The 112,851-nt window shown below is 41.6% G+C and overlaps 1 protein-coding gene across 3 annotated transcripts; it reads right to left on the reverse strand.

The window, feature by feature from the left end:
• Positions 1-10,678: 10,678 nt before the first annotated feature.
• Positions 10,679-97,110, reverse strand: LOC143033408 (calcyclin-binding protein). 3 transcript variants are annotated; one of them, XM_076198797.1, is made up of 10 exons: positions 96,814-97,110; positions 80,291-80,392; positions 61,121-61,159; positions 53,445-53,553; positions 52,097-52,193; positions 43,849-43,958; positions 42,635-42,813; positions 23,207-23,376; positions 22,689-22,966; positions 10,679-10,863 (listed from the first exon to the last, which is right to left on the reverse strand). In XM_076198797.1, the coding sequence occupies exons 1-10, from the start codon at positions 96,832-96,834 to the stop codon at positions 10,856-10,858; spliced, it is 1,113 nt and encodes a 370-aa protein (XP_076054912.1). In that variant the 5' UTR covers positions 96,835-97,110; the 3' UTR covers positions 10,679-10,855. The 3 variants fall into 3 exon arrangements, with proteins under 3 accessions (XP_076054912.1, XP_076054915.1, XP_076054916.1); XM_076198800.1 differs by lacking the exon at positions 61,121-61,159; XM_076198801.1 differs by lacking the exons at positions 22,689-22,966; positions 23,207-23,376.
• Between the last annotated feature and the right edge of the window lie 15,741 nt (positions 97,111-112,851).

Consider the following 112,851-nt stretch of genomic DNA (forward strand, 5'->3'; position numbering starts at 1 on the left):
GGTGTTCTTGGCATAGCTGGGCGGAATGCATCTTGGAGGTCCAGCGACACCATGAAGTTCCCTTCCCTGATAGACGCCCTTACGGACTCTGGGGTGGCCATTCGGAACTTCGTCAGGGAAAAGGAACTTGTTGAGTGGAGACAAATAGATGACTGGTCTCCACACCCCTGTTGTCTTTTCTACTAGGAATAGCCGTGAGAAGAACCCTGGGTCCGGAGTCGAGACTTCCACTAAAGTTCCTGTCTGGAGCAGAACGGAGGATTCCTCCGCTAGGGCCCGCCCGCGAGCCGAGTCCGGGTGGAAGCTGCTGACTTGGATGGGATAGAGGGAGAGGTTTGGGACAGTGGAAAAGGGAAGACAATAGCCCGTCTTAATGACTTAGTAGGTCCAGTCTTCCGCCCCGGCCTCTTCCCATGCTCTCCAGTAGAGGGAGAGGCAACCCCCTATCTTGTGCGGAGGGGCTGGCGAATTCCTAGGAGTCCTGTGGGGGAGTCCGGAGCCTCTATAATGTTTGCGTCTAGGATCTCGGAGTCCACCATATCCGGGGGAATCAGCGCGTGGGTGAGCATAAATCTCCCTGAGGAGGGGGTCACTGGGGTTCCCCGAGGATGGTGTCTCTCCTGCGGGACTCGAAGTTGGCTCAGGACGTTGAGAGACAGGAAACCTGATGCTTCAGGGCTCTGCTCGCGCTTGCCAAAAAGCCTGGAGGTCGCATTCTTCCTGGGGTTGTAGTGCGGGTAAGAACTCCCACGCCGAGGCAAGGAGGCGTTCTAGCCAGGAGTTCACCGCCAGGGACAGAGCCAGTGATTGAAGGTGGGTGCTGACTTCCCTGCCAGAGAGGAGGACGTTTCGCCTGCGCAGCGACTCGGCGTCCGCCTAACCAGCTCTGGTAACCTCGCCGGGATCGAGGCTGCTCCGAGGGTTGACCCCGATGGAGTGTAGAAGCGCTTCTGGTGTTCCAATGGGACCGGAAGCCAACGCGTCTTCTCGGTCGTCCTTGTTGCGAGAGCGTCGGAGGCCTGGGCCATGGCTCTCGCCGTCTGCGTACTCCATGGAAGGTGGAGGGGAGGAGGCTGGGCTTTCTGAGAGTTGGCCGTCATGAAGATGTCAGACTCGAATGTGGCTTCCTCTGCTTTCGGGTGGCCCAGTCGATTCGCCCTCCGAACCCTCGCGAGGACGTCCGAGAAGGAAGGAGGGACCACCATCGAGGATTCCGACTGGGAAACGGGAGGGGAAAGGGAGCGTGCCCCCCCCCCCTACGGAGCTGTGGACATCGTCGTCGGCGTAGGAGGGGTCGGCACGGGCAGAGAGGAACCTCACGCTACCATCCCGGTCACTGATGGGTACAGAGGGGGGCCGAGCAAGTGGAAGATGGTCGAGGGGGGGCCCTTGGGGGCGGTGACTCCTCACGAGCTTCCGTGCGGTGCACGAACCGCGCTTGAGAAGCGCGGAAAAATTCCCGTTGGGCCTCCATCTGTTCCTTCAACGTAGTGACGAGTGAACAGAGAGTGGGGAGGAGGTCCGGGGAATGTCCGCTTGATGAGTCCCGCCTGGGTGCGGATGGTCCGGGAGACGCCAAGGGGAGACTGCCTCCAATGGACGAAGCTGAGTCACCCACGACGAACGCGCGCGTGGGCACATCTCGGGCTTCCTGCCCACCGGGCATAGAAAGGGTTCCGGCGATGACCCGGCTCGTCTGACGACGGGTGGAAGGTGGATGTGGGGGACCACCCGAGGAGGAGAAGAGGCCGACGCGCTCCGAATCTCCGAACTCGGCTCCTTTGTCCGTGGGGGGGCGGAGCCGCCGGCAGCGTCGCGGGGCCGGCGGACGCATCCGGGAAAAATCTCGTACCCGGGGGGGGTTCGCGGGGGCGGCTATTGTACAACCATTCCGTTTACTACGCTTAGGAGGGGGGAGACAACTGTCCGCGTCCTCCGCCGACGTAGCATCCGGTCAGCGAGAAATACCGCGTCTGCAACCTCGTCCCTGATCTCTGTCCCTGTGAGCAAAGGGCATGGAAGGTCACCGTTGATCACCCGGCTCTTTTGTGCGTACTGCGGGATTCCTGAGTAGAAGAGACTAAGGGGCTCTTTGCCCCCCCCCCCTTTGTCCGTGCCGGCGTCGAGTTTCGGGGGCAGCCGCAAGCGACCACATCCGGGAAAAATGTCATACAGGAACGGTAGCTAGCGGTGGCTTTGACGCGCATGTCCGGCTACGCTAACCGTCCTGGTTTGAAGGAAGAGGACAACTTGGCCTGAGAATGACTCGAAGTGGCGTTGTACCACCTTCCTGGCGACTGTTGAGTTTCTGGGATGGGCGAGGGCAAGCCGCAAGCGACCTCATCCGGGAAAAGCTCGTACAGGAACGGTAGCTAGAGGTGGCCTTAGGCGCATGTCCATCTACGCTAACCGTCCAAGTTTAAAGGAATAAAGGACAACTTGGCTTCCTGTCTACTACGCCGTGGAGGAGGGAGAGAATTGCTCGTCTCCTCCGAAGCCGTAGGCCGCCTTCCCTTGTTTTTGGGGGGGTGAAGAGGGAAGCCATTTTCTATGCTTGCGCACCTTTCCCCCTATCTCCCTTCGGCGAAACCACAACAATACTGGAACCAGATTCCATACTTACAGTGAAGGGTAGGATACCCGGGGGCGGTTAAGGGAATAATACAGAAAATGGAGAAGCACTGAAGAATTCCAGGACACAGGATGGCGTAGGGAAAACCCCGATGAAATTGAAGGACGACGAACTCCTTAGCGTCCTTAGAGTGAGCTGGCGACAATCGAAGCGGATTGCTTGATATTCGGCACCGACGTAAACATAGAACCGCTGAGTAATTAACGGTTCGCTGCCGCGCTAATAATGGGGTTTGACTGAGAATCGGCCCATTAAGGGGGAAACCGATAAAAACTAAACATGTATAATAGAGATGTTAACGCGGTCACTACTGCGAAGAGAATGGTTATAGTGTGCGAGACTTGTGGTGGAGGGCAAGGGCCCCCCCCCCTTGCCCCAATGGGGCCCCTTACTGAGGATAAGTGTTGCCCAGACCCAGAGTGAGGATTTTAATTTCGCAGTAGAAATATTCGCGCTACGCGAGAGTATCCTAGTGTAAGGAGTACCGAAGAGTTTGTATTCTTCGGAACAAGTGGGAGCACAAATTGAAAACTAGAGGTAGTTAGTGGATGCCCGACGATTCTGCAAAGAACAGCAATACATAAGTATGGGACACATGAGAAAATAAGTCGAGAACCCCTGACATAGAGGAAGAAAGAGTGTTCTGATTGGCTGTCTTGAGTTCAACCCTTTCATTGGTCTGGCTAATGTCAAAATTATTTTATACAATATATAACAGTAGATTTAAGATTTTGTTCTACCTAATGTCGGACAATCTTATTCAACTTACGGCAAAACTTTGTACCAAAGAAGTTACATATACCATACATATACCAAGGCTTTTTCCCCCTTTCAAGGGAGGTAGCCAAAGAGAAAAATGCATAAAATCATTCCCACCCATTTCATCCTTAAATACACTCCACTCCCCTCCATCCTCCCTCTTATCTTAGCACCACCTGGATGACGGGTCATCCCTGCACCTTGTCCACTGCCCTGGGTCAGAGGCAGTGTTGCAAGTCACAGCACATCCACAGCAAGGCCGCTTCATTAAATCGTCGACCCCCCTCTCTGTCCCCCCATGCAGAAAAGGAGAAGACGGGGAGAAATCCCTTCGGGCTGCGTCAAATTTTTCTCAAACATACTACCTCACCCCCCATGCATCACAACATCATCCATATACAACCATTCTCCATTCACCCGTCTTCTGTCCTCTCCCGTCCTTCCTCAACAGACATTCCCCTCTTCCCCAAAGCCCCCTTCACCCCATCCATCCATCTCATCCTAGGACGTCCCCTCATGTTCACTCCCTTCCACACCTCTTTTACTAGTCTTTCTTCACTCATTCTTTCCATGTGTCCAAACCATCCTAATACTCTTTCACCAAACCTATCTCCCAACTCCCTTTCCACCCCCGTTCTCCTCCTCACCTCCTCATTTCTCACTCTATCTAGCCTAGTAACCCCCATCATACTTCTCAGACACCTCATCTCAAACACATTCAAACTCCTCTCTTCCTCTCTTATGTTCCATGTTTCTGCCCCATACAGTGCTGTTGGCACAATCACACCTCCATACAGTCTCCTCTTAGCCTCAATTCCCAAATGTCTATTCCTCATTACACTTTTTAATCCACCAAGGCATTTACTCACTTCTCTCAATCTACATTCTACCTCCACCTCCACTCCACCTTTTCCTGCCACATTTGCACCCAAGTATCTAAAAATATCCACTTCCTCCAGTCGCTCTCCCTTAATGCTCACTTCCAGTCTGCTGCCACTTTCACCCCTTGTACATCTTATCACCTTACATTTATCCTCGGCTTTCTTCTTTCACACACACTCCCAAGATCATTCAAGATAAGCTACAGTCAATAAAGGAAAGTAACAGACAATGAGAGACGGTGAAATAAGACATATTTCACTGAATAAACAGGTTAAAATACAACAATGGCATTCAGCTGGTCATAAATAAGGTCACTGCATGTGCAAAGAATGGCTGATCATAACTATGTCAGATTCCTCTTAAGAATGAAACATTTGGCTATAAAAGATAATACTCAGATCAGCAGAATCACTCGCACAATGAAAACGGGGCATATTAGGTTGCCGCACTCATTCTGAAACTTATTTCAAAAGACGAGGTGCTGTCCTTAGGGGTTAGTTACATAGCTGAAGAAGAGTGATGGGTACATTTTAAGAAGGGAGCAGAATTTGATCCTTCTGTTAAAGGTTAATCTAATAATGAAGAATTCTGCCTAATCATGACGTCATACGGCGTCTTTGCGCCATACCCTCGTGCCTTAGGCTTGTTTCACACGTATCAATTTCTCTCCGTGCTTCATCCACAACACGACGTCGGGCTCTCAAATAACCATGGGTATCTATGGACGCTTTCACATGTCATGACCATGACCATGTGCACGGTGGTGCCTCTTAGAGGCTACGTTCTAACAAATGCTAAAAACTATTTTAGCCATTATAGCACAATAATGTCATGTAGGATTGGTCCCAATGTTCTCTTTACATCAAGACATTCCTGTAGTAGGCTGAGAAACATACACATACGCTTTCAAATGCGAACAAAGGAGGGAAAGGGGAAGGGGGGCATGATTTAGATTTAAGCAGGTTAGGTAAGTCGAGAGAAAACAGGAAGGGCCAATATAGTGGAGACGAAGTGAAGAGAATTGAAGAGTAAGAAAAGACAAGAAGAGGAATTAAAGAAAAATGTGGAAACATAGGATGAGGTAGATCATAAAGTACTAACAATATAACTGAAAAATGATAAAAAATAAAAACAAAGATAATGACATGATTTATGGCAACATGTTTGCAGACAAGACATAGATGTTGAGAAGATTGAGAGACGAGGAGTATTGTAGGTTGTTGGAAAAAATATCTGAATAACATGTATGCCTCAAGTCAAGAGTAGAAAATGAACTTCAGTGCCAAGAATGCAATAAATTGGAAATGAGAACCTGGACAATAATGGTATTGTTGAATTATTTAGTGGGAAGTGAGACAATTACAAAGCCCGTCATCTTTACCCTATGCACTTGGACTGTTGGGGTAGGTAGCAGTCACCTTTGGGAATCAAAGAAGAGTTCAAGATTCGAACCCACAACTAAATGAATGCAACACAAGCATGCTTCCGATTACACTACCAGCACACAGGGTTTACATATGAATGTAGAACATAGAAGTGGTATTTTACAATATGGATGAAGAGATGATAAAAAAAGAAATGGCATGGACTATGATTCACCCTAAATTGAAATATGCAGCAGTGGTAGTATCCCCACACAACATAAAAAATGAAAGTTTGATCGAGCAAGTACAAAGCGCAGCAACCAAAATGATTCACAGTCCTGCAACAAAGAATCGATGAGACAGAGGATTTGATTGCTGTATTCAGATCACTGAAAGAGGGTTGAGGGCAAATTTGATCAAATCTTTATTTGGGATAGGATGGAATTGCGAGGTATGGGACAAAATTAAGCAAGACTACCTGTCTGAAAGATGTGAAAGAATAAAATTTTTCTATATAGCCTTGAATAACCTTGTAGATGATACAGCCCAAGCTGGAACTATTAACAGATCTATAATGTGATATGATCATTGGAATATGAGAGACCCCATGAGGGTAGCTTCCTTCTTGTACACTACAATCAAGTGCAAACACATGCTTACATAATCAGCAATTTTGCATTCAAGCACGCATACAATTATTTTGCATTTATTCAGAATTTTTAAATGCTCTCAATCTCACTCCCTAAAAAGCAACAGTAATGTCAGGACTAGCTAACCCTCTTTTAGTATCAAGAGCCATCCTAGGTTTATTGTAGGCACCGTTAGACCATTTTATTAATCTCAGTATCACTACCTCTCGGTGTGACAGGAGCACCCAGAATCCCAAGCAGTTTTGGATAACTGTTTGATCTAAGTTGAATTCTCCGAGCTATAGTCTCGCTCACTCGGTGTCTGCCCAACCAGAACCATGGATAGGGAGAGCTTGTCCCCTCGCTCACCTGGTGCCATCTTGCATCTATCGCTTGCAGCCTCGTTGCCTCCCGGTCAGTCAATTCGGCCCTCAATGAGAGGTTAGTTTATGATACTAATGGCACTGAATCTGTCCTCAGATATATTCAGTCAGCAAGTTTGGTCAGCGTGTACGGTCGGTGAGTTCAGTCAGCGAATTCGGTTGACAAGTTCGGTTGGTGATTCCGATCGGCGAGTTTTGTCAGCCACTCCAGTTGGCGAGTTCTGTCGTTGAGCTCGGTTGACGAGTTCGGTTGGCAAGTTAGGTCGGCTTGAATGGTTCCCTGTGGAGTTGAGTTTACATCAACCTTTAATATATTCAGAGGACATTGAACTCACAGTCTTCGTGGCCTCTTCATAAGATGTCGGCCCAGCTCGATCAAGGCTTCACTAGGATTTTTTCTTTCTTCATTTTTAACTTTCTCTTATGACCTACACAGTTCGCAATGATCCCTTCGACTTGGAGGCTCCTCCTCGGCTCACATGGTACTCGAACCCTCTGGGGAGAAGAGGGCGTGACAGAGAGACAAACGTGCCTCTAGTTTGTTTGATATAGATTAAAAGAGCAAAATACTATTCAGAGTTGCCAGCTTGCCAGGCCTTCTGCAGTCATAAAAACCCTCAGATTCTGCTGGAGATATCTGTTCGTCAGGTTCCGTCGATCCTTCAGGACCGTTCTGTGTCGGATTCTGTCTGTCCTTCCGTCCGTTGGGTTCCATCAGGTTCTGTCAGGACCGCCCTGTGTTCGATGAAATTTCCACATAACCTACACAAACCTTCCTCACCTCACTTCTATGTCCCTCCGTGTCTTCTTGCTTCCTTTCACTATAGGAAGCAATGAATCATCGTAGTCTTTGTCCAGCCATTTAGTTCCTCGTCGGTCAGCCGGTTTTTGTCTGTTTCTCCAGCCATTTAGTTCCTAGTCGGTCAGCCGGTTTTTGTCTGTTTCTCCAAGCCAGCCGGCCCTCCTTTTCTTTCTATTCGGTTCACGGCTGGATGGCTTCTTCCCTTTTTTTTCTGGTCGGCCAGTCTCTTATCATTATAGTTATCATTTTCGCTTGTTCTGGCCTGCTGCCTTTCGTTTTCTTCAGGCTATTTATTTTCTTTTCCATCATGACCCGGGCGGCCACCCAGTATTCTTTTTATTATTATTTGGGGGTGGGGCAGCCAATTACCCCCCCCCCCGTTCCCGACCGGTTTATTTTCTTTTTCTTCCTGTTCTAGTATGCCGGCTTTATTTCTTCCTCCTCTTTCCGTGCTGGCCGGTATTTTTCTTTTCTCCTTTCTTGGGAGGCCGGCATATTTTTCCATAAGCCAGCTGGGCTTTTCTTTTTATTATTATTTCCCAGCCGGCCGGCATTTTTTTCGATATTCTTCTTTTGACCGACCTATTTTCCTTTCCTCTCCTAACCAGACAGCATTTTTATTTTTTCTTCTTTTCCTGGCCGGCTGGACAATTTTATTATATTATTATTATTGTTGTTTTTTTTACTTTCTTGGCCGGCTGGCTTACTATTTTTTTCCCCTCCTGTTCACCCAGTCTTTTCCTGCTCCAGGTCCCCCGGCAGTTGAGGAGGAGCCATAGCAGCCGGCCAACATGGTTCATTAAATTCCATGCTACAAAGCCCTCTGTGAGGGGCACTGTCCTAGGCTTCCAGTAGGGGGGAAGTTTGTGACATTAAACCATATCATCATCATCATCATCATCCATATATATATATATATATATATATATATATTTATAAATATATATATATATATATATATATATATATATATATATATACAGGGGTTGGACAAAATAATATGAACACCTGCCAAATACACAATATTTATTAATATGGTACTGGGCCACCATTTGTATGTAGAACAGCTGCAATCCTTCTCGGTATGGATTTGTCAATTAAATGAAGCCGCCTTGCTGTGGATGTGCTGCATCTTGCAACACTGCTTCTGACCCAAGGCAGTGAGCGAGATGCAGGGATGACCTGTCATCCAGGAGTAAAGATAAGAAAGAGGAAGCAAGGGTGGTGGGGGTGGGGGGAAATGGGGGTGGAGTATGTGGGGATGGAATGGGTGGGAGTAGATTTTAAGTCTGTTTTTTGGCTACCTCCTTTGTAAGGGGGAAAAAGCCTTTGGTATTATATATTTATATTTTTTCATATTATATATATATATATATATATATATATATACACACACACATTATATATATATATATATATATATACACACACACACACACACACACATATATATATATATGCAAGTATTATGACGCAACATCGTACGTCTGGCATACGGTGCCACCTACGTAGGCGGCATGAGGAGCAAGTGGATACGCGAGGCTGCCATATCGGCGTCTTGATTATATTTATTGTAGTTGCCCCTGCGTAATGACATACTCTCTAAACTGTCTTCATCACATTTTCTATGGTTATCAAAATTCACGGGTGAAAGAGGGAACGATCGATATAAGCGGTGACTATTTTTTATGATGCAAGTATTATGACGCAACATCGTACGTCTGGCAGCTAATGCTGCCCGCGAGATTTTGGCCCGGAGTGAAGTGGATATTCATCACACACCTGCTTCACCGACACTCCACTTTCCAACTTTTTAATCAACAAACAGCTCCACGTGTTCCGGCACAGTTGTAAACAAAGCGACCATAGGTCATCTGGCGGTCAACTGCAGAAACATTGGACCGCGTCCGGTCGCTCCAGACGATACGGAAGCTACAGATTTTGTCTGTTGCATCCGAAATCCGTTAAAGCGAGGTCCGTTAAATCGAGGTATGAGTGTATATACACACACATATATATATATGTATATAAATATATCTTTTTATGAATCAATGTGTGTTTGTTGAAACAGTTAGCATTGTCCTTTACAGGTCTTCAAGAAAACCACTATCTGCACCATACATTTCTCTTTCTAGTTTATTTTTCATGGCACAGAGACCTACAATACTCCACAGTAAGGTTTCCGTTTCAAGGAGCTTGTTGGCATTCATCCTTCCCTTGCAGATACTCAAGAGTAACTAGCATGCATTCTCACGTAGCCACATTCTTTCCATTTGGTTAATTTAAATTAAGTCTGGTTTGGTGCCAAAAGATCTACCAAATGTTAAAATTAACATAAAAATTCCTCAAACATCACCCACCTATACTAGTGCCCACCAGAGATCAACATGTAGCCTACACCCAGTCTTGTAGATGTTTTTTAGGCTTTGTGAGATTACTTTTCAGAAACGAGGTGATAGCATCCATAGTATACAGATGTATTAGTTATCTAAATCAGCAATACTACAGTTTTGTTCATGCAGATGTTATACAATGTTTAGTTTTTGTAACCATAGTTTTTACACGACTTAAAAACATCTAACTTGCAAAAGTGATCTGTTTTATTACATGGCAAGATGAATTTTCTGAATACTGTATTCTAATAAGATTTCTATTTATTTCATTGGTTAGTTCATTTAACAATCTTTACTTTAAATATGGTGAACAATTCAATTGGATGCATTTAATGTATTATACATGTAACAGAAGTTTAATTTTACACTGTAGTTACTGTAGGGTAGTTAATATGCATCTTCACACATTGAAGAAGTTGGTTTGTAATTCAGTATTATAGATGAATGACCGCAATAGTGAGTCCAACCACTGTGGGCATTAATTAGCTCATTTAAGCTAACACCTCATTTAAGATAATACTTTGGGCCAGCTTTCAAGGCAAGGACTACCTGTCCTAGCTGGGTCTGGCAAGGCGACTCAGCTGTAGCAGTTGCAAGTTCATGTGATAGTACCTTACCTGGGGCATGTTCAAGTCTGCTTCATTTACATTCACAAATTGGTACAATTGATGCTGTTTTTTTTAATCTTTGAGCAGTCTCCTCTTCTAACATGCATTGCACATCCTCATCAAGCAATCTTCTCAGGAATTTCCCCTCTTTTTAATCATTTCTATGTACCCTACCATGCTCATTAATATAATAAATGCATTTATGAAAGGTGCAGTTAAATACAAGTTATGTTTGCAATCTTAATGTCTTTCTTATGGAAGATATGGGTATCTTCCTACAAAAACAATAATACAATTATTCCTGAATAAAAGCACAACTCTCCTTTACAGGTCCATAGCTCCTACTCCAGATGAAATATCACCTAAGCCTTTCTGCTTCTGCTGACTTTCATACCATGTCTTCTTAATCATCTGAAATTGTAGAGAGAGAAAATTATTCATCTAAGAATAAGAGAGAAAAGCCATATTTCAAAATTAACTTTCATCTAGTGACATATTTTGTTCTGGCTGAGGCAGGTTATTTCTTCTAGCTATGGGGGAAGTAATCTCTGGTGAAAATGGATTGTAGTCTGAAAGTATATCACAAATTTAGGAATGTGAGCTCACAAATTTCTCTTCAATATGATTCAAATTCTCGGATGCAGCATTGGATGCCAGAGGCACAATGATTGATTCATAACAATACTCGCGTTTTACACAAGTCACTGCTGTATTAACCATTCTCTTTCACAAAGTAATAATAAACACAGAAAACATGATCAAGCCAGTTCACAGAATTTGGGGGCTACTCAGCTACAACTAGAAAATAAATATAATCAAGATGCTGAAACCAGCATCCTTAAATCCACTTGTGCCTCATGATGCCTATGTAGGGGTCATCGTATTGAAGAGGTTAAACAGTAGTTTCAACTTGATGCTGAAGGAATCATTATTGTCTTGCTTGACTGACGAAAAATAAAATGTGTGTTTGTACACTTATATACATAATTGTACACACATGCAGACACACATATGGCTTTCTGGTGTAGTTGCAGTTTCTCACACAGGATTTGACCGAGCCCTGCTAACAGCTTGTAAGTTTCAATTACATTGTAAGTCACTACTGTCCCCCTTAAACAAGGGAATGGGGTGTGTATGTGTAATATCACAACACTGCCACAGGGAGAGCAGTAGTTATTGTTGTTGTTATTGTTACCTAGACTGTATGGCAGAGCAGTTCTGTCTCCCTGAAGAATACCATGGTTGAAACTGGGGTTTCCCACAAATCCTTTATAGAGGGTATATTGTGTTGTGTGCATAAATGTGTACAATGAAGTCTTCCATTATGTGTTGGGATGAAGTGCTGTATCCTAGATAGCTATCTGTGATACAATAATCCAGCCTCTTCTGGTAGCTTAGAAGTATTTACCTAATTGTACTATACAGGTATGGAGCAATGTTATTTGGGTCCTGTTTCCTATCCTCTAATTTTCTATACCTAGACTCAAATTCATGTACAGCTCCAACTGGATGGTGGCTGCACTGCAGTCTGGCCAGGTGAACTCTGTCCTTTTGGAGTAGAGAGGATTCACATGGATGGATATCAGGGGGTCTGGCAGGCAGCAATGTATTGTCTTTTAGTTTGTTGTTGCAGTGAAAGATATGATTATGGACATCCTTCTGGAGAGTGGTGTCTGGCGGTTGTGTAGGAAAAAAATATCTGTGGGTAATATAGGTATTTTGGTGTTGTTTTGATGTTTCTTGACATGTGTGGGTGTCTATGTACAGTAAACTCGCGCTTATCCGAACGCGTTTTAACCGAATAATCGCATTAACCGAACATTTTCTCAATACGGTAGTGGTAAAGATTTGTACTGCACAAGCCTGCAACACCGAATGTAGGTGGACACTTCTGTGGTTTACAGATTTCTTAACAATGATACCAGTACCTCCATGGGCACGGCCCCCAATCATAGGAGATCTGTAAAATTTATAATTAAGTCCAACATTAGGGGATAAATTGCCAAGCATAGTTTCTTGCAGACAAAAAACACACATCATGTTCTTTAAAGAGAATCCCAACCTGCTCTCGATGAGAATTAAAACCTTGAATATTCCATTGAATTATGGACATTATACCATTTTCTTTTTCTTTTTTGGGTCTACTGGTCTGGTAAGAGAAGTCTGGGAGAGAGAGAGTTTACAAGGTGGGTTCTTTTCTAATTTCTTTGCTTTTGCGGGTGGCATCCTCCTCTCTGACAATGGTCCGACCGACGATGTAGAGTCTGGGTTATTAGTTTCTTTCTTAGATTGCTTATCACGATTTGGGGAAGAAGATGGAGATGAGGGTGGACTGTGGAGTCTTTTACTGCGCACAGCTTCAGACTCCATAGCTTTGATTCTGTGCGCCTCAACTGAGTGAGGCACATCAGTCCGTGATCCCTTTATTGCCCCCCCCCCCCCCGAGTTTGGAAGTTTGACTGATTGAGAGGAGGCTTTATTAGAGGAACCCTGTGGGGTTTCAGCAATGAGAACTTTAGGTGCCCCTCTAGATGGGGCAGGAGGCATTCCCTCAACTGGGGAAGAGAGAACCTCCGCAGAGGAGGGTTGAGGAGTACTACAATTTCCAAGTTGTGGAGAAGAACGATTTGGTCTAGTAGTGACTCTTTCACGTAGAGGCTTGGGTTCAGCATTTCGTTGATCCTCATTGCACCTCTACTGAGTTAGGCACACTAGTCAGCAATCCCTCTCCTGGGGAGTCCTCCAAGTCTGGAAGAGAGATTGCCTGAGAGGAGGCTTCATTAGAAGAAGCCTGTGAGGTTTCTACAATAGAAACCTTAGGTGCCCCTCCAGATGGGGCAGGGGACACCCCTTCAACAAGGGGTGGGGAAACCTCCGCACAGGAGGGTTCAGAAGTATTACAAATTCCTAGTTGAGAAGAAAGACCATTAGGTTTCATAGTAACAGTTTTACACTGAGGCTTGGGTTCAGTGTTAACAGAAGAATTCATATTAGCATTTCTATTTCTATTGCCTTCTACAGTTGGCTGATCCACTTTACTATTTGTTTTAACAACATCACTGTATCTTTTGGAATTACTTAATAGTCTTTTAGCATGTCCTACACTTATATGTTCTGCATGAGCTTTTAGTAGTATTTCCTGTTCCTTCTTATAAATTACACAGTTCTTATCTCTGGCATCATGCTCTTCTTTTCAATTTATACAAACTGTTGGGCGGGAACAATCCCCATGCTCAGGCTGAGCACATATCAAACACACTTTGTCTCTTGCACATCTGCGGGAAGGATGGCCAAATCCATAGCAGTTAAAGCACTGAAGGGAACGGGGCTTAAACTGCTTCACATAAACAATCTCTTTTTCTATCTCTACATAATGAGGTAGATCTTCACCACAAAAACTTAGGATAATCATAGAAGAACGAGGGATTTTAGCAACCTTCCAAACATTAGTTGGGCACATTTCTAAAATTTCTTCTTCATCAAAGTCATACAGATCTCTATTAAAAATTACCCCTTTGGCATATCTAAAGGTATAGTGGGGTTTGACTTCTTAATGTCCGATTTCTGTTTCAAGTTAAGCACCATGGCAGCTTGTTCATAAGATTTTACATGAATTAGGAAGGAATTTCTTCCAAATCGTGATACCTAGGAGTTATTCAAATTACCAGAGCCAAGGTGACTCTTCAAGAATCTTCTAAACTCGAATAAGTTAGCACGTTCTTTTGCAAGAGTGACAATAAGCCACTTAGCTGGATTGGGAGGCCTCTGCACACTTTCCTTCCTTTCCTCTACCAGCTTTTCTGGATAAAAGATATCCAGGTTAGGTGGCGCTCTAGCAACAAGTTGGGCCGAAGATTCATTCTCATTGCAATTATTATAAAACAAGCAGGCAGCAGCTGCATCCTGATTAGAAAGAAATGAGATCCACACTAGCCAAGTTGTCAATTAGTTTAACTCTGATCTCTTTAATTTGTCCAAATTTACGGAACTTTTCATATAAGTCTGTATAACTCTTTTCAAGAGAGACATATTTTAAATGTAAGATTCTATGACTATTAGGAGCAGTATTTGATTGATTGATTTTACCGAAGTCCTTTTTCAAGCCGGAGTCATCAACTGGGGGTTTTATTTTTGCTGAGTCAATAGCATCAACATTAGGATTGGCAATATTAGGAGAGGGATCGGGGGGTTTAGGAGGAGGATCAGGTAGTGGTGGGGGTTTAGAATAGTCAGTTTGAACAGACGCCATGATCGTGTATATCTATGAGGCCACACCATATATTAAGAAAGAATGGGAAATGCATAGAGGGAGATACTGCAAGCAATAAAAGAAAAGTCTCTGCAGAGTCGGCAGGTTCCAGAAACGACTATTTACACATGCAGGGCCTCGGAGGTGAGTTGGAGACTTTGTCAACCCGGGGTTTGTCCTCTTTTGTTTTGTCCCATTTAGGATGGGTCCGGCGTAGTCACTCTGCATGTGTACTGGATAGGGAGAAAGGAAGTCGGTAGCCTAGTACCTGCCTCGCAAACATGCATTCCCCAGTCGGTGAGCTTTCGGCCCTCGCAGGGAGTAGTGACCTCGTGGTATACATCCCCACTTGACTGGGTTCAGACATGTAGCTTGGGAGGCACCAAGATACCAGAACCTTCCTTAACAAGTATTAGAGAAAGATGGTGAAAAAGGAGAGTAGGGTAGCAAATATGAAGAATAGGGATAGGGGAGTTCACAAAGCAAAAGGGTGAGGGACCCCCTATCTATTCACTACCCCCCCCCCCCAAAAAAAATCTTTTGGTTCAGTTTTCGTCTGGTAGCTCGGGGCTGACCTCTCCAGTATGGTTGCACCTGGCTGGCACAGCTCAGCCTGTCCTTACTACATGGAAGCCCCCCCACTACATCAAAGTACTGGGCCTCGGGGGGGGGATATCACTTAGATCTCTACTCATTATGTACCTGTATCTGGGTTCTCTATCCATCTCTACTCTTAGTAATCCATTTCCTTCTCTTTCAAACCCGGAAAATCTACTTACGTCTAATCTTTGGTATTCTCTGGGTGTTAAAGCGAAGCATGATTTTTTTCTCACTACTCCTAGTGGAGTTTCGATTTTTGTTTCTTCCAGGCTTCTTTTAGTTGCGTGTGTGTGTGTGTTTGTGTGTGTGTGTGTGTGTGTGTGTGTGTGTGTGTGTTTGTGTTTGTGTGTGTGTGTGTGTGTGTGTGTGTGTATGTGTGTGTGTGCATTTACCTAGTTGTAATATATGGGAAGCGGGGCTATGCATGTGGTGACCCGTTTTTGTATCTCACAAGTTCAAGTTTGTTCTTAAATTCTTGTATTGTGTTTGCACACACTATTTCTACATCCAATTTGTTCCCTATATCTATCATTCTGTGTGGGAAGCTGTTCTTTTTCAGGTCTCTTCTGTAGTTATCTTTTTTGAGTTTCATTGCATGTCCTCTTGTTTTTCCTGTCCTGCTTTAACAAGTCCTTCATTAATCAAGGCATTCTTTTCCTTTCATAATTCTGTAGATGGTTAGTAGGTCCCCTCATTCTCTTCTTTGTTCTAGGGTTGGCAATTCCAGTTCGACCAGTCTTTGTTCATATGTCAGGTTTGCCAGTGTTGGGATCAACTTTGTTGTTGCTCTTTGTATTCTTTCTAATTTTATATTCTTTTCTGTACTGAGTGACCATATCAGCACTGCATATTCCAGTGTATGTGTGTGTGTGTGTGTGTGTGTGTGTGTGTGTGTGTGTGTGTGTGTGTGTGTGTGTGTGTGTGTGTGTGTGTGTTTACCTAGTTGTATTTTACGGGAAGGGGAGCTATGCTTGTGGTGTCCCGTCTTCATATCTCGTTTTATCTAAACTATTTTTAAATTCATGTATTGTTTTTGCACACACCACTTTCTCATCTAACTTGTTCCAACTGTCTATTACTCTGTGAGGAAAGCTGTTCTTTTTCAGATCTCTTCTATAGCTGTCTTTCTTGATTTTCTTTCCGTGTCCTCTTGTATTTCTATCATCCCATTTTATTAGATCCTCACTATCAATAATTTCTATGCCTTTCATGATTCTGTAAATATCTATCAAATCTCCTCTCTTCTTTGCTCTAGTGTCTGTAGCTCAAGTTTTGCTAGTCTCTCTTCATATGATAGTTTTGAGAGTGTTGGTGCCAATTTTGTAATTGCTCTTTGTATTCTTTCAAGTTTTTTTAACACATTTTTTTGTACTTGGTGACCACATCGTTGCTGCATATTCCAATCTTGGTCTTATCAGAGTGATTAGTATTTTCTTCACCATTTCTTCGTCCAGGTATGTAAATGCCACTTTGATTGTTCTTATTAAATTATAAGCTTCACCAAAAATCTTATCTATTTGTTTCTCAGGTAACATATTCATAACAATGACTCCCAGGTCCTTCTCATTTTCTACTTTTTTTATTCTCTCTTCTCCCAATTTATATGATCCTGTTATTCTGTTTTTGCTTTTTCCAAATTCCATTATACTACAGTTTTTAGTATTGAGCTCCATCTTCCACTTCCTACTCTATTCCCAGACTTTATTTAGATAACTCTGTAGTGATTCACAATCTTCTTCCGTGTTCACTTTTTTTAATAGTTTTGCATCATCTGCAAAAAAGCTCATATAACTTTCAATTTCTTCATCCATATCATTAATATATATAGCAAACATTATTGGGGCCAAAACTGTTCCTTGTGGAACACCACTTATTACTTCATCCCAATTTGAGTGTTTGTCTCTTATCACTACTCTCATTTTTCTTTCTTGCAAAAAGTCTTCCATCCATTTAAGCAGTTTGCCCTGTATTCCTTCGGTTTCTAATTTCTTAAGCAACTTCTTATGTGGTACTTTGTCAAAAGCTTTTTTAGGTCTAGAAATGCACAATCAGCCAATCCATCACTTTCTTGTATTATATCTATTAGCCTTGAATAGAAACATATTAAATTGGTGACGCATGATCGTCCTTGTCTGAATCCAAATTGCCTTGGATTTGGCACGTTTTTTCTAAATATTTTACCTATCTACTTTTGACAATTCTTTCACAAATTTTTGCTATTGTACTTGTTAGAGAGACTGGCCTATAGTTGGTAGGGTCTTCTTTATTTCCCCCTTTATATATAGGTACTACATTTGCTCTTCTCCAATCTTTTGGAACTTTTCCTTCTTTCAAGGAACTGTTTATTATGCTATGTATTTTGTCTGCCAGTTCATTCCTGCATTCTTTCAAAATCCAGTTTGCTATTTCATCTGGTCCATGCGATTTTCTAACATCAAGATTACTCAAGTGTTTCATTATTTCATTTTTTGTTACTTCTATTTCTTTCATAGTAGGGACTTTCTCTTTCCATTCGATCTCTCCAGGTTGTATGTTCTCCCTTGTAAACACTGATTTAACCCCTTCACTCCGGGGCACATCGCACGCCTGGCAGCATTAGCTGCTAGACGTGTGATGTTGCGTCATAACAATCGCATTATAAAAAATAAAGTCACTGCTCAATCGTTCGTTCTCTTTCACCCGTGAATTTTGATAACCATAGAAAATATGATGAAGCCAGTTTAGAGAGAATGAGGGTCACACAGGTACGACTACAATAAATATAATCAAGACGCCGACGTCAGCATCATCGCGTACCAACTTGCTCCTCATGATGCCTACATAGGCGTCACCGTATGGAAGTGGTTAAAATGCTTGTTCATAATTTCCGTCATTTCTAATTTCCTCTGTGTATTCAACTCCTTGTCTTAATTTCTCCAAATCTTGTTTGTTTTTCAGTTAGTTGTTTACAAATTTGTAAAATAATTTTGGTTGATCTTTACATTTTTCTATGACATCTTTTTCATATTTTCTCTTTTCCTCTCTGCACACTTGTACATATTCATTTCTATAACAAGTATATATTTTCCATTTTTCAGTTCTTTTTGTCTTTCTTCCGTGTCTTTTGACTCCCTACAACTTTTGTTGTACCAGCACTTTACATATTCTTTTTCTTGTTTTTGTCTTGGGACATACTTTTCCACTCCTTTTTTATAAATTTTTGTTAAAATATTCCATTTCTCTTCCACTGTTGTTTCTTCTTTGTATATTCCTTCACAGTTTTCTTTTTGAAAGAATTCTCTTATTCTATCAAAGTTTGTTTTTCTATACATCATTCTTCCTTTTCTATATTGTTCATTTCTTTTCATGTATTTTTCCTCATTTAGTTCCAGTTTAATCAATATGTGGTCACTTTTACTTATTGGTGTTTTATATTCAATCTTTTCCACTATTCTAGGTTCAGATGTGATTATTAGGTCCAGTCTCAATGGTTCTTCATTTCTATACCTAGTGTTCTCCTGTATCCACTGTGTCGTTGTATAGTCAATAATCATCTCGAATAGAACATTTCCCCATGAGCCGTCTCCACCCTTTACTGTCATCTCTTCCCAGCAGACTTCTTTGCAATTAAAGTCGCCCATCATAACTATTCATCCTCCGTCTTCCATTATCTTATTTAATGTTATCCTTGTGTCTTCTAACATACTTTTATGTTCACTCTCTTCCCACGAGGCTGTTTTTGAAGGCACATAATTTATTACAAACTTTCTGCTCTTCTTGTCTTTGTCTTCCACTTCGATCATAATCATCTCTACTGTATTCTTTCCATATGTGACACACCTCACCTTTATATCCTTCTTAGTCAGGAACATAACTCCACCCCCTTGTTTTGTCTCTCTGTTTCTAAACCAATAATTATATGCATCATGTCCTACACTGTTGGGTGGTAGTGAACCTTTTAATTTCGTTTCTACAATTCCCATTATGTCCGGTTCTTTTTCCTTCAGATAATCATTCAACTCATTCAATCCTGTTATTAATCCATCTATATTTGTGTAAGACACTTAGTTTTCTGCCACTTCCATTGTATTCTGTTTCCCTTTTGTTTTTCTCTAGTATGTCGTATTTGCTTACTTTCATATTCACTACTCTCAATAGAATTTCTCTTTTTCTGACTCTGTTCTCTTCTCGTTTTTTTCCTTAGCTTCATGTCTTTTCATTTTTTCCTCCTCTCTTTCCTCTTTTTATCCATACCTTTTTATATTGTTCATTTGCTGCTAGTTTCCCTGTTTTTGCCAAGATATTCTCTGCCGTCGTTTGTGACCTGAATTTTATCTTAATTGGTCTGGTCTTATCTGTACTATACTTTCCGAGTCTAAACATCTCTTCAATTTGTTTACAAGACGCCTGACCTCCTGGACCAAGTCCTCCCCTTCCTCATTTCCTTTCATTTCCCTCAGTAATCCCTCCCCTTCTCCTTTTTCCTCACTTTCCCACTACACCACGAGCTTTCCCCTTCCCTGCAAATACAATAAGGTACTTTGCGCTGAGATCCACGAAAATTTCACTTTTTCTTCAGAACTCCAATCTTCGCCGTCAATCCGACGAAAGTGTGTGTGTGTGTGTGTGTGTGTGTGTGTAATACCTAGTTGTATTTTACAGGACGGGAGCTATGCTCATTGTGACCCGTTTTCGTATCTCTCCACGTCCAGTTTAGTTTTGAACTCGTGTATAGTTCTGGCATTTACTGTTTCACTGTTCAGCCCATTCCAGGCATCGATCACTCTGTGCCAGAAACTGTTCTTTTTCAGATTTCTTCTGTAACTGTCTTTCTTTAATTTTTTTGCGTGTCCTCTTGTTTCTCTTGTATCCCATTTTAATAGGTCATCTCTATCGAGAACTTCCATCCCTTTCATAATTCTGAAAATGGTCAATAAGTTGCCTCTTTCCCTTCTCTGCTCTAATGTTGACAGCTGTAATTTTTCCAATCTTTGTTTATATGTTAAATTTGATAGTGTGGGTGCCATCTTTGTTGCAGCTCTTTGGATTCTTTCTAATTTCCTTGATATAGCATGTTCTAATTTCGGTCTTATCAATGTAACAATTAATTTCTTAACCTCTTCACTCCGGGGCACATCGCACATCTGGCAGCATTAGCTGCCTGACGTGTGATGTTGCGTCATAATAATCACATTATAAAAAATAAAGTCAGTGCTCAATTGTTCGTTCTCTTTCACCCGTGTATTTTGATAACCATAGAAAATTGATGAAGCCAGTTTAGAGAGAATGGAAACTACGTAGGTATGAGACTACAATAAATATAATCAAGATGCCGATGTCGGCATCATCGAGTACCCACTTGCTCCTCATGCCGCCTACGTAGGCGTCACCATATGGAAGTGGTTAACCATCTCCTCATCCATGTAGTAGAAGGCCACTTTCATTGATCTTAATAAATTGTAAGTCTCTCCGAATAACTTGTTTACATGTTTGTCAGGTGTCAAGTCACTTGAGATGATTACTCCTAGGTCCTTCTCTGAGTTTACTTTCTTTACTACTTTGTTTCCCATTGTATATTTTCCCAAAACTCTATTTTTGCCTTTTCCAAATTCCATTATGCTACATTTCTTGATGTGTATTTGCCTAGTATTTTACGGGACTGGAGCTATGCTCGTGTTGACCCATTTTTGTATCTCTCTATATCTAGTTTGCTTTTGAATTCGTGTATATTTCTGGCATTAACTGTTTCACTGTTCAATTTGTTCCAGATGTCAATTACCCTCTGTGGGAAACTGTTCTTTTTCAGGTCTCTTCTGTAACTGTCTTTCTTTAGCTTCTTTGTGTGTCCTCTTGTTTCTCTCTTGTGTGTGTGGTCTTTGGATCACGTGTTGGATTCGTGATCGACAGCTATTTCCCTCCCGGAAGAGAGCTCAGAGCTCGTATGACCAATCTATGGGTAATGCTATGACCTTTCACACACACACACACACCCAACTCCCCGCCCACGAGAGTCAGAGTAATAACCCGAAGCACAGCGATACCGAAATAATTTCGGCCCTGGGCAGGATTCGAACTGGGTACTGCGAGCACCACCATAGTTCCCAGTCCAGCGCTCTACCAACTACGCCACCAAGTCGTGTGTGTGTGTATTTACCTAGTTGTATTTACCTAGTTCTAATATACGGGAGGGGAGCTATGCTCGTGGTGACCCGTCTTTGTATCTCTCCGCATCAAGTTTTATCTTAAAATCTTGTATAGTGTTAGCACATACTGTTTTGTTGTCTAATTTGTTCCATGTATTTATCGCTCTGTGTGGGAAACTGTTCCTTTTCAAGTTTTTTCTATAACTATCCTTTTTCAATTTTTTTCCGTGTCCTCTTGTTTTACCGTTGTCCCACATTAATAGGTTGTTCCTGTCTAAAACTTCCATTCCTTTCATTATTCTGTAGATAGTTAGCAAATCTCCTCTTTCTCTTCTTTGTTCCAGAGTTGGTAGGTTCAATTTGGATAGTCTTTGCTCATATGTTAGTTCGGCGAGTGTCGGTGCTAGTTTTGTTGTCGCTCTTTGTAATCTTTCTAGTTTCTTAATATTCTTTTTGGTACTGGGTGTCCAAAGTGATGCTGCGTACTCGAGTTTTGGTCTTATTAGTGTAGTAAGTATTTTCCTTATCATTTCTTCGTACATATAGGTAAATGCGTGTGTGTGTGTATTCACTTTGGTCTTTGGATCACGTGTTGGACTCGTGATCGACAGCTATTTCCCTCCTGGAAGAGAGCTCAGAGCTCGTAGGTCCGATCTATGGGTAATGCTATGACCTTGCACACACACACACCCCCACGAGAGTCAGAGTAACGACCCGAGGCACAGCGATACCGAAATAATTTCGGCCCTGGGCAGGATTCGAACTGGGTGCTGGGAGCATTTCTGCTTCCCAGTTCAGCGCTCTACCAACTATGCCACCGAGTGTGTGTGTGTGTGTGTGTGTGTGTGTGTGTTTGACCACCTTGGTCTTTGGATCATTTATTGGACTTGTGATTGACAGCTATTTCCCTCCTGGAAGAGAGCTCAGAGCTTGTATGACCGATCTATGGGTAATGATGTGATCCTACATGCACCCCCCCCCCCTAGGAGAGTTGGAGTAACGACTCGAAGCGCAGCAATACTGAAATTATTTCAGCCCTGGGCAGGATTCAAACCCGGACTGCCATAGTGATAGTTGGGGACTCTACCAACTGCGCCACAGAGTCGTGTGTATGTGTGTGCATGTTCCTTCCCATATTGCCAAAATGAAGTTAGCAAAATATGTTTTGGTGAAATATCAAGGGATTCTACACTACCAAATACATGTTTATCAATCTCCCCATCATTTTCCATAACGTTATTTCCAATAGCATGTCCTTGATTCACCATCAAGAACAAGGTCCTCCCGTCTATTTGGAAGAAGTAGTCTAAGTTTCCTCCGTTGACGATATGCTGCTGACTTGCATCCATTCATTTGTGGAAGATGCATTGAAACCTCTTCATCAATGATGCCACGTTCTGTCCCATTTACAACTTCCTCCTGATATATTCTAGGTATTGGTGTGACTTCTTCCACTGCCCTTCGTTTAATGCCACGGACAATTTCCTCAGCTGTAAGTTTGGCTTGTATTGAAGGATGACTATGCTCTCCAACTTTGACAAGTCTGAGGAGGTACACACAAATTATGAATTGCAGCTCAATTTCAACTAACCCAAAATGATATTGAAATATTTTAATTGTGCAGTTTGATATACATCAAATACACAAGACAAAAACTCGGTTTAACTGATCTTTAAACATTATTCTTTCTACTGCTAAATTATGAAAATTAGAAATATATATAAAATGAGTGCTGGAAGGCTGTAATCTAGCCCTTCTGAAATCTAAGCATTTCATTACTTACCTATTGTTTCCATCAGTTATTGCTGTAGCCTTGCACTTTGGTTGACTGCATTTCCAATATCGACCTCCATCATTTCTCCTCATGTTAAATCTGAATTTGAATGACCCACATAGCAAGCTCTCTCCTCCCTTTGATGTTGGCACAAACTCAATAGCTGGTAGCTCTGCCATCTTTGCCAGGACAGGATGGTGAGGGAACGGAGTCATATTCATAGTTGCCAAGTACAAATGCACAAATCCATCACATGAGTTCATAAAAATGGCTGGACTGGAATCCTACCCTTTGCCTATGACTTTGGTTTCCTTATACCCTCCCTCAGTCTCCACTGTGCTATCAGCTCTTCTTGTAAATCTATCTAGCTAAATGTAAGGAAGCTGAATACCATGTTCTTTCACACATTTACCCCATGCTTTGAAATACCTCTCACATGACAATTTCCTTTCATTGTTTTCCTTAAGACCTCCAGAACTACATTCTATAAATGCTTCCATCCTCTCATCCAACTGAGCAAAATATTCTGTACACTACATATGCACACACACACATCTACAAAGAGGAGATCTACTGACCATCTACAGAATTATGAAAGGGATGGAAGTTCTCAATACAGATGATTTACTAAAGTGGGATAAAAGAAAACAAGAGGACATGAAAAGAAACTTAAAAAGGATAGTTATAGAAGAAATCTTAAAAAGAATAGTTTCCCACACAGAGTGATATCTGGAACAAATTGGATGAGGAAACAATGAGTGCAAAAAATATAGAAGAATTTAAGAAAAAACTTTATGCTGAAAGATACAAAGATGAGTCACCACGAGCATAGCTCTCTTCCCATAAAACACAACTAGGTAAATACAACTTGGTAAAAAATACATGTACGAGATTCCGAACTGTCAACATCTCACTTGAGCTCCATAGACTGTCGAAGACGAAAATTTTTAATAGTGCAAGGAAAACAGGAGGCCTGGTTTGTATTGAATGGGAGGGGGAGCAGTTGTGGTTATCCAAAATTACTTCTCTGCAGTGTTAATGATTTAACCAGAAAAAATACAAGAAAATAAAAAGGATTTCAACACGAATGTGGACTTGAAAGCAAAGACATCTAGGGGTGCTGCAGCAAAGTACATTGTAAACAGACTGATGGAAACTTCAGCAAGATTTAAATTGTATAATGAAGACTCCTTTTCTGGTTTTGGTAAGTAGGAAAAAAGAAATTTGAGTGAAATCATAAGACATGGAAAGGCAAACAAGTAACAATAGAAAATGAGGGATAACTAATTCACTGAATTAAGGAGATTTTAGAATTAATGGAATGTTTAGCCCAAGTTAACAATGAAATATCTAATCTGAAGAAATCAAACTCTGAACTTAGGAATCTCAAGATAATGAAAAATGATATAATAGAAGTTAAATGTGAATGGTTGTGAATGGATGATGCTATGATGCATGAGAAGTGGGTGGGGGATAGGGGGTGAGGGGGTATGTATGAGAAATAAATTGACGCAGCCCATCTTTTCTACATGAGGGGACGGAGCGAGGGTGTCGTCAATTTAATGAAGCGGCCTTGCTATGTATGTGCTGTGTCTTGCAACACTGCTTCTGACCCAGGGCAGAAGACAAGATGCAGGGATGACCCATCATCCAGGAGGTACCAAGATAAGAGGGAGGAAGAGGGTAGAGGGGAGTGGATTATGTAGGGGATGGAATGGGTGGGGTGCCTTTGATTTTTTGGCTACCTCCCATGTAAGGGGGAAGAAAGCCTTTGGTATATGTATGTATATAATGTGAAAATAAAAAATGAAGATTAATAATACTACCAATAATGACAAACTATTAAAAAAAAAAAAATTGCCTGAAAATTTGAAGAAAACTTAGGTGAGGTAAGTATGCAAAAGATTAAGAAATGGAGTGAAAACAGAGAAAATGGAGAAATTGCCTTTAAAGAAATAGCACAACAGATGCAGGAAAATGCAAAAAATACAATCATTCAAATAATTAAAGAAAAGGCAAACTGGGTTAGAGATACTGTTGACACATGTACAGTGGTATATGGACTAAGGGAAAAACATCTGGCGAGGTACATGAGAGAAAAAGCAGGAAATAGAAAAAGAGGAAATAGAAAAAGAAAATACTAAAAGGTGAAGAAGAAGAAGAAGAAGAAGAAGAAGAAGAAGAAGAAGAAGAAGAAGAAGAAGAAGAAGAAGAAGAAGAAGAAGAAGAAGAAGAAGAAGAAGAAGAAGAAGAAGAAGAAGAAGAAGAAGAAGAAGAAGAAGAAGAAGAAGAAGAAGAAGAAGAAGAAGAAGAAGAAGAAGAAGAAGAAGAAGAAGAAGAAGAAGAAAGAACAGAGACCAACAGCAAGGAGTTCTATTGGAGGGCCATAGACATGAAACTGAGAAAATGGTACATCAGAGTGGTCAAAACAAAAACAGAAAACAAGATAGTGAAAGAAACAAATTAAAAGTGGCTTATACTAACATTGACAGATTAATCTCAGGATTGAATGAACTAAATGATTACCTGTCAGATGAAAAAGCAGACATAATGGGAATTGAGGTGATGAAACTAAGAGGTCCAATACCACCTAATAGTGTTGGACACAGGTTATACAATTATTGGATTAAAAACAGAAACAGGAAACTGGGAGGAGGAATCATGTTCTTGGCCAAGAAAAACTTGAACGTGATGAAAGTTACTGAGGGTAAAAACGATGATAAAAGTCAAAGAAAGGGACATGAAAAGTAGAAAGTTTGTGGTGACTTATGTGCCCCCAAAACTTGGCTCTTGGAAAGAGAACAAGCATTCAAAAATGTTAGAAGATACAAGATATTCATTAAATGAGATACTAAAGGATGGAGGTAACCTGGTACTTATGGGGGATTTTAACTGCATAGAAATCTGTCGGATAGAGATGACAGTGAAGGGTGGAGAGGACCTATGGGGAAATGTATTACTGGATATGACCATGGAACATACAATGACATAATGGGTCAATGAAAATACCAGATACAGAAGCAATGAAGAACCATTGAGTCTGGATTTAATATTTACAAAAGAAACTGAAATTGCAGATAAAATTGAATACAAAACACCATTTGGAAAGAGTGACCACATACTAATAGAGGCTGAACTAAAGGAAGAAATATATGTGGAGAGAAATGAAAAGTACAGAAAAGGAAGATTGGTGTAGAACAAAACAGACTTTGGAAAACTTAAGAAATTTCTTCAAAATGCAAATTGGGAAAAATTTTCATTGAAGAGACAAAAGTGGAAGAGAAATGGACAATCTTGCAGGAAATCTATAATGAAGGAGTGAATAGTAATGTACCAAGACAAAAACAAGAGGGTGTACATTAAATGCTGGTTCTATAGAATATGCAGTGAGGCAAAAAACAAAAAAGACAAAGCTTGGAAAAGATGGAGAAAAGATGATTAAAAAAAAAAAATGGAAAATATATATAAACTATTGAAATGAATATGTAAAAGTGCACAGAGAGGAAAAAAGAAACTATGAAAGACATCATAGAAAAATGCAAGGATCAACCCAAACTATTCTTTAGATATGTTAATGGTAAACTTAAAAACAAACAGGAAATGGTGAAACTATATCAAGGAAATATAGAATACACAGAGGATCTAGAAATGGCCAAAGTCATGAACAATCACTTCAAGTCAATTTTCACAAAAGTTTATTGGGATGAAGGAAGAGAAGTGAAATCTCCCCCCATGAGGGAAATAATAATAACACATAATGGAGCAATTAATGAACCTTGATGTTAGGAAATTGCATGGTCCAGACAGAATTGTAAACTGGATACTATAAGAATGGAAAGAAGAACTAATGGACAAAATATACAACATAATAAGATGCTCACTCAAAGAAGGAAAAATACCAAAGGATTGGAAAAATGACAACATTGTAACAATATACAAAGGAGGAAACATGGAAGAACCAACTAATTACAGACCAGTTTCCTAAACAAAAAAACAAGCACTGTAGCCAAAATTTGTGAGATTATCAAGAATAGATGGGTAAAACACCTGAAAGAAAACAATATAATAAACTCGAGACTGCATTATACACAATCATGCACGCAAACAACACAACATACACTCTATAAAGGATTTGTGGGAAAACCCAGTTTCGGCTGTGGCATTCCTTGGGGAGACGGGACTGCTCGGACAGACAGTCTAGGGAACAACAACAACTCGAGACAATTTGGATTCAGACAGGGAAGATCATGTACAACAAATTTAATCTGCTTTTACTAGAGACTAATAAGATATAATACAAGAAAGGGATGGATGGGCTGATTGTGCTTTCCTAGACTTACAGAAAGCCTTCAACAAAGTATCACAAAAAATTATAAAAAAGAAAAAAAAAAAAAAAAAAAAAATTAAATAAAAAAAAAAATGGAAAACATAGGAGGGATACAAGGCAACCTACTAAACTGGATGGAAGATTTCCTGAATGGTAGAAAAATGAGAGTAGTAATCAGTGAAAAGTATCCAGGTTGGAAGGAGGTGACCAGCAGAGTCCCGCATGGATATGTATTGGCTCCAATAATGTTCACTATGTTAATGACATGGACAATGATGTGGAATGTTACATGAGCTTCTTTGCAGACTGCGAATCATTAGAGACCTAAACAAGGTTTGGAAATGGAGTCAGAAATGGGAAGTGGACTTCAATGTTAAGAAATGTAGCATAATGGAGTAAAAAAAAAAAAAAAAAAAAATTAGGACAACTGGAACTAGAGGTCAAGAAACTGGGATCTGAAAAAGACCTGGGAGTAATTATCTCAAATGACATGTCCTCTGACAAACAACAAAATTGTTGGAGAATCATGATATGTATAGATACCAGAGAGAAAAGGAGAAGGAAATAGCTAAGGAGATTCTGAAAGAGATACAGGATGAAGGACAAAATTTCTATAAAGAAATCGACGAAATCCATAGGAAAGGTAAATATTCAAAAGAAAAACAACATAGACCTCTGAAAATAAAACTAAGGACTCAAATGATAGCCGAGGAGGTATTATCGAAAGCGGTTAAACTGGCAAACAGCAAGAAATTCAAACATATATGGATACAAAAGGAAATGAGTGATGAGGAAAAAGAGAAAGATAAACCTCTCAGAAATGAGAAGAGAACAGACAGAAAAAAAACAAGTTTTTTTAGAGAGTGCTGGACTTGAGACTGAAAAAATGGTACATCAAAAAAATGGAAACTTTAAACCAAAAAAGAAAGGGAACTATGAAACAAAAAGTGGCATACACAAATATCGATGGCATGATCTCTGGAATCAATGAATTACATGACTATCTAGAAACAGAAAAACCTGACATCATGGGAATAATGAAGACAAAATTGAAAGGACCTCTATAAACAAGCATAGTGGGGCATGGTCTACACAACCACTGGGTGAAAAATAGAACAGACAAGCAGGAAGTTGTCATGATTTTGACTAAAAAGGGTCTAAATGTGACAAAGGTTATTGAAGGCCAAGGCAATGTAGAATTGTGATCAAAATTGCAAACAAAAAGATGAAAAGCAGAAAATTTGTAGCAGTGTATGTACCACAAAAAATGTTTGGTCGGACAGTGAACACTGTATATTACTGGAAGACACAATGATCATGCTAAATGAGTTACTGAAAGAGGGTGGAAACATAGTAATCATGGGCAATTTTAATGCAAAAGACAATCTGGGAAGAAATGATAGTTAAAGGGGGAGATGAACTTTGGAGCAACATTCTACTGGATATGACCATTGAATACACCCTAACACAATGGGTTAAGGAAAATATTAGATATAGAAACAATGAGGAACTGTCGAAACTAGACTTAATATTAACTTCTGAACCAGATATTGAGAACAAAATGGAGTATATAACACCAACTGGAAAGAATGACCATATACTAATGGAGTTTGAATTAAAAGAACAGAACAATGTAGATAGAAATGACAAACATAGACAAAGTAGATTAATGTACAACAAAACGGACTTTGTAAAACTAAGAACATTTTGCCAAAATACAAACTGGGATAAATTCTCTGAAGAGGAAACAAAGGTGGATGACAAATGGAACATATTCAAAGAAAAGTACAAGGAAGGAATTAACAAATATGCATCAAAAAAGAAACAAAAAGAGATCTACATAGTGTTGATTTAACAAAAGGTGTTGTGAGGCTAGAGACAGGAGAGACAAAGCCTGGAAAAGATGGGAAAAAGATATATATATATATATATATATATATATATATAAAATCCAAATGGCAGACATTTTGAAACTTGGGAATGAATGAATATACACAGGAAAGAAAAAGAAGTTATGAAAAAGATATTATAGACAAATGTAAGGATCAACCTAAACTCTTTTACAGATATATAAATGAAAAACTAAAGGATAAACATGAAATAGTGAAATTGCGTGAAGGAGATAAAGAATATATGGACGACACAGAGATGGCAGAAGTTATGGTCAGACATTTCAGGTCTGTTTTTACATTTGTGAGCTCACAATCTTGGGAAGATGGATAACAAGAAAGATCACCCACGATGAAAGAAATAAAGGTAACACAAAAAGAAATAAGAGACCAGATAAAAAACCTAGATGTCAGGAAATCGCATGGACCAGATGAAATCGTAAATTGGATACTGAAAAAGTGTATTGACGAACTGACAGATAAACTATACAAGATAATTGACTTCTCACTCAAAGAGGGAAAGGTGAAAGATTGGAAAGATGCAAACATAGTACCAGTATATAAAGGAGGAAATGAGGAAAATCCTACAAACTTCAGACCAGTATCCCTTACAAGCACAGTAGCAAAAATATGCAAAAAGGTCATCAGAAACAAATGGACCAAACACTTATAAGAAAAGAAAATAATAAACCCCAAACAATTTGGCTTTAGAAGTGGCAGATCGTGCACCACAAACCTAATCTGCTTTTACTCAAGATTAATTGAGATAATACAAGAAAGAGATGGCTGGGCAGATTGCACCTTCTTGGATTTGCAGAAGGCATTCGACAAAGTACCACATAAAAAATTAATAAGAAAAATTGAAATAATAGGATGAATACAAGGTAAACTGTTGGAATGCATGAAGGATTTTCTTAACTGGGAGAAAAATGCGAGTGGTACTTGGAGACAAAAATTCGAACTGGGAGGATGTGAAAAGTGGCATCCCGCAAGGTTCTGTATTGGCTCCTTTAATGTTTGCCATATATATAAATGATATGGACGAGGGAGTAAATTGTTACATGAACTTCTTTGCTGATGCCAAATTACTCAAGAGAGTAAGAACAGAAGAAGAATGCAGATTGCTGCAAGATGACCTAGACAAAATATGGGAATGGAGTCAGAGATGCGAGATGAACTTCAACATTAACCCCTTCCATACGGTGCCGCACACGTAGGCGTCATGAGGAGCAAGTGGATTCGCGACGCTGCCATATCGGCGTCTTGATTATATTTATTGTAGTCGCCCCTGTGTTTTTACATTCTCCCAAATGCGCCCTTAATCCCATTCTCTGTGGTTTTCAAAATTCGCGGGTGAAAGAGAGAACGATCGATATAAGCGGCGACTATATTTTATGATGCGAATATTATTTCGTTACGTCGTACGGCTGGCATTGGCTGCTGCCCGCGAGATTTAAGTCCCGTATTGAAGTGGTTAAGAAATGTAGCATAATGGAATTTGGAAAAAGTAAAAACAGAGTATCAGGACAGTATAAAATTGAAAACAAAGATGTCAAAAAAGTCGATTCAGAGAAGGACCTAGGAGTAATTATCTCAAGTGACTTGACACCTAATAAACATGTCAATAAATTATTCAGAGAGACTTACAACTTATTGAGATCAATGAAAGTGGCCTTCGACTACATACTCGTAGATGAGATTGTAAAAAAAAAAAACCATTACACTGGTAAGACCTAAACTAGAATATGCTGCAACACTGTGGGCACCTAGCACAAAAAAGAACATAACAAAATTAGAAAGAATCCAAAGAGCAGCAACAAAAATGGCACCTACACTGTCAAATCTGACATACGTTCAAAGATTGGAGAAATTACATCTGTCAACACTGGAACAGAGAAGAGAAAGAGGCGATTTGTTGACCATTTTCAGAATTATGAAAGGGATGGATATTCTTGATGGAGATGACTTATTAAAGTGGGACAGAAAAGAAACAAGAGGACATGAAAAGAAACTAAAGACAGTTACTGAAGAGACATGGGGAAAAAAAAAAAACTTCCCACACAGAGTGATTGACATCTGGAACAAACTGAATGGAGAAACAGTGAATGCCAGAACTATACACGATTTTAAGAATGCACTGGATGCGGAGAGATACGAAAACAGGTCACTAAGAGCATAGCTCTTGTCCTGTAAAATACAACTAGGTAAATATATACACACACACACACACACACGTCAGAGAGGAAGGAAGTCCAGCGATTGAGCTCCAACTTACCACTTTGTTGACTACATCAGGAAAAACACCTTGTTGTTTTTTGGGATGTGGGCTGTGTTTTCAAGTGACTGGTAAGGTATCAAATCCAGTTTTTGGAAAAGTATAGTTTCAGCATGAAATGGAGGAAAGTAAAGAAGAAAAAAGAATGAACCAACAAAGAGAGGATTTGATATGAGTGGAATCACCACTAGGGGTAATTCCAAAGAGAATGTGTATAAGTGTCACTCCGAAGATGACTCAAGGGTACGAAAGCAATGTTTTTCGGGCTTCCAGAGGGAAAGGGGAGCAATAGAAAAAGTTATGAAGTTATGGATACAGAAAGAGAAACTAGAGTTAGCAGGGCACTAAGGAATCGAGACATCAACAACTTGATGGAGGAATTGACTAAAAAATAGACTATAGAGCTTTGCACATAGAGATGACAAATTTACATAGAACTAACAACGAAATAATCAGAGTTGAATGATCTAAAAAGTTAACTATGTATGATTAAAAGAGAAAATGAAAGAAAGGAAAACGAGGATAGAAACAAAAACGAAGAATTAAAGAAAGAAGTCAACGAACAATTGAAAGCAGTGAAGCGAAAAAGTGGGAGAATCAATCAAAGAAACGGATCTCATTGAAATAAAAAATCAGTGGAAACTGGAACATGAAAATCAAAAAATCTCTTTCAAAGAAATAATACAACAGCAGGTAGAAGAGAATGCAAAGGAAACAGTGATTAAGGTAATCAAAGAAAAGGAAAACTGGGTTAGAAAGACAGTGGATAAAAATAAATGCATTGTGGTTTATGATATCAAAGAAAGACAATGTACACCAATACCAAAGAAAAAAAAAGAAGAGAAAGAAACTGCAAAGGAAATACTGAAAGTGGTTCAGGATGAAGGTCATGAGTTAGAGAAGGAATCAATGATGTACACAGGATGGACACACACTAAAGAAAAAAGCTATAGGCCAATGAAAATCAAACTGAGGACTCAAATGATAGCTGAAGAGATACTATCGAAAGCAACAAAACTAGCTAACAGTGAAAATTACAAAAATGTGTGGATAAAAAAAGGAAATGAATGATGAAGAATTAGAGAAAGATGGGGCATTAAGAAATAAAGCTAATGGGATTTTTTTTTTTTTTTTTTTTTTTTTTTTTTTTTAGAGTAGTGGATTTGAAGGTACATAGAAGAAATAAATCGACCCCAAAGAACAAATTAGGGTCAAAAAGGGCAGTGGGAGAGATATTAGCAAGAACAAGTAAGGTAATACTGAGCATTATAAAGAATTATGGATAAAAAGAGATATGAACCTTGAGGAAAGAGACGACATTAAGAAGTGAAGTTAAAGAAAAAAAAAAAAGTTCTTTTGCAGTGTTAGACATGACTGAGAAAATGGTATCCTCAAGAAAAGGAAATGAAAGGAACAAAGAAAGATGGAGAATGCAGAAAGTTAAAAGTGGATTACAATAATAAAAATATATATATATTAATTTCAGAATAAATGAGCTTAATGATTACTTGTCAGAAGCAAAACCAGATGTAATGGCAATTCTAGAGACAAAATTAAGGGGTCCACTATCACCTAACAATCTTGGAAATGGATTATATATTTATTGGCTTAGAAATAGAGGGGGGAAATCAGGGTGGAGGAGTCATGTTTTTGGCTAAGAAGAATTTAAATGTGACAAAGGTTACAAATGGAGGGAACAGTGTGGAAATGATCATAAGAGTTGTAGATAAAGATATGAAAAGGGAACAAAATGGGTTCTTGGAGAAAGATTACTCTAAAATGTTAGAAGATACAAGGATTTTATTAAGTGGGGTGCTGAAAGATGAAGGAAACTTGGTAATTATGGGGGATTTTAACTGCAAAGAAATCGGTTGAGATGAGATGACAGTGAAAGGTGGAAGAGGAATTATGGGGAAATGCATTACTTGACATGACTATGGAATATACAATGACACAATGGGTAAAGGAAAACACCAGACACAGAAATAATGAACTGTCAAGTCTGGATTTACTCTTTATGTCAGAACCTGAAATAGTGGATAAAAATGAATACAAGACACCAATTGGGAATTGTGACCACATACTACTTGAACTAGAGCTAAGGGAGTAAATATATATGGAGAGAAACAAGAAATACAGAAAAAAAGATACTGGTATATAGTAAAACAGACTTTGTGAAACTTAAGAAAAAATTTCAAGAAGTGAGTTGGGATAAGTTTTACAATGAAAAGACAAAAGTAGAAGAAAAATGGAAGATTCTAATGGAAATATATAATGAATGGGTGGATAAACATGTACAAAGACAAAAACAGGAAAAGGAATATAATAAATGGTGGTTTAACAGAAAGTGCAGCAAGGCAAAAGAAAAAGCTTGGAAAAGATGGAAGAGAGAAAAATCCTGTTTGTTGAGGAAGGACAGAACATAGGGATAAATGGAGAATGGTTGTGTATGGATGATGCTATGATGCATGAAAGGGAGTGGGTGGGGATGGGGGTTGAGGGAGTATGTGTGAAGAATAATTTGATGCAGCACAAAGTGGTTTCTCTCCATTATCTCCTTTTCTGCATTAGGGGACAGAGGGGGGTTGTTGATTAAATGAAGCAGCCTTGTTGTGGATGTGCTCTGTTTTGCCAACACTACTTCTGACCCAAGGTGGTGGGCAAGATGTAGGTATGACCCATCATCCTGGAGGAGCAAAGATAAGAGGGAGGGATGAGGGTGAATGGGAGTGGAGTATGTGGGAATGGAATGGGTGGGAGTGGATTTTATGCCTTTGTGTTTGGGCTACATCCCTTGTATGGGGGAAAAGACTTTGATATATGTAAATGATAAACTGAAGCAAAGTTGGAATATCCAAATTCAGAGGTGGAGTTATATATGAGAATGCAACAACACAAGCAGAAATAATGAGTAAATGTTTTCGGTTGGTACTTAATGGGGATGAAGACAGTGAGAGAGAAAAGAATGGAAAGGACGAAGAGTGTGAGAGGAAGGAATGTAAACATTACGAATGACATAACAGTGAGAATGAAGAAGTGTTTGCATTGCCAGATGGGGATTTCAAATTAGTTATTAAAAAAGTATAAAAAACAATTACAGGATACAGTACATCAACTGGTTGCATGATCTTTGGAGAAGGGGAAGGCAACATTGGAATGGAAATCTACAAATATGGTGTCAATATTCAAAGGAAGAGAAAGGAAGGTGCCACAAAATTAGACCAATATCCTTGGCCAATAAGACTGCCAAAATATGAGAGAGTGAGAGCAAAAGGGAGAGAGAATGAGAGATAATAGATACAATATTTGGAGAAAAATCTTAGATGACTATCAATTTAATTTAGAAAAGGAAAGTCTTGAGTAATCAACCTGCAAATTTTCATTCAAGAGTGGTTGATGTGTTGCACGAGAGAGGGTTGGGTGGACTGTGTACATCTAGATTTGGAAAAGGTTTCTGACAAGATGATGCACAAAGATTGATATAGAAGTTAGAAAATGTAGGAGGCCTTGAAGGGAGCACTGGAGAGTAAAGAGGGACCAATGACTGATACCTGCATGTGGCGGTCCTGCAAGATGGACAGCAAAACTGCCCATTTTCAAAACCTGTCAATCCTCTCACCACAATCAGGAGATGCAGCCCTGAGGGACCCAAGATCTCTCTATTAACTTCAACTATATTTCTTACACTTTCATTTACAGAGCAAAACACTAGTAACTGCTCCTCTTACCCTTACACTTTAAGACAGTGACATGGAAACAGACCCACACTAACACAACACAGACAACAGTCCAAAGTTTTTCCTAGAGATTTGTATTTGCCTAATTATGTACAAGAACAAAGCAATACATGTGAGGGGATGGGAGGGCCTGAGGACTGTTGCCAGCCTGTTTCAAAAGTAGTTTGTATAAACATCTTACCTCTCCTTTTTATCACTATTATTAATATTTTCATATCTAGAAGGTCTTCTCATGGTTTTGTAGATAGTATGTACAGTTATCCTTGGGAAGAGACATCATGAGAACACTAATGGTAACCATTCTAGATTCCTTAGTCTTTAGAATTTAAAGCATTCATAGGAAAACAAAATATGCCTCTACAAATACACAAAACTGTGTAATACCGTGACGCTTTTAGTTATCAAAGATGGTCAAATAAAAATATAGGTTGAGTTTCATGCATTACTGCACTAGTAATCATTAATTGGTCTTAGCTGTATGCAGCCACAGATTGTTTTGAGTTACTGTGTGCTGAAGTTTGAAAATACCCAAATCAATTTATACAAGTTTAGAAGATCTTGAAGAATTTTGCCACAATTCTTAATCCAAAAAGTGGGTATTTAAAGCAGCACTAATAAACATGTCCATGTGCATCTGTGTGCCTAAAGAGAAAACCTAGAGGGACGAGTTTAAATCAAATAAATTTATGAATCCTACAACTGGATTGTGCATTTGTACATGGCGATACTTAAGTGATTCAGTGCCCTCACCACCTATCCTGTCCTGGCAAATATTTAAGTTACCAACTATAGAGATCAAACCAAAATAAAAAGGTAGGTGAGAGCTTGATAATGCAGGTCATTCAAGTTCAGGTTCAATATGAGGAAAAATGACAGAATATTGGAAATGCGTTCAGCCTCACTGCTGAATAACGGATGCAAACAACATAAATAATGTAGTGCATAAACCTGGAGGCTATAATGTAACCTTCCAGTGTATTTTATACATGATCTGATATCTCTTATGTCCAAATAAATCTTAGGTTTCATTTTCAAGATTTTCAAGTAGATACAATAATGATTAAAATCAATTTAACTCATCAGCAGGAAGTCATGAGTTTGAGTCCCAGGACCTACTGCAGGCTTGCTGTGTTGGTTCCCAAGAGCCCCAGCCAGGCAGGGAGGTTAATCGACATTGGCCTAAAAAAAAAAAAAACAGCAGTTTTCTGCAATTGACAGGACTTTGTCCTACCAAGAGTTTCTCAATTCCCACCACATGGGAATGGGATAGCGAGTTCATTTGTCTGTGCATCTGTTAAAATTCAAACTAACGTACAATTAGCAATTCAATAGATAATACATTGGAGTTAGCTGCAGCTTGTCAAACTGTTGACACCCCCAACTGGAGTGAGAAATCTTAGGGGAAACCCTAGGAACTATGGTGTGTTCCTTTCTGCCACAAAAGCATGGCCCACCTCCAAATCTGCTGGTGGGTACACAGCATTTCATGTCAAGATCAAGTAACCTTGTGGTAGGAAAGATGTTGGGATTGGTTTTTAGGTGTGTAATGTCTGTTAAAGGTATCAGGTTAACCTGACAGAATGCAAACATATATAGAATTACATATGAAACAAATTTTTTATAGTCCCTGTGATTTGAACACAAGTCACTTGCACTTTAAGAGCAAGTGCCCTAAGATACTTGGGGCTCCTTATATGTGAGATTTTGTTGAATTTAATTGAACTAAAATGAAATTTTCAAGCTGAAATTCACAATCTGTCTATACCTTTTCAGACTTGTCAAAGTTGGAGGGCATACTTATCTCCCAGCTTAGAATTCAGGATGCTGTTTGTAACAACAATTAAGGGCAATGGAAGAAGTAACTCTGATACCTAAGATATACCAGGAGGCTGCAAATGGTATGGCATGCATTGTCATCAATGAAATGGTTTCAGTGCATCTTTCACCAATGAGCTGTTGCAAGTCAGTATATCATCAGCAGAGAGAACATATTTCACTTCCTCCAAATCGATGTGTGGACATTGCCCTTGATGGTGAATGGGGACAAACTACCAATGGAAATAATTCTATTACAGAAAATGAAGGGATGATTAATAAATTTGTTTTCAGCAGTATTGAAGAAGGCCTGTTTTAGATGGCCCCTACAGATTCTGTGTTTATGGATGGGATGTTTTACATCACACCCACCTTATTTGTTCATGCCCAAAAGTTTGACGAAATATTCCCATTTTTGTATGTATTACTGCTGACAGATGACAGGCAATTTGTATGCATGACAAATTAACATTACCATCCTGTATTAAATCTGGTCAATATTGTTGTTTATTAAATACCAGATGGGGCACTTCAAGAGCTTCTTGGAACACTGCTTCAAGACTTGAATCAAAGGTTGCCTGTTCCATTATGGACACACGATCAATCAAAGAGGCCCCTCCCAACAACCTGATCAAAATGTGTGCTGCTCCTTGTTCCAATGAACAGGCTAGGTGATGTGTAGATTAACATTATGAATATAGCATTAACAATTGATAAAGCATGCTCTTTCCATAATTACATGAGGGCTACATGGATAGATGACTTGATGCTAGCACTTTGGATTGCCTATGAACAAACTAAAGATAGATTTTTAATGCAAATAAAGGGTGGAATCACAAGGTGAATGGCTATGTTGGAAGTGCTCATCCAAACATATTTCAACTTGCTTACCTCCTTTCTGAAAAAGTATATGTACTCACAAGAAAAAAAATTCAGAAACAAGAAAGGTGGGCATCCAAACCTATATCAAGAATACAGGCTATCCTAGGTTTATGAGCTAATTGGGAGCAAGACATTTGTATGTTAACAGGATTATTGTTAAGGAAAGTGAAGAATTACTGTGGAAAACAGAATTAGGAACCAAGGTCTCTGAACTGACTCCCAGAAATCACCTAAAATGACTTTCCGATTATTTTGAACTAGAAGCCAGTGTGAAGACAAGATGTAAGGTTATTCAGAACAGTAGGTCAAACAGAAAGGTTTGGAAGTAAATATAGCAGTGGAGTGGACAATGCTGATGACCACACAGTTATCATTAAATAACTACCTACACTAACAAGGTGATTAATTAATCATCACAAGTAGTGACAGTGAAAATACAGAAATGCAAAAATAAAATATATTTGTATATGACAAACTACAAAACAAACTTGTTGATAATTGAATTGTTGTTGCGGTTTTGCTACTGTCTGTTGAATGCAAATGGAAATAGGCATTTGAATTTCTTTGAAAACATTCGTCTGCCTGACAAGTATATCAATTTGCATGGCAAAAATAAGCATACATACCAATGGCTCCTTCTCCCCTACCAGGGAGGTACCCAAAGTCAAAAGGCATAATTCCACTCCCACCCATTGCACTCCCATCTGCCACCCCTCCCCCCCTCTCATCCCAGCTCCCAATGGATGACAGGTCACCCCAGCATACCACCCATTGCCCTGGGCCGGAGGCAATGCAACAAGACACAGCACATACACAGCAAGGCCACTTCACTTAATCAGGAACCCCCCTTTCCATCTCCCTTCCTTCCTTGCATCACAGTATCATCTATACACAGCCATTCTCCTACTCACCCCCTACCTCCTGCCTTTTCTCTTCTTTGCTCAACAGATATCCCCCTCTTGCTCAATACCCTTTTCACTGCAACCATCCATCTCAATCTTGGTCATCCCCTCTTGTTCACTCCATCCACCTCTGCCTTCCACACCTTACTAATCTTTCTTCACTCATTCTATGTGTCCAAACCATCCCAATATTTTTCATCAGCCCTATCTGCCATCTTTTCCACCCCTGCTCTCCTCTTCACCTAGTTTCTCACTCTATCCAACCTTGTTACTTTTACCATACTTCTCTGATACTTCATCTCAAACACATTTAAACTTTTCCTGCCTCTCTTAAACTCCATGTCTCTGCCCCATACAGTGCTATCAGCAGTCACCTTCACATTATAATATCTTTGCATCAATTCCTAAATATCTATTTCTCATTACCCTTTTAAATCCCCCAAGGCACTTGCTCTCTCAATCTACAATTTACCTCTACCTCCACTCCTCCCTTTCCTGCCATATGCAACCCTAAGTACCTAAAGCTATTCACTTCCTCCAGCCTCTCTCCTTTAAAAATTCCAAATTGTTGCCATCCTCAACCCTTGTACATCTCATCACCTTACTTTCACTCACATTTGACCATGTTTCCAGACAATGAACTTGAGGCAGCAATTATTATTATTCACTACATTCCATATATATTATATAGGGAATGTAGTGAATAATAATTATTGCTGCCTGAAGTTCACTGACAGGAAACCCATAGTGCCAAAGCAGCTGGGTGAAATGAAACATGTTAAGAGAAACATGAATTGGGTATTGTGTAACACAAAGACAAGTCTGTCCAGTGTAACTGTTCCCACAGAGGTACAAGGAGCAAGACTTGGAATACAGAAACAGTCCAAAGCTTCCTTGAGGTCTGTGGTTGGGGCCTAAGGACTGTTGCCAGCCCCTGTGGGGCTACAAGATTTCCACTCAATACACTGTGAGACAATAATAATAATAATCATTATTATTACTCTTATTATCATTATTCACTCCTGTGCTAAGCAGGGAAGGGAGTAAGCAATGGATAGGAGCAAGAGAATGATTATGAATAAACTAAAAAATCAATGCAGCCTGAAGGGATTTCTCCTCGTCCTTTCTATTTTCATGAAGTGGTGGGTTCCTGCTATGGATGTGCCGTGTCTTGCTTCTGATCTGTAAAGTGGGTTGAAGACAAGGATGACCCTTTATTTACAAGGAGTTAAGACAGATGGGAAACAAATAGGTAGTGGATGAGAGTGGCAATGGTGGGGTGAGTGTATGCCTTGGCTGGGTACTTCCTTTATAAGAGGGAAGAAGCCTTTTGGTATACCATCCAATCAAAAATAAATAATCAGTTATATAATAGATTTGGACAAAAGAATATCTACCAACATAAAGGTAACACCAGGAGTGAGTTTAGATTTAGATCACCAGGAGTGGCTGATCTTAAGATTGGTAAGGTACAAAGCACATTAAAAAACAAAAGGCTTACAAGAGGAAGTGAAAAAGAATGCTTAAAGAACTAAATTTCTATCTATATACCATGGGCTTTTCCCCACCTTACCAGGAAGGTAACCCAGTCAAAAGGCAAGTACCCACTCTCACCCATTTCAGTCTCATTCACTGCCCTTCCTTCCCTCTCATCTTAGCTCCTCATGGCTGATGGGTCATCCCTGTATTCCACCCAATTGTCAAATCCTGTGAATTTGAAAATCTGGAAGACGACTTCATTTACAGTATTCTAAACTTCCCTAAGGACAATTCAACAATGTGTCTAACATTTGTATAGGTTTAACTTCTTTTAGTTTGTCATTCAGCTTCTCAATATATGATGCAAAAATGATTTGACATTTGGAGAATCAAAAAATAAAAGACTTCAACTAAGTCATTTCTACTCAAATGAATGAACTTTAGTTGTGTAGGTGTGACAGGGGCTTAAGTGTCAACCCATTAGGACTGCAACTCCTGACAGAGGTGAGGGAATAGATAGGTTATGAAAATGAGCAGCTTTACAGTCCATCTTGCAAAACCACCACATGCAGGCACCCATCATTGGTCCCTTGGGTTCTCTTCTTACCTAATTCAAAACATCTACCTTAACCCCTTTTGTACTGTTGGCTGCTGCTGCCAACTATTTCATTCATATATTTGACACCACATCCTTCACTAGGGAAGAGGTTTGAACCTCAAGCACAACTTCAACCATTCAAGGCATAAACACATGCATGCATATAAATATAATAATACCAATCAATATATAATGCACATGGTATTAAACATTATGTCATGACATATAACCTTTTCCCCTTTATATGTGGGGTGGCTAATTCAGAATATACACTCACTCTGCACCCATCTCATACTTATCCAAAACCCATTTGTTGTCCCTCCCATATTAACACCTCATGGATAAAGGGTCATAAAGTACAACATCTACAACCTAAGCGACATGGCAGAGGACAGGGATCACCCTTCATCTATAGGTGCTAACATGGAAGCCAATCACATGAACTTCTGTATATACAGTGCTCAACATAGAATTAGTCTGCCAGGGCCATGGTGGGTCAATGCAATGTCAAAAAGGGAAACACCCTTAAAGGGGGTGAATTTTTGTATCATTTGAATGTACTGCCAACCATCATAGCATTGTGGGTGGAGCTAGTCATCTTACCAGAAACCAATGCTTTCAGTTGTTGTCTTGACACCATGGGGGGAGGATTTGTGCCACAAGTGTCCCATGTATCCCCACACCTCAACCCCTACCACTGCCTCTTCTAACACCCCCAGTGTTGTGAATAAGGGCTCTAGTATGGATTTGGTGCCAGAAACCATTGCCCAGATTGTAGCCATAAAGAAATCCAGTCATAAAACAAAGGAAATAGTTGCACAGGTTAGTGTGTGTTTAAGAAGTGTAAGATGCTAAATTGCCAAGTTTCACCAGGAGGGTGGCTTCCCCACTCCCAGTCAGAAAGAGATGCCTGGAAAGGAAAGGCACTGAAAAAAAGTAAATAGGCCCAGACAGTTGTAAAACATCAGGTGTCTGATCCACAAGTGACTGCATGGAAAATCAAGCTGTCTAGCCAAATTGTGAATCGCAGGGGTACAATCTGGTCAATGGTTTCCTGTGATAAATTCTTACTAGAGCCAATATTCACAACACTGAGGGGGGGGGGGTGTTATAGTAGAAGAGGTGGCTGTGGGGATACATGGAACACAAATCCTCCTCCCCACAGTGGCAAGACAACAACTGAGCATAGTGGTCTCTGGTGAGATGGTTAGCTCCACCCACAACACTACATTAGTAGATGGCACATTCAAATAGCACAAAAATTCACCCCCCCTTAAGGGTGTTTCCATTTTCGACACTGCACTAGTCCACAGCAGCCCTGACAGACCAATCTTATGTTGAGCACAGTAGACCATCTATATTTACTTCAAAATCTAACATATTAAGTCCAAGAGTATTATTTTTTGTTCTTATCTCAAATCTAAACCATGAGAGCATTTCTATTACAGTATGAAATAAAATAAATAAATAAAATTAACAATGAAAAACAGACACCCCTGGAATATGATGATTTTTCTCATTAATTCAACCCACCTGTTTCATTTGGTCATCACCATCATCATACATTTGTTTCATGATATCCATAAGACCATCTGAAGGGTCACCTGATTTTTCTGTCTTTGGCTTTCGGGCTTCCTGTGCCCTCTTCTCTTCAGCAGTCACAGCTGTCCAGGATTTCAGTTCTTTCTTAGCTAGCATCACCAAAACCATATCTGTTGGCATAGAGGCACTTATCATCATTATTACTATTATTTCTTTTAATTTCTGTTAACACCCAACCAACCAATGAATACCTGAATATTCTCTGAGGTCAAGCTATTCAGTCCCCCCTCAACCTCTCACTAATCCCTGCAGCATATACACACATTTATAAATCTACACTAACCACAAGTAGCATGCAACACATCATCCACTGGTACTATGAAATACATTAGTTATGCTTGAAGTCAGTAAGAGATATAATCAAGATGTTACTGAAAACAACTGAACACCAATTATTCACCATAACACAAACCATGGGCCAACCTGGGGTCTGTTCCTGGTTATTTTGGGGCCACAGGTCTCCAGCAATACAACCAAGACAATAGCTGACAATGATTATTCACTAGAATGGTGGCAAGATGTACAAGGGAAGTGGGTGACAGTAAACAAGAGGAGATTTTATTAGGAGGTAGGCTGAAGAAAGAGGAGACCTTTATGTATTTAGGGTCACATGTAACAAGAAATGGAGAAGTGGGCTTCTTTATTTTCAGCATGAGGGAACAAAGAGGATGGGTTGCTGTGTAAATGAAGTGGCCTTGCTGTGGATGTGCTGTGTCTTGTTGCATTGCTTCTGACCCAGGCAGTGGGTAGGAGACAGGGATGGCTCTTCATCCTTGAGGAACTAAAATGAAAGGGAAACCTTGGGCAGTGGATGGGAGTGGGTGCATTCCTTGGGTGGTGGATGGGAGTTGAATGGGTGCATGCCTTGGCTGGCTATCTCCCTTATATGGGGGATGAGGTCCTATGTATAAAGATATATAAATAGACCAATTGTTGAAACACTTATCATATCTCATACATATTCTGCCTAAAACTTTCCGTTTCCCTTACATTCCAAATTTATGTTTCATACAGCACTATAAGTGCAATCACTCCTTCATAGAACCCTCTCTTTGCATTCATCTCTAAATACCTATTTCCAATAGCACTTTACACCCCATCCACTCAGTTTATTCTAATTGGATAGGTAATAAACAAAATCTTACCAGTTTTGATTTTGTGGTAACTTGAGTCTGGTTTAATGTATTCAGCCAAGTTAGTAATGTTGAGCTCGTGATTCTTTCCATCCAAGTCTCCCACGTGTAGTTTGAAGTCCCTGTTCAATTATCAGAGTAAAAAGTATTATTACTTCACACACACAGATTTCAGACATTCAGTGATGATATCTCCAAAAGGGCCCAGGTGTAGTGTTACAATGGAAGAGCAATAACAAGGTCTCCTTTCACACAATAATTAAAAATGTCAGTACCCCATTTTATTCTTTTTTAACAACTTTTCAAAAACTTGTGGAAAAATAATTTGAAGTATGCATAACATACTAGTGAAGTAAGAGTGTTGTATAGCATCATTTACTTTTTTTAATTAAATCTTTAAAAAATGTACATTTTTGACAATTTAATTAAAAATAGTAAATGATGCTATACAATGCTCTTACTTCACTTTACAGGGAAAAAAAATAAGAATAGCTTATTTCTATGTATGTGAACTGACATCCTTATGATAAAAAACAGCAGTTAATGTACAAGTTGTGAATGATAGTTTAAAGAACAACAAAGTTATACAGACATAATATATAAAATAAGTGATAGAACAAAAAAGAAGAAATTATAGAAATAAAAACCAACAAAAAGTACATGAGAAATCAGTTACAATATGGCAATAAAAAAGTAGTCTAAATGGGCTGATGCTGTTGGAGAACATTAGGACAAAAAATCTAATCATTTATTACAGGAATCAGGTAATACATCCCTGTCTCCTGCCATCTTCAATCCTCCATTATAAATATGCATATATAGTGCCAGTGAAAAGCATGGGCAATAGCTGGTATCCATGCCTTCATGGCACTGTGGTTATATTGTAAAGAAAAAAAAAAATTAGCTCTATGTAAGATTACTGGGTCATTCCATGTCAAATTCTACTAGTCATTTTTGCCATAGATTCAGATTTTCTTGCAAATTACTGTACTTATAGAACTTAATGAGACAAATTCAATGGTATGTGTCTAACCTCTACAAGTCAAATGTTTCTGAGATATGACCCTTCAAATTTGTCCTTCACTCCCTCCCACTCCTCTCTCAGCTTCTTTATACTCCTCCTTTTCTTTCTCATTTAAGCAGTTCACTCTGAGTACCTCCCTACCTTCTGCCCTTTTCCTCTTTCTCCACCTATTCTCCACTCTCAACTTACCTTCCACCAGAAAATGATCTGATATTCCCCCACTCTCTCCCCTTAGAACATGTACATCCTTAGCTCTTCCTACCATACTCATGGTCACCATTAAATAGTCCATTAATGCTCTATCTCCCACCCTTCCATTCACCCTCTCCCATGTGTACTTATGCTTGACATTCTTCCAAAACACTGCATTTGCTATCACCAACTCTCTTTCGAGACACATCTCCACCATCAATTCTCCACTACGATTTTTACCTGGAACTCCATACTTCCCAATCACTATGTCTATTGGTTTGTTTCCTACCCTAACATTAAGGTCTCCCAATACAATTACATTGACATTTCTCTCTAATCTCTCTATGCACTCATTTAAATCTATCCAAAAAGCCTCCCTTTCCTCTACGCTCTTCTCACTACCGGCCCATATACACAAAAATCAACATCTTCCTTAAGCTTCACCTTCATCCACATCAACCTTGAAGAAACCTCCTTCCACTCCACTACACACTTACCTATCTCTTCACTTACTAGTATAGCCACCCCTTCTCTCTCTCATCCCCACTTCACTCCTGAGAACCTCCCAACTACACTACCAAACTCAAACTCACCACTCCCTTTCAATTTGGTTTCACTCAAAGCCAACACATCCATCTTTCTTCTCACAAACATACTGCCTATCTTTTCCCTTCTACTCTCATCTGTACCATATCCACACATATTGAAAGACCCAAACCTTAGGGTACTGGTTGGTAAACTCCTAAACCCTCTTATGTCTTTACTTTTTTTTTTTTTTTTTAAAAGGAATGTCCCCTGTGGGGCTACAAGTAGCAGGATTACAAAGGATTACAAAGGCGGAGCATGCCGACAGGAGACCTTTTGATCCATATCTAGGTCGGATGCAAAAAAAAAAAAAAAAAAAAAAAAAAAAATCATAATAATAAATTAAAACTATAATAATGTAAAAATAACAAATAAAATACATAAATAAATGCATAGGTATAGTTGAATAACAAACAAAAAGGTAAATAGTAAATGATTATAAATTGACATATAACTAATAATAAATGAAAATCAGACAGACAAATTATAACAAAACAAAAACAAATAATATAACATAAATTATAATCATTACAGCATCTTACTTAGGTATTTATCTAAATGATTCTTAAAGCTTCGAACTGAACTACATTGCACTACCTGTGCAGGAAGTTTATTCCATTCATTAACTACACGGTTGGCAAAGTTGTTTCTACCTACTTCCAAATTGAATCTATTTCCGGATAGTTTGAGACCATTGTTTCTTGTCTGATTCTCATTCAATGTGAAAATTTGGTCACTTTTGATGTTGTCAATTCCCTTTAAAATCTTAAAGACCTGTATCAAGTCACCTCTGAGTCTACGCTTTTTTAGGGAAAACAGATTCATGTGCTTAAGTCGATTTTCGTATGATTTATTTTTGATATTTGGAATCAGTTTTGTGGCTCGCCGTTGTACTTTTTCCAGTCTGTCAATGTCTTTAATGAGATTCGGTGACCATACGGAAACAGCATATTCCAAATGTGGACGAACTAACGATTTATATAGCTTGTTAATGAGTGATGGACTTTTGAAATCAAAAGATCGCGCAATCAATCCCAGAATCTTATTTGCTTTCTCAGAGGCTGAAATACACTGCTTGGATGATTTGAGGTCGTTACTGATAATTACGCCGAGATCTTTTTCACTATCCACTTTTGTTAACGAATTTCCAAATAACTTGTAATCGTACTTACTGTTATTTTTACCTATGTGCATTACCTTGCATTTACTTGTGTTAAATTTCATTAGCCACTTTTCAGACCATTGCTGTAATTGATCTAAATCTTCTTGAATATCTAATTGGTTTGAGTGATCATTTGCCACTCCGCACAGTTTTGTATCATCAGCAAATTTGGAAACAGTAGATTTTAGTCCATTGTCTATATCATTTATATATACTATGAATAGAAGTGGTCCAAGAACGGAACCCTGAGGAACTCCACTTGCAACATTTTTCCATCCAGAAGTTTTTCCATTTAAAACAACTCTCTGTTTTCGACCTTTCAACCAATTACTAGTCCAACCTAATAGGCTACCACTTATTCCATGCAAAGCTAATTTAGTAAGTAGTCTATCGTGGGACGGTATCAAAAGCTTTTGCAAAGTCTAGATATATTAAATCTATATTGTTTCTTTTGTCATAATTCGAGATAACTGTGTTGTAGAATTCGAGTAAGTTAGTCACGCAAGAACGTTTCCGTCTGAAACCATGCTGGCTATCATTTATCAAACGGTTACTTTCTAAATGATATTCGATATCATCTCTGATGATAGTTTCCATTATTTTTCCTACGATCGAAGTCAAACTTATAGGCCTATAGTTATTTGGTTTCTTTTTGTCACCTTTTTTGAATATGGGAGTAACGTTAGCTAGCTTCCATTCTCTTGGGACATCTCCGGATATGATGGATTTCTTGAAAATAATTTCTAATGGAACAACAATCTCATTTTTCATTTCCTTTAAGATTCTTGGATGCCAACCGTCAGGCCCTGGTGTTTTATCAACTTTGAGTTTGTCTATACACCTTTTAATTTTTTCTTTTGTTATATTTACCGTAGTGAGTAAGTTTACCCCAGACTTTTGACAGGTTTCAGTTTGGAATTCAATTTGAGGTGTTTCGTTTACGAATACCGAGCTAAAATAATTGTTTAAGATATTACACATTCCTTCATTTGAATATTCAAGTTGACCGTCAGCAGATAATAGTGGACCAATGTGATTCCTAACAACCTTTTTATCTCTAATGTAACTATAGAATTCTTTGGGATTCTCTTTGGATTTATCAGCGATGTTCATTTCGTATTGTCGTTTTCTTTTTCTTATTGTCTTTTTTAAATCTCTCTGTATTGATACATAACTTTCATAGTCATTAGATGCACCCGAGCACTTATATTTCTTATAAGCCTGTCTCTTTTTAGCAATACTTTTTTCAGTTTCTTTGTCGAGCCACTTTGGGCGAGCCTGATTTGGGGGACGTCTGTCCTTAAAAGGAATGTAAGTTTGAATCATCTTAGTGAGCGTATTTTGAAATATTTCCCACATCTGATCTACAGGCCTTTCGTTTAATTTTGCCTCCCAATCTGTAAGCTGAAGCTCCTGACGTAGTTCTATGAACTGAGCTTTACTGAAATCGGGTATTTTAGAAGCACAAGTATCTATTCTAAAATTGTTTAGGAGTTTGAATCTGACTAAATTGTGATCGCTATTTGCAACAGATTCACCGACTTCTACATCAGTTACCATGCTTTCGCGGCTAGTGATCAATAAATCGAGCAAGTTTCCATATCTTGTGGGCTCTTTTACATGCTGAATTAAGTAATTGTCACCAAGAAAATCAATCAAGCGACTACCTATATGGCCATGTTCAAGGGTCATCCAATCAATGTCAGTAAAATTGAAATCACCCATTATCAATAAATCCCGGTTGCAGAAACTAGACAGTTCTTGAAATAACAGTTTGTCGTCTGCTAATGATAATGTCTTTGGCCTATATATTACACCTATATTCATTTTTTGTCCATTTGTTAGGGTTAACTCAACCCACAAACTGTCATATGCATCCTGTTTCACTTTCTCTAAAACACAAGCATGAACATTGTTTTTAACGTACAATAGAACACCCCCACCTTTCTTGTGGTTTCTATCCTGATGAAAGTGTTTAAATCCCGCAATATTAAATTCAGCTTCGAACTCTGTACCATTTAACCATGTCTCAGTTATTCCTATCATATCGAGATTTTCGCTTTTGACATACGCCTGTATTTCTTGAAATTTGTTCCTAATACTACGAGCATTAAAGTACATAGTTTTAAGAAACTCGTGATTATTTCTTTTTGCCACATTTTGAGTTTCAATATCATGTCTTATATTATCATTTTGTTTTTTATTTATGCCTTCCTCTATATTATTATTATTTGGTCCTTCATTGACATTCAATGCCTCATTAACATTTCTCCTATCAAAATTAAAATTTCCCCCATCACGGACATCTGGTCGATTACGGTCATCCGATCTATTTTGTACATATTGTCCCCCTACGTCACCGTGATTCACGCCGGCCTCCCATCGTTCAGTGACATTATGTCCGGCATCCCTTTCTAAAATTATATTTTGTCCTCCAGTGACATTATATCCTACCGTGATATTTTTTCCTCCACTATAATTACATCCCATCGTGATCTTTTGTCTTCCACTGTCATTACATCCTATCTTGATATTTTGGCCTTCATTGACATTCTGTCCGGTATCTCTTCCTAAAATTATATTTTGTCCTTCACTGACATTATATCCTACCGTGATATTTTCTCCTCCATTATCATTACATCCTATCGTGATATTTTGTTCTCCACTATCATTATTTCCCATCGTGATCTTTTGTCCTCCACTTTCATTACATCCCATTGTGACATTTTGTCCTATGACATTACATCCTAATGTGTCATATCGTCCTCTAGCGACATTACATCCTATCATGATATTTTGGCCTTCATTGACATTCTGTCCGGTATCCCTTCCTAAAATTACATTTTGGCCTTCAATGACATTATATCCTACCGTGATATTTTCTCCTCCATTATCATTACATCCTATCGTGATATTTTGTTCTCCACTATCATTACTTCCCATCGTGATCTTTTGTCCTCCACTGTCATTACATCCCATTGTGACATTTTGGCCTATGACATTATATCCTAATGTGACATTTCGTCCTCTAGCGACATTAAATCCTAAAATCATATTTTGTCCTATACTGGTACATTGTTCTACATTAATGCTATACTCTACACTGTTTTCCCAAGTACATTCTATTTCCCCTTCCCTTTGGCCTTCTACCCTAAAAAAGGAGCTAGTTCATTACAAACTCCCACAATGAGGTTTGTAAGAACATCTTTGCCTCTGCGGGTAAGGTGGATCCCATCAGAAGCGTAAAGGTCATGGCGCCTAGAAAAGAGATACCAAGGATCAAGAAAGTGGTATCCCAATTGTGTGCACAACTGCGATATCCTATCATTGATCCCTATGGCTCTACTGTTCCAACACGAACCTGCGTAGATCCTCGGGAGGATCCCACAGACTACGTGACGGCTCCCACGTTCCTTCATCTCCTGAAGGAGGACCTTGTAATTCCGAACAAGCTCCTCTGATCTCACCCTACCTACATCGTTACTTCCCGTATGAACAATCGTAACCGTGTTCTTCCGTCCTTGCTCCTTGATGGACCGGGTACAATCAACGATCCCACGGCCCGGTTGACATACAAGCTTGCAACGTCGCTTAGTCTTTCGCTGCAGGATGTCGTCATAGCCTCGAACCATGGAGTCCCCCACCACCAAGAACTCCTGGTTTTCAGCCACTTCATCCTCCAGTAGAGCAAAACGATTGCCTAGAGCCAGCGGTTGCTCCACAGGGCACACGTCTACCGAACGCGGGCTCGACAAACGGGACCCCACGGAGCGCCACTTGCTCATGGCAGTGACAGTAGGTGAAGAAGTGGAACGCTCTTTGGGTTGTGGGGAGGGTTCACTCTTCTCACGGAGCGCACTCCTGAGAAGCCGAATTTCCTCCTCACACATCCTGAGACGGACCTCTAGGTTCACGCAACCTTCACAAGCCATTTCGCTCCCCCTTTAGCAATAAAAACGGCAAAGAGAAAATACAAATCAACAACAACAAAAATCAAAGCGGTCTCTAATAAACTAAATACGCGAAGCTTACTCTGCTTACCTTATACTATTTCTCCTACCTTTGGAGTACGGTAACAGAAAACTGTTTTGAAATTAAATAGAACCCTGCACTTTATATTATATCTGTAACTGTATAGCGCTATACGTATACAATTACAAAAACACAACACAATCACTTAACACTATTCGGAGATATAAAATTCACAGGTAATCGCTAGCTGGTGTCTGTGCAGAAAAACGAGGTCTCTAGCTGAGGTCACGAGCTGTCCTATTTTCCTTGCTGGTACTGTGTTGTGGGGAGTCTTTATGTTTGATATAGCAAACTGGGGGTGCCAGATGCTCCACACACACCAACCAATCATGTGAAAACAGCCACATATCCCACTGTGCTCATACTCAATAGCTGGAGGGTAGTGAATAGGCAATGATCAGTACTTTAACAGCCCTTACATGGGTAAGACATGCATTACTGTGTTCTTCCCCTCCTTGCCAGTGTTGGTGACATTGTGTTTTGACAATTTACCAACTGCCAATACATTTAATGAATATGCCACTATTGCTCAAACAGTGAGAGTTCAGATGAATGATAAAGGCTAAATCATTCAGATGACAGTGAATCATCTGATGGTGGTTTGTTATTCAGTTGAAAGGTTTGAGCTATGGTATATAACCTTTTGGGGTTGGTCTAGCTGGAGGGATACAGGTTTGTGATATGTAGCTTATTTTTTATGATTCAAGTGGGAAGACTTTGTGGCAGCATTCTATCCCCTACCACAGGGTAGGCAAAAAAAGGAAATTAATATTCAGAGAAATGGTACAGGACAGTAACAAAGGGTTGGGGGACAGCATAATAGAGGGACAGTCGTAGTATAATAAAAGTGTCATTATTTCTCTATGAACAGTCTTCCTCTATCACAGACAAAATTATGTGTGGCTCTGGTCCATAGGGGCACCCCATATAGACCCTAAAGTATCAACTGCATGCTACTTTGCCACAATAATATGCAGCCAATACCCCAGCCTATCTATCACAGCATTGGTAAGCTATTTGCTTACATTTCTTTGCTAGCATTTTCTCACATTCATTTGCTGGTCTAAATCCATTTATGACTGCAGAGAGTCTGTTAGGTTTGGTGTAGTAAGTGTTTTGCAGATTGAAAGGAACAAAAAATATACATACATCAACATCCAAACAAAGCACCAAAAAATTTAATCCGATATAATAACTACAACTTTAAAATCTTCAAATAATTGCCAAACCCTTCCCAAATGAGTAACAAATTCTTAGAAACGTACTTATCTCCAAATTCTGATGTAATTTTTTCCTTTTCCAGACTGTGAACATTCTTGAGTGTAACGTAGATCTTCATGAATTTTTCTGATTGATCCCATGCTGGAAAGAGAAAGTTGTGCCATTATATATCAATATATTGCCTTGATTCTCTTTTGTTGAAGAGCTGCATCCCCAAGATATCAGAGTTAGCCTGAGTTTCCTTTAACCCCTTCATGCCCAGGACATGTATGTATATCGTGGTGGCATGCAGTAAGCCTGTCCACAAGGTACATATGTAGGTCCTCTCATACAAGAAATATTTTCCTTGCTGGTACTGTGTTGTGGGGAGTCTTTATGTTTGATATAGCAAACTGGGGGTGCCAGATGCTCCACACACACCAACCAATCATGTGAAAACAGCCACATATCCCACTGTGCTCATACTCAATAGCTGGAGGGTAGTGAATAGGCAATGATCAGTACTTTAACAGCCCTTACATGGGTAAGACATGCATTACTGTGTTCTTCCCCTCCTTGCCAGTGTTGGTGACATTGTGTTTTGACAATTTACCAACTGCCAATACATTTAATGAATATGCCACTATTGCTCAAACAGTGAGAGTTCAGATGAATGATAAAGGCTAAATCATTCAGATGACAGTGAATCATCTGATGGTGGTTTGTTATTCAGTTGAAAGGTTTGAGCTATGGTATATAACCTTTTGGGGTTGGTCTAGCTGGAGGGATACAGGTTTGTGATATGTAGCTTATTTTCTTTGAGTACAGATTGTAACTATTTCAGTGATAATGTCTGTGATCGATTGATTGGTGTCTCGTGTTGTGTTGTTTTGAGTCCACTTTTTTGGGTCTTGTGTTGTCTTCTATTACTATTGTGTAATCTGTGAATGAGGAAACTGTTATTTGTGGTGTCACTTTTGTTTCTTGTGTAACTGCAATATGAATCTTGTGTTCCTGTAGAAATAGAATTGTTCTGGATGTTTGATAGTAAATCCAACTATGTTTATCTGTAATATGTTTTGGGTACATTTAGGTTTTGGTGTGTTTGCGGGTGTGTTGGTTACAGCAGAGGATGATTCTCTTAATTGAGCACCTTGGTGGACCACCACTTGCAGCTGCACAGCATGGGCCCTTCACCCACAATATTATCAATCATCTAAAGTAGTGACAAATCCCACACTTATGATAAGGGGTGGAAAGGGGGTGAGCTATGTAACAATCCATACTAAATCATTCCATTATATATCACTCAAAATGGGTTAAAAGTCACAAAAACGAAATTAATAAGATTATGTTACTGTGAAGGTTCAAATGACTATTCTACTATTTCTACATAAAACTCAGAACTCTTACAGTAATTCCTGACAATAGTTGTGTAGGATTTTTTAACCGATGTCTTAGCAGCTGTAGATTGGTCTGATGGTGTTCGACTGTTTACACTCGCATCCTGTGCAGCTGTTAACTGAAATAGAATGATTCCATACTATCAACAACTAGACATCACAAAAACTGCAAAGACAGAAAAATGAGAAGAATGCAATCTGTAGAAGAATATGGAGTACAACATATACCCATAGAAAATAAAAATCAATCCACACCCTACCCATGGTGCAGTTGAAGCAACTCAGAATCTTATCACCAAGACAATAGTGCAACACTATTAATAGGCATATCTATAAAACAAGCTTCAAACCCAGAATTGAACACTGATTTTACTAATGTTTGAATTGCAACAGTATCAGATTTCTCTTTGTTGGAGGAATAAATGACAACCGTAATACCACATATGGCAGAATCATTCCTGTAACAAATATGTCATCTAGTTCTAAGGATAACTAAATATTGTGCTTCTGTTGTTTATTTCTATTTGTTTCTTTGGCTCCATGTCTTTCATGGTAGTTCCCATTTAGCATCACTATCATGTAACCCTCATGGCACCACTACTGCCCCTACAGCTTCTACTCCATGAAACATATGCTCTGAATAGACCTGATAATATAATCAATAATCTACACCTTATACATGGCCATACCCTCTGGGGATGGGGGGGGGAGGGGTGCAGGAAGGTCAACTACTCCCCCCCCCCAGGAATTTTTTAACTTTATAACTTCCATGTGGGCAAAAGTAAGGTGATGAGATGTACAAGGGGAGAGAGTGGCAGAAGACTGGAAGTGAGTATTAAGGGAGAGAGACTGGAGGAAATGGATACTTTTAGATACTTGGGTGCAAATGTGGCAGGAAAGGGAGGAGTGGGAGTGGAGGTAGAATATAGATTTGAGAGAAGCGAGTAAATGTCTTGGTGGATTAAAAAGTGTAATGAGAAATAAACATTTGGGAATGGATGCTAAGAGGAGGTTATATGAAGGAGTGATTGTGCCAACAGCACTGTACGGGGCAGAAACATGGAACATAAGAAAGGAAGAGAGGAGTTTGAATGTGTTTGAGATGAAATGTTTGAGAAGTATGATGGGGGTTACTAGGCTGGATAGAGTGAGAAATGAGGAGGTGAGGAGGAGAACAGGGGTGGAAAGGGAGTTGGGAGATAGGGTTGATGAAAGAGTATTAGGATGGTTTGGACACTTGGAAGAATGAGTGAAGAAAGATTAGTAAAAGAGGGGTGGAAGAGAGGGGTGGAAGGCAGAGGTGGAAGTAGTGAATATGAGAGGGCATCCTAGGATGAGATGGATGGATGGGGTAAAAGGGACATTACAAAAGAGAGAAATGTCTGTTGAGGAAGGATGGGAGAGAACAGATGATAGGGGTGAATGGAGAAGGGTTGTGTACAGATGATGCTGTGATGCATGAGGGGGTGGGGGATGGGGGTGAGGGAGTATGTATGAGAAATAAATTGATGCAGCCCAGAGGGATTTCTCCCTGTTTTCTCCTTTTCTGCATGAGGGGACGGAGAAGGTGGGTCACCGATTTAATGAAGCAGCCTTGCTGTGGATGTGCTGTGTCTTACGACACTGCTTCTGACCCAGGGCAGTGGACAAAATGCAGGGATGACCCATCATCCAGGAGGTGCCAAGATGTGAGGGAGGGAAGAGGGTGGAGTTGAGTTGAGTATGTTAGGGATGGAATGGGGGGGGGGTCTATGCCTTTTTCTTTTTGGCTACCTCCCGTGTAAAGGGAAAAAAGCCTTTGGTATATGTATGGTATATGTCTAACTTCCATATTTTCTAGTAACTATTCCACCAATTTGGTGGTTGTCATTTACTGTGACTACTCCACCAATTTGGTGGGGGTAATTACCAGAAAATGTGGATTTTTCCTTTTTTTTCAGGGGGGGGTGGGGGCACATTTACCCCACCCCCACCCCTAAACCCCAAGGGTACCCTGTTATACACATGTCCTCCTATTGAGACATGTTGGGATATAAATGTGTTTGGATGGCACTCCTACATTACCAGTCTTTAGAAGCAGCAAGAATGCCCTGTGTTGGTGAAAATATTATCAAAACAAGCAGTGACCGCACCAACAACTTTGCAAAAGGAGTTGCAGTGATCAAGTGCTCCAAAAATGTCTAAAAGTGCAAAATAGTCATGCAGTATTGTGGCAGTGTCTGGGAATGCCAAAATTATGGGTCACAAGGATCCCAGTGTTGTGTGGAAGGTTGTAAAAATTGGTTGGTTGGCCATTCCTCACCCCCTGGATCACCACATGGTTCCGAGAGCCAGTGTGGGTAAACCCCCCTTAGGTGGACAAAAGCTTTATCTAGGCCTAACATGGTAGTGTAATAAAACAATGCTCCAACAAATCAGGGAAAAGTGAAAAATATCAAAGTAATATTGTGGTGAAAGCAATAAAGTGCAGTGATGAAACCTCCTCCCACCCCCTCATCACTGATCAGGAGGGCAACTGTCCTCACCTGGTCAACCACACAAAACAAACGACAAAACCCTCATCCCTTCTTTCCACTTGGCCCTCCCACCAATCTAGTGCACAAGTCTCAATCACTCAAACATTTTGGAAAGTTCTTTGTATCAACACATTTGCAAGCCAACACACAGGCAGAATGTTCTCAATATTGTTTTTCTACTTACAATAACCATGTGACAGATATAAATGTTGGACAGAAATTTAGCAAGTGACCACAGTATCTTCACATTCAACATTGAACATAATATTGAGCTGCAAAACAAAAACTTCAAAAAGGGACCAAACTTCCAGCAAGCAGACTTAGAAAACTTTAAGTGGTATACTTGAAAACATTGACTGGTCAGAAATTTACAGAATCCAGAATGTTGAACAAACTTTGGATATATTCATTAATGTATTCAAAAAAGCCACTGACGAATGCGTTCCAATGTACAATAGACAACCATCCAGCAATGCCAAGCCTTTATGGTGGAATGTTGATATCAAAAATATTTTGCTAACCATGAAACATGTATACAGGAGATACAAATCAACACATAGCCAAGCAGATAGATTAGAGAATGAATGATATCAAGAATCTAAAAGGTTCAACAAAATCAGTAGGAAATATCAAAAACAGAATATTGCCTCTAAATGAACAGAAAATTCTAAAGAATTTTTCACATATATATGGGGAAAATGTACTCAAGAGCACCATTGGTCCTCTCCATTCAGCAGGGGGGAAATAGTAACAGATGAGAGGGCAATGGCAGATATCCTAAATGATTATTTGGCATCTGTGTTTAGTATTGAGAACAGCAGAAACAAACAGCCAATCCCACCACAACAGACAATAGTCACATGTATACTTGGCATGGATATTGCTGAACAAGATGTGATACACATTATAAACTTAAGATATGCAAACTGCCTGGACCAGACAAAATTTACCCAAGAATACTCAAAGAAATTAAGAAAATCTGCAAGCCTCTCAGTGTGATTTCTAACTTAGCTTTACAATCTGGAAGAGTTGTACAAGAGTGGAAACTAGTAAATGTTGTCCCCTTGTTTAAAATTTAAGGTGGACAAATCCAATCCTGGTTGTCTGTAAACTAATGGAGTCTATCCCGAGACAAAACTATGGAATTCTTGGAGAAAACTAATATTATTAAAGATTCACAACATGGTTTACATAATAAGCACTTGTCTGACAAACCTTTTTGGTTTCTTTCATGGTATTTAAGAAATGTACGAAGAAGGGAGGGCAGTTGACATTATATATTTTGACTTCCAAAAAGCCTTCTAAGTCCCTCAGAGGAGGTTACTAAGCAAACTAGAAGCTCATGGTATAGTAGGGCATATTCACTATTGGATTTCTGAATGGCTGTCTGATTGTAAGCAATGTGTTGTTCTGAATGGAAAATGCTCAGACTGGCATTGTGTATCAAGTAGAGTGCCTCAGGGCTCAGTCCTAGGTCTTGCACACTTTCTAATATACTGTGATATGAATGTGGTGAGAGTATGGGTGTGCAGTTGGCACCCCCAGCATAGGATCAAAGGTCATCCTGAAGAAGGGGGTGAATGGGCATTGGCCTAGTGGGACAAGCCAGTGTCCAGTTAATGGGGGTAGATAAAGGAGCAAGTGAGAAAAGTGCAGTGAAAGAAAATATAGAAAATAATTAGTTAAGGCAGGATTAGCATTAAGAGTGAAAGAAAGACTAGCTAGAAGAGCCTTCGTCATCGGGTCCTAAAATGAAGAAGCAGGAAGAATAAAGAACAGCACTAAGTGACATGTAGCCCCATGACAAGCAGCTATCTACGCCATGGACAAGGCAACTAGCACAAAGAAAGTTCCTTGTATCAGCACAAGCAACATAACACTAAAGCCATTTGACGGCAATGGAGATGTTGTCACATGGCTTATAAAGGCAGAATTAGTGGGTAAAATAACCGGTGTCAGTGATGTTGTGAGTTATATTGCCTTTAATCTAGAGCAGGGGTTCTTAACCTTTTTTCTCCAATTCCCCACTTTTTATTGAGCCAACTCTCCATTTCCCACCACAGCATCGGTCTTTGACAAATTCGATTTTAACCCATGCAGTGTTTAGTACGTAAATATACAGTGATGTCACTTTTACCCAAACATGACTTACAATACCTCATATATTGGTTGTTTTTATTAAAACAGTCTGTAAATGGTTGTGATTTGTAAAGTAAGTCAACATTTGGATGTAATGTATTAAATTTTGAAGCACTATTGATTACACTGGGTAACAAATATATTTTTTTGAAAAATCGTCCAGGGTTTTCCAGCGGAATTAGACTAATTGTGATGCTCTGAGTCCGAAAATGCCCTTGGTTTTTCTCAATCAGGTCAGGATTGTTCGCTACAGACATTTAAGAAAAAAACGATTTTTCGTCCAAAAACCCAATTTCTGCGGATCATAAAAATTCGGTTTTTCCGTTTTCCTGGGGAAATAAAAGTCAACGTATCCAAATTCATTCATTTTTTTATATACTCGATTACATTTGATAAGCTTAATACATGTACATGAGCGTTACGTGACACAAAAGTTCGGAGTTCACGGCATAAATCGCCGTTTCCTCGAATTCCGTGTGTGAGCAGCTGCTGGGTTGTCTCTCTTCAGCGACCAGCAGTAGTCCGCGAGCATGACTGCATCCCACCTCCCCTGGTACCTCTCCTCCATTTGACACATGTCCTGATGGAACCTTTCTCCCTGCTCGTCGCTGACCGCACCAAGGTTTTCAGGAAACTTCTCCATGTGTGAGAACAGGAAATGCATCTTTATACTCATCAAACACCCGAGGTTTTGGAAGTTCTTTATCATGCTGTTGATGAGTGTGGCGTGGTTTGCTGCCTTCTTGTTCCCCAGGAAGTTGTTCACCACCTGCACAAACGACCTCCAGGCGGCGCACTCGAGCGTGTTCATGGAGTTTTCGAACTCTGTGTCCTTGATGAGCTGCCGTATCTGTGGGCCATCGAAAATGCCGGCCTTCAGCTTCTCAATGGTCACTCCAGGGAAGGCTCGCCACAGGTAGTTGAAGCACCTCCCATCCTTGTTCAGAGCGCGCGTGAACTGTTTCATTAACCCAAGCTTGATGTGAAGCGGTGGGAACAATCTTTTCCCGGTCAACAAGAGGTTCATTTATGATGTTGCTCGCCCCAGGTACTAACTGCTCTCGCGCCGGCCACTCTTTCTTCACATAGTGCTGGGCTCTGTCTCGACTGTCCCACTTACATATAAAGCATGGGTACTTTGTGTACCTGGACTGCTGACCAAGTAGAAAGTTCACCATCTTAAGGTCGATGCAGATGAGCCATTGGTGCTGCTCATATTGGATTTTGTCGAGCACGTACTTGACTGCTTCATATTTCTCTTTGAGAGTTGTGGAGTGCGCAAGAGGAATTGAGGCGAACTCGTTCCCGTTGTGGATGAGCACACTCTTCAAAGAGCGCTTGCTACTGTCTATGAAGAGTCGCCAATCTCTCGGATCATATTGAGGAGCGCCGAGTTTAACAAGAAGACCGGCGACATCTCGGCAGTACACGAGGTCTTCCTCCTGGCAGAAGTAGCCCATGTAGTCCTGATGCCTTCTACGAAAGAACGTGATCCGCGCGTCCTAGCCAAGTAGATTTTTCTCTTTGAGTCTGGAGGCAAACAGCTCGGCGGAAGTCTTCGACAAGCTGAGATCCCGAACCAGATCATTAAGCTCACATTGTGAAAAGGGCTGCGGACCATCTTGTGTTTCATACTCTTCTTCTGTATCTCCTCCCTCATATGCAGTGGTGGCCTCGTCGTCGCTGTCAGGAAGCTCTCTGCACACTGGTACAGGAAGTTCTTCGCAGTGAGCAACTGGACGGCGGGCAGATGGAAGGTCGGGGTACTGGAGGCTGCTCCGATTCTTCCAGTTGATGCCAGTAGTATTGATGGCGCAGAAGTAACAATCCGATTCATGGTCAGACGGCTCCCTCCAAACCATCGGAATCCCAAACTTCAGTGAAGTTTTCGTGCCCTTCGTCCACCGCCGGAGGTATTCCACGCACGTCATGCACACCGTGTGCGGTGCCCAGGACTTATCTTGGTCACCCAGCTTGACTTGAAAGTAAGCCTGGTATGCGCGCTTCACAAAGCTTGTGATGCTCTTCCTGTGCATTGACAGCGTGTATTCTCCGCAAATGTAGCAGAAAATGTCAGGATTATTCCTGCATGACCGTCGCGCCGAAGCCATATCAATACCCTGAAAAGAAAGAAACAAGTCAATTAGTCAATTTCAAACAGAAACACACCAGAAGCAACCATTTATATATGAATAATTCGCTATATTCTTCAAGAAAAATAGGATTGAACTCAAAACCCTTCAAATTATCATATGTATAGCTCGTCAGGTAGGCCTATGGCTGTATCTCAAAAAGTTGACCTGATTGAGCAAAACTAATGTGATATTCGGACTCAGAACACCAAAATTAGTCTAAATCAGCTGAGAAACCCCTGACGATTTTTTGGCTGTTACCCAGTGTTATTTGTGGGTGGAAACAAATTCACAAAATGTGACAACAAGAAGACACCAGAAACAAACAAAAAGAAACAAAAACACATCGATTAAAAAATAAAAAGACAGTGGTTTTTCTGTCCAACCGGTCATTCCCCACTTGGCAACTCCGCCATTCCCCACCAGTGGGGAATTCCCCACAGGTTAAGAACCACTGATCTAGAGGGCAAGGCATTAGTCATCTATTTAGAAATAAGAAAGGCCAATCAAGAAGATGCAGGAAAACTGAAAAAGAGGCTCAAAGAGGCATTTATTCAGAGTGCATTGGAATCATTTGGTTGGCTAGCCAGAATGCACTGGGCTGGCAAACAGGTCAACATATTTGCCAACGAAATTAGGAGATTAGCAGGATTATTAAGACTTATAGGTGAAGGCTTGGAACAACCAGTTAGAATGATATTTGTGAATGGCTTCCCTGACCAAGTTTCTGCAGGTCTACAGCAAATAGATGATGCAAAGTCTGCAGGCATGGATGTGTTGGTAGTCCATGCTAGACTTCTCACAAGGACACAGAAGGTTAGGCAGTTAGCAGAAACAGCAACAAAAATCAAAAGGCCTTGCACGAGATTGAGGATCGAGATGCCAGTACAATGACTCACCCAGGAAGAGGGAAGACCTGCTGGATCAGAGTCCACTGGCTGAAAGAAAAGGGAAAATGCAGGAGTCCTGAGGTGACCACAGTGGAGGGGGGGACCACCTAGGATGCACTGTTATAGGTGTGGGAAATCGGGCTGTCTCATGAGGGACTGTGGAGAGACAGAGCCCATCTGCTACAAATGTGGGGAACCAGGACATGTCACTTGACAATGTGGGCAGGGAAACAGACAAGGCATGACTGCTGTGCAAGCTGCCACTCAATGTAAGGGCATTCCCCAACTTTATGCCAATTGTAGATGTCTGGCTGACTGGAAGATATGCAAGAACACTAGTAGATTCTGGCTGTTCAACCACAATTGTAACGGCGGTCCTGGTTAACCCCTTCCATACGGTGCCGCACACGTAGGCGTCATGGACTTAGATCTCGGTGGCAGCAGCCAATGCCAGCCGTACGACGTGTCGTAATAATACTCGCATCATAAAATATAGTCACCGCTTATATCGATCGTTCTCTCTTCACCCGTGAATTTTGATAACCATAGAAAATGCGACTACAAAAGAATTAGAAAGAATGTCATTATGGAGGGGCGACTACAATAAATATAATCAAGACGCCGATATGGCAGCCTCGCGAATACACTCGCTCCCCATGACGCCTACGTGTGCGGCACCGTATGGAAGGGGTTAAAGGATTCAGACAGGGAGATATAACCCTAATGACATTTGATGGGAGACCAAGTACAAGGCCAATCAGAAAGTTGATATGACAGTGAAGGGTATTCCAATAAGACCGAGTGCTTGTTATGAGAACAGTCAGAGGAAACTAAAGTTGTACTAGGAATGGATGCAATTACACAGCTCACAGAAATCATGTCTGTCACCAGACAAGTGAGGTTTGGAGCGATACACGACTCAAGTACAGAATGGAGAGAGAGGAGCTGTCAAATGCTGGTGAAAGACGTGGGGATGACAGTGAGGGCCAAGGAGGTGTGGCAACACACCACTACTGCAGTGTCCCCTTAATGCATATAGTATTTTTGTAAAATAAAATTACTGTAATGTAAGAAACATGTGTGTGTCCATGTTAATATAATTATATATTGTAAATAATGTTGCCACATACTAAGATGGCCCTTGTAAGGTAAAAAACATCTGAGTGTGATATTGTTGTCTAAAATGTACAAAGTAATAAAATATTGATTGTATATAATTCATGGCATGGCAGATGGGAAACTCAATAATAAGTCCAAAGAGACTTGGAGTTTAATTTAATCCTTCTTTTACGAATGATAACCATTTACCATGATGTGGTAACTAACCACATCAATTGGTGACCTCCTGAGTGGACCACAGTGTAGCTGCTGCCTGCTGGAGTGGATTACAGCCGCCGCTTGCCACCCCTGCCGAAGTGGACTACCAGCACTGCCAGCCCCCTCTGCTGCCTGCCGACATGGACCCCCTCTGCTGTCCCAGCCACATGCTGACATGGACCACCCCTACTGCCCCAGCCGCCACCGGCTGCCAACATGGACCACCCCTGCCGCCCCAGCCACCGCAGCAGTTGTGGACCTGTCCTGCTGCTGCTGCAGTTGATGTGGACCACCCCTGCTGCCGCCACAGCCACAGCCATTGCCCTGCTGCTGCTGCAGTTGAAATGGACCACCGCTGCCGCTGCTGCAGTCAACGTGGACCACCCCTGCCGCTGCTGCAGTCGATGTGGACCATCCCTGCCACAGCTGCAGTCAACATGGACCACCCCTGCTGCTGCTGCAGTCGACATGGACCACCCCTGCCGCCTGCCTACATGGACCACCCCTGCCATTGCTGCCACAGCCGTTGTGGACCTACCCTGCCACTGCTGCAGTCGACGTGGACCACCGCTGCTGCCGCAACTGCCACCACCTGCCTATGTGGACCACCCCTGCCATCACTGCCACAGCCATCATGGACCTGCCCTGCCGCTGCTGCAGTCGATGTGGACCACCCCTGCCACCGCTGCCGCAGAGCCAACACCCCAACTCTCATGGACCAGCCTGTTCCTACCTCAGCGGACATGGTTCCTATGCAAGTACCACCCAACGACCCACTCCAACAACCTGCAACCCTCAGTCACAACCCGACTGTGTGGTTCAACAGCCTGGAATGTAATTTCAAGTCCTCGCGCATCTCCACTAGCCTTGCCAAATTCAGTAACGCCTGCTCCCTTCTCCCTCCGGACATCCTTTCTCATGTATCTGATGCTATCTCTACAGCATTAATATCTGAGACTCCATACGAAGACTTAAAGGACGCTATCCTTGCCCAATTCCAGTCATCCATCACTACATGCCTTCAAGAGCTTCTCTCTAAGGAAGAACTAGATAATGAGAGACTGTCAGACCTACTATGCTGCATGAAGAATCTCCTGGCAGACAAGTACAACACGTTCGACAAGACCCTTTTTCTCCAGCTGTTCTATCAACATCTTCTGGCCACTATCCAGCGTAGCCTCTTTACTGTGAAGGACCAGCTTCCTGTGGAGAAACTCGCCACACTCACTGATGAACTCATTGAAACTGTTTCTTTGCCCTCTGTCTCCCACATCAAGACAGACCCCCTCTATGAGCACCTCGTCAACATGATGACTCAACTCACACTGCAAGTTAGCGAACTCAAGGAACAAGTTCACGCAGCAGACCACCATAATTTTTCCCGCAGGCAACGTTCCAGACCAAGATCCAAGAGCACAGACTGCACCCCAGTAGTATGTTGGTTCCAAGGCACTTAAGGGTAACTAACCCTGTGCCTTCACCCATTCCCCCACTTTAAACTCCAGCGGCGAACATTAGAGGTGTATAATGTTCACCCCTACTGCTCACAACTCCTCTACATTAGAGACCCTCTGACGTGCCACCTATTCCTCATTGACACTTGTGCTGCAGTAAGCATACTTCCTGCTACAGCCACTCACTTCCCTCTACGCAGCCAACAAGGAAATCTACCGTAACTTCATCCCTCAACCTCCGTTGTGCCTTTGAGTGGATGTTCTACATCGCTAATGTATCTCAACCAATCCTTGGAGCCAATTTCCTCAACCACTACGGTCTTCTCGTAGACATGTAGCGCCATTGTCTCTACGATGTCTCAATGCGCCTCTCGTCCTACAGCTACACTTGACCTGGCGTTAGCACCAGCATTTCCGTCACCAGTCAAGACACCCCTTTTGTTTGCTTCCCTACTGCAACAGTTTCCCACCCTCACTCAGCCACATCCTTGTACACCGCCGATACGTCACCACGTCGAGCATCACATCGTCACTTCTGGCCGCCCAACCCATGCCAAGCCACGACGTCTTGCACCCGAACGACAGAGTTCGAGTCCCTTATGTGCCAAGGGATAATTCGGCCCAGCAATAGTAATTGGTCTTCAGCGCTTCACATCGTACCTAAGAGGAGCGGTGATTTGCAACCATCCAGTGACTACTGTGCACTGAACTCCCAAACTGTCTTCAATCGATACCCCATCCCCAACATCCAAGAATTTGGCTCCCAGCTCTTCGGCTGTATCATCTTTTCTACGGTGGATCTTGTTCAAGCCTTCCATCAGATCCCTGTCCACCCCGATGACATCCCAAAGACAGCCATTACCACCCCATTTGGCCCCTACGAGTCTGTCCAGATGCCCTTCGGCCTGAAGAATGCAGCACAGACATTCCAGCGCTTCATCGACGAAGTTCTATGTGGTTTACCCTTCTGTTTCGCCTACATAGATGACCTCCTCATCACCAGCCCTGATGAAGCAACCCTCCGCCATCACCTCGAAGAAGTCCTAGACCGTCTAAGAGACTATGGAATCCAAATCAACGCTACCAAGTCGAAATTTGGATTGTCCTCCGTAGATTTCCTCAGACACACTGTCTCCTCCACTGGAATTTCACCTCTGGTGCCATCCACCAGTTCCTGAAGCCCTCCACCCATAGACAACTCAAGCAGTTCTTAGGTATGATAAAATTTTACAATTGCTTCATCCCTAAGTGTTCCCTCATGTTACAACCTTTGTATTCTCATGTTAGGCCTTGCAAGCGTGGTCAGTCCATAAAGCTCGCTTGGTGTCCTAAAGTCAACGAAGCTTTCGCTTATGCAAAGACTGCGCTGATTACCATTGCCACCCTTAGTTTCCCAGCCCCGGGGGCCCTCACATCCATCACCACGGATGCTTCCAATGACTAAATCAGCACAGTCTTGCAACAATACGTTGACAGTGCTTGGAAGCCACTCACCTTCTTTTCCAAGAAACTGAGCAAGACAGAGAAGAAATACAGCGTATTCGACAGGGAGTTGCTTGCTGTTTACTGGGCAGTCCAACGATTCAGGTATTTCCTTGAAGGTCGACAGTTTATCTTCACAGACCATAAACCCCTCACCACCACTTTCCACACTAACAAAGCCAACTATACCCCTACTCAGCTCCGCCACTTACAGTACATTTCTCAGTTCTTCACAGATATTCGCTCCGTCCAAGGTACTGACAATGCACCCGCTGACGCCCTCTCCAGAAATATTCACTCGGTCTCTTTGCAGTCTCCTGTAATCGACTATGCTGCCATTGCAGCAGCACAGGCCAACTGCAACAACTTGCAGTGACTGTTGGACAACCCTTCCATCAAGATGGAGAAAATTCAAATACCCAGCACAGACATCCATCTGTATGCTGATGTCTCCACCAGCAACCTTTGCCCCTTTATACCTATGTCATTCCAGCATCAACTCTTCCACCACCTTCATGACCTTGCACACCCTGGCATCCGTGCATCCCAACGGATGTTGACCTCCAAGTTCATCTGGCCAAGCATCAACAAGGATGTCAGGCACTGGGCCTGCACCTGCCTCCAGTGCCAGGCCTCCAAGGTAACACGACACACATTTTCCCCACTAACTCCTTGCCCACTTGTCTCTACCAGGTTCAGCCACATACACATTGATATCGTCGGCCCACTCCCATACTCCAACAGCTACAAGTACGTGTTCACCTGTGTCGACCGCTTCACTTGTTGGCCAGAGGCAATTCCCCTTCCTGACATCAACACCAACACCATTGCACGAGTGTTCGTTGACAACTGGATTGCTCACTTCAGTGTCCCGACCAATCTAACCTCAGACGGAGGCAGCCAGTTTGAGTCGACCCTCTGGAACAAGGTAATGGCCCTCCTTGATATCCACCATTACCATACTGTTAGTTACCATCCCCAGGCCAACGGCATGGTAGAGCGTTTTCATTGCCAGCTCAAGGCCACCCTATACACCCATGCCCCTAACAATGAGTTCTGGTCAGTGGTGCTGTCCCTTGTGCTCCTTGGCATCAGGACCTCCCTCAAGGTTGACACTGGCCACTCTCCTGCTGAATTTGTTTTTGGCACCACCCTCAGGCTTCCCAGAGAATTCGTCGCTGACATGCCTCACTCCAACTCCTGTACTCCACACGAATTTGCCTTCCAACTGAAGGTGACCATGGCCAAGCTCCACCCTGTCCTGCCACACCAACCCAAGTAGCCTAGGACCTTCTCCAGTGCACCTACGTCTTTGTCAGAACGGACACCATCAGAAAAGCCCTCCAGCCTCCATACGAAGGCCCCTTCAAGAAGACCCTGACAATTTGGCGAAGCGGAAAGTGTGACCACATTTCCATGGATCGGGTCAAACTGGCCTATCTTTTTGACCCCCATGGGCACTCCCGTCAATAGCACTCCCATTCCTACTCATCTCAAGTGTCCCCGGACCTCCAAGACTATAATTTCAACAGTCACTTGGGGGGGGGGGGTAGTAATGTAGCAACACTCCACTACTACAGTGTCCCCTTAATGAATATAGTATTTTTGTAAAATAAAATTACTGTAATGTAAGAAACATTGTGGTGTGTGTCCATGTTAATAAAATTATATATTGTAATTAATGTTGCCACATACTAGGATGGCCCTTGTAAGGTAAAAAGCATCTGAGTGTGACACTGTTGTATAAAATGTACAAAGTAATAAAATATTGATTGTATATAATTTGTCATAGCGGACGGAAACTCAGTAAGTCCAAAGAGATTTGGAGTTTAATTTAATCCTTCTCTTATGGATGACAACCATTTACCATGATGTACCTAACCACATCAGAGGGCAGTGTCGCCACAAAGCACAACCTTAATGAGAAGGCTGCACCTTAACAATTGAGGACTAAGACTTCCTGGCAAAATTTGATGGCCAGAAGTGAGAGGTTGAGTAGTACCTCAAAGGAGGCTTGCCTATACTGAAGAACAAAGTTGGCTGCTACAGATAGACTCTCAGAAAGGGGTAGAGGGATGATTTTGATATCCAAGTACAGCGATGGATTGACAAGCGAATTTTGAATCTTTGGGAGGTGCTGGTGGAAGATGGAATCTTCCCTCTGATGGCAGTGGTGCAGCCAACCAAGAACAAAATACAACTGGTGTTGGACTTCCAAGAGTTGAGCCAGTTTGTAAGGTGTCACATTGGCAATGATTTTGTAAACAAATGTAACAAGACTATGCAAATGGTGCCAAATGTGTGGTGCGTCCACATTTGTAGATCTACAGATGGCTTACCTGCAAATTCATGTGGCTGAGCAGCTGTGGAAATACATACATACATATACCAAGGCTTTTTCCCCCTTACAAGGGGGGTAGCCAAAAAGGAAAAGGCATAAAATCATTTCCACCCATTCCATCCCTGAATACACTCTACACCCCTCCACCCTCCCTCTTATCTTAGCACCTCCTGGATGACGGGTCATCCCTGCACCTTGTCCACTGCCCTGGGTCAGAAGCAGTGTTGCAAGATACAGCACATCCACAGCAAGGCCGCTTCAATAAATCGGCGACCCCCCATCTCCGTCCCCCCATGCATAAAAGGAGAAGACGGGGAGAAATCCCTTCGGGCTGCGTCAAATTGTGCTCACACATACTACCTCATCCCCCATCCACCCGCCCATTCCATCTCATGCATCACAACATCATCCATATACAACCATTCTCCATTCACCCCTGTCTTCTGTCCTCTCCCGTCCTTCCTCAACAGACATTCCCCTCTTCCCCAAAGCCCCCTTCACCCCATCCATCCACCTCATCCTAGGATGTCCCCTCATGTTCACTCCCTCCACATCTGCCTTCCATACCTCTTTTACTAGTCTTTCTTCACTCATTCTTTCCATGTGTCCAAACCATCCTAATACTCTTTCATCAACCCTATCTCCCAACTCCCTTTCCACCCCCGTTCTCCTCCTCACCTCCTCATTTCTCACTCTATCTAGCCTAGTAACCCCCATCATACTTCTCAGACACCTCATCTCAAACACATTCAAACTCCTTCTCTCTTCTTCTCTTATGTTCCATGTTTCTGCCCCATACAGTGCTGTTGGCACAATCACTCCTTCATACAGTCTCCTCTTAGCATCCATTCCCAAATGTCTATTCCTCATTACACTCTTCAATCCACCAAGGCATTTACTCACTTCTCTCAATCTACATTCTACCTCCACCTTTTCCTGCCACATTTGCACCCAAGTATCTAAAACTATCCACTTCCTCCAGTCATTCTCCCTTAATGCTCACTTCCAGTCTACTACCACTTTCACCCCTTGTACATCTCATCACCTTACTTTTACCCACATTTAGCTTTAGCTTTCTTCTCTCACATACTCTTCCAAACTCTGTCACCAACTTCCTCAGTCCCTCCTCTGATCCTGCCACAAGCACAGTGTTGTCAGCAAACAACAGCTGGCTCACCTCCCACTTTTCTCCTTTTTCTTTAACCATCTCCAATCCCTGACCCAACCCTTGCATTTACCTCTCGCACTACCCCATCCATGTATAAGTTGAACAGCCAGGGTGACATAACGCTTCCTTGACAAAGTCCCACCTTTACCTCGAACCACTCACCCTCTCCATTTCTAATCATGACACAAGCTCTACTACTCTCATAAAAACTCTTGACAGCTCCTAGAAGCTTTCCTCCTATCCCATATATCTGCATAACCTCCCACAGTGCCTTTCTGTCTACCCTATCATAAGCCTTTTCCAGATTCATAAAAGCCAAAAAAACATCCTTCCCCTTTCCTATAGCTTTCTCACATATCTGTCTTACCACAAAGATCTGATCTACACAACCTCTACCTGTCCTAAATCCACACTGTTCCTCACCAATTACTCCCTCTGTTCCTCTCCTAATCCTCTCAATCAAGATCTTCCCATAAGCCTTCCCAACTACACTTAACAAGCTAATCCCTCTGAAACTACTACACTCACACTTGTCCCCTTTTCCCTTGTAAAGTGGAACTATACAGGAACTCCTTCAGTCCTCCGGCACTCTACCCTCTCTCCAGCAAACATTACATAACCTCACCAGCCAGTCCACCATCACTGTACCTCCTTTTTTTTTTAGACATTCTGCATGGCATCCATCCAGACCAGGTGCCTTACCTGCTTTCATCATCTTAACAACAGACTTCACTTCATCCTTCCTTATTTCTCCTCCATTTTCCTCACTCATCAATCTCATTTTCTTAGCATTTCCCACTCCAACTATCTTTCCTTCCCTATCCTCCTTCATATTTAGCAACTCCCTAAAATATTCTGCCCATCTTCCCCTTACTGCCTCCTCTTCCATTATCATCTCTCCATCTGCACCTTTTACCTTTTCCTCCCTACTTGATTCGCCTCCTCTTCCTCTCAATTTCTTTCCAAAACATCTTTTTATTACTTTCAAAATTTTCTGTCATACTCTTACCCCACTTCACATCTGCTCTCCTCTTTGCCTCCTTTATCTTTTGCATTACTTCTCTTTTCTTTTCTTTGTACCTCTCATATGACTCCCTCGTCCTATTTTGTAAACAATCTGTGAAAGCTCGCTTCTTCTCTTCTACAACCTTCTTTGTTTCCTCATCCCACCATTCACTACCCTTCCTTCTATTTCCTCCTGTCCTTCTTGTTCCACACACCATCCTTGCACACTTTGTGACTCCCTCGTTGAACCATCCCCATTCCTCCTCCACACCTAGCTCTACTCTATCCTTCACACCCTCCCACTCCTCCTTCAGCTTCTTGTACTCCTTTTCCTTTTCATTTAAAGAGTTCACTCTAAGCACCTCCCTACCTTTTGTCCTTTTCCTCTTTCTCCATCTATCCTCCACTCTCAACTTACCTTCCACCAGAAAATTATCTGATATTCCCCCACCCTCTCCCCTTAGCACATGTACATCCTTAACTCTTCCTATCATAGTCCTATTTACCACTATATAATCCATCAACGCTCTATCTACCACCCTTCCATCCACCACCCTCTCCCATGTGTACTTATGCTTGACTTTCTTCCGAAACACTGTATTTGTTATCATCAACTCTCTTTCTAGACACATTTCCACCATCAACTCTCCACTACGATTCTTTCCTGGAACTCCACATTTCCCAACCACTCCATCAATTGGATCATTTCCTACCCTAGCATTAAGGTCTCCCAGTACTATTACGTTGATATTTCTCCCTAAATCTTCTATGCACTCATTTAAATCTATCCAAAAGGCCTCCCTTTCTTCTACACTCTTCTCACTGCCAGGCCCATATGCACTTACAAAGACCCACATCTCCTTTCCCAGTTTCACCTTCATCCACATTATCCTTGAACCCTCCTTCCACTCCACTACACGTTTACCTATCTCTTCACTTACTAGAATAGCAACCCCTTCCCTCCCTCGCCCTCTCTTCACTCCTGATAACCTCCCACTTACACTCACCCTTCCCTTTCAACTTACTTTCACTCAAAGCCAACACATCCATCTTTCTTCTCACAAACATACTACCTATCTCTTCCCTTTTACTCTCATCTGTACCACATCCATGCACATTAAAAGACCCAAACCTTAGGGTGCTGTTCCGAAAACTCCCAGACCCTCTTATGCCTTTACTTTTTCGTTTAGGAATGTCCCCTGTGGGGCTACAAGGAGAAGGATGCCTAGTCCCACTCCCCGTCCCTTTCTTCTCGCCTCTTACAATCCAAGTGGAAATACTTGGTGGCAGTATTCTTTTCCCCCACCACAGGGAATTCCCCCACAGCAGAAAATGAATACTCAGAGAAATGGTACAGGACAGCAGCAAGGGGTTGGAGGACAGCATAACGGAGGGACAGTCGTAGTATAAAAGTGTCATCATTTCTCTATGAAGAGTTTTCCTCTATCATAGACAAAATGATGTGTGGCTCTGGTCCATAGGGGCGCCCCATATAGACCCTAAAGTATCAACTGCATGCTACTTTGCCACAATAACAAGCAGCCAATACCCCAGACGGGGTATTGGCTGCTAGTAAAATATAAAGGTAAAACATATTGCTTAACCAGACTGGGATTTGGGCTGTGCTCAGCTTCAAGGATAATGACGAAGATCCTAAAGATAGTGCTGAAGAAGACTGAAGTAATGAAGATGGGCATGGGTTCCTACCTTGATGACACAGTGGTGGACAGTACTGTTGTATCAGTGTTGGACATAGTGGAACACTTGGCTTGGCTTGGTTTCAAAGGAACCACAACTGATGGAAGGAGGAACAGTGTTGGGACTGCCATTAGAGAGGGATAAGGACAGTAACCTGATGTTCATGAGAGCCAATGACATCCCAGATATGACAGATAAGATGAGCAGATGAGAGCTCTTCTCGCGGTGTGGCAAACTGGTTGGTCACTACCCAATCGCAGGTTGACTCTGGGTGGCATGCAGTTACATTAAATGGCAATCAGGATTGAAGGGGTGGGGAGACAAGGTTAATGAGGGCATGCTCACAATGATATGCAACTTCATACAACAGGTGAGATGCAATGATCCACTAAAAGGACAGTGGAGTGCACAACAAAACAGATGTATGGTGTAATGCTAGTGGCATAGCAACCAGTGTAGTCCTGGAAATATGAGGTGTGGTAGTTGAAGATGGGATGTGACAGCACAAAAAGGGCAACTACCATCACATTAACATATTGGAGTTGGATGCAGTTGTAAAAGGATTCAATTTGGCACTGAAATTGGGGCTGTGCAAAACAAAATCTGGACAGATTCAGCCAAGGTGGCAGGATGGATGAAATCAATGTTAACTGCTGAAAAGAGAATATGTATGAAAGGGGCAGCAGAAGTCACTGTGCAATGGTGCCTTGGGATTCTGGAGGAGTTAAAAGAAGAATTCAGCATGAAGGTGAGCATAATCCAAGTGTTGTAGGGAGTGAACAAAATGGACATGCTAACCAGAGTAAAGAAATGTTGGCTTAGAGTGCCAGAAAAACAGGAAAAGAAGGTTGAAGTGTGCACTGCAGGATCCCTAAGCATAGAGAAGTTACATGGAAATCATCACTTAGGTGTTGACAGGTCACTGTTCTTGGCAAGGAAAGTCAATCCAAATATAACAAAGAAAAAGGTCCAGCAGTCTGTGAGAGCATGTGTCCAATGTCAATCAATAGATCCTGCCCCAAGACTGCACACAACAGGGGAAACTCAGTATAAAAGACAACTGAAAGAGGTTGGGGGTTGACGTAACCCACTATCAACAGGGCATGTACTTATTGATAGTTGATTATGGCCCAGGACAATTCACTGTCTGATGGGAACTGAAGACTAAGACAGGAGAGTAAATTCCACAAGTGAAGAATAAGATGTTTCTGGAAAGAGGTCCAGTGGATGAAATCCAAATGGATAATAGCATCACATTTCACTCAGGAGCACTGAAAGAAATACTGGACAGGTGGAGAACAAGATGTTTCTTTGGGCTGCTTACCAGTCGAGCGGGAATGGAAAAGTAGAATGACACCATCACACTATCAGCCCATTGCTGAAAAGCCAAAAATACCACCCATGGAAGCAGTTTTTTGGTATACTATGTCCCCTAGGTCAACCCAAGATGAAGACTGTTCCACAGAGAGCCATATTCAAATACTACTGGGCAATGCTGAAAAAAGGCGCTGCCTCAGTACAGGTGGGGGAGGAGGTATGGGTGAAGCCAAGGGATAGTAAGTGCACCTCACAGTGGACAAGGGGTATCATAATGGAGGTAATGTCGCAGAACATCTCAATTGGGGGAGTGCCACGACATATCCTGGATCATCATCGTGTAGTGGATGACAGAGAAAACGATGAAGAGAGTTACAATGCGGTAGTGGATGGAGGAGCAGCACCTCAACAACTGCAGTATAATAGCCCCATGACAACATTAATGATTTGGATGATAATATAAAGTGTAAACTATCTAAATTTGCAGATTATACCAAAATTGAACATGATATCCATAGCACAACAACAAGAACTACATAGTGATATGAACACTATGTGAATAGGCAGAAAATTCCCAGACTTTTTCAATATACATAAATATAAAGTACCCCATCTGGGGTATTGGCTGCATGTTATTGTGGAGTTAAAAGCTGCTCAGTAGCATGCATCTGATTTTTTGGGGTCTAATGGGGCACCCCTACAGACCAAAGCCACACATCATTTTGTCTGTGATTGAGGAAATCTCTATTCATAGACCAATGATGCCACTTTATTATACAGTGACTGTCCATCTGTTATGCTGTCCCCCCACTCTTAATACTATCTTGTACTACTTCTCTGAGTACTCATTTCCTTTTTCACCAAACCCTGTGGCAGGGGAAAATGAATACTGCCACCGAGTGTTCCAACTTGACTTGTGAAAGGTGACAAAATCTGGACAGGGATAGGACTATGCATCCTTCTCCCTGTAGCCTAAAAAAAAAAAAAGCAAAGTCATAAGAGGGTCTGGGAGCCTTCCAACCAAAACCTTAAGGTTTGTGTTTTTTAATGCTTGTGGATGTGGTATATCTGAGAGTAAAAGGGAAGACAAAGGCAGTATGTTTGCAAGAAAGATTGATGTGTTGGCATTGAATGAAACTAAGTGGAAAGGGAAGGGTGAGTTTGAGTTTGGGAGTGTAGTTGGGAGGGTGTCAGAAATAAAGAAAGGACGAGGGAGAGAAGGGGTGGCTATATTAGTAAGTGAAGAGATAGGTAAATGTGTGGTGGAGTGGAAGGTTAATGTGGATGAAGGTGAAACTGGGAAGGGAGCTGTGGGTCTTTGTAAATGCATATGGGCCTAGTAGTGAGAGGAGTGTAGAGGAAAGGGAGGCATTTTGGATAGATTTAAACAAATGCATAGAGGGTTTAGGGAGAAATGTCAATGTAGTGGTATTGGGAGATCTCAGTGTTAGGGTAGGAGGTGAACCAATAGATGGAGTGGTTGAGAAGTGTGGAGCTCCAGGAAAAAATTGTAGTGGAGAGATGATGGTGGAGATATGTATAGAAAAAGCTGATGATAGCAAATACAGTGTTTAGGAAAAAAGTTGAGCATAAGTGCAGAGGTGAAAAGGTGGTGGATGGAAGGGTGGTAGATATGGCATTAATGGACTATAAAGTGGTAACCAGGAGAAGATTATGAAGAGTTTTGGATGTACATGTTCTATGAGGAGAGAGTGGGGGAATATCAGATCATTTTTTGGTGGAAGGTAAGTTGAGAGTGGAGGATAGAGAAGAAATAGGAAAAGGACAGAAGGAGGGGAGGTGCTTAGAGTAAACTGCTTAAATGAGAAAGAAAAGGAGCACAAAAAGAAGCTGAGAGAAGAGTGGGAGGGAGTAAAGGATAGAGTTGAGCTAGGAGTGGAGGAATGGGGATATTTCCATGAAGGAGTCACAAGGTGTGCAAAGATGGTGTATGGTACAAGGAGGATGGGAGGGAATAGAAGGAAGGGTAGTGAGTGGTGGGATGAGGAAGCAAAGAAGGTTGTAGAAGAGAAGAAATGAGCATTCACAGATTGGTTTCAAAATAGGACGAGAGAATCATATGAGAGGTACAAAGAAGAGAGAAGTAAAGGATAAGATAAATGAGGCAAAGTGGAGAGCAGATGTGAAATGGGGTAAGCATATGACAGAATTTTTTTTAAAGTAATAAAAAGATTTTTTGGAAGGTAATTAAGAGAGGAAGGGGAAGCAAATCAAATAGACAAGAAAAGGTAAAATGTCCAAGTGGAGAGATGGTAACGGAAGAAACAAAAGTAAGAGGACGATGGGCAGAATATTTTAGGGAGTTGCTAAATGTGAGGAAGAATTGGAAGGGAAAAATAGTTGCAGAGAGAAACACTAAGAAAATGACAGTGATGAATAAGGAAAATGGAGAAATAAAAAAAGACAAGATGAGAGTTATTAAAATGATGAGAGCAGGTAAGGCACCTGGGTTAGATGGGTGTCAGGCGGAGTGTCTAAAAAAGGGAGGTACCATGATGGTGGGCTGGCTGGTGAGGTTGTTTAATGTTTGTCTAAAAGAGGATGGAGTGCTGGAGGATTAGAGGAGTGCCTGTATAATTTTGCTTTCCAAGAGAAAAAGGGAGAAGTGTGAGTGTAGTAGTTTCAGAGGAATCATTTTGTTGAGTGTAGTTGGGAAGGCTTATGGGTTTTGATTGAGAGGATTAGGAGAGGCACAGGGAGAGTATTTAGTGAAGAACAGTGTGGGTTTAGGGCAGATAGGGGTTGCATGGATGAGATTTTTGTGGTAAGGCAGATATGAGAGAACCAAGTAAATGCCTTGGGAGATTAAAATGTGTAATGAGAAATAGACATTTGAGAATGGATGCTAAGAGGAGATTGTATGAAGGGGTGATTGTGCCAACAGCACTGTATGATACAGAAACATGGAACATATAAAAGAGTTTAAATGTGTTTGAGATGAAATGCCTGACAAGTATGGTAGGAGTTACTAGGCTGGATAGAGTGAGAAATGAGGTGAGGAGGGGTAGAAAAAGAGTTGAGAGATAGAGTTGATGAAAGAGTATTGGGGTGGTCTGGACACATGGAAAGAATGAGTGAAGAAAGATTAGTAAAAGATGTGTGGAAGGCAGAGGTGGACGGAGTGAACAGGAGAGGGCAACCAAAGATTAGATGGATGGATAGGGTAAAAGGGGCATTGGGAAAGAGGGGAATGTCTGTTGAGGGAGAAGACAGAAGATAGGGCTGAGTGGAGAGTGGTTGTGTATGGATGATGTGATGCATGGAAGGGTGTGGGCAGTAGATGAGGGGTGTGAGGGAGTATATGTGAATGGTAGAGGGGGGTAGGCAATTAAATGAAACAGCCTTGCTGTGGATGTGCTACGTCTTGCTACTTTGCTTCTGATCCAAGGTGCAAGATGTAGGAATGACCCATCATCCAGGAGTCAAGAAAAGAGGGAGGAAGGGAGAGGTATGGAACAGGAGTGGAGTGTGTGGGGATGAAATGGGTGGGAGTGGATTTATGCCTCTGACTTTGGCTAGCTCCCTGTAAGGGGAAAAAAGCCATTGGTATATGCATGTACTTCATATTGGTCATAGTAACATCCTGGCCAACTACACTATGAATGGTGTACAAGTGGTATTGTGATCTCAAATTATCTCAAACCAAGCAAACGGTACTCGGTCGTCACTGGAACTACAAATACATTGGATTTATAGGTGTTTTCGAGTTTAGAACTGAGAAAATTATTCCTAATCTTTAGAATACTATGTACAGTGCTGGTCTCCATATTACAAGAAGGATATAGAGAAATTAGAGTGCAGCATAGAGTAACAAACCTCACTCCTAGGTTGTAGAACAAGCAATATGAAGAGCTTTTCAAGGCCCATCCAGACAACTGAGCATTACCTGCATGTGTAACCAAGCAATTTGCCTGTTAACAAGTTTACCGCTTGTACATGATAAAACACAAAGTGCCTGTGTTGGTTGTTTAGCAAAAGCACCAGACACTTCCTGTGGCCGGTAATGTGATGTTGCTGCCAGACACATGAGGCTTCCTATGGAGGCAAGGGGCAGCAGTTGTCATTGTTCACTCTAGTGCTTGACAGACACATCCGTCTCTGCTCCTGCTATGTTTAAGTGGTCAAGACCTCATATTCTACATTTAATAGAACTTTACCAGCAACATCCTTGCCTTTGGAATGTATAATTAAACATATACAAAGACAGAGACAAACAAGCAGCAGCCCACATTTCCATGTGAGACAATCTGAAGAAAAGTAGTCTGTCCATGACAGCAGCCGAAATAAAAAAGAAAATAAACATACTTCACAATCAACATAGATGAAAGATGTGTAAAATACAAAGGTCATAAAAGTCAGGGGCTACTAGTGAGGACTTATACACTCCAACTATAGATGGAAAAAAAAAAAAAAAAAAAAAAAAAAAAAAAAAATTATGCAGCTCCTGCCACTTATCCACCACTACTACAACCACAGCCATCAACCAGCAGGGATTCTACTGCTTCAAGCAACATCCCTACTTTCCAGCTTGAGTTAGATGATTCAGAAACAGAATATTCTGAGGGCTCAATTGATGAACTGTCCAGCCCTTGCAGCCGGCCCCAGATTTCCCCATCTGATATAGAGGAGCTTGAAGAAGAACAGCAGGAACCGCAGGACTTGGATTGATGGAGTCAGAAGTTCAGAGCCTACTATATCTACAAAGTCTGAGTCTGATGCCTGTTCCTAGGAACTCCCCCCCCCCCCACCTCCAGGGGATAGCCATGACAGAAGGCTCCATTTGCTCCTATCCTTGCACTCTCTTCTTGCTTTTTCCAGGCCCATAGACCATGCTTAATTTGTGCATACCTTATTGTATATCCTATTTTGTGTGTATGTTTAACCATTCATGACAAGGAAATTTGGAGTGTTTAATCTTTGAAGATTATACTAAGAGTAAATTTTGTAAGGTAGCCATATTGGCCCATATACAGCATCTACACTTGTTGCAGCATCAGAGTCCCGACTAAAAAGGTGCAATTATCTCAAACGACTTGTCCTATGACAAACAGATAAACAAAATTGTTGGAGAATCCTACAACTTGCTAAGATCAATAAAAGTGGCATTTACATATTTGGACAAAGAAATTATTAAAAAAAATATTGGTCACACTGATAAGGCCTAGACTAGAATATACGGTGACATTGTGGTCACCCAGTACCAAAAAGAATATAAAGAAAATAGAAAGAATCCAGAGAGCAGCAACAAAAATAGCACCTGCACTCGCAAACTTGTCATATGAGGAGAGATTGGCTAAACTAGATTTACCAACTCTAGAGCAAAGAAGAGAAAGAGGTACTGACCATCTGCAGAATCATGAAAGGCACAGAGATACTTGATAGAGAGGACTTGTTAAACTGGGACAGGAGAAGCACAAGAGGACATGGAAAGAAAATAAAAAAACATAGCTACAGAAGAGATCTGAAGAAATACAGTTTTCCACATAGAGTGGTACACTTGGAAGAAACTGGACAAGGAAATAGTGTGCGCAAAAACCATTCATGAGTTTAAAAGCAAACTAGACACTGCAAGATACAAAGGCAGGACACCACGAACGTAGCTCCCCTTCCCGCAAAATACAACTAGGTAAATACTTGTTTATTTTCATACTGTCTGATGTCTCTTTGAATAAGTTAGATTTGCATATGTGGAGGGATGAATCAAGTACTTATACTTGTTTTCATATACTTGATATTTAGTATCTAAACTTTTTTTTTTTTTTTTTTTTTGCATCACTAAGTATCCAACATTATGGTGCTTTGATATACTTTCTTTCCTAAATGATGGTAGCAACACATTTCCTTTACAACACCACATTATGAAACCCTTCTCACATCAACAACAAAGCAATAGAGAATACATTTTCATATACCGGGTAGCCAGGGCTCAACAAACCTTGGAAAATACTTTTGGAATATTGGCAAATAGATTCCACATATTCCTCTCTCCAATAAATCTACCTCCGGACAAGGTTGAAAAGGTTGTGCTAATATGGACATCTTCACATAATTTTCTTGGGAGAGATAAGACTAAGTACATGCAGCCTGAAGGTTTTTTAGAGTGTGAGGACCTATCACAAGGATCAGTTTCTCATGGTATTTGGAGAGCAATACCAGATCTAATTGGACTGGAAAGGTAGGGAATAGTATACGAGGTTCATCAATGAAAAAAGGTGCAGTTGCCTGGCAGGACAAAATGTATACTTAACAACACTGCTGCAACATTTAAATTGTTAGATGGGTATATTTATGTACAGTAAACAATGGCATGTAGGCTGCTTCCACAATATGTTATGCATGCAAAATAAAGAGATCATGGGTTTCTACAATCTTTTTAACCCCTCTGTTTATGTTAATATATACGAGGATGCATTTTCATATCACGGATAACTAGTAACTTATGTATTAATATATACATTAAACTTTGTCCCTACAAACTTCCATTAATATGTTAGGGGTTAAGATGTTAAGATAAAAATATATAAATTTCTTACACTCACAAGGCAATCCATCAACAATACCAGTAAACTTAACAACCTATTAAAACTAAGATTAAAATGATGAAATGTATTCAACATATAAAGATGTATATACCTCATGAACAAAGAATGTGAGCATCTCCAAGGTAGTTCTATTCACAGTTGTGTCCATGTTTGTTACCGATGCACGTACTCTGTCACCATCATTTAGGAAAGAAAGTGCATTAAAGCACCATAATGTTGGAGTGTATACGTCTTCACTAGCAGCCCTGACTTTTGTATCTTACACATCTCTTGTCTATGTTGATTGCGGAGTATGCCTATTTTCTTTTTTATTCATGCTACTGTCATGGACAGACCAATTTTCTTCTTATCATCTGACACGGAACAAGGGTGCTACCAATAAAGTTCTATGAAATGTAGAATACGAGGTCTCGATCACTGATTCATAGTAGGAGCAGAGACAGATGTGTCTGTCAAACACTTGGGTGAACAATGACAACCTCTGCCCTTTGCCTCCATAGCAAGCCTAGTGTATCTGGCAGCAATGACAACCTCTGCCCTTTGCCTCCATAGCAAGCCTAGTGTATCTGGCAGCAATGTGATATTATAATATGTTTAGCGAAAGCACCAGACACTGCCTATGGCTGGTAATTAATTACCAGCCATAGGCAGTGTCTGGTGCTTTCGCTAAACAACCAACACGGGCACTTTGCCCACGTTTTATAAACTGCTTGCTTCTGCACGTGGGCAATGCTCGATCATCAGGATGGGCCTTAAGTAAAATAGTCTTTAATACACAACTATTTGATCTATGACCACACATACACAACTTCAAAGATACAAGAAAATACATACCTCTGTCTCATATTTACGTAATTCCATAGCAATAGCATCTTGGACTCTTTTTCGTGTTGCTTGTGTCAAGAGTTTCTTAAGTTCAGCTATGTCCTTCGTAAGCTGAAATAACAATGCACATTTTCAATGATCTTGGTTCAATTTAAACATAATAATAATAATTCAATTGTTGCCAGAAGACTCATCGATTGGAAACCTGGAACAGGCTACAGTCTCCAAGATCTCCTAAAGATCTCTCTGGGATTTTTTTTTTTTTAAATAATGTCTATGTTATGTGGGACTGTTTCTATAGCACTACCTAAAAGTAGTAAGGAGTAATCACCAACTATTAGGTCCCCATATATGAAAAGGTGGAAGAAATGAAATCAAAACTAATAAAGATCTCAGGTTCGAGACAGTGTCAGCCCCAAGCCAAATAAGAGGCTAGTGGGTTGACAGGATGTGAAAACTGGATGTATGGAAGGACAAAGAAAGTTCTCAAATAGATTTGATCAGATTTTTACAGTGGTTTCAACACCACTGAAGGGGATAAAGTGAACTTTAGAGGAAAATCAAGAATAAGGTAGATGGAAGGGATGAAGGGGGCTTTGGATGTACATGGAATGTCCATTAAGAAGGGAAGATAGAACCAAAGATTGAAATGAATGATTGTAAATGCATGAAAGGATAACATGGCCTGAATTGATTTATTTCATCCCTGTTAATTCACCATCCCTTTGGGGTCAAATTGCTCCAATGTCTAAGGTTTTGAGGGATTCAGCCTATAATTACGAGAAGTGTTTAGAGTCAGTTTGCAATTACACAAGAATTTATATTTTTAGCAGTAATGTATGGAGGGAGGTCAGAGGTACTGGTGATCAATCTCCTAAAACATGTTTTAGTAAAAGTGGTGTTGGGAGGGGGGGAGGCGAGATAGAAAAAGTTGGTTATGACAGGTTTTGTGAATGGGACAAAACTCAGGGGGGGAGGAGGCTCGTTTCCTAACATGAGATAGCCGTGGGTGAAATATGAGTGTAATGTTCTTAAACATAACAAGTATTATATCACTCTTTTAGGGCTTAATTACTTTAGTAATATTTGTCCTAATTAAATAGTAATAATTTATATTCAGGTTCAGATCAATTTACGATAGGAGAAACAGTGAAAATTTACCATTTACAAAACTTTATTACTAAGATTCATAGTTAATCATGAATATATAAAAATCAAAATGATAATTTCTCTAATAATATATAAAAATATGATTATGACTTTCACTTTTAGTTTCTTTTCTATAAAACAATAGTTTATAGTAAAGAAGATAAATTATTTGCCTAGTTGTTGACGGTGATTATGAAATTTACATAGTTGTTGACGGTGATTATGAAATAACAATCACTTTTCAAGAGTCCTCCAAAAGTAACATAATATGATCTTCAAAGATCTTGATATAAGACCAGTTAGACAACTTGAATCAGGCCAGGGCAATGATGTATAGGGTTGACAGTGAACCAACTTCTAGATGGTGACAGATCCTTCCATCACATTCAAGATCAATTTAGAAATGATATAGAGCTTGGTCTCTAGAAGACCTACATTCTTATTTTCTTCTACACTCTCTACCTTCTCTATTCCTAACTCACTCTGTCTCTCTGACTCTTCACTACCTACGCATATCATTTGTAGCCATCTATATACTTGCAGGGGTACGTCACTTAAGGAATTCATTATGAACATTCGAGTTCTTGTGCATTCAAATCGAGGTTTGCTTAGAACATTACTTCTCCTTCCGCTATCATGCCTCAACTACATGAATCACAAAGGGTTGTTTAGACTAATGCTAGGGGTACTGCTTGACATTCAAAATGTACAGTAAACCCTCGATGTAACAGACAACACGGGGATGGGTCTGTCGTTATATCCAAAGATCCATTATAACAGAGGATCAATGGATACTTGGTTATAATGGATGGAAATACGACCTGTTATATCCTGAAGTTTGTCCGATATTAGAAATTAGTACAGTCGAACCTCAAAAGCCTGGACCCCGAATGCCCAAACCCTCGTATGACCGGTCGAAATGAACAAAGGGTGGACTTTTCAAGCAAAGTTCCCTATTTGTCCGGTAGGTGGCAGCGATGGCCGTACACTTGTACTCAAACCCGGCCCAGTCAAGCCGCCACCAGGGCTGCTGTTTCGTAGAATTTTGTACCAAAACGTAGTAAAATAGCGGCATGTAGCAACTGCACAAGGACATGAGGAAATTTTTTCTACATAGCGGGCTGTTAAAAACATTCAAAAACTCAAACTTTTGTTTAAAAATTATAGAAATAGTTATCAAATAATAAATGGTACATCGAAATATGACTTTTATTTGTAATTGTGTTACTTATAAAATATTATACCCCAAAAGATACGTTTTTATGGTGTAGAAAAAATTCTATGCTAAAGTTTCAGCTTTCTTTTAGCATCAAGGCTGCTGTTTCATAGAATTTTGTACCAAAACCTAGTAAAATAGCAGCATGTGGCAACTGCACAAGGACATGAGGAATTTTTTTCTACATATCAGCTGGCTGTTAAAAACATTCAAAAACTCAAACTTTTGTTTAAAAATCATAGAACTAGTTATCAAATAATAAATGGTGCATCAAAATATGACTTTTATTGGTAATTGTGTTACTTATAAAATATTATACCCCAAAAGATACGTTTTTACGGTGTAAAAAAAATTCTATTCTAAAGTTTCAGCTTTCTTTTAGCGATAATAATATAAAAAAATAATTTTTATATCTTACTGAATATGTTAGGGCACGGGGGCCTTATATATATTCAAGAATAAAAAAAAACTAGAACCAACATTTTGTCAAAGTTTGACAAGTATATCTTGCTATGAAAGTCTGCACACGACAGAGAAAACTGTATGCCCCGGTATGGCAACACTCCCATTCTACACGGCAGTGTAGAAAACAAGGCAACCCTAGCCGCCACCACTGTCCCGCGTGCATACCTTCCGATATTTACAGTGTACGTAATAAAAAAATACAGTACAGTACACTGTATGTACAGTACATTTACATGCCTGTATTACAGTTATTACAGAATTATTAGTATTATAGTATTATTATTACAGTATTGTTATTATTACAGTGTTAGAGTATTATTCTTATGTGTTTCTATGCCATATCATACATTACCTATACGTATACCGCTACGAAAATCTACGGGTGTTAGGGCAACATTTTCGATGACCGGACTTTTGGCATGACCAGACCACCCTTCCCCCCAATTAGTCCAGGCTTTCGAGTTTCGACTGTACATACAGTCAAACCTCGGTTTTCGAACATAATCCGTTCGAGAAGGCTGTTCGAAAAGCGATTTGTTCGAAAACCGAAACAATTTTTCCCATTATAATCAATGTAAATAATTTTAATCCGTTCCAAGTCTAAAAAACAACTTTTTCTAATTTTTTTTTTTTTTACTATTTTACACCATAAACTGCACTTGCTGCTTCCCCATGACGAACAATGGAGTGTATCCCACTTCTTTTCTTAAACTTTTCAAACCACCCTCTGCTTGCTTTAAAATCAAACCCTTCCGGAATAATGCTAGGATCTTTTTTTATCAAATCTTCATACAATTGTCTTGCTTTGGCACAAATTGCATCTTCACTAAGAGCATCACCTGCTAACTGTTTCTCATTTACGAAAATCAGCAAAAGTTTCTCCACTTCCTCCAATACCTGTGGCCTTTGTTTGCTAAAAACACTTGATCCTTTAGCCACATCACTTGCTTTAACCTGGTCTTTATTTTTTAGGATGGTGCTTATCGTCGATTTCGCCATCCCAAACTCCTTAGCCAATGCAGACACACGAACGCCAGATTCATATTTCGCTATTAATTCTTTTTTAAATTCAATAGTTTTGCGCACTACTTTCCTCTTTTCTTCACCACTTGAACTTGCTTTCTTTGGACCCATGATTAGGGGCTAATACACGATGCAAAGATGAAAAAAAGTCAGATTTACGTAAATAAGAACGAACACGTCTGCTCGGAATGAACTTTGATCGCAAATGCGCTACGGAGGAAGCGACCTTAGCGTTCGAGTTCTCTCGGCTCGCGAGTGAGCCGCGTTCGGGTACGCTCGGCTTCTTTCGGTTTGTTCGAGAGCCGAAATTTGGTCGAGTTCTGAGACGTAAAATTCTCGAACTTTTTGGTCGAAAACCGATTTGGTCGAGAACAGAAGCGTTCGATAACCGAGGTTTGACTGTATATACATACATATACCAAAAGGCCTTTTCCCCTTTATAAGCAAGGTAGCCAGAAAACAAAGGCATAAAAACCACTACCACCCATTCCATCACTATCACACTCCATTCCCCTCCACCTTCTTCCCTCCCTCTTATCTTGGCACCTCCTGGATGGTCATCCCTGCATCTCGCCCACTGCCCTGGGTCAGAAGCAGTGTCACATGACACAGCACATCCATGGCAAGGCTGCTTCATTAAATTGGTGACCCCCCCCCTCTCCGTCCCCTCATGCAGAAAAGGCACTAGAGAAATTAGTAGGATTAGAAATTACAGTAAACCCTCGATATAACGGACGATATGGGGACAGGTCTGTCATTATAACCGAAGATCCATTATAACTAAGGATCCCTCGCTATAACAGATGAAAATCAGTTATAGCGAGGGTTTGTCCAGTCAGATTTTTTGTCCGTTATATCCAATATATCAAGATCTGCTATATTGAGGGTTTACTGTAATTGGTGAGGAACAGTGTGGTTTTAGGACAGGTATGGGTTGTGTAGATCAGATTTTTGTGGTAAGACAGATATGTGAGAAAGCTATGGGAAAAGGTAAGGATGTTTTTTGGGCTTTTGTGGATTTGAAAAAGGCTTATGACAGGGTAGACAGGAAGGCACTGTGGGAGGTACTGCAGATATATGGGATAGGAGGTAAGCTGTTAACCCCTTCCATACGGTGCCGCATACGTAGGCGGCATGAGGAGCAAGTGGATACGCGAGGCTGCCATATCGGCGTCTTGATTATATTTATTGTAGTTGTCCCTGCATAATGACATACTCTCTACACTGTCTTCATCACATTTTCTATGGTTATCAAAATTCACGGGTGAAAGAGAGAACAATCGATATAAGCGGTGACTATATTTTATGATGCGAGTATTATTACGACACATCGTACGACTGGCAGCTAATGCTGCCCGCGAAATTTTGGCCCGTACTGAAGAGGTTAAGAGCAGTCAAAGAGTTTTTACAAGAATAGTAGAGCTTGTGTTAGGATTAGAGGTGGAGAGAGTGAATGGTTTGAGGTAAAGGTGGGACTTTGTCAGGGATGTGTTATGTTGCCCTGGCTGTTCAATCTATACATGGATGGGGTGGTGCAAGAGGTGAATGCAAGGGTAGTGGGTCAGGGGTTGGAGATGGTTAAAGAAAATGGAGAAAAGTGGGAAATAATCCAGTTGTTTGCTGACAACACTGCACTTGTAGCAGGATCAGGGGGGGGATTGAGGAAGTTAGTGACAGAGTTTGAGAAGGTGTGTGAAAAAAAGAAGCTGAAGATAAATGTGGGTAAAAGTAAGGTGATGAGATGTACAAGGAGAGAGAGTGACAGTAGGCTGGAAGTGAGCATTAAGGGAGAGAGACTGGAGGAAGTGGATACTTTTAGATACTTGGGTGCAAATGTGGCAGGAAAGGGAGGAGTGGGGGTGGAGGTAGAATGTAGATTGAGAGAAGCGAGTAAATGACTTGGTGGATTAAAAAGTGTAATGAGGAATAGACATTTGGGAATGGATGCTAAGAGGCAGTTATATGAAGGAATGATTGTGCCAACAGCACTGTACGGGGGAGAAACATGGAACATATGAGAGGAAGAGAGATGGGAAGGAGTTTGAATGTGTTCAAGATGAAATGTCTCAGAAGTGTGATAGGGGTTACTAGGCTAGAGTGAAATGATGAGGTGAGGAGGAGAACAGGGGTTGAAAGGGAGTTGGGAGATAGGGTTGATGAAAGAGTATTAGGATGGTTTGGACACATGGAAAGAATGAGTGAAGAAAGATTAGCAAAAGAGGAGTGGGCAGAGTGAATATGAGGGGGCGTCCTAGGAAGAGATGGATGGATGGGGTAAAAGGGGCATTACAAAAGAGAGGAATGTCTGTTGAGGAAGGACAGGAGAGGACAGAAGATAGGGGTGAATGGAGAAGGGTTGCGTATGGATGATGCTGTGATGCATGAGGGGAAGTGGGTGGGGGATGGGGGGTGAGGAAGTATGTATGAGAAATAAAGTGATGCAGCCTGAAGGGATTTCTCCCTGTCTTCTCCTTTTGTGCATGAGGGGAGGGGGGGGTTGCCAAATCAATGAATCAGCCTTGCTATGGATGTGCTGTGTCTCGCGACACTGCTTCTGACCCAGGGCAGTGGACAGGATGCAGGGATGACCTGTCATCCTTGAGGTGCCAAGATGAGAGGGAGGGAGGAGGGAGGAGGGTGGAGGGGAGTGGAGTATGTAGGGGATAGAATGGGTGGGAGTGGTTTCTATGCCTTTTTCTTTTTGGTTACCACTCGTGTAAGGGGGGAAAAAAGCCTTTGGTATATGTATGTACAAAGTCCTTATACTACTTTATATTTATGTACCTTAAACACATGAATATGAAGAAATTATTATATTTCTATAACCATGTAAAAACATGACACCTCCCCCCATTAAATCCTGATACCTTTAGTATCAGCAAGGACATTTTGGTGGCCAAGAATATATAAAAAATTATATTGAAAGTTTTATGTAAAAACAGATTTAATTTTGTTGGGGTTAGGCAAGGATCGGATCTTGATAAGGTCATGTTATTCAAGAAAACAAGAGGGTTATGATCAGTATGTATAGTTAAGGGAAAGGAAAAATGTATATAGGGTTCAAAATGGATTAGAGCAGAGACTACAGCCAAACACACTTTCTCTATTGTTGACTGGGTCCAAACTTCTTACTGTAGTAACCTATAGGGAATAGAAATTCATAACTTCCAGCATTAAGGCTCCTCCTAAAGCTAGGTCACCAGCGTCGGTGAATAAATGAAAATGTTTAGAAAAATCAGGACTTTTTCAAACTGGACAATATGTCAATATAAGTTTTAAATGTTCTAAAGCATTGACATTTCTCTTTCCATTTAAACTGTTTCTCTATAATAAATCTTAATGGTTCAGCTAAATTTGAGAAATTTAGACAAAACTTTCTATAATACCCAACCATTCCTAGGAATCTTCTTATACTCTTGTTCAGGGGAATGGGAATATCTTGGATGGCTTGCATTTTAGCTTTCAAAGGTTAGATTTCAGAGCTTCCTACTTTAAATCCTAAATATGAGACATAGGCATGTCCAAAATTACACTTTTCTATATTAATGGTTAACTTGGCTTGGTCAGGTCTTTTAAAGAATTCCTGTAAAGATTTTATGTGTTGTTCCCATGTATCACTGTATATCACTAGATCATCTAAATATGATTTTACTCCTGGCAAATTGAATATTAATGTATTTATCTTTCTTTGAAAGGTGGCAGGGGCATTTCTTACCCCAAAGGAAAGGACTGAATTGAAATACACTTTCTGGAGTAACAAAAGTGGTTTTCTCTTGATCTTCTGGATACATGGGTATTTGGTAGTACCCCTTTAACAGATCCAAGGTAGCATATTTAGCAGATCCAACGTCATCTATGATTTGATCTATGCATGGTAGAGGATAGGCATCAGCATTAGTAATGCCTTGTTTTGGCAGAGGCAGAGATCAAATTAAAATATGATAAATTTGTCTATTCTATCCTAACCTACCTATCTAACCTACATTTAGTAAAGCGGTTCCTGTAATTCTAGAGGTCAGTAGGTCATTGCCATTGTCATCTCCAACCTCTATCAAAATAAGGATGGCATCTAAAGAAGTTGACTCAACTTCGTTTCTGCATAGCTTTAGGAAATGTTTTCTGACATTCATTTCTACCAAGAAAAATATCTATTACATTGATGTATATTCTATAAAAATGTAATTTTTGCAGGAAAATTAATCTTTCCCTGATACAAACCTGAGGTACTCCTTACAATAGGATACTTCGCGTAGCACAAATATTTCTACCGCTAAATTAAAATCTTCACTCTGTGGGTCTGGGCAATGCTTATCCTCAGTAAGGGGCCCTTGCCCTCCACCACAAGTCTCGCACACTATACTCCATTCTCTGAGCCAGGTATGAAATTAAGCACAAGGTTTGTCAGGCAAGGAGAAGGAACTGTTTAGAGGGGTGGTTGAGGAGGGCCATTAGAGGTAAGGAGTACCTCGGGTTTGTATCTGGGAAAAATTAATTTTCCTGCGAAAATTACATTTGTTCCGAAGAATACAAACTCTTCGGTACTCCTTACACTAGGAGACTCGGACTTAGGAAGGAAGGAAGTGGCTATCTAGCCTGGAAAACCCCCGTAAGGAAAATTTAGTGTGCTAAGACTACGTTGACCAGACCCCTATACATTCCCCTCACTTTGAAGTGCATCCTTTTCTGTTCCCTGGAGTGGAGACAGACAGGTTATACTCACTTTTGTACCACTGAAGGGCTTGAATTGATTCCCTTGGAATGCAGGAGAGCCCTCGGGTGAGGTAAGGGAATGTAGGAGTATGAGAAGGACTTTGGATAGTTATCCCTGCAGTTGCTGAGCCAGAACCTGGATGAGTTGTCAGGGTCAGCTGTGTGCTCTTGGGGAGGGGTATATCATTTCAGGACTTCTTGGGCGGCCACCATGGGGCCCAAAGAGAAGTTCCCTAAAGATTCCCACATAACTTCTTTGAGGTAAAAGGAAGTGAACATATTCTGGCTCTTCCATATACCTGCTTGAAGAACCTGGTTGACTGACAGATTCTTTCTGAAGACTAGGGAGGTCCCCACTGCCCTCAGGTCATGGGCTTTCGCCTTAGGGCAATCTGTGAGGTTCATGTCGTAGGCTCTGCGGATGACTTCCTTGATCCAGTAAGAAATGGAATTCTTAGTGATGGGCTTTGGTTTACCATTAGTAGAGACGAACAACCTCTAATTCTGGTCTAAGATGTTCGGTTCTCTTGAGGTAGGTCCGGATGGCTCGTACCGGGCATAGTACTGTTTCAGTCTGTTCTCCCCCTACAAATTCGTCTAAGGACGGAACACTAAAGGACCAGATTGTAGGGTTGGATTTGGCAGGATCTTGGTTTTTGGCAATGAATTGAGGCATGAAAGTGAAGGAGACCTCTTTCCATCCTTTGGAATGGGCGACTCTATAAGAGATGGCGTGTAATTCCCCTACTCTCTTGGAAGATGCCAGGGCTAGCAGAAAAACTGTCTTCAAGGTGAGGTCCTTCAGATGTGCCTCTCAGAGGGGTTCGTAAGGGGGACCCCTCAGAGAGTTCAGGACTAATGCCACATCCCACGGAGGAGATTGAGTGCTGAAGGGTTTTTGTGCCAAGCCCCGTTGATGGGTTGATGTAGAAGATCTAGTCTTCCCTGAAGGGCCAGAGGCTCTTCTACTGCTAGATCGAGGGCGTCTGGAAACCATGGGGCTTCGGGACACCTAGGAGCGATCAAAGTCATCCGAAGGTTGGATGCGTTTCTTGCTCTCTGGAGTACCTTGTGGAGCAAGGGAAACGGTGGGAAAGCGTAGGTGTCCAGGTTGTCCCAACTTTGCATAAGAGCGTCTTCTCCTGCTGCCAGAGGATCCGGGAGAGGGTTGAAATATATTGGGAGTTGGTGATTCCATTTTGTGGCGAAAAGGTCCACTAGAGGGGAGCCCCATTTGCTGAGGATGAAGTTCACTACTTCTTGATGGAGGGACCATTCTGTGCTGATTAACTGATTCTTCCTGCTGAGGTGGTCCACCCAGACATTCCTCTTCCCTGGGATGTAGCGGGCTTTGAGTGACATTTGGAGATTCTCGGCTAGGTTGAGGATGTCCATCGTCAGAAGGCATAGTTCCTGGGAGACTGTGCCCCCTTGCTTGTTCAGGTAGGCTACTACCGAGGAATTGTCCGACATTATGCCCACTACTTTCCCCGAGACTTGATCCTTGAAGTGACGGAGAGCCAGGAGTACTGCTTTCAACTCTAGCTAGTTGATATGGGCTGTCCGCTTGACTGTGGACCAGGAACCGCTGATGTTATCGTTGTTGAGGTGGGCTCCCTAGCCCTCCATGAGGCATCGGAGAACAGGAGGACTTCGGGGGGAGATGGGCCGAGGGGCATCCCCACGAGCAGGTTGCACAGGTCCTTCCACCAGAGAAGAGAATCCTTGACTTCTTCGGTGAGGGAGATGTGTTGTAGGGGTTCTCCCTCTTGCGGGGCCCACTGAGACTTGAGGAGCCACTGTAGCAGTCACATTCTTTGTCTGCTCCTGGGGATGAATCTCTCTACGGAGGCCATATGGCCCAGGAGGATTTGGCATCGTTTCGCTGTCGATAGTGCCTGTGCAACTAGAGAAGTGAGATTCTGGATCCTCTTTTCTACTGGGAAGGACTTCATTAGGGAGGAGTCCAGGACCATACCCAGGTACGTGACTCTGTCTTGGTAAGAAATCTGACTTCCCTGGGTTGACTACGGTGCTCAATTTCCAGACGAAGGTTAGGACCATTCTCAGGTGTTCTTGGCAAAGCTGGGCGGAATGTGCAAGGATCAGCCAGTCGTCCAGGTAACGGAGTAGGCAAATTCCCCTGGAGTGGGACCACGCTGAAACAAGTTTGAACACTGATGAAGACTTAGGGTGCTGTGGAAAGTCCAAAGCATAGGCAGGTGAACTGGAAGGTGTTGCCTCTGTGGATGATTCTGAGGAATTTCCTGGAGGAGGGATGCACTGGTATTTGGAAATAGGCATCTTGGAGGTCCAGCGACACCATGAAGTCCCCTTCCCTGATAGATGCCCTTACGGACTCTGGGGTGTCCATTCGGAACTTCGTCAGGGAAAGGAACTTGTTCAGTGGAGACAAATCGATGACTGGTCTCCACCCCACTGTTGTCTTTTCTACTAGGAATAGCCTTGAGTAGAACCCTGGGTCCGGAGTCGAGACTTCCTCTAAAGCTCCTTTCTGGAGCAGAACGGAGATCTCCTCCGCTGGGGCGCACCCGCGAGCCGAGTCCGGGTGGTAGCTGCTGACTTGGATGGGATAGGGGGAGAGGTTTGGGACAGTGTGAAAGGGAAGACGATAGCCTGTCTTGATGACTTGTAGGGTCCAGTCTTCTGCCCCGGCCTCTTCCCATGCTCTCCAGTAGAGGGAGAGGCAACCCCCTATCTTGTGCGGACAGGCTGGCGAATTCCTAGAATTTCCTGTGGGGGGGTCCAGAGCCTCTATAATGTTTGCGTCTAGGTTCTCTAGTCGGAAAGGGGCGGGGCTTTTCTGTCTGCATTTTCGACTTGGAGTGGAGGGGTGGCCTTTCTTCTTTCTTCGAGTGAGGAAACGGCTGTCTTTGCATCTGAGGGGTCCTTGGCCTTGGCCTGGAGGTAGGGGCGGCTACTCTCTCGATGGCTCTGTTATGCATCAGTTGGTTTTTGCTTGTGATTGCTGAATCCACCATGTCCAGGGGAATCAGCATGTGGGTTAGAAGGGGGGCCCTCTTCAATGGAGCATAAATTTCTCTGAGGAGGGGATCACTGGGGTCTCCTAGGATGATGTCTCTCCTGTGTGACTTGATGTTGGCCCAAGACGTTGAGAGGCAGGCCGCTTGATGCTTCAGGGCTCTGTTCGAACTTTCCAATAGAGCCTGGAGGTTGCATTCCTCCTGGGGTTGCAGCTCGGGTAAAAACTCCCTTACTAAAGCCAAGATGCGTTCCAGCCAGGAGTTCACCGCGAGAGAGAACCAGGCCCTGAACGTCCTGCAAAGTTTGGTAACTTGCCCTCTCATCCCCGGTGCTGTGGACATCGTCGTCATTGTAGCTGGCGTCTGTCCGGTCAGCGAGAAACACCGCGTCTTCATCCTCGTCCCCGATCGGTTCAGGGGGGTTCCGATCAGCTGGAACATGTTCTAGGGGGGCTCTTGTGGGCGTTGAATCCTTGCAAACTTCGGAGTCCAACAGGAACTTTTCCTGAGTCGCCCGGATGAATTCGCGTTGTTCATCCATCATCTGTTCTTTCATTGTGTGAAAGAGGGAATAGATAGTGGGGAGAAGTTCCTGTAAATGCCCGCTTGGAGAGTCGCAATTAGGTTCAGATGGTCCGGGGGACCCTAAGGAGAGGCTCTCTCTTCTGGTAGAGGTGGGTTTACCCACAAGCTACCTCTGTCCTCGTGATCAAAGGGCATGGAAAGGTCTCCGTTGATCACCCGGCTCTTCCTAGGATGGGTTTTACGCGTACTGCGGGATTCCTGAGTAGAAGAGGCTGAGGAGCTCTGTCTTCAAACCTGGGTTCTTTGTCCGTGTCAGCATCGAGTTTCCGGGATGGGTCAAGGGCAAGCCGCAAGCGACCTCATCCGGGAAAAAGCTCGTACAGGAGCGGTAGCTAGAGGTGGCCGGAGGCGCATGTCCGTCTATGCTAACCGTCCTGGTTGAAGGAATAGAGGACAACTTGGCCTGAGAATGACTCGAGGTGGACGTTGTACCATTTTCCTGTCTACTACGCTTTGGAAGAGGGAGAAAATTGCTCGTCTCCTCTGAAGCCGTAGTCTGCCTTCTCTTGTTTTTGGGGGGTGAAGGTGGAAGCCATCCGGGATGGGTCGAGGGAAAGCCGCAAGCGACCTCATCCGGGAAAAAGCTCGTACAGGAGCGGTAGCTATAGGTGGCCGGAGGCGCATGTCTGTCTACGCTAACTGTCCTGGTTGAAGGAATAGAGGACAACTTGGCCTGAGAATGACTCGAGGTGGACATTGTACAACTTTCCTGTCTATTACGCTTTGGAGGAGGGAGAGAATTGCTCGTCTCCTCTGAAGCCATAGTCTGCCTTCTCTAGTTTTTGGGGGTGAAGGTGGAAGCCATTTCCTATGCTTGCGCACATTTTTCCCTGCATGCGCTTTCCTGTGAACATGAAAGTACACGGACCACTGACTATCATCCCACTGAATGCACGTCTCACACGGGGATGAAGGTGAACACTTGAGAGCTCTACACTTGATACACCAAATGTGAGGATCCGCTTGGGCTGGCGGTAAGGGGGTGAGACAAGGATATCTCCCTTCGGCGAAGGCACACAACCTATCTTGAACAACAACAATACTGGAACCAGATTCCATACTTACAGTGAAGGGTAGGATACCCGGTGGCGGTTAGGGGAATAATACAGGAAAGGGAGAGGGCACTCAAGAAATTCCAGGACACAGGATAGTGTAGGTAAACCCCGATGAAATTGAAGGACGACGAACTCCTTAGCGTCTTGGGAGTGAGCTGGCAACAATCGAAGCGGGTTGCTTGATTTTCGACACAAAACATAAATATTGAACCGTTGATTAATTAACGGTTCGCTGCTGTGCTAATAAGGGATTTTGACTGAAAATCGGCCCAATAAGGGGGGAAACTGATAAAAACTAAATAGGTATAGTTGAGAGATGTTGACTCGTTGACTACCACGAAGAGAATGGAGTATAGTGTGCGAGACTTGTGGTGGAGGGCAAGGGCCCCCCTTGCCCCAATAGGGCCCCTAATACTATACCGCGTAGGTGTACACTTCTATAAAAAAAAAAAAAAAAAAAAAAAAGTATTATTTTAGTTGTGCACACCTACGTGATATAGCATTAGAAAATTAAATATTAAGTTTGTAAATTATAATACATGAACATAATGTGTGATTTTCTTGACAAAATAAAAAACAAAAATGCCTTGCTTCAAGCAAATTTACTAACGAATGAAGCCGTTAGGATACGGTACAGATGCCATGCCAGTCCAGTCATTATCAGACGACAGCTTTCACATTGTGGACCTGGTGTTCTGCAAGTCCAGGTGATGTTAAGAAGTGCTGTTACTAAGACAATAGGGCTTCCTTGGACTTTGAGAGAACACAGGATTCTGCCGTCATCTGTTAATTGCCGAGGTACAATAATAATCAGGCCATCAGCATCCGCAACAACAACCCAGATGAGGTTTAGAATTTGAGGTACCGAATTCCAAAACATTGGTTAGGTTAGGCTAGGTCAGAACAGACTAATTTATCATCCTTTTATTTCTTCATCCTCAACACCTATCAAAACAAACATGGCATATCATTAAATCACCGTGACTTCGTTCATTAAAAAATACATTTTAGTTACTTTTTTGTTATTGATTTCCACCAAGAAAATCTCATATTATGTTGATCTATTATAATTTACAACATTAATAATTCATTTTGTATTGTTATATTGTGTAGGTGTGTACAACTAAAATTTTACAACAACAACAAAAAATACAGGTACCCTACTATTATATGCAGGTTAGGTTAGATTAGGTTAGATTAGATTAGGTTAGGTTGGGTTGAGTAGGTAGGTTAGTTTAGAATAGATGAATTTAGCATACTTTCATTTCTTCGACCTCTGCCTCTACCAAAACAAAGATGGCATCTCAAGTAGTTTGTTTATAGCTTTTAGTAACTATTTCTATTGTTGATTTCTGCCAAGAATAATATATATTACATTGATGTATCATAATTTACAAAATTATTTAATTTTCTATTACTATATTGTGTAGGTGTGCACTTCTAAAAATTAACTAGTTTTTGTAACATAGAAAAGATTTTGGTAGAAGATATGGATGCTTTGGGGTATTACAGATATGGAAGTGTAGGACGGTCCTACTAAATAACACCCGGCAACGCCCGGTAGCAACTGGCAATTTCCTATAGTGCCCGGGCGTTGTGTCAGCCTATTTTTTTTTTAGTTCCAATGGTTCATATCATATGAATGATTTATCTACTAGTGAATTCACCAAAAAAAAAAAATGAATTTAGCAGGAGAAATGACGCACAAAGTGGAAAATCCGGTAAAATTTTACTTTCGACCTTTGTTGGAATATAGCAATACAAAATTAAATAGTAATTTTGTAAATTAAAATGTATGAACGTAATATGCAATTTTGTGTGCGGAAATGAAAATAAAAATAGTTGCTAAAACAGATTTCATAATTAACGAAGTCGTGTACTACGAATGGTACGCCATGTTTGTTATGGTAGATTCCGTCGGAGAAATGAAAGGACGAAATATTTGTCTAAACTAAAGTAAACTAAACTAAATTAAACTAACCTAACCTAACCTAACCGGTAAAATTTTACTTTCGACCATTGGAGGAATATAGCCATACAAAAGCTGAGAGAGTGATTGAAAAGCCCGCCAACGTCTCTCACGACGATGACGACGAGGACCAGCCGGATGATATCTAATTTGCAGGTAATGATTTATTAAACACAGGTTAGGTTAGGTTAGGTTAGTTTAGTTAAGTTTAGACAAATTTATCGTCCTTTCATTTCTCCGACGTCAGAATCTACCATAACAAACATGGCGTACCATTCGTCGTACACGACTTCGTTACTTAGAAACCTGTTTTGGCAACTATTTTTATTTTCATTTCCGCACACAAATTTGCATATTACGTTCACACATTTTAATTTACAAAATTACTATTTAATTTTGTATTGCTATATTCCAACAAAGGTCGAAAGTAAAATTTTACCGAAAATCCTTTGCTGAATTTAGCGCCCAGACCGTGGCAGTGCTGCTATCTTTGTTTATGTCCGGTCGTTGGAAAATGTGGAATGGCTAAATTACCGGCGGTTAGGTTAGGACCTAACCTAACCTAAACCACCGCCATGGTCCGGGTGCTAAATTTGGCAAAGGATTTTCTGCTTTGTGCATCGTTTCGTTTCTCCTGCTAAATTCAGCAATTTTTTCAGGAATTCACTAGTAGATGAATCATTCATATATGAATTATTGGAACTGATAAAAAAACACACACACACACACAACGCCTGGGCACCATAGGAAATCGACAGTCACTGCCGGGCATTAATTAGTACGACCTGTGTAGGACAGTATTGACGGAGGAATTGTGTTGAATGGGAGCAGATTAAAGTTCTTACATCATGTACATGTGTGTAAAGCTATGCAAGTCATATATAGATTGAATGTTTTGAGGCAGAAATGAGGCTATATCAGGGTCATTCAACTATGGTATGATGATGGTTCTTCAGGTGTATGGATGATCATGATGGAGTGCTGAGAGTATTAAGAAAAGGAGTTATTGAGCCATCAACAACAGAAAATAGAATGAGGGAACCATTCATGAGTATTGTGTAACATCTTGTGCCAGATAACCACATGTCTAGTCCTGCTTATTCAGATCTAATAGCAATTACAAATCGAATCAAATAAAAAGCTGCACGAGCGTACAAATCCAAATTCACTAAAAGTTAAAAAGTTCAATTTTTTGGAAACTCAATCAGACAGTCCCTTTGTGGTGTAACAGATTACATATAACATTTTTGTTTGTTCATTGATGTCATTACAATCAATGGCATTACAATTATGTCTTAAAATCGGACAGTTTACCATAAAAAATTATAGCGGTATAAGATGAAAGTATTACTTACCTCTTCCATTCTCTCCGACATTTTGTAGCAATTTCTGTGAAAATACTTGTCGGTAAAAGTACAATTGTTTGATATTTTGACAATACAGGCTTGCTTCAACCACAATGGGAAGCAGCAATGTCAATTCTGCAAACCCAAAAACTCTAATCACACCAACAATGCACAAGTATGGCCCTCTGAGGATTTCTACAACCTAGCGTATTCTGTTAGTCTATGTTTGTGATCGAAACATGATCAAGTACACAGTTTCGTAATGCAACCTCCTCTGTGAATGCGATCCAACGTGAAACACGAACGCAATAACTAGAGGACTCTGCTTAGGGGCGTCGTCTGAGCGTCGACGCGCGCAATTCATTTCATTTTCAGCTTGGTTAATATATGAAAGATACCATAAGAATAGCCAGCACTTCTATCCTTGGGGACAATACCGCACCAAAGTGATGTTGTCATGGCAGTAGCATAGAGAATATTTAAGGAGGGTAGTAGCAAAGAGGAAGCATAGTATAAGTGATGGAATCAGGTGATTTCGGCCCAGGGCTTTTCTGGGCCGAAATCGCCGGTGATTTTGGCCCAGCGAAAATAAGCTTTTAAGCTTGAAGGCTTGGTGCCCTGGCTTGGTGCATTATATTATTTCAATTTAAATCATTTGTTTCACAAATTTCATTTCGTTTTCACACAGTATGTGCAAAAAATATTGTTACTTGAAATGATATATAAGTATTTTTTTTAAATTCTTTTAATAATACATTTTCTTTCAATAATAAGTAAATAATAATAGCAACATTTGTGGAGAATATTATGACTTCCGACAGATTTCCCATCTCTTTTAATATTTCTTTGTCGCGGCTCGTGCCGCTTAATTTTTTTTTTTATCGGCTAGAAACCTGCACAGCGAAGCTATAGCGATAATCCCATACCACACTCCTGGTCATATGGCCATTTCCCGAAGGTTAAGTGTGGTTGGAAATTTCCGCCAGAATCATCAGAAATTTAAAAATCCCGGCTCTGTGCAGGCATGCGCATTGTCGACCCCACCTCCCCCTCCCTTCTTAGCCGGCTCGCCTGAGTCGTCACTTCAATGAGAAATGAAGGCTTCGCCTGTGGGGGGAGGGAGGGACCGTAAATCTGTGCAGGTTTCTTAAGCCGATAAAAACAATTTAAGCGGCACGAGCCGCGACAAAGAAATATTATCGGCTGAAAGAAACCTGCACAGCAAAGCTATGCATGAGACGAGGACAGGTGGGAGGAGAGGTGAAGCCTGATTCAAACCGTTATTACGTGTGTCTTCCCTATGGGAGACTTATTCATTTTATCACTCAGTAGAGGGGAGAAAAGAAACGTCAAGTACCCACACCGAAGAATGTGACATGCACAACATTGCTCTGTTCACACAATGCGTAAATTATACGAAAATCGTATCCTGTTCAGCGGTTCCTGGGCCCCTCCCCACTCCTCGGTCGCCCTTTGCTCCCCCCCCCCTTTTTTTTTTTTTTTCTTTTTAGATGAGAGGGGTGGAGCTGTTTCCATGGCGACACATGGGACAGGGGCGACCGAGTGGTAGAGACACCGTGTCCCCAAGGGAGTCGTCGATGTCCAGCCCCTAAGTCCCGCACCCGCTCCAGAGTGGGTGCGGAGAAACGCCAGCGATGCCACGAAGTCCCTGATGCTGTGGGCGTGTGGGGCATGGCCCGGGTCGGCTCTCTCCAAAATGCGGCAAGGCAGGTGCGCCCGGGACCTCGGGGTTAGGGGAATCCTAAATTTCGAATTGTAGAAGAGATGATCCCCAGAAATCTCTTCCGTGTGCTCCACGTAGTCTTCGAACGCACGGACCGGACGCAGCGGTTGTGGGCGTCCTCCCTCCCGGAAGGATTGTATTCTGAGAGGGCCAATCATGTCGTCCGCTCGGCCGTTCCTGGCCAGGAATGTTGGTGATGGAGAGAGGGTTAGGGCCGAGCTGTCCTCCTCCAGTTTGGAGAAGGATGGGTGGCGGGTGATTGCCGCCAGCTGTGAAGCCCTGTAGTCCGTAGTCAAGGCGAGCAGAAAGACGACACGTTGAGGGAATTGTTCTTCCTCCATAATGGCCTTTTCGAACGCCAGGTACTGCAGAAGACGATGCAAGGACCAGGCCAGAACCGGTTCATGTCTCGGCTCTCTCGAGGCGCTGATCCACCTTCATTAGGAGGGTTCGCGCCCTCTGTGGCACTCGGATGTTCATGCCAAAGCGTAGCGGATCAGTGAGGGCTGTATAGTGAGGCAAGATAGTCGCCAGTGCCCTGTTGGTGGAGTCAGCCAGCCAAGTCAGGAAGTCCAGAACCGTGCTGGCGGAGATGGTTCCCATCGTGTGTCTCCGAAGGCAGTTCTGAAATCTCCGTCCGTAGGACCCACACTGCCGCACTGAGGACGGAATGTGAGCTCTGAACATCTTGTCTGCTGCCTCTGTAGAGAAGAGTTGGCTGAGAGCTCCCCGTAGAAACTCCAAGTATCAAGTTGGAGTGACGCTTGGAGAGGTGCGGTAAGGCTGTTGGCTAGGCAGGCTGACCCCAGTAGAAGGGGAGAAGGGCACCTTCTCATTAGCTCCCCGAACCACGGCTGGGTTGGCCAGTAGGGAGCTATCAGGAGGACCTGACCCTTGAAGGACCTGAGGGTCTGCATCACCTTCAGGAGGACCGGTGTCGCTGGAGGAGGAAAATGAATACGTACTTCCAGCTGTTCCAGTCCTCCGTGAAGGCGTCTAGGCCTCCTGTGCGTGTCCTTTGGATGCAGGTGAGGTAGAGGGGGAGCTGGGTCGTGCTTGGGGAGGCAAACGGTGCCGTAGCGGAGGGAGAGCGACTCGAACACTTGTGGGCGTAGTTACCACACCACGGAGGTCTCCTGAAACCTGGATAGAGCGTCCGCTCAGTCGTTCTCCCGGCCTGGAACATACTTCGCCGAGAGTGATATGGCCCTGCGTGATGCCTCGGCGAAGATATCTTCCGACAGGGCTAGGAGTGGACCTGGTCGGGCCGTACCTTGCCTCTGCACGCACTGTACTACCGTCACATTGTCTATGTCCAAGCAAACGCTCATGCAGGAGAATTCTGGGTTTCGCTCGAGTCATTCTTTCACCACTATCAGCTCCCGAAGGTTGATGTGTAGTGACCTTCTATCTTCCGACCATCCCCGGCAAGTTTGATGTCTCCAGCTCGACTGGAAGCCCCACCCCATGTCCGAGGCGTCCGCCGCTCCTGCCATTCGAGGTGGGGACGGGGACTATGGGACCGACCGGCGTAGGGCCCCCGACCGAAGCCAGGTACGCAACAAGCTGTGGAGTGCTGAGGGTACCGGCCCGGGCAGGTCGCGCGGGAGGAGCAGTATGCTCCTGTCGACCTCCCGTACCAGCCGTCGGCGCCCCAAGCGGCTCAGTGGAAGGGCCGGGGTCGCGAAGTTGAGGCAACCCAACACCCCCCCCCCCCGGAGTGCTGACCGGACCTGAGCCACCGACACCATATTGAATCGCAGGGCTTTCAAGAATTTATTCAGTGCGCTCAGGTTCATAGCCAGTCTCGTTTTTCCTAGGCCTTTTTTTGGTATGGTAAAGAGAATCAAATTAGTAGGGCAAGGTGGATCCCAATTCCCGGAGGGTGTAGTAAAGTCACAAAATCGATTGTAGAACGTATAACAACATACATGCGAGGCCGAGGTCGTTTCCGAGCGACCTCGTCCGTGGGCGTTAGTCAAGAGGCTTTGTCCTGGGTGAAGACGTTCCCTGAGCGTCTCCCGCTAAGACTTTGCCTGGACCCTCGGTATGTATCCAACTCACCCCAAGTCTTCCCGCGGGAAGTCCTCGAAGCCCGTGGCGAGCGTCCTCATCCAATAGTGTGCTATGGCAGTTTGTGACGTCTCATCACCCACAAGCTGATTTCCATATGTTTAATACCTAGTGACATCATGTGATTATACTGTGACGTCACCGGAGTTAATCATGGCGTCATAGGATCGCCTTGTGACGTCACAGGGACACAAACTGACGTCATAGGACTACATCGTGACGTCATTTTATCACATAATGACGTCATCTTGTCACACCGTGACATCACTTTATCGCATATTGACGTTACCTGATCACATCGTGAACTATTATCACATCGTGGCATCATGTAATCATATCGTGACGACACCAACAAAATGACGTCACAGGACCCCCATCATGACGTCATATGTTTTCATTGTACAGTAATTCCACTGGACCATACAGTAATGATACAAAATTAGTGATGTCACATGGTCACATCGTGATGCCACAGGGTTACATCACGACGTCACCGGGTCACATTGTGATGTCACAGCATCACGTGACGTCACAGGATCACATCACGGCGTCATAGGATCACATCGTGATGTCACAAACACATCGTGACATCCAAGAATCATATAGTGACTTCAAAGGATCACTGACGTCACAGGATCACATTGTGATATAGCGAGGTGCCATTTCCTGGGTGCCTGGACAGCCTAGTAGGGCGGAGTCCAGATCGAGACGTCAAATGATGTCATTCAGGTGATGAGAGGACCCCGTACTGAAGAGCGTTTCCACCAGGCGAGACCCCCTCTTTGCTGAATAAAATCCCTCGCCGCTACACAAGGGGGATGTATGTAAGGTCATACCATGAGGAGGGGCGGATCTCGTACGAGTCCGTCGTGGTAGGAGGATAAGGTAAAGATGAACGGAGGTGGTCCTCCACCCCGTCCCCCAACCCGACGGTCGTCTGATTGGGGGGAGGGGGGTTCCTCATGAGAGGGGCCTTTCAGTCCTATACCCGCCGCCGGCGCGGAGGGGCGGAGGGAAGGACCAGGAGGGAGTGTGGGAGGTGGGGCCGGAGCTGGAGGCTCGTTAGAAGGCTGCTCTGGAGGGGGGGAGGGATGCTCTGGTCTGCGCGGCCTGAAAGGCTGGATATCGAGATAGGGCAGAGTCGAAGACGGGGCCTATCAGGGACGGAAGGAGTGTGGTGCCGTGACCGGCATGTGGAGGGTGTGGACGAGCTGAGTGTCCTAGGCCTCTTGGGAGAGATAGAACTCTTTCTCGAGCGGGACTTCCTGTTGGGTCTACGTGAGCGGCTCCGGGAGGAAGGTGGGCTCACAGACCCGCCCGAAAAGGCAAGCCGAAAGGTGTTAGAGGGCCACGGCCTGAATCTTGGCTTTGGCCTGGGCCTGAGCCTGGGCTTCGGCCTGGGCCTGAGCATGGGCCTGTGCCTGATCCTGGGCTTCGGTCTGGGCCTCGGCTTCGGCCTGTGCCCTGGCCTCGGCCTGGGTCTGGACCTGGGGCTGCCGAGAGGCCTGATGACCCTCGGGGCCGCCACCCTCCGTACCATAATACACGTTCCCCTGTCCTCCGAGAGGACCCGGGTTGTTTACCAGGGACGACTCGGAGACGGGGACGGATTGCGAGCGTATAAGGTCAAAGTCTACGCCTTGGGCCTGACGAAACAAGCCGTGAGGCGTTAGAGGACCATTGATGGTCGGAGGTATGGGGCTGCCGAGAGGCCTGATGACCCTCGGGGGCGCCACCCTCCGTACCATAATACACGTCCCCCTGTCCTCCGAGAGGCCCGGGTTCTTACCACGGACGACCCGAAGACGTATGGGGAACGGATTACGAGTGGAAAAGGTCAAAGTCCACGCCCAGGGCCTGACGATGCAAGCCATGAGGCGTTGGAGGACCATTGATGGTCGGAGATATGGGGCTGCCAAGAGGCCTGATGACCCTCGGGGGCGCCACCCTCCGTACCATAATACACGTCCCCCTGTCCTCCGAGAGGCCCGGGTTCTTACCACGGACGACTCGAAGACGTATGTGGAACGGATTACGAGTGGAAAAGGTCAAAGTCTACACCTAGGGCCTGACGATGCAAGCCGTGAGGCGTTAGAGGACCATTGATGGTCGGAGATATGGGGCTGCCGAGAGGCCTGATGACCCTCGGGGGCGCCACCCTCCGTACCATAAGACACGCCCCCCTGTCCTTCGAGAGGACCCGGGTTGTTTACCAAGGACGACTCGGAGACGGGGACGGATTGCGAGCGTATAAGGTCAAAGTCTACACCTAGGGCCTGACAATGCAAGCCGTGAGGCGTTAGAGGACCATTGATGGTCAGAGGTATGGGGCTGCCGAGAGGCCTGATGACCCTCGGGGGCGCCATCCTCCGTACCATAAGACACGTCCCCCTGTCCTCCGAGAGGACCCGGGTTGTTTACCAGGGACGACTCGGAGACGGGGACGGATTGCGAGCGTATAAGGTCAAAGTCTACGCCTAGGGCCTGACGATGCAAGCCGTGAGGCGTTAGAGGACCATTGATCGTAGGAGGTATGGGGCCGCCAAAGGGCCAGACGACCCCACCGCAGCACCAGACTCGCAGCAATGGGCACAAACCGGACCAAATAGATTTAAGAAGGCAACAACTGGTTCACTAATAGGGTGGTCGAGGAATGGGACAAACCGGCAACCATGCAGAAAGCGCTGAAACTATCAGTTGATTAACAAGCAGGAAACAGACTCGCCGGCAAAAAACCAAAGGCCGGCAGCGGGTATACCGCTCAGTCCGTTTCCGCGCTAGAAGTGAGGACTCAGGCGAGCCGGCTAAGAAGGGAGGGGTAGGGAGGGGATGTGGGGTCGACAATGCGCATGCCTGCACAGAGCCGGGAATTTTAAATTTCTTATGATTCTGGCGGAAAATTCCAACTACACTCAACCTTCGGGAAGTGGCCATATGAGCAGTTAGTTAGTTAGTTAAGGTTTATTCAACAAAATAAAATACAATTTATACATACATATATACAATTTTTTTTTTTTTTTTTTTTTTTTTTTTTTTTTTTTTTTACAAAATTGCTTGTTGAAAAGGGAGAGCGTGAAGCAAAGCTTATGGGGAATTGCTCTCCTTTTAAGGAAAGAATTATTTTTATTTTATTTATATATTTTTGTTACATTTTAGTATGATACATACATACACATATATACATACACATACATACACACATACATATATATATATATATATATATATATATATATATATATATATATACATAACACACAGGAACCCACAGTCGGAGAAAGAATAAACTTCGAAAAAAGAATAATCCTATATCTCACGCGCAGCAATAAATAAGCTAGTGCGGACTTTACATCCTCCCCTCTCCTCACCCCCTCCCTCCTCCGCCACCCCAGTTAGCCCCGCGTCTGAGTGAGGTCAACTGTCCACATCTCTTCTTACTGTAGTTTATAAGTCCCCTCTGTTCTCTTTCTTATGTACTTTCCTGAAGAGGGCTACAGTTGATAGCCGAAATATAGGATTATTCTTTATTCGAAGTTTATTCTTTCTCCGACTGTGGGTTCCTGTGTGTTATCTACAAATGTGCTACTACATTTCTATTTAGAAAAAATATATATATATATATATATATATTGCAATGAGATGCGACACGACGCCTGTTAACTCCGACCTCACGTAGGAATCGGGGTCACGTGCGAGCAACGCATCTTGTGGGGGTCAGGTGGGAGGTGAGATGTCAGGTCGATTGTTGACGGGACGATAATTGCTTACTGCGCGGATCCGGGTCACCGTCACCTGCAGGAACAAGAAGAAAAAAAAAAAAAAAGAGCGGCAGACTTGGGCATGACAGTTTCTCCATGAATACAATCATGAAATTGACCTGAAATCTTCAATATACTAATACTTATAGATTAATGACTTTTTTAAATATCGTTTGAATGTTGATAAACATTTTGTCTTAGGTAATTCCTTTTCAAGTTTATTCCATGTGTTAACACCTATAACAGATAAGCATTGGCCTTTTTTGGTTGTTCTGTATTGAGTTTTAAAGAAGTCGTTTGTATGCCTAGTCGCATAGCGAGTTTCGTAAGTTGAGTAAAATTTCAATATATTTTGATTCATGTTTATTAGATTTGGTGCATAACAATGGCAGTTTTGTACTTTATTAAGTCCACGAATTTCAGTAGATTTAGTTTTTTAAATAAATTATTTGTATGTTCTAAACGACCTACATTGCAGATTATACGCAGTGCCTTTTTTTTTTTTTTTTTGTGAGGTAATTATGCGTTGAAGATTAGTTTGATAAGTATTACCCCAAATTTCTGATCAGTAGTTTAGGTATGGTAGTAGTAGGCTACAGTAAATGGTACGCAGGGTATTTTCACGTGATTTATATGATGTTTCCAATTAAGTTGATCGTCTAAATACACGCCTAGGAATTTACTGACGGACGCTTTTTCAATAATTTCGTTGTTTATTTTGATCGGCGTAGTGCTTTCGTTATTTTTGTTGAAAAGCAGGTAGTTAGTTTTTGATACATTTTAGGATAGTTTATTGGCTGAAAACCAGTTAGATAGCTGACATAATCCTTCATTAATTGTCTTGATCAGTTTGTCGGAATTTATATCGGAGTATAGAATGGTGGTATCGTCGGCGAACAGTATAAATTTCATAAGGTTGGATACATTTATAATGTCATTAATATATACTAAGAATAGTTTGGGTCCTAGAACTGAACCTTGAGGTACTCCGCATGTAACTGGTAGAATATGTGATCTTTCTTCCTCAATGGCTACATATTGTTTCCTGTTTTTTAGATAACTTTTTAACCAATCATTAACCTTACCTCTTAGCCCATAGTATTCGGCCTTTCGAATTAGGATTTCATGATTTACTGTGTCAAATGCCTTTTTTAGATCAATAAATATGCCGGCTGTCTTTTTCTTTTGTTCTATATTGTTAGTTATCGCTTCAATTGATTCCATTACTGATGTTGACGTTGAAAGATTTCGTTGAAATCCATATTGGCTATGGTAAATGACGTCATTTTTTTTTTTTTTTTTTTTTTTTTTAGAAATGAGTCAAGGCGAATTGTGAATAACTTCTCAAGAATTTTGGAAAACTGTGGTAATAGTGAAATTGGTCTATAGTTATTATAGCTTGATTTGAATATCGGTATTACTTTTGCTATTTTCATTGTATCTGGAAATATTCCTTGTTCAAATTATTTATTGCATATTGTCAGAAAATGATTTTTGATGATAGGCATAATTTGTTTTACGAGGTTCATATTGATTCCTGTGCAATCGAGCGATTTCTTGTTCTGTATTGATTTTACTGTGTTCATAAGTTCGTTTTCCGTGACGGGTTTTAAGAACATAGTGTTATTTATTCGGTGTTTCAAAAAGGTCTCATAAGTTTGATGTGTTATCTTTATTTGTTTCGCGAGGTTAGGTCCTACATCATACATGGGAGAAAAATTCTTTAAATTCGTTTTCCACTTTTTTTTTAGTTTTTCCGTTTTTAATAATGTCTATGAATTCATCGGTGTTATTATTTTTGGGCCTCGTTAAGTTGTTTATAACTTCCCATGTCTTCTTTACATTACCTTTATAATTTTCAAGCAGTGTGTCATAGTATTTTTTTTTTTTCGCAGTTGCGTAAAATTGTTGTAAGTTTGTTTTTGTACGCTTTGTATTTGTTACGTCTGTCAAGGACTTGCTTTTAATAGACTTCTTGTAAAGTTGGTTTTTCTTTCGACACGCGTTCTTAAGACCGTTTGTAAACCATGGTTTTGAGTTTACGTTATATGGTTTTATTTCTACTTCTCTCTCTGGGCAGCATTTGTTTACATTACTCATGATAATGCTTACAAATTCGTTATATGATAGATTGGCATTTTCTGACTCGTAAACCTGATCCCAATTTTCTTCTTAGCATTGATTTAATTTTGCAATACTTTTTTCGTCTATTTTACGTTTTAGTGCAATTTTGAGTTTTGTTATGCAGTGCATTTCTTTTGGATTGATAATGAATACCGGTAGATGGTCACTTATGTCACTTATTAAGATACCACTGAATCTCGGAGTTTACAATATTGGTGAAAATGTTATCTATCATTGTTTCACTTGTATTTGATATTCGGGTTGGTTTATTTATCAAAGGATATATACCTAAAGAGAAAATCATATCTGTTAAAGTGTCTAATTGTTTGTTCGTGAGTCCCATACTTAGGTAAATCTATATTGAAGTCACCACAGAGATATAGGTTTTTATTTCTAAATGGAGTTATGATTTCTTCAAGCATATTTGTGAACTCATTGATGCTTGTGCCTGGCTTTCTGTAAATACTTGTTATGACTGTATTTTTTTTTTACTGAAAATCTCAACAGCTACGCAATCAAATAGGTTTTCGTGCGAATTAGTGGATTGATTTATTAGTTTGCATGAAATTGATTTTTTTATGAAGATAGAGACTCCGCCGCCTTTTTGGATCTGTCTATTAACACTGTAGGGAGTATAGTCTTGTAGGAAGTTTACTAGACATCCTGGGTCAATCCATGTTTCGCTTATCACTATAACGTCAAAGCTTTTATTGAGTAACTTGAGATAACAGTCAATTTTCTGATCATTAACGTTTAGGCTCCTTGCATTAATATGAATTAGTGTGAAACCATCAATATCACGAAATACTGTGTCAAATTGTGTATCACTATAGTAATCGCTGTCTTTTGTTAGTTTTGTGTAGAAATTTAATTTGGGGTCTCTTGTCCATGTCGAGATGATCTTCTCATGTTTCCTCATGTCGCGTGCTGTTTTGGCAATCTCTCCGTTTCGTTTCGTCAGGTGTTCATTCACGTAGATGCCCGTCCCCTTCAATTTCTTGGCGTTTTTCAGCACGTTCACCTTCGACTTTCTTGATACGAATCTCACGATTACATTTTGGGTACCGTCCTGTTTTCTTTTTCCCAGTGTATGGCAAGCTGATATCTCTGTGCCTCTGATCTGTATTCCCTTGTTACTTAGAGAATGGATCACTTGAGTTTCTACAATGTTCTGTCCACTGTTATCCACACTATAGTCGGAATCACCTTTCACGGCTTCCGAATACGTTTTCACAATCTTTAAACCACTGATGATGATATCTTCTCTCCTCGTGTACTGCTCTAGGTCTTCCACTCTAGCTTGGAGATTAACTACAGTCGATTTGAGATCTTGTATCTCCTGCCTGTTTGACTATCTATTTTAGCTCGCTTAGGAACTGCTGGTCTTCTTTCCTTGCTTGCAACAGGAACTGTTTGTCCTCTTCTCTTGCTTTCACGAGACTCTCCACCATATCTTCAAGTTTCTTGGAGCTGTTGCTGTTTCTGGTATGTGCCATGTTGTATTACTTTCTCGTAGGGAGCGCTGAGCGGAGGGTGTGAACGGCACGAGAGTCAGAGAGGGAATGGCGTGTGCGTGTGGTAAGGGATTATCGCTATAGCTTCGCTGTGCAGGTTTCCTTCAGCCGATAATACGAATGTTGACGGTGTAAGTTAATCTAGGTGACCGTCCCACCGAGTTAATACTGGGATACTCTGTGTGAAGTTGTATACAACATTCAACACTACAAAACTACGTACCTGTGAACGGCAGGAAACTCATCGAACCCTGAAACGTACAATGGCATCACAAAGCATCATGTATCTTTATGAATATGTAATTATTTCAATTATTCATATTGGTTTGGATATATCATGTAACTCAATTTATGACTTACCTACCGTGGCCTTGGGGCCACTTGGAAATCTTCTTCGTCTTTGTTCTGGTTATTGACGGTGATGTGAGCGACGAACTTCGGGCGTGGCATGGTGGGTGAGTATGGGAATGGGAAAGGATAAAGGTATGTTGAGGGGAATGGTTCTCTCACAGAATCCCCTCACTGGTTTAAGACACGCTTCGTCGTATATGCACTTCACACATGATATATATGAAGTCTGTGATTGGGGTGAATTCATATCATCCCCTAGTCCTCAACTCGTACTCAACTCCTATTCAACCACTACTCAACTGCGTATATGGGCGCGAGAGGGGCCTCTCTTGGTCCCGAACGCCTGGTGACCTTTGACCTCTCGATGCCAAGGGTCTATGGGAAGTACAACTTCACCTTAACTGAAGTGAAAATGTTGCACGATGCATATCATATATAATCCCCATGCATGGGAACTATAGATGCACCAGAACCAACACTCAAGACGGAGAAGACACCAAGTGGTAAATAAAATGATTAATAATTAAAATGACATATCGGTAACTTGACATTCCTGAGAGGGGTTAGAACAACCGGCTTGGGTAACTAAGGGGTGTCGAGTCCTTACATAATGTTTTATATAATGTTTTCGTACATAGAAACAAAAATTATAGGCCACTCTATCTAAATGGAAAAAGTAAGACTGTATAATTTGTTATGCATGTTTTCATATACTAAGTTTCTAGAATATAAATTTCATACAGCTTAGTTGCTGTATTTCAATCTTAATCCTAATTCTCCAGCTATCAATTCACTAAATTAACTGAGGCCGTAACCACAGATGTGTATATTAATTTGTAATAATCGTCTATTTACTCTAAAAAATGCCTCTGTCGGGATTTATTCCCGACAACATTTAGAGGACTGGCCGAAACGTCCGACCCTGCAGAGTTCTGGCCGAAACGTCAGTGGCCGAAATATCCTACATTCGATGCGCTCCCCTCCTGCATGCTCACTAATTGTCAGAGAGAAAAGCTATCCCTCTAAAAATTTGGATGTACTTAGAAATTGATTCATCATCCAGCTCTAATATCTTTAAATTACTATTGTAATAATTAAAATAAATTATAATGAAATCCATAAAAAAGGACTGTTTTCGTCAACATGTAAAAATTTTACCATGTCAAAATTATATTCCTACTCTCTATCGGAAAGAAGGGATCAAAAACGTTTTCGATGTTTTGATCAGACTCACGTGGTCTGAGAGAGAAATGCCATGTAGGCACTCCAAGACAGCCAACCCAGGCTATTAATATCTTCGTCAAATTGTCCCTTTTAAAAATGTAAGAGTTAAAGTCAGAACCAGTTTTAACATTTAAAGATCCCACGTCCGATATAGAGAAAGGAAATGAGACGTAAAAGGGGAATGCAAGTTACACAGATGTTGGCAATAACCCATACCTTGTGTTGTTGCTACGTGTTTGGATAACCCTTTTCGCTCTCATAACTCTGTTACACTGTTTAGGAAAGTAAAAATGTGCCAAAAGTTCTCAATTATATATATATATATATTTTTTAGAAATTAGGGTGTCACGAATCTTTCAGATACCCTACTCCATTTTCCTATTGTCGTGGCGAACCGCGACAGAAAAAAAAATATATAAAAATTGTCGTATATATATCAATCAACAATTCTTCAGATGTTAGAGACTGCCACACACTTTCTGGAGTAAGCGATCATTATTCCGCTATTCCTTGACACAAACCGAAGGATGAGGAGTTGTACTAGGCTGCAGGTTAGTCTTATGGTAGGACCTGGGACATGGGGTAGGTGGGTCCTTGTCCACTTTCCATTCTTGGTTGAAAGGAAACTCGACCTTCTGTACTGCCTTTATTCTTCCAAAAGCTTCCCAAACCGGGAAAGGGAGGGAATTGAGAACTTGCGTCCCATCCGGTCTTCCAGACCGGTTCCCTGTAAGAGTAAAATTTCCTCAGAAAAAAATACCACATCAATAGGAAAATGGAGTAGGGTATCTGAAAGATTCGCGAGGCAGAAGAAATCCTTACAAGACTATAGCGAGGTAACATGAGGTTAATATGCATCTTCCTGCAATATAACATAGGATAGGCCTCTTCAGAAATCTTTAAATTACCCTACTTAAGGTTTACAATTGATTTTATGTTAGGCTATGGTAGGTTAGGTGTAGGCTAACCCCCTATACAGCATCCATTTCGTGACACCATAATTTCTACATATATATATATATATATATATATATATATATATATATATATATATATATATATATATATATATATAAATGAGAACTTTTGGCAAATTTTTACTTTCCTAAATAGTGTAACAGAGTTATGAGAACGAAAAGGGTTATCCAAACACGTAGCAACAACACAATGCATGGGTTATTGCCAACATCTGTGTAACTTGCATTCCCCTTTTATGTCTCATTTCCTTTCTATATATCGGACACGGGATCTTTAAGTATGTCAATTACTGGTTTTGACTTTAACTCTTACCTTTTAAAAAGGGATAATTTGAAGATGACCTTAATATCTTTGTTCGGTCGTCTGTCAGTGTTTACGTGACATCTCTCTCAGACCACGTGAGTGTGTGCAAATACATCGAAAACGTTTTTCATCCCTTCTTTCCGATAGAGGATAGTATAAGGGACATAGTAAAATATTTACGTTTTTGTTGACGAATACAGACCTTTTTATGGATTTCATTATAATTAATTTTAATTATTACAATAGTAATTTAAAGATATTAGAGCTGGATGATGAATCAATTTCTAAGTACAGACGCTCCTGAACTTACGTTTTAGTTAGGTTCCGAACGGCCGAACGTAACGTGAAAATGAACGTAAGTTGTTACTGTACTATACATCCATAAATTCTATTACCGTATCTTATAAAACACCCCTAAATAATTAATTATAAACATAACATTGTAAAATAATAACATTAATTTCAAATAAATTAAATTCAAGCAACATAAATTGAGATGGAGGAGAAGGAGGCAAGGCACATTCAGTCTGTCGTTTGTGCCATGTAAACAATGGACGCAGCGTCATGCGTAAGTATTCTTTGAACTACGGAGAGCGCGCTAAACTAAAAAAAAATCATTTTTTTTTTTTTTTTTTTTTTTTTTTTACAGTCAGTTCAAACGTAAAATCGAAAAAACGTAAAACGAATGAAAGTAAGTAGAGGAGCGTCTGTACATCCAAAATTTTAGAAGGATAGCTTTTCTCTCTGACATAGCTTTTCTCTTGGAGAAAAATTGATTCATGTCCACTCTAATATCAAGCCACTTTCCGTCATGGACGTGCATAACTTTTTTACTATGTGTCTGCCCCAGTGGAATACAGATATTTGTCTAACAATCTCAGTCTAGAACAAAATTTTTTTTACTCTTGTAACAACATAAAAACATGGATATATTGAAGCACCCTATGGGTGTGCATTCAAACTGCTTTCCTAATAGCTTTATCTGGCCTAATGCTGGGGTTGGATTGACTCCACTTACACAGGAGATCACGTCACTCTACTCCAAAAGAGCTCTCCATTTAAGAAGACAAACTTGGCTCCTATCGAGGCGTCCTAATGACTATCTGTCCAGACTTCTTGGCCAGAAACAACTCGTAAAAATTTAGTTTCAAAGGGGTTTGGAAAGGGGCGCACTCCATCTAGGAAATGTACCAACCCGGTACTACAAGAGCAAGACTTAAGACAAGATCCATAATACCACTAAAACATTCACATTTATTACAATTTTCTGTGATACATTACAGATTCCTATTACAAACTTCTTTTCTTCCAACATAAACCTAAAAGAATATCATCCACTTTGAATAATTCTAAGATACTACACAGAAGTTACAAGCAAATACAAAAGTATAAAAGTGCAAAAATAGTAAATCCTTACAACTAGGAACAGATTGATTCACCATCCTGCTGAGGGATGGTCCTTCACTTCAGCAATATTCATTAACAGAGTCTAGATCTCTTCTATTAAATGGGACGGAGGCACAATATTTCTAGCACCTCTTGTACGAATCCCTTCACTCACTATGTCAGGCACTGTTTCTGTGTGCTCCTGTAGGTTAAGTAAATATTGTTCATCACCATGGAATGGCTTAAGTTTATCAGCAGCATGTTCGAGGATAGTTTCATCAAACAAATTTTGTATTACATAAGTTGACCCATCACGAACACTTTCAATAACTTCACATTAAATTTGCGACTTGTGCCTGGTAACTGGGTTTCATTTTTCACCCAAACTAAGGAGTTGAGATCAACACGTTTGCTCAGTCTTTTTCTATTTGCATAATGGATAAATGTTTTTGACATTTTAGCGTGGGTCTTTTGGATGATGTCATGAGCTCGAGCAATATCAGAGTCCATCACTTCATCATCTATTGAGGGTAATTCACTAAGGATTTGTCTAAAAGGCCTCCTACTAAAAAATACATAATGAGGCTGTTCA

Source organism: Oratosquilla oratoria, chromosome 15, assembly GCF_046742065.1.
Source record: "Oratosquilla oratoria isolate Oo_2021 chromosome 15, ASM4674206v1, whole genome shotgun sequence".
NCBI lineage: Eukaryota > Metazoa > Arthropoda > Malacostraca > Stomatopoda > Squillidae > Oratosquilla > Oratosquilla oratoria.

Excerpts from the sequence above, each read along its gene's own strand:
- LOC143033408 (XM_076198797.1), bottom strand. The coding sequence starts at position 96,834 with ATGTCGGAGAGAATGGAAGAG. Across the intron at positions 52,194-53,444 it reads AACTATTGTCAGGAATTACT|CATGGGATCAATCAGAAAAA; the intron begins GTAAGAGTTCTG and ends TTCTCTTTCCAG. Across the intron at positions 43,959-52,096 it reads ACATCAGAATTTGGAGATAA|GGACTTCAAACTACACGTGG; the intron begins GTACGTTTCTAA and ends ATAATTGAACAG.